The sequence below is a fragment of the Camarhynchus parvulus genome, chromosome 1 (genome assembly GCF_901933205.1).
Source record: "Camarhynchus parvulus chromosome 1, STF_HiC, whole genome shotgun sequence".
Taxonomy (NCBI): domain Eukaryota; kingdom Metazoa; phylum Chordata; class Aves; order Passeriformes; family Thraupidae; genus Camarhynchus; species Camarhynchus parvulus.
Window position 1 is genome coordinate 95,159,989 of NC_044571.1, and position 125,420 is coordinate 95,285,408.

General features: G+C 41.2%; 1 protein-coding gene across 4 annotated transcripts; it reads left to right on the top strand.

Moving 5' to 3' along the window:
* Positions 1-46,429: 46,429 nt before the first annotated feature.
* On the top strand, positions 46,430-105,934 carry DCBLD2 (discoidin, CUB and LCCL domain containing 2). 4 transcript variants are annotated; one of them, XM_030962229.1, is made up of 19 exons: positions 46,506-46,640; positions 58,869-58,948; positions 60,699-61,038; positions 62,282-62,481; positions 72,571-72,798; positions 76,546-76,683; positions 77,838-77,889; positions 79,238-79,310; positions 82,078-82,211; positions 82,862-82,902; positions 91,815-92,030; positions 93,652-93,776; positions 97,597-97,744; positions 98,153-98,320; positions 99,293-99,386; positions 99,762-99,811; positions 100,685-100,822; positions 101,885-102,303; positions 103,033-105,934. In XM_030962229.1, exons 4-19 carry the CDS (start codon positions 62,436-62,438, stop codon positions 103,102-103,104), a joined length of 2,142 nt encoding a protein of 713 aa, XP_030818089.1. In that variant the 5' UTR covers positions 46,506-46,640; positions 58,869-58,948; positions 60,699-61,038; positions 62,282-62,435; the 3' UTR covers positions 103,105-105,934. The 4 variants fall into 4 exon arrangements, with proteins under 4 accessions (XP_030818070.1, XP_030818089.1, XP_030818078.1 ...); XM_030962218.1 differs by lacking the exon at positions 60,699-61,038; XM_030962210.1 differs by lacking the exons at positions 58,869-58,948; positions 60,699-61,038; positions 62,282-62,481 and having other exon boundaries at positions 46,430-46,640.
* The last annotated feature ends 19,486 nt before the right edge of the window (positions 105,935-125,420 follow it).

Consider the following 125,420-nt stretch of genomic DNA (forward strand, 5'->3'; position numbering starts at 1 on the left):
GTAGCTGTCATAGTCACCACTGTATTGTCCCAGCACTGTGTGTCCTACACACTTCAGACTAACTGTTAAGTCTCATTCCAGAGTCACATTTCCTTCAATTAGGATGAATTAAAATAACACTTTTTGTAGTAATTATTTCTATAAATGAAAACTTATTATTATTGTTATTATTATTATTATTATTATTTTTAAGTCTAGGAGACAAAGGATATTATCCTTCCTCTGCAGTAGCTAGAGCATAAATATAGTAGCCCTTACTGTTTACTTACGAGACTTAGAAAGTCAGACAATTTTATTTGCCAGTGTTATTTCCTTTTGTTTCTTTTAAATATCAAAGTGCTTACTGAATCAGTGGGGCAGCTTGTGGTTATTACTTATAAAGAGCAAGGGGAACCCCAGAGAGTCATTGCTGTGCCACTGCAGCATTGCTGCTACATACTGCTTTGTGCTCCAGGCTTGGGACAAAAATCCAACCTCACCAAGGGGCATTAAAACTGAGCAATGAAATCCATTTTGCTAAAACTTTCCTGTGGAAGTGTATGTCAACAAGGTGCAATTCTGTTTATTGAGCAGTAGAAGTTTATGCAAGCCTTGAGAGGTTGAGCATTTCTGATTATTCCAATTGTACATGGAATGGAATCACGCAATTTAAGTTTCACCAAACCGGCACATATTCAGCTGTCGTGACTAATTCAGCTGAAATCTGTTTGTTCTCTCCTTTGCTTTTCTCTCTCCCCTTACCACAGAGAAGCTAATTAATGCAGAAGGCACTGCAGGGCTGAAGCCAGCTCGGCTAGAACTTTTGAAATGGTTCTTTCCCCCCATTCCAAGACAACTTTGTTTCCTCTACCTTGTTTTCAGCACTCATATAATTTATAAAGCATGGTCTAAAATTATGTAAGTGCTGAAAAAATAAGAATAAACAGGCAAACCAAAGAAAGATTTCCAATAGCTGAGTCCACACAGAAAAACAAATAAGGTGAGTGGCAACAATGTTTTTTGGACACGTTCCTCAAAAATCTTCTAGAATTCTTTATAAAAGATTTAATGTACTATCAATTCCATTTTTGTTTCTAAACATTCCCAGGAACATATATTTAGCATAGAACTTCCACTGATACTCATTTTGCTCCACTGCAAGACAGTCTAACTTTATCTTTCTTTATCTTTTTTTATTGTCTAGCTTCATCTTTCTCATCTTCTTCAGCAGTACCTCACTTTCGAGATGTTCCTTGCCAACTCCATAAACAATGAGTGACAGACTAAGTAGAGATAGATTAGTAGTCTCAGAAAAGAAACATCTGGATAAACTAAATTTAGCTCTGAGAATGAAGGAAGTAGGTAGATAAGAAAAGAACAGTTCCAAGTGAAGAGTGAAATGTACATGCCAGACTACAAAGGAAAAATGGGAATTTTTTCCTTCAGACACTCAGTAACACAAACTTCAATCAACACCAGTGGGAGATTCCCAGTTTGCTTAAATGGTAGTAGTCTCAGAGCCCAATGTCCTGGGAAGAATATCACAGCAGTGTAAAAAGATGCTTTTCACAAGCAGAGGAATTATCCCTCTCACATGGATCTTAATAGTCTGAAAAACAAAGGATGAGGCAGAGAAATCCATGATATCCAATAAAGAACTGGGGCACAGACAGGTACATGATTTTGGGCTGGCTGGCTAGCAATGACTTCTTGTTTCTAGCTGCATAAATGCCCTATCCTTTAACTTCCTAGCATGGTTCAGTTTTTTTTTTTTTTTTTTGCCTGCATTAGTTCACTCTCCATTCAGTGTCATCACTCTGCTACTTCTTTATAGCTGTCCTGTCTTTCCCACAAGAATGCTGAGATGGTAAGTATGCCATCTGCTTAGCTCCTTGCTTAGAAAGCATGAGATCTTCCAGAAATTAAGGTGGTCCTGTACAGGGAGCATATACCAGAGTGAAGAGGTGAAGGGGAAGAAAGGAACTTGACGGAGAGATGCTCAACACAGGAAACCACGGATGATAAATCAGAGAGAAGCATGGGAACTTGCAGAGTATGAAAGTCAAATTACTTTGATTTTTTTTTTCACTCATGTAAACAATTAGCCTATCAGTGGAAGGTTCCCTCTGGTACTTTCCATCACATAAACAGGCTGTCTCACAGTCTGGGAATGATGTGGGAATCATCTGAAGAGCAGATCATTTGAAATAATTGTGCCAATGCTGGACTGTGAAGCAGTAAGAAAATTTAGATTTTTGGGGAAGGGAAGGTCTTGAGCTAGTCACACTATAAAAAGATAATAAACAATGGCCCAAAAATGCCTAAGAATTGGAGAACTTGTTAGAAGATGAGATGTAAGACAGGCCATCTGAGGTGAGGAGCAAATCAACATGTTTCTAAGGTCTGTGAAGATACAATAAGTAAAGTATTTTGCTGTCTTAACCACAGCAGGATTTTCAGTTCCCAGCTACCTTCATCCATAAGGAGCCCACTAAAAACAAAAGAAAGTTACTCATCAGATATTTTTGGCAGCAGGACAGAGGTTATTCATTCAAAAGGTCAAGTGCTGTACAAAGCCATGTATGACATCTGCAGGACAAGGATTTTGTTGTGGTGGCTTTCTTATTGATTGCTCTAAAAAAATACAAATTTGAGTGTAACTTTTAGAGAGTGATAAATACATGCACACAGGCTGGTCTGTGGGAAGAGATCTTGGACTGAGGTCATGTAATTCAGGATTTGGGTTAAGACTGGTTACATGTTTCCATGTTCATTATTAGAAGGAAGTGCCACTTCTGGGCACACTAGGTTTTGTACAAACACAGAGAAGAAAAAGTTCCTTCACCAAAAAGCATTAGAGAAAAAAATGACAATGCAGAAGTGTGCCGCTGGGGATTCAAGGGAGATTAGATGGGGAGATTAGATGAGGAGAGAAATCAGTGTGTGCTGTTCTGTGTACATGGATAGGCAGATAGCTTATATGCCTGGCTTTTAATGATGGTGTGGAGCATCTTTCTGCCCCATCGCTGTGTAAGAAGGGAGGGAAGTAGAGGAAATTTACTTTATGCTCTGTCCAAGGCTCATTTAGAAAACTCAAGCTGCTAAAAGAAATAGGCTTCAGCTTGTCTAACTTCAAATATATTAAAACAAGTTCTGTATTATAACTGGACAACCCCTCAAGATTTCTTATTTTCTAACAAATATTTTAAAAATTCTGATCTTCAGCAATATAGTATTGATTTGAATCCCAAGTGCAAATATGGGTGATTCAAACTAATTTTTCTTACACATGAAGAAAATGAAGAACCTTTAAATTAAACTAGATATAACAATAGACCAAGTGAGCCCTGTATTGTTTTACTGAACCACCTCATCTAGATTATATTAAAACTTCTGGGTTTATTCTCATATGACTTTGGCTTTCCATAGGACATCTATTTACCTGGACTGCTCTTATCCAGAGGCTTTAACTCATGCAGTGCTTGGTCCTTTTCAGAACCAAAGAAACTGAAGTTTCTTTAGTTTCCATAATACTATCAACCAAAAATCTTAGAAATTGCTAAGGGCACCAGTTCCCATCTTTTTATCTCTGTTCTGATGTCATCATGTGAGATGGTAGAGAGGAAGGAATTTTTCTATCCCATAATGCAGCCCAGTGTGTTGGAGTTGATGTGAGATATGTTTAGGCCCCTTTTATTAATGGACCACCATCTACACTTGGGAATAATTTAGTAAAGGGATATGCTTGAATTGTTTCTATAAAATGGAGTGCTTCAAGAACCAAATTTTGAGGGATGAACAGTGATAACAATATTCAGCACAGACATTGCAGAAGATTGCATGCATAAGTCAGATATGTGGCAATTGGATGTTGAGCAAACCAGCCAAAATTACCTTTACTTGTCAGATGAAAAGAGGCCTCACTCCTTCTGTGTGTGCTTTTTCAGTAAAACAAGTTCGTATTGCTGATGCTATATGAAAATGTCAAGTTAGTGCCTGTATAATGTCAAACTTAGTGCCTGTTTGAGTGGACAGCGGAAAATCCAAATGTTTTAATCTCAGGCTTCACATGATTGTGTGGCCAAATTTTTAAAACACATTGCTGATGCTATTTTGTCAGCTGTGAATTCTGTAGGCACAGAATTACATCTTAGCACCACTGAAGTTGGAATTTGTGCTCATTTCCAGATGATCAGGCCTTGTAGGTAAACTACACTTGAGTAATACCACACTCCAGTAAAGCCAGAGAGGTTGCATCAGGGCAGCTGAGAAATGAATGTTCATTTATCATTCCGCATGGGCTGTCTCCAGTTATTGTTTTCATATGCTGCTGCCTCCTAGCCACCAGATTTTTCTGCCTGAGAATGTTTGAATCCTTTGTATTCCTCACCACCTAAACCATATCCAATGGGCAACATATATTCCCTCAGATCTTTAATATTGATTAAGTAACTGAATTTAAATTTTAGAACTATGAAAGTTTGGAAACATCTGCAGACATTGAATAAAGTCTGTTTTCCACAGTCTGCGAACAGCTGGAATCCTCAGCCTGAAAAGACTTCTTTGTTTCCGAGGTTTCCATTACACATTTTTGTAACACACACACAAGCTATCCAGGCCTATGAAGGAGGGGCAATTCTTATTTTTGTGAAAGATGTTTGCCATGTTCCATTCTGCACTCTTCAGACCTCTACTTGTCCAATAAATGCTAAGTTGTTATAAATGTCCTATTTTTCCCTCTACAGCTATATTTTTAGTGCAGATACAGAGCCAAAGTTTCATTTTGCACCAAATTTAATCCATCACACACAATTAACATCAGTAAGTTTTTTTCTGTATTTGTGTTGAGGCATGACACAAACTTGTTGCTAATCTCTTCCTCAGAAGCTGTAGAACAGTTAGGGCATGTATTAACCATGGTGCCCACTAAAAATACCAGCAACATTGGTAAAGAGCTGTATGTTCCTTTTTCCCCCTTCACATTTGCACACATAAAGTATATTAAGTGGAGATTTATAGATCTTACTCTGCATTCTTTTATTGAGCATAATTCTTGTCCTGATATATGACTTCACAGATGTTCTGCTAATTTCCCATGATTAGGCCTATCAAAAACTGGTTTTAATAGCATGCTGGGCCTGTTGTTTGTGTGTGAAATTATTCTGTAATTAAAAGTTACATAGATAACATTTGGTTTGAGTATTCACCAGGAGTCTAAGCCAAAGTCCTTGGAAAAATAACAATGGTTGATCAACGTCTATCTTATTTTGTCTGAGTTAACAGAATTCTTTCCAACACATAGTACTTGAGGAATCATTGAATACACATAGAAATGTCTATGAAACTGACTGATCCCCACTTCCTAGAGTTACATGCCAATATTTTCAAACCTGGTACTGAATCAAAAGATTTAGTTGCAATGTGTAGACATTTTTGGTCCTTGCAATTGCAAACTCACAGAAATAAAAATGGATTGTAGAAGGTTGCTTAGTCTATCCATTATCATGTGCAGGATGAACTACACTGTACTGTACTTCTTCTAGCTATGGCTGATGGAAAAACATCCAGCTTGATACTAAAATTGCGCCATAGGAAGTCTGCTGCTTTCCCTTGCCATGTATCCCAGGCTGAAATTATTTGATGCTTTGAAATGTTTTCTGGTGTTTTTTCTGAATCTCAATATTTTTTCCAGCTGCAGTGCACTGGAGAACATGTGGAGAAAAACATACACATTTTCATTTTCTCTTTGCAACAACTTCTTGCTTTTTGGAGACTGTGCCCTCAAAACATTTTTTGAGAGACTGACAAAGAGTTTGTAATAATCAAAGCATTTTGACTGAAATGCAGACAAACCTGGATTCGAAGAACTACCTTTTAGTGATTGTCTCTGATGATACTTGAAAAGACCTGGAACAAACATAAGCAAAGCATTTATCTGTGCCATGCTTTTGGTCAGTCCTCCGCACAATGTGGAAAAGTTAACAATTCCAGATTGACTACAAGGAGGTTTTCTTAAGGATAGATAGAATCATATGAACAGCAATGCGCAAAACATATACTGAAAACTGCTTTAGAATCATACCCCTGATTACCAGAGACTGAGCTCAGAAGCAGTCCTACAACTAGGAATATTGATTAAGATGGTATGTCAAATTTTTTTAATGATACCACCAAAAGAAAAATGAGAGTAGTACACAAATAGCAAACTAGATAAAAGACAAGTTTTTTAGATTTTAAATCCATTTTGACTGAGGAAGTAAAGGTAAAGGACAGGGTACATAGATAATTTTTTAAATCAGTGTTGAACTTATTTTTGTAGAAACACATGTTTCCAATAAACTCTAACCTTTCAATCTGTGGACACAATCCATCAATGGAATTAAACTGCTCACAGAATACATTAAAGCACCAATTCAAAAAGCAAATCTGCTTCATTATTATTAAGTGGATTTTTCATATTAACATCACTTTGTCCTGCCCTTTCAAGCATATGAGAACCCTCTTTTTAAAATGTCCTTGTGAAAAAGACTCCTGTGTAAGCTATTCACATAGATTTAATTTCCTAAAACTTCCTCCTGTTATTTCTAGGTATTTTGTCTTGTCTACCTCTCTACATTGACAATATTTTTATTGGTCATAAACAGAAATGGACATTTCTGGATTTTATTTTATTCCAGTCAAGACAAGAAGAGCACAGAAGCTCCAATAAATTATAACTCTGAATAATACTAGTTATAAAAGAATGGCAAAGCTTCTTGGCAACATATTTGCGAGCCAGAGCCAGAGAACCAGAGACTAATGTCTAGTAAAACATGTCAGATTCAATTCTTGTTGCCAATGTCTGGTGAAACAAACCCCTGCTCAATTCATGATTTACCTCATATGACCCAGTTGCCCTCAGGAAAATGTTACCTAATCATCATAGAGATAGTGCAGGTAAATTGTAAGGAAGGCATGTAGTACTTCCCATACATTCCACTTCTTGCAAACTGTTATTCTCTGGATTTTAAAACTGGGCATTCATCCATTACAGTATTGTCAGGGGATTATAGGAACCTCAGTCTGCTGAAAATAGTGAAATGTTTGGGATTTGAAGCATTGCTGCCAGTGGGTTCTTGCCCAATAGATTCAAGAGAGCTTCTGCATTTCTTCACTGACACTCTTTCTCTTTTACCTCATTTTCATAAGGGAGTGAAATCACCAAGTCTTTGTGTTTCTGTGAAAAGAGTAACTTCCTTTCCCTTTGGCTTCCCCCAATGGCATCAAAGCCATATATTGAATTGTACAATGGTATATTAAGGGACAGAACACATGATATCTGTCAAACACATGAAGCAGAGATAGACAGGTTTCAGCTCTTGTTCCATAAAGTTGGGATACTGTGTGCAGAATTTTGGTGGCCTATTGGAGCTGTTATTGCTCAGCCCAGGAGCATCCATGGATAGGCACTCATCAGTACTAACTGTGACGGAGTGGCATGAGAGCAAAAATAGCTACGGTGTTTATCCAGTTAGGGGCAAATTGGCAGTAAGAGGAGCTCATATCCCAGAACTGTGACATCAGCTCCAAAGTGGCATTTCTACATGTATACCTTAGATAGCCCAATAAATTAGAGATGTTATTTTAGAAATGTGATTTCTCTCAGGCTATATAGGAGTTATTCCCTCTACAGTAAGCTCAGCATGCACAAACTTTGACAGCCTAGCAAAGGCATGCTGCCCAAAAACGTCTGAAAACAGCAAGTCCCATCTTCACTACCTACTCCTGAATGGATGTCCATCAGGTAGTCCATTACTTTGACAGGTTGATCCTTGTGAGGTCAACCAAATGACTATTTCTTAAAATCAGGTATGAGCACATCTGCCTTGCCCTCCTTGACAAAAGAAGGAAGATAAAGTGCAAAGAAAAATTCCTGGTCAAGGACAAAACAAGCAGGTTGAAATTTATACCATTTACCATAGAAATCTCAAATAATGTGAATACCACCTGAATTCCCTGAATAGCTTTTTATTAGTGTGACAACACAGCTTTACAAAGCCAAAAGATATAATCAAAGCAAGGAAAGATTGTCCAAAATGAAGTAGTACTAAAGCTTGACCAATTAACACTGACTGGCAAAATGTTAATCAAGAACAAGTTGCTTAGTGATTACATCGGTCAGCAGTTTACCATTCAGCAGATTATTTCTCTGTGTGCTCTGTTTGAGCATCAGCAGTTTCTGTGGTCATCAGGGAGACCAGTCCCCATTAGGGCTGCCCAGGATGTTTAGTCCAGCTGGTTGGAGACATGCCATTAAAAAAAAACCAAACAAACAGAAAACCCCCACATTGTTGTTGGTGCTGCTTGCAGTGCTCATTCCTGACAAGATTTGCGACTGACTGTGCGACTCCCACATAGTAAAGACACAAAGTTTCAGTATATAAAATCTGATGAATAAGCTGTCCCCTGGGGTTTGGCAGGACTTAGTAACTGCCTGAGATCTGCTGTAACTTTCTCCACTTGGCCTAAACTCTGATATGGAATGCCTGGAAGTTACACAACTAAAAGCCATCTTTAACCACTCAAAAAAGCGGGCTTGTTTAGAGACTCTGAAAACTACAATTTCAGCAGAAGCATATGGGAACACTTGCTGTGAAAATCAGGCCATTGTCATAAATGACTGCTTTAGACACACAAGTCTGGAATAAAAAGGCCAATAAACTGAACAATATAATTGGTGAATGACCCACCACTGGCATTCACTCAAAAGCTTGGAGATAGCAAGTTTAGATTTCATTCATTAAGGTTATGTCATGGTTTGACGCTGGCACAATGCCAGTGCCCCCTTGAAAATATACTCTCCCTGGTGTCTACTGTGAGATGCAATCAGAAATAGAGCAAAGCAGGCTCCAACTTAGAAATAAAGAAAAAAAACTTTATTAACCTACAACTATATGTAAAAAGAAACACACACAGAACTCAGACTGAAAACCTTCCAAAAACATTCCTCCTCCCCCCACCAAATTTCCAATACATCACAGTAGGACAAAACCTTGGATTCTCAATTCAGTTACCACCCCTCAGATCACCAACTCTCAGTCCATCACCACCCTTCAGATAATCAATTCTCAGTTCATCAAGAAGAGAGGAGTCCCTCCTGTACCATAGGCTTCCCCTGGAAACACAGTTGAGACCTCTTGGGTTTCCATGTCAGATGTGGCACTGCCCAGAGATCATTTGCCATCGTGACACCTTCCTTCCATGTACAGTGCTCTCACTGTGCATGGACTAGAGCTGCTTCTAGGGTTCCTTTTTTAAGGATGCTATGCCCAGTTCCAAAAAAAGCACAGTCTCTCACTTTCGGGACACCTGCGCCCCCCAAATTCACCCCCTGGGGCCAAGGGGTCTCGAGAACAGAGATCTTCTTCTTCCCTGAAGACAGAGGGCACCAACCACCACCCTCCTCGCATGTCATCTCTGTTCACGCACTCCTTCACATAACATCACTGCACTCTCTTGGCTCCAAGCCATTGCCTCTCCCTAAATGCAGTCTCTGTGTAACAAGAAAAAGAAATAGTTCTGCCCATGGCTATACAAGTAAAGTCCAGCCAAAGGCCACTCCATCATCTCCTCCCACCTAAGATTCTTCTTAACTTCTCTCGGACGTCTTTCACTTGCACAAACTTGCATCACACTGGCCCACTTCCTTCCATTTCATCTTTATCTCTCTTGTCATTCAGCTCCAGGAGGATCAGCATTTGTAAGGTTTCCATCATCCAAGAAAAGGGTTAAAATCTCAGGCTCTGCCTGTCCAGAACTCCCACACTGCCCTGCTGGGCACCTTCTCACCGCACCCCCCCTTCTCCTTCTCAGCCGGCTGTGCTATCAAATTTCAAGGTGGCACAAGCACAGGCACCAGCTCTCTCTTTCTCTCCTGGTGGGGGGTGGCTGCCCAATGTCTCTCAGTGCTCCTCCATCCTTCCATCCTGTAGGGGCCTTCACCTGCCCTCTCTGTCCAAGGCCCCAGCCTACCTCACCCGGCCGCATGGCTTCCCCTCCCCCGCCCAGCTGTGGGCTGGGCAGGGGAGCTCTGACCTCTTTCATGGACCAGAACCCAAGAGAGAGTTTTCCTGGGAGTTCTCTGCTTTTAACCCCCCGTATTCTCAGAGGCGTATCCATGTCCTCAGTGGCCACACCAGGTGCCAATATTCAAATCTGAGCACCTTTTGGTTTGACCACAGCATCCCAAAAAGCTCACTTCCTTTTCAAACCAGGACAGATTAGCAGTCAACTGATTTTTCCAGTTGCTTGTTAAGGAACATTATAGAGCAACAGTGAGAACTTAGGGGTTTTTCTCAGTTTGAGTTCTGTGCTTTGAGTGCATATTTTATGAAGCATGCGTTTGGCCAATAGTTGAAATTTCATCTCAGTGGCCTCTTTGATGACATGCATTTTTGACACAGATGCTTGTACTGATGGAGTGACATGTTCCAGGGGTAAGCAGGTCCTCCAAGATATAGCTCTGACTGCATGCTGCTAGGGTCACCAAACTACTTCAGTGGGTTTTTAGCTCCCTGAAAGACACCCCTTTTGGTGGCTTTAATTCTTAGCAACATTCTTTTGCTTCCTAAAGATACTTTCTAACTTCACTATATTACAGATGACAGTGTTCTAGCAATTCAATCCTGACTAGTTTTCATTTCTTTCAGAGGTATTATAATTAACCATATCCATGGGTTACTTGTTGGTTCATCTTCCAAAACAAAATACACAGCAGCAAGTGAATATTGTTAATTAAATATCTACAAGACAGAGTGATCTCCTAGTTTGCAACCATCTCATGAAGAGATGCACACATCTCCATTCAGCACTGGAAAAAGTTTGCAAGAGAAGAGCAGTCCAGCTGCCTACTCTAAGTCTCTGGGGACTGGTGTTCAACTCACAGTTTATCCAGGCCATATTCTTATGTTTCTCTCTTTGTCATTTGATCTCACAGTGTTTCAGATCCCTCTGTGTCTTATGAAAATACTAGAGCCTCTCTTATCCTACAGTCAGTTGTTTTAAGGTATAACTTTTCAAGGACTTCTGTCTATAAAATAGTCTTTCTATGTTTGTGTATCTCCTACATTTAAGCAAATTTGTTCCTAAGCAGTCAAAATTCTTATTCAGAATCAGCACTTCTCTCTCTTTAAGGATACAAGGAAACCTTACTATTTGCCCTCTAGGTGTTTGTGTACTTCCCTTCAAGCTCAACTCCTCAAGATCAGATTGTGATGTGTGAGAAAGAGATAAGAGCACGTAGGGGGATACAGTATGAAGATGGCATAGAATGTAATCTTATCCCCCAAAGAGTTGCAGCTGAACCAATTACTAAAAATTAGCAGGAGGCCTAATGTTAACAGGCCACACCTGTAGCCAATAAGAACAGTAGTATAAAAGAGTGGATTGGCAGGATCAGGTGTCTGATGACTTCTGCAAGGACCAGGAACAGTTAGTGCTTAGAGGAGCTGCCTGTGAGAAACACCGAGGAGGTATGAAACTCTAGTGATATGGAATCCTTGCACTATAATGATAATAGAACTCTTAATATACAACACAACAAGAGCAGATCCATGTAAATCTGAGATCCTCATCATTGTCCCCTTTGTCACAGTGTACAAGTACTTCATAGTCCCTAGGACAGCTCCCCTTCCTTTGCTGATGTGTGAGCTCTCTGCTCACAGGTAACAATCCCTACCTTTCCTAAGGTGGGTTCTGGCAGCAGATCTAGAGGACCACTATGAAACAGTTTCCCTGTTTTCCAACGGAAACAAAGACAAGAGTGCAGACCAAGTGCATAATGTCCTTTCTTAGCTCTGAAGTGAGATTTAAATGGAGTTTAGATGCCAGGTCCAGGTGTGGAATCAGACTCTGTTAAGCACTCACATCCTCTAGCCTTCCCATGAAAGGATCTCCCAAGCACTAAACCCATGTTTCTGCATATGCTCAGAAGAGCTTCTGATTTGGCAAGACTCATCCACTCCTAAATCTGCTGTTCAAGAGTTTAATCTGATGTCTCTGGTAATTCCCATCCCAGCCTTCTACTACAGTTTGAGTAGAATTTGCAAACTGACATTGGTAGGATTTATGTATTGGAGATCAAATCAATTTTTAGTGTTAATAATGTTTCTGTAGGAACATTAGGAGATCTGTAGCATTTCCTCCTCAGTACTTAATCTAGTTAATGTGAAATTCCTGAAAAAAATCTTATTCCTTTTACTCACACTTGATGTTCAGATATAATTTTGACTAAAGCAAAGCATCTGGATATCCGGAGCGTGTTTCCATTATATTCTCACTAGACAGGCATTACTTCCTGTGGGGCAAAAATGGTCAAGAATAATTTGTCCTTATGCAAGTCAACAAGTATTTTCTAAACCAGAAACCATGCGTCTGCACAAGAGAAGATGTAGCTAGAACAGATTTGGAAGAGAAGGGACATGCAGCTGTAGAAATGGCAGGTTCTTCAATCTAGGATGCATGGAGCTGTTTCGGGACCTGAAAATGAGGGGTCAGAAAATAAATGGAAGCATTATATTCCCATTTCCTATCAGATGCAATAAATAAATAATATATGACATTCAGTTTGCCCTGTATTTGTTAAGAATGCTGATTAATAAACTAAATCTATAGATTAAAGACTCCGGCAGTTTGAAATACACTCCATTAATTTAGAGAATGCATGGAAAATATTCTTAGTTCTAACACCTGCTGTTGAATTTCCCTGCTTTTCTGTGGCTTTACTAAAACACTTTCCAATTTTAAAAAAGTGAAGCAGACTAGACAGAAGATACTGTCAAATGCCCAAGGCAAATAAACTGGAAAAATACTAAGAAAATTTTATATGAATTTCTGTAATAGCAAAGGGAATCTTAAGTGAATAATATTAAATTAAGAGACAATTCTGAAAAGTAAAAAGTGGAACAGCCTCCCTTTTAAACAAATAGCCAAAATGCCTACTGAATCCTAAGGGGTGAAGTCTTTCTGTGTTGCTTCAACACAAACTATGGAATAGGAATCAATTTTAATTTATGGAGTAGATCAATTACACATTTTTAATGTGAATCAGATCTCTCGGTTTCTGCACTTATAAAAGTCACCTTTACTGGCCCCATATGAGAGCTCAGTGCCAAGACCACCCAGTGACTACTTTGAAGGATGCAGGAAACTGTAGAGTCTTAAATTCTCATGCAAACGCTGATTCTCAAATTCCTAACTTAAAAAATAGGAAGATGGAAATTCATAGCATATTGCAATAAAAACACCCTTTGCACCTAGAAGAGAAAAAGGTCACTTGTGAGGTTCCCTTCTGTATTTCCCTGTGATTCTCTAGGATGTCCCAGAAAGTGAACAAAAGACCTTTTATCTTAAAGACAATTATGACAAACCCATCTAAGGGCATTAGGTAGGTGCCTGAGAAACTGTATCATTAAATCCCTTCTGCTCTCTAGGAAGGGAAAGACCTAAAATGGGAAAGAAGGCCAGTACCATGTTAAACTACTTAAGAGGTCAAATAAAATCTGACTGCAGCCAGCAATGTTTGGATTTTTCCTTTGGCTCAGAAACGAGCTGTACATCATCCAGTAAATGTGTACTTTACAAGGGGTCAGAGGAAAAAACATCTCCCCATACTGGGCTGCTGCTTCAGTCCCTTCTTGTTGCCAAATTCCTAAAAGTGCCCAGAAGCATCTAGGCTGATGCATCAGGTCTCCTACCTCTTCCTGGGCTGGTGGGTTCATGTCCACCCAGACCCTTGTGCATTAAATGTGATATGTAATACGGAGAGAGAAGGGGCAAAGCACTCATTAACCATTTGTTTGTCCTTCCCCTGACAAGGCCACAACTCTTAAGTTTTTTATCCCAATTGGAAGGGGATTGTGGAAACTGTGGAGAGGGAGACAGAGCTCCTCAGCCCTTTGCTTGTTGCCTCAAGTCCACACGCTTAAAAATCAAATATGTTCCAGCCTTACCCTGAAGAGAATTTGTCTTCTTGCAAGAAAGGAGATAAAATTCTTATCTCAATGGAGAAGATAAAGCCAGCTTCTTCAGTAGAAAAGCTGGCAGAGCAGGAGGTGGTGAAACCTCCCTGGAGAACATTGCAGCATAGGAAAATTACATGGCAATGGGAGGGGTAGTTGCATTAACTCTTCCCGCCCCATGTTTTTCCTGTAAATCTATATTAAAATATGTACATAGATTTGTTTCTGTGTATTTGTTGGTCAACAAAGCCTCAAAAAATTGCAACATTTGTCAGTAACAACAGGGATGGACTTTCAACAAAATCAGCTGTTCTGAGACAATCTGGAAAGAAGAATCATATTGTAAGTGTGGGGAAAACATTTTTCACTTTTATATACCTGTAGTTCTATTGCATCTGGGGCTCATTTCTGGCAGGGTAATACAAACAAATATAAAGAAGAATCCCGTGATGTATTAAGCATGCTGAATGTTACAACCACCTGCACTCATGACATTCTTAGTGTTTCACTATGGTGTGGGAAGAAGTAATCTGCAAAAGGGATGGAGATGATTTCTCAATTTTTATTTCTTTTGAATGTCCTATCTATCAACCTGACTTTATTAAAAAAAATTAGATTGGAGGTGGATAAGTATTTGACTAATACACTGGCTTCCTGCCTTCACCTTGAGCTTTTTTCTTCCCTGTAGACATAGAAAAACTCAGCAGTCTGCCTAAAAATGAAGGTGTCATGACACCTAGTGGTGAATTAAACACCAATCATTTCTATTTCCCTTAGGATTTGTGAGTGTTTTCCACAGGCACATTGTTCTTGGTCAGACTGCAATGTGAGAGAAGTAGATATTATCCTCACGGCTCTGGACATCCAAGCAGCTCCTCATTTCTGTTACAGTCCCTGGCAATATGTGTGTGTGTGTGTGTGTGTGTGCCTTGTTGCGTTAGACTTCCGTGTGTCTCCACAGAAGGTGGCATTGTCAAAGACCCTGTGCAGCCTCAGGTCATGCCCTTTATTGAACAGGATATTTTGAATAGTCATTTATACTGAGATCACTTCAAGTGCCTTGACTTTGGAGACAAAGGGAGCATGGCAGAATCCTAGCATAAGACCAGCTGGGAATTTCAGACTCACCTTCTTCTCAAGTACTTATTCATCAAGGCTGTTTTCAGATGGTGACTCAAAAATGTATTGTATGGCATGCTACAAATTCCTGGTAGGCTGCTAAAACTGACTCAGTTACTAGCAAATTCTTTTGCTTTTGAAGACTTCTCAGAGTCTGCCTTGGTCAGCAGCAGTCAAAGAGTACATACTGGCTATTACCAGCTGGCTGATATCACGACAAGAAGTCACACTGAAAAGCAGTAAACCAGTCTAGACATGTGCAAAAAAATTATAGGTTCTTTCCAAACAGTGGCAAGCCTTGGAGATTTTTTAATTTTTTTTTTTTTTTTTTAGGGAAGCAGAACAATGTACAGTTGTGCTCGTCGTAACTAGGCTGCAATCACCCAAGAGGCCAGATTTCTTGGTTTGTTTAGCCAACTGGCTGGGGAGTGCCTGTTTTGTATCACAAGAATGAGCTTCAATGCAAAAAATTTCAAAGGAAAACATTATTGTAGGTTGTTCGGGAGTCTGAATGCATGCTTCTTTGCATCTGTAAGGGCTGTTAGCAGTGCAGCCTCACAGCTTCATGTCCATATTTGTGCATGCTATATCAAGCATACTTTCCACTGCCTTCAATAAGACAAACTCCTTCCTCCTCCTCTGTCATGCAGAAGAGATGCACAACAAAATTGTGTAACTGAGAAATGGAAACTAAATTACTTGAATATACAAGGTTTGCTTCTTCTAAAGATTTATTTTACCACACATATTAGTACCTGTAACTTCCCCACTTTGCTGTCTTGGGTATAATTAACACTTATACCACCAGAGTGTCTGAATATAAGGCAAGTGAATATAAAAACATCAGTTCTGTCCAAAATGTTCCAGTTTCTATCCCTTGAATCATCAGCATGTGATCTATTCTGTGCCAGTATTAATAACCATTGGTCATGGCTTTCAAGCAACTTAAACTATTTAAAAATTAATTCTGTTTACAATACTATCTAGAGGGTGTATTTTGTAGAAGTGAATAACTTACACTGACTAGTGGCTACCCACAAAATATGACTATCCAGTAACAAAATGAATCATTTAGAACTTAGTTGGCAAGGGACGGACATATTGTTGGACAAAATATAAAGTGGAGATCAGCAACAGGGACCCCTAGGTTCTTTTTCCACTGTACCATACATTTCCTGTGCTGCTCTGACAAAAGCAGGCCTAGCCTTTGTCATCCTAAATCCTACTGTTGGGTTTTTTTTAGTACAGAGCTGTAACCTGTCACCTGTGGGGCTGACATTCAGCTGTCACTCCTAGAAACATTTGCAGCCATGAGTTGGAGGCCATAGATTATATTTTGACTTTGGTTTTCCCTCTATAAAATGGAGATGGCCACCAACTGGTGAATGACAAAGTTGTTTGAAGTCCCTGGTGTGGGCCAAGGGCTAGTATTTCTTCAGTCTTCACTGAAGAGAAACAACATACAATAATGCTGGCAGCTCTGTAACCTAAAATAGGTAATGCATTCATGGACAGAACCAGTGAAGGCAGATTTTTTGAAGTGCCAAACTGAAAACATGACTTTGGTCTGTAGATCCAGCAACAATGATGTGCTTGAACATTCTTATGCCAGGCAGGACAATCTGCTGCAGTCTGTGTTTTGTGGGTACATATCCTAGAACCTCTTCTATCTCTTGCTCTTGCATTTTCACTATTCTCCTGCTGACAGATAGGACACGACAACTGTAAGGTAGAAAGCAGCTGCCAGAGACACACTGAGGAGTAAATTTGTAGGTGATATTCACTCACACAGGAGTTTGAATGCTCAGCTAGGATGTGATTTTTCAGCTAGTATCTGTATTGAGTGCAGCTGAGATGTGACAATGAATCCCCAGTGTATCACACTCACTTGCATGGCTAAGCCTGCAATTGCAGAATCACACAATGGTTAGGGTGAAAAGGAATCTCTAGAGATTGTTTAGTCTAAACCCCTTGGTTAAAGCAGGCTGAACTATAGCAGGTTGCTCAGGACCATACTCAATTGGGTTTGAATATCTTCAAGGACAGAGACTCGCAACCTCACTGGGCAACCTGTGAAAATCCTGAATCATCCTTCAGTTAAAAAAAAAGGTTTCTGATGTTCAAATGAAATTTCTTGTATTTCAGTTTGTGCTCATTGCCTCTTGTCCTTCCACTAGGTACCACTGAGAAGAGTCTGGATCTATTTTCTTTACACCCACTATATCAGGTATCCATTAATGCTATTAAGAATTACTTCTAATCCTACTCTAACCAAAGTCAAACAATCCCAGCCCTCAGCCTTTCCTACTATGTCAGATGCTCCAATCCACTTGTGATTTCTGTGGAGCTTCCCTGGACTAGCTGAATTATGCCCACGTCCCTCTTGCAGTGAGGAGCCCAGCACTGGGCCCAGCTCTCCAGGTGTGGCCTCACCGGGCTGAGTGAGGAATCACCTTTTTTAAATTACTGGCCATGCTCTTCTCTTACGCACCAACAGCAGCTACCTTTGCTGCAAAAGCACATCTCTAGTTCAGTTTCAACTTGTTGTCTACTAGGACATCCATCTGATGTCCAGTTCCATATTAATGGCTAGTTCCAGCTGTAGCTTTCTTTATCTTCCTTGATTTAATGGCTTGAGTTGGTCTTTAATACGAAGGTAAACATGCCTGGTCTGTTATGCATCATGGACCGTTTCTGCATCAGTGCTTTTTAATTATTCAGTAGCACTGGGAGCTTTAATAAGGCTTCCAGGCTGTTGACCAATTCAGCAGAATGGAATCAACCACCTAGAGCTGACAGAACCAGCAACGCATTACTGTGATTTCTGGTCAGCCAGGGTAATACCAAATCTCTTGCTGTGCCATAAGCTTTATTGGCACCCTAACACCACAGAATCACGTGAATTGAGGGAGGAGCTGCTTTTGCTAGTAATCTCATTGTTGTCCTTGTGGATAAAACTATTCTGTGATCTCTACATACATCCTTGGAGCACCTCTCAGGCCTACATTTCTTTGCCCTACAGCAGGAAGGAAAATTCACCCTTTCCCTAGTAATTGAGTGAAATTCTTCTACAAAAACCCAGCTGCATTCTCCAAAACGCAACAAAAATGAACACTGTGTTAACACTTCAAAAACATGAAATACCCCTAACCAGCACTCTATGTCATCACATAACCGAGATTTCAGTTGAGAATTTGGGTGTTGTTTTAGATAACAAAATATGACATGTGTTCGCCGTTAATCTTCTTGAACATTTGTTTGGCCAAAAATTATCTCTGATCAACTCACTATTGTGAACAGGTCTGTGCTTCAGACTAAGTGGTAAAATGTTATTCCAAGGGCTTGCATTCCAGGGAATCTCGCCTTAACTCTAATGAGATTCACTTAATGACAGCCTCAGCATCGGTGTCTGTACTTCAAAGACTTTTATGCTCAGTTTAAATCTCAGAATTTAATAAAAAACCTTGCCTAAAAGGCAAAAAGCACAACCTATAAAAATCTACCTTTTGTCCCTACTCTATTTGCAGTTTCAATATCCAATGCTGTTGCATCTGGTTTGTGAAGAAAGAAAAAGCTCTTTCTTCTTTCATTACAAAATGGCAGATGCATTCTTTGCAGTGGAACACCCTGGAGAGGCTTCCATTCATCATGTAAGTTTTTTACAATATACAATATAGGACCATGTAAAAATTAAAGAAAAAATGAGGAAAATAAGCTTGGTTTATTTAAGGAAAATAAATGGTACATCTCAGTTGTGTCAGGTAGTTCTGGGCACAACTGAATGTATTTCATTTATGTTTGAAAATCTAGGCACATAAACTATCAACATTTTTAATTGCAGAATATTGGTGCAGTAAATGAAAACATGCAATTTCCTACAAGCTCTTGCTCTCCACAGTTGGTCTCTTCATGTCTTTTTGTTTCATACCAAAACAAGAGCATACAAACAGCTTTAGTCTGGCCTGTCCAAAGGCAGTGTGTGAATGGGGAGCAAGGCTCTCCTGGAGTTGTGATCACTGCAGCTTCTTACTGACTGTGAACCTTGCCCAAACTTTCCTGTCTTCCTGTCTGCATTTGTAAAATGTAAAATATATCTAAGAATCAGCCATATACTTAGTCATGTCTGGGGAAGTTAGCTCTTCACAATCAAAAAGTGTTAATGCTTTGATTGCTTGAAGGTTAATCCAAATCTGATAGGAATTCATGTCCAGATAGAAGGAGCCCCAGGTTTGCAATAAACATAGCCATTAGAAATATTTATTATTGAGTCAAAGCGTTGAAGGGGATCAGTATCTTAATTGCATTACATATTTTGGACGCTGTCCTGAAATGCTTCTGAAGATCGTAGAGATAAAGAACTTTTGAGATATGGGCTTGTTTTGCTCTTAAATCTGTAATTCAGTTTATCCAGGATGATAGTTTTAAGGATTTCTTACAAAGTTCTGCATTCAGTACCTGGGAAAATGGTACAGAAAAGAGTGTGTTCAGAGACATGCAGAGTAATAAGGAAAGTACAAAAGCCAGAAAGAACAGAGTAAGGGAAATAAAAGACAACTATGCTGGCTCTTAATATTTCAAATCCCTCTATTCAAAAAAATAGAGTTACTTTTGTAGCTGCAAAGAGAATTTGGTAGCTTTAGAAAGATGACATCTGGTATAAATGGCATGGCTTCTTCTCTCTGCTTTTGGCAGAAATTGTACCTCTCAGAAAAACATGCTCCATTCCACTGCATTTTAATGTTTTTGAATGCATTTAAAAGCTGTATCTGCCATTCTGCAGAGCTTGCCATTAAAGAATTAGAAATCCTGACAAATTAAATGAGCTGAAGTCAGACCTCCCCTTCCAATTCCAAAATTATTCATGCCACCCCTTTTTTATTTGGACTTCAGTCCTATTATACTGAACTGAACAGTTGTAAGTCTCCAATACACTGGTTTTTACTGCCAAGTATGCCTCCATCTATGCAATTTGCCCTGTCACAATGCTGTCATGACAAAGGTTCCTTCAGAGATATTATCCCATTATATCTTCAAGTGATTGAGATCCACAGAAGTCTAGATTGGTTGTCTGGAGTTGCTGGAAATTACAAAAATCCATCTTTGCCTGTTATATAATCTTGTTTTGAAAGCAAAATGAAATTAGAAGCAGATAGGTTGGCTCGTATAAAACAGATAGGTTAAATCAATTATGATACTGAATACTTAGAGCTATTTGGTCATGCAATGATTACAACAATGAGAAAAATAGGAGGAAATATTTGTAGCTGAAGTCACTAAAATGTACCATAAGTAATGTTCCTGGAATGTGTTTGTCAGCTTTCATGTTGTTTTTCTGAGGGTCACTGAACAGAGGCAGAGGAAAACTGACTGGGGAGAGCCCTTATCATCATGGATGTCATCCTAACGTGTCTCAGAGGGATCCCTCATTACACTAACACACTTCTAATAGAAGCCTGCTCTGGTGCTAAACCTAGATTTTGGCTGCATTTATTCAGTGATAAAAACTCCCTGGGAGCCATCATTTCCTGAGTCACAGCTATCTGAATAGCTCTGGGGACAGCAGTGTTAAAGGTGGAGTATGTAAGGTCTTGGGCAATTCTTTTTCAGAATCTGGACAGCTTCAAGGCTCCCTCTTACAATTTGAAAACTCAGTCTTCCAGGATTCATTCTTTCTAGACTTCAAATATATGTAGAAGTTTAAGAATGTAAACAGAGCCAAAGACCTCTGAGTCTACAGTAAAGATAATTTTCATTTGATACTACCAAAATGTAATGTTTAGATTCTGTGATTTTTTGTATTTTCTCTTCCAAAACCAACTTCAGATTTCCTGTCCTGCCTTCTGAGGTGGTATTGTTTCCTTTTTCCCGTCCACTCCATCACTCTTCAGTTTCCATCCTAAAGAAAACCATGACTGGCAAAAACTCCACAGTTCAGCAACATGGAATCACAGAATCATAGCATGTCAAGTGTTGGAAGGGACCTGAAAGATCATCCAGTCCCAGCTCTCAGCATGGGAAGAGTTGAATCATCACAAGAGGCCCAGTAAACTGACATTGGTAGAAATGCTCTGAAAGAATCTGGATTATTTGGAAATAGGATTTTAGCCATGAAATAACTTCTCTATAATTGGAGAAGTAAGCTGGGCAATGAACAGTTTAAATGTTTTGGAGTTTCTCTTACACATGACACATTTTCTTTGTGTTCTGCTCTGTCATGGATAAAAGTAAAACTACCACAATCTTCATAGCAAGCCTACACCTGGAGGATTCTGTAAGTCTTCTGGTTGCTCTGGATGTTAGTGTTTCAATAGGTGAAGACTTACAACAGATTTATTACATATCTGTTAGTTTCTGTGTAATTTATAAGGGAACCAAAAGAATAATATAATTTCAGGCAGGGATTGGATGGGGTATTTACCTAAAGCAGTATGGACTGTTACGCAAAAAAACTGAGGTGATGTGAAATACAGACTGAGCAAACTGGGCCTGAAACAGTTTACAAACAGCTGCATCTCAGGTTTGAAGTGATCAGTACTCAAAGTGGTCTTGATATGAGACAGTGCAGGAAACGAATTTATTTTCTCTTTTGTAATGGGGGTCATCTGTATTTATTTCACATTTATTCCATACCCAGTACTGGTAGTAAAAATATAAACCCACTTGATGCTGTATCTGAATCCACTACCCATTTCTGAGTATCTTTGGAGTGTTCAAAGCTGCAATCTGACTACTCATTCAGCTTTTGCAAATGGGCCTGTCTCTCCAATGGGCCTCTCAGTGATCAAACCCAAAATCCTGACTACAGTTTTCCCTGTTTTGAGGACATTTCCCTGTTAATATCTGAATTTTGCTGCATGAGCTTGCTATGTCTATCTACTGCTGATAGCAGGCACCTTTTCATTTTCCAGGAGCTGTGTCTTGCTCAGAGGGAGCAGCCAGACTGTTCTCAAACTGTGTTCAGGGTCACACTATGTAAACACCCTCCTGGAAACTGCCTGGCTCCTTGTTCCTTCCATCAATCTAAAAAAAAAGCCACTGAAAATATCTCATTCCTCTTTGTGTATGCAAAGACCATGGGAACACTTACAAGTCACTCTCTTTCAGATACTGCATACAAAATCAGAGAGGAAATAACAATGTTTGAATCTTGCCAGAAAATCCAAAGTGTCCAGATTTCTTTGGCAGACATTCCCACTTTGTTTTTCCAAGCTGAGAATCATGGAAGTGCCTTTTCCACCTCTTTCTGCCCCCCTGTCACTCATAAGTAAGGCTGATCAGACTTGGAATGAAAGACAAAACTTAAAAGTGATGGAAAAACACATCCAGCTGACCCAAAGGGGAACAGAGTCCTCTACCTGCTGCTGTCTTCTTCTATATGTTTTACCTTCTTTCTGCAGGTTGACTCACTATATTCTTCTGCCAATTACTTATCTTCTGTTTTCTCTGTGTGCACAGCAAATCTCTGATGCTCTTGGGACTGTTCCAAGTTCAATAAAATTTAATTTTCTGAAGATTATAAGATTCTTCAAACTCCAGTCAAGATCTGGAGACAGAAGGAGGTCCAGACTGCATAAATACAAAGTTCTGCCACAGGCAAGTGACACATATATCTCATTAATAAAGTTCTCAATCTGAAAGTGTTATTTTCTATGTGGAAAAATTCATCTTAACTGATTATAAACTACTGCTGAAATTTTAACTGGAATTATGCACACAGTCCTGGCTGGTGTAAGCAGAAAATATTTGCACAGATATTCACTGTCCTGACCCACAGATAGAGTTCAAACAAACACTGATGGGAAAATTAAATTAGAAGTACAGGATATTGTCCTTCATTCTCTGCATTCAGCCTACTCAGATGGCAGAATCTGAAATTTATATGGCATTTTAATTGGTCATAAACAAACTCAAAATTATTCCAAGGTTGGATCTGAACAGATTTCATACATGAATATTTAATATTCATAATGCTTGCCAGGAGGACTATTCTGAATGTTGAAACTTTGCATTCATCTGCTAAACAAGGAAAACAACAGAGGTGAACAGTGGAAGCTTAGGCAGAAAATCCCATTAACACACTTATTGTGCTCCCCTCTGCTCTGCCACAGTGATACATTAAACACCTGAAGTGTTTACTTTGGCACTAATACTATCAATATTTATATTTTTCTCTTTAATTTTTCTGTCTGTATCTGTCTCCATACATGAAGTTAAATCTGGTATGGCAAAGGAATTTAGCACTATGAAAGAAGATTTTAGGCTATTTAGCCAAATGCAAAAGCTGGGGAGAAATATCTATTTTGCAAAACCTGGCACAAAAATTTAAAAAATGACCAAAAATAAAAGCACATAATTTGTCCCAGTCATCAGTATTTAATATAGTGTTCAGTTTAAAAAACTTTTTTGACATTTTAACATGTATATGCCTTTCAAATAAAATAAAAAAGAAAGAATCTTTAAATTTTCAAATAAAACATGCATGAATGGGATGAAACAATTGCAATGCTATTTAGCAGCCTCACAAACAGCTCAAAACTGTAATTTCTTGCTTGCCTGCTTTTCTTTACAGTACATAATTCTACCCAGTCTCAAAATAATCTATAAAGGAATCATCTTAGCATTCATCAGACCCCGGTTAACACCTGCCCCTCTTCAAAAATAACCAGAAGGCATAAATCCAATGTCCATCCTGAAGTCCAATCCCTATCCTATCCCAACAGAACTGGCAACATTACATTTCTCCAGATCCTCCATTCCAGCCATACTGAAATGGATATTAATTAACCTTTCTTGATGTCAGACTTTACCTCAGCTTGATCAAAACTCACATTGAACATGGAGCAACTACTGAAGACCTAAAGCAAATCCCAACTTAAAGTCTTGTCCAGAGTTTTATCCATGCCCCAACTTCTTTCACAGATTACATTCCTGCTCTTCATGACTTAGATCAACAGTGAAATGGGAATTATTGGTCTCAGAGAACCCAGGGACAGTTAATGTTTCTCAGGTTTTGTTTATATAAAACACAGCACCAGCTGTTGCTCCCCTCTTAGCAGAAGCCTTACTCACCCATGCAGAGAGCACACACCCTTCCTAACCATGGCTTTTATTCTGCCTTGAGAGCTGAAGGACTCCAGTAATAAACTGACCTCTGCTGCCCCTGTTTTCCTGAACTGCAGTTTTAACATTGTCTAAATTTCAATCTCCTTGTTCTAGGTCTAAATGTCCTGCAAGAAACCACACTAATATTTGAAACCATACTAGTATTTAAATTTTACTTCACAGATCCCTAGTTTCAAATCCAGTCCTACTGGTTATCATATCCAAAACATTGTCAGTGTCTCCTACCATTCACTACTCACAGGAAGGATCAGCCACAACCTGTCAGGATCCTTTAAGAAAATTTTCTACATTCATCTTTCTTTACCTTGAACACAATGTTAGCCAATAAACAAAATAAAAGTCCACCAACCCAGACACCCTAAAAATTAAGTTTTGAAAGAACCACACAGCTCACTACAAATAGTAGCTCATACATGATTCCTGCAGAATTTTGTAGGTCCACCTATTAACTTGCTCTTGTAGCCTCCCCTTTCCTGGCCCATAACATTCAAGATAGGGACGGGTTTTTTTTAAATACAATACCAATAAGTTCTACTGAGTTCATACCACAATGAATGGCTTATCTCATATCAAAGTTTGCTGGTTTTCCTTAGCTTTTGAAGAAACTAACGTAGACCCAAGACCTTAGCCATCTTTTACTGGACCTGTGATCCTAAGCCACCTAAAAGCATTCCTGACAGTGAATGCTCTTGCATCCTTAGCCCAGTCACTATTTTCTGTCAGAGGATGAATTACACATTATTCATTGCTGAGAGAACTAGTCCTGAAACTGTTGGTCTAACATTCCTATTGCAACTAGCCAGAAGCTATAAATCCTTGACACCACCAGTCCTCATCCTAGACACACCACACTGACAAGGTCCTGCAGTAAATGTATTTTTTCAGCTCTTCCTCTCCTGAACCCTAACCCCCACTGTAGCCATACAGCTCAACCCAGTCACTCCAGAGCACTAGCCATAACTGTAACCTCAACAGTAGCCAGGCCTCTCCTCCACAAAATTAATCACCTCAGACTAATCATATCTCCACTGCTAGATGGAAAACCTGGGAAATTAGGCTTACAGGGCAGCAAAAACGCCAATACAGGAAAACTGTCTTCCAGTGATATGTTCCTTTTTCTCAATTGTTGCTTGAAAACAATTTTAAAGGTACTGATGTCAGTCTCTACTGGTTTTGTTTGAAGAAATGAGTTGTAGTTTTAGTGTAGTTTGTCAGTGCTTTTCCAAACTAGGGCTAATAGAAAATCTTCATTTGCAGCTTAATAGCAAAAGGAAAAATACATTAAGGCTTCTTCAATATCAGAAACACTGTGCAAGAACAAATACACAGTCTCCAGTAAATGTGCAAAGGCTTTACCAGATCTAAGCTGTATAGAGCTTTCTTGGATGGGATTTTTATCTTTGTCTTTAATTGCATTTGTATGTGTTGGAAGATATTTTCACTTATTGCAAAAAAAAATTTAAATAAATTTATGAAATAATATTCTCTCTTTTCCACTGTAAAATTCTCACACTTCTAATCCAGTGATAATTTTAAAAGCGTGATCCCCATTAATTTTAATAGGTTCTGGAAGATACTGTAAACCAGTCCCCTTTAAAACTAACAGCATGACAAAATAATATTCCAGAATTAACATGAACACTTCTCTCTATATATAAATTTCTTTGACAGTAATTTCCTGGAGTTTTCTACAGGTTTTCCTAATCATATTTCTTTTTTGATAATGGAAGAAGTCATTCCCCAAGGGCAGTATTTTGTTCTCCTTCAAATCAAAGATAAAAATTCTCCTGAGTTTCATGGGAACAAGAGCATTCTAAAAATAAAATTCCTTCCCTGATAACCTTTAATCGATGGGGTTTTTTCTCAGAAAGCAAATGCAACAAAGATGACCTTTGCATCAGTTCCATTTCTGTCCTTAGGCTGTAACTCTGTTTAGTGCAAAAACAGTTCAAGGATCTGTGAAGGAAGGTTATGTCATCTCCTGCTCCCTCTGGATTGCCCTGAGGCAAAACTGTCCCTTTCTAGTGGTGGTTTACAGCTGTTTCTGGGCTGTTTCTGAGTATTGGTATAGCACAGGAGCCTCCAGATAAGTAGGGGAAAAGGTTGATTAGTCTTAACTGCATCACAGCAGGGGCAACTCTTTTTTGAACTCAGAATTTCTCATCAGCCCTGGTATACTGCCATGATTACCATAGAAGAGGCTGTAAGTCTCTGTAAGAGGATGGAAAGAAATGGGGCTGCCATAGAGGAAGGTAGAACCGAGAGCTAAACTTGTATCCCAGCCATCAAGTGTGTAAGTGAAAAAAGAAGTAAAATCACTATATAGATTCAGAAATCAGACTGTGCTTGAGCCTCTCCAAATAATAAGAATTCATTTACTATGAATTCTTCAGGTCTGTGCAGAGACCCATAAGAGACTTTGCGACCCAAGCTTTCCAGGAGAGAGACGGATGTTTAAAATTTCTGGATCTCACTTTAGGTAAAACAATGAGCAATCTGTTGTGATGAACGCTGCCTGTGTGCCATGTCCCTCTCATCACCTGCTGTTTACTCTTGCAGTTAAACAAGGCTCTGCAGGACATTTCCTAATGTCTATCCTGCATACACAGTAATGGCAGAAAGTTTACATTAAACTGATGGATTTACTTGAAGGAACTGCAGTCAGCAGACTGTGCTTTTAGACACACATACACACAAGTTAAGTATTTAGTTTCTGTACTGCCAATATATTAGTTTGTACAGCTATTACACCTTTTGTTTCTTTAAAGGTCTATTAAAATATCTCATAGTATTTGAGCACTGCTTAAACAAGTACCATAACTTGTGTTCTTCACCAGTAGAGGACAGCACGAAGCTAGCTATAGTCCCAAAAGCTGCTCCACCTTTTTTCCTCATTTCTTCACCCAACAGCTAAAGTCAATGGAAGTTTTCTCGCTACCTTTTTCTCAAGAGGAATACCAGGTCTCCTTACTGAATGTTTTTCAGTGAAATAAAATTTAAGCATATGCTTTATCACTGGCAGAAATCTCTATAATTATCAACATACTCACAAAGATGCTGTTGTGCCTGTTTTCTTCCTTCCAAGATACCTTTGACCTGGGAGATCCTCTAACATTTCTCATGGACACAGAAAATACAGAAGTTAAATCATAGGTGAACCTGACAGGCTGACAGATAAACAAGCTGTGTTCTACTGCAGTTTGCAGATGTCACCAGCCTGCAGTTTGCTCTTTTCTTAAGTTTGTTTTTCAAGATGGGAAGCACAGAAACTGCATCAGTTTTGAAAAGCACAAAGGAAAACAGGGTCTTTATCCTAAAACATATTTTATCTTACCTTAGACATGTCTGACCCATTCAGGCAGGTAGAAAGGATGCTGGTAAGGGGATAAGCTGCAGATTCTGCGCTGCAGTTCACAGCAGATCATCATGGAAGGTGGTGGGTTCTTCCTTTCTACCTAGGGATTGACAAGGAGAGCTTACACTTACTGCCTAATTCATAAGATGCAATTAATTGCTCTAAATCACTCATTACTTCAGCTTTTGCCTTAGTTCTTGTTTGTGTTCCTTAGGCCTAGCTCACCCCTATGTATGATCTGAGCTCTGGGCTGTCTCTGGCTGCCACGCCTGGCTGGCCCTGTTGGGTTTACTCCAGTAGCATGGGGCTGACAGTTTCTGCCCTATTTTCCTTGTTATTGGAAACAAGGAAAGCTTGGCTTCCAGCTGCTCACCAGTGTTGGAGAACAGCTGGACTTTGCTGTTCCTCACACTCAGCCACCTCAAAGTAGCTCAAAAACTGCAGAAAAATTACACACAAAAAACATATAAGTTTTTCTTTGAATATTGTCTAGGTAGTACTTCTATATCCCTGCTTATGTGAGTCCTACTTGTCTAAGCTTGTAGTTTCTTTTTTAAAAGTGAGTGACAAGGATTTTTCCAAGTCAGGCTGCTTTAATGAAAATATTGTTTTTAAAATAATTCTTTCTTTCATATGGACTCTTTTGTGACTTGAAAAAAAGCCTACTCCCACTCTTTATACCGAAAAATTCAAAACTGAACTCAACATCTTCTATGAAATGCAGATTTGGAGCTGCACGTAAGCACTATGTCTAGGTATAGAAATTGGCATAGGTATTGTTAGGGAATTTTTGAGTTTACTAAAGCTGCTTAACTATGAATATTTAAGATGAAATTGCAGGATGATTTCTAACCACCCAAGCTTTAAGTCTGTCAAATGGTCTTCTGTGAGCTGTAGTGGGAAAGTTGTGGGCAATAAATTAGACTCTGGCAAAGCTTTGAAGTTTTGGTATGACTGAGGGCAGCTAAGTCTAAATGAGATGAGTGAAAACCAGGTTAGAATGCGACACAGAAAACTGCAAGTTTTATTGCACATTTACTTCAGCTTTACCTTCTGTAGTTTGGGTTTCTGTTGTGAGCTTCTACAAGGGTATGAAGCACAACATTACCAACTTGGCAAGAAATAACCAAACCCTAAATCTCTTTTGGTTCATAAGAGAATTTCTGTTGTTTTTTGAAAAAAATTGAGTTGGTAATAGGACATTTAGGGGAACCACTTCTGATGGTGCCTTGGATTGTCTTGTGTTCATTCAACAAGCAGAGCCAAGAGCCTGTAGCGCTGTATTTCTGTATTTGCCTGTACCTGTATTTTTGTCTTTCAGTTTTAGATCTACAGCATTTGCCACATGTGCTCCTGCTTTTCTGCTGGTACTCACTGTAATGCACTGCCTGGTCACCCTCAGCTCTCACAGAGAATTCAGGGTTTGTCTCTACTAGAATTTGAATTGTAATGTTTGTTTGTGCCATGTTGAGTACACATGTAACACTCACAGCCACTTTTCCTCAGAGCAGCAAAATTGGTATCTATTAAGCAGCTTTTCAAAAATGGTTTTGAAGTTGTTGGGAACAGCACATAATTAAGTATCTCTAATTCAGATCCCAAGTCTCTACTACAAAGTATCTCTTAGTTAACTTCAGAAAAGCCATGTCTATTTTCAAGCTCATCTGACTCTTCCTGCATCTTCTAAGCCCTACAGAAACACTTCTGTCACAGAAATGCTGTTTCAGCCTTGCCTTGTCTCTAGGCAAACGTTCATTTGCTTGGTGAACATTGATGAGCCCTGGACAGTGCAGTGACAGACTGTTTACACAGAACACGTCTCATTAGCTCTGGGGGAAAAAACCAAACAACTTGTGTCAGTTTTGAAGTGAAGCTGAATTATGGGTGGCCACTTCTTGCCATCCAAAGTTCAGAGAACTTGTGGTGTTACTTCTGTTGAGATGCAGCAATTTCTAAGAGCTAATTTGTATATGGATATTGCCTATAGAGGACTCTGGGTATTGATTCTGAATAAAAAGTTCTGCTTAAGCTGACTTACAAGTTCTCCTTGAGTTCCTACAGGGGAATCTCAATAGACCAAGACTTTGCCTTTTAATCCTCCTTTTTCATGATCTCTAAAGCATCCCAAGTGTTGCCTCAGCACTGATGATATGGGCAGCAGTAACCTTGAAGACTTCCTTTCAAATGCCCCATATCTTCTCACATTTTGAGCTGTGTCAGGTGTAGGCCTATATTACACTTTCTGTAGCCCTTACCTCCTAAAAATAATCCTAAGAAGTCATGATAGATAGTACACTGTAAGTTATTAATCATCTCAGGCCAACTTAGTTCTGTGACTATTTCTCTTCCTAAAGAAATAATAAAGAGCTGGGAAGAGCTATAGATGACTTTAAGGAAGTTAGTGAAACCATTAGCAGCTAATACACATTCTAAGGTCTGTTTGGGTTTTGTGAAGATAAAGCAGTACTGACTCAGTAATTTCCAGTGCACTGATAATTCTGCAGTGCTAACAATTCCTTATGCTCTGTTAAAATAACACAATATCCCTTATTTTGAAAATATGTTGTCTGTGTTCAAAAAGAGCCTGACAATATGAATATTTTTAGCAACCATGTTTCTTGCATTCAGACTCTCTAGTTTGGGTGGGATGTTTCTGAGAAGATTCCTTTCTTAGCTTTATGTTACTGCCTTCCCAAAAGATGGGAGATAGCTTCTTAAAACCATGAGGGATGATATTACAATTTTTATTACAATACATCCCTCTGCCTGGTGATGGAATCTAGCTGAGAGTAGTGTCTGGAAAGTATATAGCCTCTCCCAGCTTTGGTTGTCCCAGGCAAACTCTGGGGTATATTGTCATTCTTATCTGATGTTTCATAAGGTTTCTAAATTCGTTTGTCTACAAGTAATAGTATTTAATCTTCTCTTTCATGACAGATATGTATAATATAATGTTTGGTTGGTTTGTTTGGTTTTTTCCCTAGAAAGAAAAACTGCAAAAATTAAATGCTAGGCAAGTAATCATGCATCTATAATGAGAAAGGACACGTACTCAGCAAGTATTTTGGGTTTTATTCTTTTTGCAGGAATACCTCTGGTCTTGCTTGAGGCCACCAGATATAGTAGAATTTAGGAGAAGTCTGTGATATTTCTTGGAGATAGCATTCTTGCACAGAAAGGAAAATTTCTTATACAACAGATGCTAATCTAAATGTTCTGATCACTTGATCAAATGCCCCATAAAGTAAATATTTCCATGGGCTATTTGATCAGACTTGACAACAACATCTTCAGCTTGAAGGAATAATGCTAATAGTAACTTTTTAAATTCAAAGCCATATAACTTCCTAGTAACTTCCTATATAACAAATAAGAATAGATATTAACTGTTATTATCAGTGCTGCCTGCCATGCTTACCCCAGCTGCCAAGCTACAATCTTTTACTACAGTAGTCATCTTTTTTGTTTTCCTTTAATATTAACAGTGTTTATTCCTTTACCCTCTTTAAACTCTGCCCAATCACATAGCTGTTCCCCTAAAGGCTGCAGAGAAATCTGGAGAAATATGTGTGTTTTAATACTAGCTGTATGTCATCCAGGATCCCACTGGAGATGACATTATTACTTTTCAATGACAAGAGCTGGTCGCATGGGAGGTGATGTTTTTATTATAATCAGCTGCAGAGAACTGGTGAGGGTGAGCTCATTTGCAGCTGAGTATGTTTGAACTTTTGCACCTTTCAGTACCTTTTTGTGAGCAGCACTCTCTCCAAGTGGATATGTTAGGGAGTTAGGTTTCCTGTAAATGCTGAGATCTTAGGAAATGGCCACAGGAAATGAACATCACAAAATAAAATAGAACTGAAGAATTATGATGGTGATTATTGAAGCAAAGTAGTTTCATCTGGGTTCTGTAGGAAAGGATTATTATGGTTTAAATATCTGATTTGATTTGAGTCTTCCATTCACAGAATTACTCAAAAGACTTATTGAATCTAAGTCATATTACTCAAAGCAGATTCCACTTACACTGGCTGGCCATTATGCTGTGAGTCTCCTGGGAGATGCTGAGCACCCTAAACTCTTGTCTGAAGCTTCAAAAAATGGTCTTTTTTCAAAGCCTTGAGAAACATATCACATCTGCTTCCCTGGAACAATTTCCAGACAACATGAATTTAACTGACTTTTGGTGAGGAATAAATGGAAATCTCGTGGCACATCTGGTGCTGCCTTCAAATTAATTTACAGTGGTTAAATAGATTTGAACTGGCACTCACTCACATGAAGAACCTGTCATGCAGCTCTTTGTTCACCCTACTAATTAGGCTATTAACCAGTGTCTTTTGCCTTAATGCGGATTTTGCTGAAAAAAACATGACATTTTGCACATGGCTGGGCTTTAAGGCAGTTAATGCAATTAAAGCAAAGAGCTCCCAGCACAGCAGGAAACCCAGATAACAGGAACAATTGCTTAGTCAGCACATTTCTGCTCCCACAGGAGCTGAGGCTAATTATCAGGGCCAAGGCATCCAGCATCCAGAGGGGTGAGGAGATGACAGCACAACAGCATTTCTGTGCACAACTGCCCTAGTCAAATTTATTTACACATTCTGGAGAAACAATGCTTTTGAAACACATTTTCCCAGTGCAGATGGGGAAGTATAGATAATGGATCCATGTAGTTGTCCTACTAAGTTTTCACAACAATTTGCAGTTTGGAAAGCAGCTGAGGCAGTTTATACAGTGCCATCCATACAGGTTGACCCTGGGTAATTTTGGAAAAGATGTATCAAAGGGAAAAAGGGGTTTACAGAGGGAAAGGATTCAAGTCTGGAAATTGTCTCTATGCAAAACAGACACTTTCTTTCCCCCCCCCCACCCAAATTTAACAAAAAGTCAAATAACATTCCACAGTCATCAAAGCATGTTCTCTTATCAACAAGCTGGCTTTGAGTTAACAGCATACTTATTGATCTTTCTCTATTTTCTTTACTAAACCAGATCATAAAAGGTGAGAAAGAACAGTTTTGTCTGAGCACTTTTATGAGTTAAAAGCATTATTTTGTGCTTAAGGCACTAGGCCAGATCTTCAAACATGTGGTTCAGATCCTGCTTTTCCTGTGTGACAAAATATATTTGCATTTCAATTCCCCATCTGCAAGGTGGGGATCATGTTGTTTTCTTGTTTTACAGAGGTGGTCAGTTCATGGAGTTATGTGAGTGCCTGCATTGCCCAGTTCAATGAAAATGTGACTTTAAGCTGTGTAGAGTGGTTGATTACTTAATGTTTTGATTATCCAGTCCCAGCTCTATCACTGTTTTCTGTGCCTTCAAATTATTTTTTCCAGTATTGCCATTCATAATATGAGAAAAATGTTGCTTTCTTACTTCCAATGGTAGTTGTATGAATAAGTTGTTTACAGGGCTTCCAAAAGCATGCTGTAAAGATGGAAATTATTTCAGTCATATGAACTCCATCCACTAAGCTATCTTTTGCAAAGAGAGTCCTTCCACTGTTTTCTTCGCTCCTGCTCATAGAGCTTCTTCCCTGTTGTTTCCTATACATGAAAAAGTCCATTCAGGCTTCACGCATTACTTTCCCCCATTTTTCAGATGTACAAATCCAGCTGCAACATCGTGAGAGATGAGGAATGAGAAAATGATAGTTGCAGTCTGATGTTGGCCAGAACTCAGCTAAGATTTTATCTTACCACTGCCTTTGGTGTCCAGGGAAAGGCACTGATCTGTGGGCCCTCTTCCAGCTCATGCCTAATTGGAGTGCTGGCCCTTGGCCAACAGCCCAGCAGAAAAACAAGTCATGAAACAGGAGAAGTCTTTGAGTCAGCTCCTGAAATAGGTGGAGCAGTCATAGACAATGAAGTCTTTTTACCATCCACTCTGGGATACATCTTTCCTTCCAAAGATTCATTGTTTCCATAGCTTCCTGACAGTTTTCCAGCAAGATTGCAATCTCAGTCTACAAAGCACCAGGAGATTGATTCTAGCTGAAAATTATCTGTGGTAAACAGACAAGTTTCTGAGGACTCTACTTTTCTGTAAGGGAGCAGATTTTTTTGAACAAATTCTGCAGACATCACCTTTAGGCTGATCATTTCTGTTGAGAGTTAGTTGAGGGAAACCTACTAAATTGCTACACAGGACCACAACTTTCCCAAATGTAAATATGCCGATTATCTGGTCTGCTCTTATATCATAAGAATTTTTCCTTTCAATCTTTCACTGAAAATCACAGAATTATATTCTCAAAATTGCAGATTCAAATGTTTTACAATCTGTTTATAATGCAGTATTTCTGTAAACTGTGTGCTGGTTCTTTTACTGCCTCCTAACTGAAGGAGTGTGTATTACTGTGATGAGGGACTTATTTTCACAGTAATGCAAGAAGGCTCAGCAAATTGTATCAATATCCTTCTTGAGCCAAAAAAACAAAAGGAAAGAAAGCAAGCAGGTTTTGAGGAAGGATTCAGCTTTTCACTCCAGGATTCTTACTCAGAGCAATACATATTCTACAATTCCAGCTTGTTCCTGACAAATACAGAGCACACTGTTTTCTCATGAACAAACATTTTCTAGTCATTTATGCATGTCTATTTGCGTTGATTGAAATTATAAACTAGATGTTTTGAAAAATGCCTGGGATATCAAGAAATTGTACACAGATCTGGTCATATGTTCTCTAGAAGCACACCACAAGTTGTGGGGTTCCTCAAGATCCCACCCAAGGATAACCCAAAGTTTGTTTTGAAACAAGAAATGCTGAGGGATTTTTTCAGGTTTCCCCTTATCCCTGGGGGAATAGTTGCTAATAATTTTTTTGAGGTGAGTTTTGAAAGAGGATGATCAGATAATACAACACAACTGCTTATGTAAAACAAATTATAAATAGAAGATAACAGGGTGCAGCAGGGATTGGGAATGCGTGAATAAGTGCAGTGCATATTCAATGGGAGACAAAACTCTTTTCTCACCAGTCTAGAAATGTTTAGTAAACAATCAAATGAGCAGTGCGGGGTGGGTCGAGGAAAAACCATTGCTTAGGAGCTGCTCTTAAGTACGATGCACAGCTTTTAGAAAGTCAGGCCTTTCATCAAACTATCCAGAGGAAAACGTTTGTAATTGTGAGAGTCTGTCCGAAATCCTGCATTTTTCTGCCTCACGATTGCCAAAAAAGACCACCGAAAAAACTGCTGAGCCAGTGCAGGGTGGGGAAGTTATGTGCCTCTTAGCTACCTGCCTCCATAGGTAGTTATCTATCAACTTCATGGGACATTCTGCCCCTGATTCCGAACAATGGATCTGGACTCCCCGCCTCTCAGCCTGGCTGGCTTTGGACTGTGCAAATGGCCCCTTTCCAACAAGGAGACCCCCCCCCTGGCCTGCCTTCAACCATCGTGACAAATAAACAGAGATGCGGGCTTCTTCATCGAGGGATCAAGACAAGGAGACCCTGTACCACCAGACCCCCCTGTACCTTCTTGTAAAGACTGGGACTGAACTACCAAAACTTGCCCCCCCCTAGCTCGGTGGTGGGGAGGGAGAGCTGTGCTGTCGGGAGGGGGGAAAATTGCCCAGAACTGAAGCGCGAGCACTGAAGCACGAAAACAATGGTTCCTGCTAGTTATCTGGACTCCGAGTACCTGTACCCCGAGTTCTGTGTTCTTCCCCCCTTTTCGTGATTTCGGTTGTGAAATTGATTCCCTTCCCCCAACGAACAACGGTATAATTAGGGTCCCAGAACAGCCATCCCCTTGAGATCTCCCCAAGACCTGGTACCCTGCTGAACTTCTGATGGCTGGACCTCGAGAAGCAAGACCACGGTTTTGGTAGCTATAACCCATATCCTTTTCCTTCCTCCCTCTTTTTCCTTGTCTTTTCCTCTTCTCTCCGGTTCCCCCCTTTCACCAACGCCATTCTGCTGTGATTTTCAATAAAATTGTATCTGATTTGTTGCCGTAAATCCTCTGTGCCTTATTGGTTATTTTTGCACCTAAAAATCAACCCCGCCATCTGTACCCCCTCCTGGGTCGGATCGGGACAAACCAGTTTGGGTTTTACTAGTTCTACCAGCTGGTCTAGAAAAAGGTCACTTCCTTTGTAGCCTACTGTAGCTACAGCAACGCTGCTACATTTTAATGCTGTTAGGTACTCCTGAATCAAAAAGGGTATAAAGGACCGGCCTGTGAAATCTATGGATCTCCAGCAACTTCAGTGGAGTTTCTTTTTATTTACGTGAAGTAAATCAGGCCTGGGTCCTTCTTTGAGAGCACTGTTAAGGAGAGTTTCAGGAAGTTGTTTCAGAACATTGATCCAGATAGTTATATAGATTTGAATGCACAAGAGTGGTGTGAAAGTATAATTAAAAATTAAGACAGTATCTAGAAAGCTGATAAAAAGTAGATCAAGTAATAAAGTGTGGTGACAAATATTGTGAGCAGGCAGGACTTTTACATCAGAAATTCAGTGCAGAGAAGTTAATTCTCAAACATAGGTCAAATTTCAAGATGCTTCGTGATAACATGGGAGGCAATCTGTGCCTGCATGCAATTCCTCACTTAGATAATGCATAGGAAACACGATTTAAACTCCCAAGGCATCTAACCCTGTGTGCAGTTGTCTAGAAAAAAAGTATATACTATCAGAGCCTTGTGTGATTCCATATTGTGATTCCATAGCATTGGAATTTGCTGAAGATTTGTGGTCTTGACTCCTTCTTTTTATTAGTCATTATATAAAAGGGAATGGGAAGGAATTTGGAAGTTGTCAGGGAAGTCTCTGTAGTGGGCACTTTGCAGACATCTAGTAAATGAACACAGATTCTAGAACAGGAAACTGCACCAGAAGATGTAATTCACCACACTAGATGCAAGCTGTGATTAAAAGATAAAAAAACAAACCAACAAACAAACACACACACCCCTGAAAAGAAAAGAAAAAAAAAAAAAAAAGAAAATGGGAGGTAATAGCTTACAAAGTGAGTAACATTCAAGTATGTATGAGTATTAAAATACCTTTAACAGTGCCAGCCAAGCATCATCAGTGTACTGAACTATGCTTTAGTGTTAACTGTGAGAAGACTGAGCTCTGATCATCTGGAAGGGATGGAAGGCAAATTTGGAAAGGAAAAATTCTCTTTAGAAATGGAACAATTAACCATCTCACTGCAGAGTAATCCTCTAACTCTGATTTCTAGTCATACTCATCCTATAAGCCCAGGCTGCCCCTCCGACCATTTCAGAAGTTTGTCGTGCAAACGTAACTGCCAATAGCTGAATATGAAAAAAAAATATTATAATGAGTATGAAACTGAAGAGCTTCTTTGGACTGTTTGAGTCAATGCTCAAAATATGTTTTTAGAAACTCTTACTCATCAAAATATAAATGGAAGAGTTGTGATATTTCTAATATTCCAGAATGTCTCATACTGAGTTCTTAGGTACACATCTAACATGATGATTTTTAATCAATCAGATCTTACGTTCTATTTAAATCTGACTTCTTTTAAAATATTTATTTTAAATTTCAATTTGCAACTGTCATTTAGCAGGTCTGAGATACATTCACACTCCCTTCTGATAATATTTTGTGGTGATAACAGAAGCCCAGATTGTTCTTTTCTCATTTTATTTTCATTTTGACATCTGTTTGTTGGTTACCTTTACATTGTGCTTCCTCAGCTTGGGAACAGACTATAGAAACAGCAGCCACAGCATCACGCCAGGACACATATGCAGAGCCTGTGGGGCCCAAGGAGGAGAAGATGAAGCCAACAGAGTGGAAGTAATTACTGTTAATCAAGCAGAGTTAATTACCAGCAGTCCAGTTTGTGGGAATCCATAAAGTTAGAGGGTTTTATATTGGTGGGAAAGAAAGACAGGCCTCAGTGCAGCAGAGTTATGGATATTGCTGATGCATCTTGTTAGCTGTAGGAAGACGTGAGGAATGAACAATAGACTTATGTTTAGTGTTTAGTAATAGTTTTCTAAGTTGCAAAAAGTTTCTAGAAGCAAGGTTGAATTTCATGAATAGGGCTTTATGTATTGTATTGCTATAAATGAACAAGCAAGCATTGTTTTAACTCAAGCTACATATGTTTATGTTGATTGGTTAGAATCACTGTCAATATTCATTTGCTCTGTGTAATTGGCTAAGAAGAGTATTTGGCATTTTGTAACAATAATTTTCTTTGACTTGCTGTCTGGATTGCAAACTGTCAGGGTCTTTACATAGACAAAACTATGGATTAGAAAGATTCTGAAAAGTAAACTGTTCCCGACGCATTCCGAAGCAGTCCCATCCCATGGTGTCCGTATATAGCTAGCCAGCGCACAGTTCAGTGGGCTTGGCACTGCAGTTTACAAGGACACATCTTTGAATTACTTTCCCCATCTCTGCTGGAGCTTTTCTAAGAGTCAGTTTGTGATGTGTGGAAAGCAAATTTGTGGATATGTCTCTGCCTTATTCTTCTAACCATGATTTTAGGAATCCCAATTTTGACTGATGGCATTCCAGACTAGCACAGCTCCACTGGAGGAGCTGTCATTGTCTGGCCATGATTGGGTTAGTCTGTGTTTGGGGGACACTTGGCAGCTCTCAAAGTGAATACAGTTAGGTCAAGAAAGCTAAAACAGGGACCTGTTGCCTTGGGAAGGCAAAAGCCAAGGGATCATCTGATATCATCAGTAGACCATGTTCAGACATAGTCAGAGGATGTTGTAGAATTTCCAAACTCACTCAAAATTGTGCCTGAACACAGCCTAGACAAGAACTATCTGAGCCTCATCAGAAAAAGTTCAACTTAGATGAGCACTATAACAAGGAGTGGGAGTTCTACAGAACAATGCAAAGAGGTATTGAGGAGTCAAAGAACAAGTAGTGAATTCAGTAGAGCCCAAGGGGAAGCTAAACACTACTTGCAGCTTTTTGAGGCCATAGAGAGTGTTTCAAACTGTCTGTATTTAAGTAGGCTCCTCAGTTCTAAACAGCAGTGCCAACTTTAAAAGTCTTTCTTCCTCTTTGCTTTTTTCACTTTCCATTGGAAGAAAGTGAAGGGAAAAAATGTTGTGAGGTTCTGTATAAAAACCTTGAGGTCCACAAAGTGAAATCAGCTGCTATAGCAATAAGATTTATAAACAATATAAATATAAATCTTATTTTATAATAAGATTTTATAAAAATCTACTCACAAACTGTTGACAGTCCTTTAAAAACATAATTAATCTTCTTGCACCTCTAATATCAGAAATCCAGTTTGGTACATGCCTGCTCTGCTCTTTAGAAATCTTTAGAAATCTTACCTCTGCTTTAACCAGTACCATCTTGTGCAGTGAAGAACAAATTCCTCTTATCTATGACCTTACATATTTGCTCATTTGAACATCACTCATTTAGGTACCTTATCCAGATAGGTTCTTCATGAATGTAGAATCCAGTCTCCTGAGCAGCCTAGGACCCCATTTCTGAAGGTGTTCTCTGTATACCCAATTCAGATCAAGTTAATTCCTTTAATAATGGTGACCCATTCCAGGAGACATTTTATTATTTTAAATAAAATTAACTTAATATTTCTTCATCTCTTTTAAAATATCTAATCTCTTAGCTGAACAATACATTTGTCTTTTCATATCTTCCTGTCAGTCATATCTCATAGTTTGGCCATTAACTGAACAAGCAGGTCATTGTCCCTGCCTTCAAATGATAAATTGCCAACTTAAATGAGAAATTCTTATTAGTCTTTTTAATTGTAGTTCATCACATTTCTATTACTCCTGACTTATAAAGCAATCTTTCTTGTATGATAATCTTTTCCCGCTCCTTATACAATATTTTATCACTATACTGAAAATGCCTCCCTCTGTATCATCAGCAGATTTCATTAATTCCCTCCTATTCTTTGTGCCAAGGCCATCCATGAGAGTATTTTATAATACTGAGTTCCATAAGCAGTCCTGGAAGATGCATCTCTGCAATCTTCCTTGAACTCTCAGTGATAAATCCTCATTCTCTCTTTCCCCTACTCTCCTTGCCAAATCTATTACCATACTCATTTTTATTCACATAGTCAGGTGATTCCTATGCTATTTCATATCTTTTCCACTTTAATTTATGAACTGTATAAGAATACTTTACATAAGTCATGATAAATTCACTGTATTTTCTTTCCCTTAAAAAAAGCTGATTGCTGTCTAAAACAATGACAGCAGAATCCATTTCTTTAATAAATCCAAACTCTATTTTATCCTATGTTTTGCTACCTTTACGCCTTGTAGAATATTTTCCTTTACAACATGTTCTAAAGCCTTGTATACTATACTAAGTTTACAAGTGCATCAACATGTTCTTTCTGTATTTTTAAATTCAGAAGTTTGTTTCCTATACAAGACGGAAAAAATAGCCCCCATTTTCTTTTGGTGTCATTGGCAGACAATTATTAATTTCTGACCTACTAACATTGCACAGTGATCCATTTTTTAAACAAATGAAGTCTCCTTCCACCTCCCTTTTTTTTTTTTTTGTCTTTTGATAATTCATACTTTGTTGCTATTTTTTCTCATCTCCAAGGCAGATTTTTTCCTAAGTTTTTGTTAACTTCTAACATATTTTTTCAGGTAGTGTTTCACGGAGAAAGAGAAAAAACTCCACAACTTTTAGTTGTAAAGCCTGTGTGTTTTTATTACAGCACTGGACGCATGCAGAGATTGCTCTCTTTAAAAGGGCATGTGTACCTTTGTGAACTCCAGCCCTTCTTTTTATCCCCCTTTCAAATGCATATGCATACAATTTCACAATAGGCTCATACATACTCATTTTTAAGAATTTCACAGTGACATTTGCTGCTAGTTTTCTTTATCAGGGTGTCCCTGTCCTGTTCCACAGCGTCTCTGTTTTTCTTTTCGCTGTCTCGTCTTTTATCTTCTTGTCTTTTACTGAAGAAGCTTTTCCCTTTGGCCTTGGCATTACACAGAAAGGCACTTTTGACCTCTTTTACTGTGGGGGTTTTTTACTATGCCTCAGTAGCTGCTCATCCATTTACAGTAAGATCCCTTCTATAAGAGTTATGGAGGGTTTTTAAATCTCCTATTTACCAATCCTCCCAAACTTTCTCAACATTCAGGACTCCAAATTATTCTGTCCACTCTACTTCTCCAAATAGTTCTCTTTCTTTTATAAAATTTCTTCCTTTTTTTTTCTAACACTTCTTTTTGGTTATATACAATAATTTAATTTATATTGATCTGATGTAACTCATATTTCTCAGACCCAAAATTACTTTATGCTACTGTTGTAGTGAGTTGGAGCAAAGACACAGTCCTTACTCAGCAGCATTTTTTCAGTAAATTCTCAAACTTTTTCTTTCCTAAGCTAAATGAAAAAAATACAACAGAAAAGGAATGTATTTCTTCTATTAGAACAGCACATCTTTCAGTTCATGTGATGGGCACTCTTTTTATCCAGTCTCTGATTTATAGTGAATAAGAGACTGATGCATTCAATATGTAGTCTTTTCTCCATAATGAAATAACATTATCTCAGTTTTCTTAAAGACACATTTTACCAATTCCAGTAATGCTCACTTTATTCTTTGAGGCCAGAGCCCTGCCACTTGAATAATCCTGATAATTTTCAATGGACTAATTTTTGGGCATGATATTCTGAGAAGACATAAGAGAATCAGGTCCTAGAATCTCACCTTGAGCTGGGAATTTTGCACTGCTAAACTGATTTCCAATGTCACCATCAAATCCCACCCCAGCAAATTAAAGTATGCATCTTTTATTAATAACATATTTCCTATATACTTTTTAGTTTCTGTCTCTATTGCAACATTCTTTATGATCGGAACCTTAAAAGGTTCCCTTTTTGCTCCAATTACCATCATTGCATCATCGCTCAGAGAGCACCCTCATCGTAACTGTTGCACCGTGGTCCACTCGGGTCCGAAATCTACTAAAAACCAAATGTTCTGCCTGTGGGGTCCCACTCTCAATTTTATCAAGGGGTCCCTCGGTGTTCCAGACCCCAAACTGAAAAGTCCCTGACACCCCTAATCTTCCTGAAACATAGTTTGATCCTTGACCTTGTTGGGACAATTCCTCCAAATGTGCCACTTTTGCTTGCAGTAGTAGCACTCAAAGTCCTTCTTCTGGTAGTTTGAACCCTTTCCTTGGGAAGGATTTTGTTTCTTCACCGGCGCCGTTTTTGCCGAGTCTCTGACCTGTTCCTGTTTCTGTCCTTCCCTCACTGCAGCCACTAGCACTTTCGCCTGAATCTTTTGCTTTTCTTCGTCTCTTCTCATGTAGATCTTCTGGGCTTCTCAGAGCAGTTTGTGCAGTTCCCTGTCCTGCCATCCATCTATCTTTTCCAATTTGTTCCTTATGTCTTCCCATGATTTCATCACGAATTGGGTCTTCAGCAAGACCACACCAATCAGAGAATCGGGGTCCATCCGGGAATATATTCTCAGGCTCTTTTGGAGCCTTTCCAGCCATTCTGTGGGGGTTTCGTCCTTTCCCTGACATTCCCTGAATACTTTGCTCATCTTTTGTCCCTTTGGCACCACCTCCCTGACACCTTGTATTATCATATTTCTCAAATTTATCATTTTCTGCCTCCCTTCCTCCGTCTGGGTGTTCCAAGATGGCTTTTAGTCCAGCCACCTCTGATCTCCTCGCTCCCCCTGGGGATTCCTGTGCTCCCAATCCTTGATCGCAGCTTGTCTGATCATTTCCCTCTCCTCATTGTTGAACAAGGACCTCTTGAGATCCTCTTACATGTAGGTACTGGTTCCTAGAAATTCATCTAGCCTTTCTGCCACCCCCAAAGGATCGTCCATCAGCTTTCCCATCTCTTTCTTGAAAGCCCTCACGTCCCCGGTGTCGATCAGCACGTGTACAAAGCCGATAACTCCTGGAGCCGTCGGTATTTCCTGTAAATGGAAGAGACTGGGCTTTTCCGCCTCGTTATCACTATCTCCAATGGTCGCCCTCCTCGTCCTTCGCCTTGTTTGACGGGCCGGAGGAGAGTTTGCTTTCTTTCGGAGAAATACCTGTTTCTCCTCGGTCTTGGGAAGGGTCGGTGGCTGGGGCTGCTCACATGGGAGCGAAGGCGCCGTTGCCTGCCCACGTGGGAGAGAAGGCGCCACGGCCAGCTCCAATGGGAGCAGCACCGCCAAAGCCTGTCCCTGCAGGATCAATGCCTTGGGAGACAACGGGGGCACCTGAGGTACCTGTGCTGGCGTGGGCTGGGGCAGAGGGACAAGATAGGGAGGTGGAAGGTTTTCCAGAGGTTCCCACTCCTTGCCCTGGTTTGCCGAGCGTCTGAGAGCTCTGATCAGGTATAATCCTGAACAAGCGTATTTCCACATCTCAGCATACTCAGTTTCCTCAAAATCCTGCGGGTGGTGATCGACTACGTGGTTGTACAGGGATTCACACGTCCGTATCTTGAAAGTGCCGAACACCAGCCAAAGCACATATTTTGCAATCTCCTTTCCCCCCAACTTTTCCATACAAAACTGTATCATCTTTTCCTTGGACTTTCCCACCCTCCCGGGGCTGTCGTCCCAGTGTTCTAACATCCATCCCAACAGGCTTCCCCTCAGGATTTCAGGCAGAACCTTCTCAGGATCTTGGGGAGGTTTCTCCTGGGGCTTTTCTGGCACTTACTCTTTTTCAATCCCATTTTCCCCAAAAAACCCATTCACTAATTTTCTCACCTTGTGTCCTTCGGCTGGGATTCTCGACGAAGTCCCAAGTCTTTGTCTGATGTCAATTTCCTAAGTCTGTGAAACACTACCAGTCTACTCAGCCACACAGAGAACTGTTCCGCAGGTCTTTTGACTGGTATTGAGCTCTCTTACCTGATTCTCCGGATCAGAAAGTGGACCGACTCCCGAAATATTTTGGGAACATTCTTTCCCCTCCTGACCCAACCATGATCGATTCCCTGAACTCCCTATGAGTCCCAGGTCCCATGTGTGGCAAGAAAAAGTGCTTGCTTCCCCCTTGACTGACCACTTCCCTCACGGAAGAGTGGAACTGCAATCGTGGGGTCCACACCCACTTCGTGATAGAATCACGTCTCACACATGCTCGATCACACCCCACTCAACCACGCGGTACTCACGGTTCCTTTCCCACGTGGATTCTTTGTGCACATCGATTTTCCAAGTGAAAAAAAAAAGCACCGCGACCTTGGAGATCCCTCTTTGGATCGTTCCGAGTTCCCAAGATCTCTGGACCCATTTTATCCCTCTTTGGCTGTGGTTCTGGCTTCGGTTCAGTGTTTGGTTTTGTGAACTCCCAATCTCGTCAGGCCGCTGAAATCAGTGGGGAGCCTCCTGATTGGAGAGGGGTCCCCGAACCCTAAATTCAAATCACGTCTGGGGTCACCAGAGTTGTTATAAATGATCAATCGAAAGCCAAATTATCAAAAATGCGAAAAGATTTATTTATCTTTTTCCGTGACCGAAATACTGTCCTCAAAACCATCACAGCCAAAGAGACAGCGTCGAGCGCGGGATCGGCACTGGGTGAACCTGGATCTGACCTCTATCGCATCAAATCCCCCCTCGTTCACAAGAGCCACTTCTAGCGGGGATGTTTTATACAGTTTATTATGCCCAAGGCGAAGGAGTGCAAGTTTCTTTTGTAACTCTGCATATTCACAGTTGGTTCTTTCACTGTGCAGAGCTGGACAATTGCCTTTTCCTGGTTGATAGCCAGTGTTTATCGAATCCCAGGAAGTCACGCATTCACATGTATCTTTCTGGTGACTTCGGCTATCTTGATCAATGTTATCAACAGGGCGATGATGGCTCTCAGGCATCTTCCGATGACTCGGGATAACGGTGATCATCACGCTGGGTGTGTCTAATTATAAGCTAAATGCCAATCGTTATCTGGCCACCTTCAGGAATTTTGCAGTTTGAATAGACATCCGCCTCTCAGGCTGCTTGTGGTAAGAGACTCGTTTGGATTTCACAATCTTTATAAAATACATTCTTTTATAGCATGAATTATTTCTAACATATATTACACATGAAAACCATGTATTAAGACAAGTCTTTCAAACTGTTGCATTGGTAATCCTTGGGCTCTGTAGATTCTATAAATCTTTGAGTCTTTTGAGGTGTATAACCTTTAATAATTTATTGCTTCTGTCAGGATGATGGTGCTCCCTTTGCAAAATATGTAAGCTAGGGTCCACAAAAACCATTTGTAGTCAGGGAAAGTAGCTTTGGGATAAACTTCTAAGAATGATTAGGCAAATTTGGCCTAAATTTAGAATAGTTAAATCAAGTTCACAAAATACCTTGACAACAGAACATGACACAGGAGGAAACCTCTGTCAGGTCCACCAGAAACTGCTACTGAATTACACACAACATGTTCAGATGCTCCTCTTAATGCATGGCACCATCAAGCCATAAATCATTCAAGGAGTGATTTTTCCAGTACACAGTAAATACCACCAATGACTGGTGGTCTTAGGAATGTGGTCCCTGTAGTACAGAAAGGATGTTATTGTAGTGATATAACTGCTTCACGTGATGTAACTGCTTCACGTGATCTATGAAACATGAACTTCTGCATCTGGTGAATGGAAGACAAAGCGACATATATAAATTATTTTTGATTCACCTTCCATTACGTGTTGCAGGATGTCTTGGTGGCTATTACATCCTACAAGATGACTAAAAAGATTAATCTGTAATAAACTTCCTTAACTTTGCTTTCATTGGGGTCTCTTCCAATGTCATTAAAAGGTTTCAAAAGGGGAAAAATATGAAATGTTCTAAAATGCTCATGTTTATCATTCCCTAATTATATGAGAAGCCACCTTCTAGTAGCTGTGGCACAACTGTGGGCCAAACAAAAAACGTGTAACAAAATTCTGCTGTCTTTAGTCTGAGCATCCAAATCTGTTCTGGAATCTTCTAAGATTTGGCACAAGTGGTATGGATGATATGATCAAGGAAGGAAAGGTAATGCCCTCCATGTTTCTTTGTCAACAGGCTATAATAGCCCTTATACAAAGCGTTAAATAAGCTATAGGCATTGACTTGGACATAGTTAAGTTTTCAGCATCTTAATAAGGAATAGTAATGTTAAAACAATTACTAAACATAATCTAAATACTTCTTCAAGCAACACTGTGGATGGGGTAAAACAGGCTCTTGAGACGGTTTTCCTGCCATTTTGGTGTGGCCAGCACTGGACACTCCTGGCCAGGATCCAGTGAGAAGTGGAGAACAATTTTGTCCTAAAGTCCTACAGTGCAACAGCTGGAAAGCTCTCCAATCACACATGGTGCGTGCTGAAAAGCTGCGGGACAAGGTCTAAAGCTGCAATGGCTTGGGACCTCATAGCCAAGCCCTTCCACATCTAGAGCTGAATTCACGTTAGCGTGTGGAGAACTATGACAGCAGATTATCCTTTCTATTAGCAACAGCAATGCTTGTGTTTCCAAGGGCTTTTGTTTGAGTTTCCCCCAGAAATTTTGTCTTAATCTCTACTTTTAGAAGGGAAAAAAGCTTTGAAAAAGTGAAATATTCGTAGCCAGCTCGCAGAGGAGGTCGGATGTGGAATAGAGCGGGAATTCAGTTGCTGGGTCCCTGGGACTCGGTCTGGGGCCGTAAGCCCCGCGCAGGCGGCCCGGGAGGGCTCGGCTCAGGGCAGGAGCGAGGGGGCCCCACGCTCGGCGGGGCCACGCCGGAGCCGCCGCCGCCGCCTGGGGCTCCGCGGCGCCTGGGGCCGGCTGTGCGGGGCAGAGGTGGCGGCAGGAAGCGGGGCGGTCCCGCGCGCCCCCGGAAGCGGTTGGGCGGTCGCAGGGGACGGGCGGGCTGGCGGGAGCGCAGCGCTCAGACGCGGCCCAGCGCGGCCGCCCCGCAGCCCGCGATGCCCTGGGACCGCCGGGCGCGCCGACCACGCCGCGGGGCATGGTGAGCCCGGGGCGGCCGCTCCCCGCGGGGACCCGGCGGGCGGCCTCGCTGCTCCGCCCCAGCCTCCTTCTCCTGCTGCTGCTGCGAGGCACCGAGGCGCAGAAAGGTGGGTGCGAGAGCGGCGGCGGGCGAGCCCCTCAGCCCTGGCGGCCGGGGGAGGGAAAACCAATCTTCCGGGGCTCTGCTGCTGGGAGGGGGCGCCCCTCGGCATATGGCCCTTCATGCCGAACCTGTCCCCGGCCTGGCCCACAAAGGGTGAGAGAAGAGCCCTGTTTTGGAAAAAAAAACCCCAAAAACCAAACAAACAAAAAAACCCCCAAAAACTAAACAAGAAAGATTTTTTTTTTCCAGCCCGCTCCCGCACTCCCACGGGGAGCTGGCGGAAGGAGGGCTTCACCCGGGCGGGGCGCGACGGCGGCTCGGAGGAGAGCCGGAGCTGTGGAGGCCGCTCGGGGCACTGGGGCAGGGCAGGGGTTGTGTGGGGTTCGGCACGCCCGGCCCGCGGGTGACCCCCTCTGCAGGCTGTGGAGTGTTCGGTGTGAGCCAGGAGGCGGATAAAGGGGAGATTCTGCTTGCTGTGAAAAGAAATTTACGCTCGTCCGAGAGTATGCAAAGTGTGTATAGGAGAGAAACGTGTGACAGAGTAGTAGCCGTTGTCGTTGTTGGGTTTTCGTGTTTTGGAGGTTTTTTTGGTTGTTTCGGTTTTGTTCTTTTTTTTTTTTTTTTGGTTGGTTTTTTGTTGTTTTGGATTTTTTTGTTTTTGTGGCGATTTTGTGGGTTTTTTTTGGTTGGGGGGGTTGGTTTTTTGGTTTTGGGGTTTTTTTTTGTTTGTTTGTTTTGTTTTAGTTTGGGGGTTTTTGGTTTAGAGAAATCGACGAGATTTCTCCTCGGTTAGAATTAATGACCAGGCTTTAGCACTGTGAAAATTACAAGGCCCAATTTGGTCACTTCATGGCAGGTGATCAGAGGATGCCGCTGTGACTGTCACTTCGATCATGTGCTTGGGACAAAGTGGTGGGAATGAGTGTTTTAACAGCAACTTGGAACTCCCTTCTGGGTTTGGGAAGATCAGTTTTGTGGTTTTCAATTCCACTTGCTTCTTGCACTGGTCTTGCATGGTTTCAGAAACTGATCTCCTCAGAAACTGTTTTGTCACATAACTTTTTCTATCTCAGAGATGGAAATATGGTTGAATTTCAGAAATGCTGCATTTAAATGCACAAAGGAAATAGGAACTATATGCACTTTACTGTTTATGCATCTAAATTAAACATTTAGTTAATTAAAATTAATTAATTGAATGGAAGAAGCTCAGTGTTGCATCCATAGAGCAAGGTAGTTGTGTGGAACTTTTCCTCTTATTTCCAGCTAATTGCATTTATGTTCCTATACACCTACAAAACAAATGTTAATAAGCATTTCACACAGCTGGGTTTGTTTTCCTATAATTTATAATGGAGCTGGAGAAGACCCATTTGCTTTTGAGAGGAAATTGGACTGTTTTAATAGCCTGTCTTTTGAAGGTAGCTGCTGGATGAGACAGGCAGCAGCAAGGTGTTAGTTCATGCTGTAGGAGCATCATGCTTGTGCTGACCTGACACTTGTGTGACCTTTTGGTGAGCAGACTGAGTTTGTTATTCTAGGAGAAGACTAAAATAACTGTAGGGGTAGGGAAGAGTCATAACTTACGTGCAGATGATTGAATCAAACTGGCTCACTGATTAGTCAGGGGTGTGTTAGAGGGGGTGGGACCATGCAGCAAGAAAAGGAGCTTGCGAGGACAGCAGGCTTTTAGGTATGTGTCAAACTTCATCTTTCTGTACTTCAGGTAACTGCTGAAGGGCTTCTACCCAGAATTTCAAGTTGCAGTGTTAATGCTTAAAGTTAGCTCAGAAGTTTCACTTTTGAGTAGGAGGGGAACCTTTCTATTGACAAGCCTCATTTTATTTGCTAGCAAAAGCAGAGCTTGTTGTAAGGTGGCGGACTCTGGTATTGTTGAATTCAATGCTTCAATATGAGAAACTGCTAGAGCTTCTAAGAAGAGTTCTGCTAGTGAGGGACTGTTTCCTTGCCAAAATATTTTCATTTATCTTACTCTAGAGAAGGTTGGAGAGCCCGTGGCCTATATCTCTAAATGCTGGCATAACTCCAATTTGGCTATGGAATCCCATATAGAAATGAAGCTGCTGTCTAGCTCTTGAAGGTCTGCACAAAGTTACTACTCAATTAGGGCATTAAATATGTGATCAGGCTTCTTAGAGAATATCTTGATTGACAATGAAAGTAACCAAGTATTGGGGAAATCCACAATTAAAGTTGCTTTTAAGCTCTTTTATAAAAGTACAGTGAGTGATACTATGTAGGAACCTAGCCTCATTCATTACCTTAGCAAGGCTGATCCTCTGTTACCAAGTAATTGTTTATTTTCTTTTCTACTGTTCAGCTGCTCTAAGCTTCACATTAAACATGGTATTTAAATCTTTTTCTGAAGATAATGTTTTCATTTCTCACATGCTTTTCTATAGAGCACCTTTCTGGTATGAACTGATTTTAAAATAGCATTATTTTGGTCAATGTGAAGCTTATTTTTAGTATTGGGTCAAATGGTGCTCCTCTCCTTCCAGACAGCAGCAAACTGAGAAATGAAAAAGTGCAGATATTGCTGTGGTGAATATATTTTTCACACTAGCCCACTATATTATCTTGTAGGATTCAAGTGGAATTTTTTCAGTCTATCATATTTAAAATCATTCAGTGTATGTAATTCAGAATTCCTTGTTCAAGGACTTGAACTTGAGTGCGTTGCTGTCTTCGAAAATTGAGCATTTTGTATTAGCTGTAACACCTTCAGAAGTACCTTGTGCTGCATTTCATAATCTTGTGCCTTGGGAACTGTCTAGTTGATGGCTGTGCAAGTCAGCTCTTGTGATTTTTGAAACAGTTGTGTAGTGATTCTAGATTCTGGTTGCAAGGAAATTGATATTTGAAAAGTACTTAGAGCATTTTTTTTAATTTTTCTTGTAATTAAGCAGGTGTGAATGAAAGCAAGTCAGCAGCTATGCTTGCTGCTCTTTGTGGATTGAATTTTGAGAAACAGTGTTCTTAGCAGATGTTGAGGTCTTGACATTAATTTGGTATGGTCTGTTCATTAACCTTTTTTTTAATTTAGAAAAACACAGCTAGAGGAGGAATGGTTGCTTAGCTTTCATCAAAGTAGAAGTTGAATAACGTGTCAGTAATTCTGAAGATATGAAGCTTGTAGGGTCTGTAGAGTAAGAACTTGGTTACCACACAAATAAGTTTGGTAGCCATCTGTTGGGATTCCTAGTGGATACCAATGTACCTGTAAAAGGGGAAAAAATGCCTAAAGTTAGAAGGAGCCTTTTATTCTGAAGCTGATTCCCTAGTGACTTGAAGCAGATTTATTTACTGTTTTTTTTAATAGCATTGAATGCTTGTTTTTGAATGAGATTCCCATATTTTGTTCTAAACAAACAGCAGCCCATCAGGATGTTGTTATATTCTCAAGCCTTGTTGAAGAAAGTGCAAAGAACTGATTCACCACTGTAGCTTAAAAATGTTTGCTGCGGTGTAGCAGAGAAAAAGAATTTCTGAATGTCTGGTGCTGAGTTACCATCATCTGAAAAATGAAGTGGAAGAACTAATGTCCCTGTGCATGTTGAAATAGTTTTCCATGGCCTTGTGTTCAGGGACTCATCCACAGTATTTGTGGATCATTTGTGTTTTCCTTGTTTCTCATCAGTTCCTTGGTGTGCTCTCCTCTCCACAGCATTCCTGGTCTCACCTCTGCTTGTCCCTCCCACAGGGAGTAGGCAGTGGTGGCTTTGGCTGTGGCCAGTCCAGAACTGTGCAGGTGCTGATCCGTCAGCCATAGTTTGGGGAGAAGGAATCAGGCAGAGAAGATGGCTCTAGCTACATATCCAGTGGCTGAGCAAGATGGAGGGAGACTGCAGCTTCTCCCTCAGGGTCCTGGAAGAGATGATCTCCTGCTATGCCAGGTGCTGACAAGGGTTCCAGCTGCTGGGGTAGCCCATTGCAGGTGTGTCTTTTTCTGCTGCAGAGAGCTCTGGGCATGTGAATACCAAGCGCTGCCACAAAGCAGTCTGTCGCATGAGTGATTGCCATGTGCTGCCATGCACACAAGTGCCAGTTTCTATTCTTGCTAAATTAGATTGGGTGGTGTCTCACTACTCTTTGTATCTGTTGTCCTTGGCTGGGCTCATCTGGAAGAAGGGGAGTCACAGCCAAACCCAAAAGGAATTATTTTGATTAAAAAGACCCTCAGATCGTTGCATGACAGATCTATTGTCCCTCAAATTAACATCAGATTAACTGTTTTATGAGGAGGAGGGCAGTGCTCTAATGGACTGTTTAGCTTTTTTAATGGGACAGTTTTACTTAAGAGTGCAAAATGTTTTGAAGAAGCAGTTGTACAGCCTGAGGATTCAGGGATTGGTACCCTTTAGCCAGGACTGCTGAGCCAAATCCCTTTCATCCCTGTGTTGAGAAGTATGGAAGAATTTTTCAAGACCAGGGCTCAAAGTTACAGTAGGCTTTTTCAGGTTTTCTGATGCTCTTTTTAACTTCCCAGTGTTGCACCTTGAAGATGGATTTAGAGAGGAGGAGCAGTGCTGTAAAGAATTTTGTGGGGGAATGTACTTCCTGAAGGGAAGTGAGCTGGTACTGGAAGTATAGACCTAACAAGAGTGGATATTCTTTGCTCTTGAAAACAAGAATCTCAGCAACGTTATTTTTCCCCCTCCAGTTAACGAGCCTTATTTGAAGTGGGTGTGGGAATCTGGTGGGCAAAACGTGCATCCATGTGTTCTGCAGAGCATCCTTTCTGGGAGGATGCCTCCCAGTACTGGCTTGGTTCAGCCCAGCTCATCTGGGAGCCTGTTGAGATCGTGCTAGCCTCGTTCCTGTAAAGAATGCAGGAATCACCCTTTTGTGTAAGTACCCGTTGTAGCTCTCATGCTCATGAGAATGTTCTGCAGATTGGATATAAGCAGTACAATGCATGTTGGTTTTATATATATATATGTCTGTGGCTATAAAAATCAAGCATCTGAGCTGGTGTTAAAAAAACAGTGTAAGTGTTCTTTCGGAAGCTTGTATGCTGTTACTGTGTATATCTCAAGCCAGTGGCCTTCTAGCAAATTATTTTCCTGCTACTGTATGGAGATGTTCAGCTTTTAAGGTTTTCAGGAGTGTTTTCTTACATTATTAATATAAGAGAAAAATAAATATCTTGTTTCTCTGCAATTCTACCAGCCTGCTTTATGCTGTGGGAAATGATGCATTGGGTTTTTAATGTGATCACTGCTGCTCTGTGTAGTTTAAGTCATCAACTGGTTAAGGGCGCCTTGAATGCATCAGCTTTCATAGGTCAGATAGTCAGCAGTTGAAATGCAATCCTTGTTAGAATTGCTACTCTGCGTATTGTGAAATGTTTCTATATTGGTTATTTTATTCATATTTTGAAAGGCTTTAAAAAAAGCTGTTGTTTGCCATCTCCACTTTTATAACTCCACCCTGTGCTTTGGGAAAACCTGGAATTTGTTTTGTAGTCAAAGTATTTCCTTCCCTCCTGCATTTTCTGACTGAGTTGCTGTTAGATTAATTTCTCTAAATCAAATATTATGGAACATTCAGCATCCTTTTATTTAAAACAGTGTAGTTGAAACCATTGTCCAAGCATAGAGTGTGGATTTGTTACTAAACTGAAGTTTGGGGAGGTGCAGAGGGAGAGCAGAAGTAATACTGATGTAGAAGGCCATGTGGTAACTTGTATTAAGATAGAATTTTCAGTCCTGGCTTTTTTTATACAGAATGGTGGATTGTTATCTGTGAAGCTTGTTTATTAATGCAGTCATGAAATACCAAATTTTGCTAAACAGCGTCTTTTGCCATCCATTACCAGAGGCAAACAGCTTGAGTTTGCTATTTGTAGTCTATTTGAGCTTGTTGCTTTATAACTGAATGCTTTGTTATTTGAAACAAAAAAATATACCTGAAAATTTGATAGTGACTTGACCTTTGGACCACAGAATAAGACAGATTTTGAAAATGGCTTCTGGTTGATGCATTTTTTGTCTAGTGCATAAAAAAAATCAAAAACCTGAACACCAGCCCTTGAATGGGTAAAAAGCGTTTAACCTATGCTCTCTTTTCTAGCGTGTAACTTTTGGTGTTTCCCTGCATGACCTCTTAGTTTCATTTGGTGAAGACTTGAAGGAGGGTAACATTTCTCTATGGTTGCTAACTCTGCAAAAATTAAATTAAAGTAGATAGTTTCTACTTGTTTAGCTATCTCACTATTTCAATCAATTGGATCATGGAATTGTAACACAGTCATTTGGTACTGCTTATGGCATTTACATGCTTCCTGTTGGCATTTCTTCAAAATCTTTGTGTTTGGAGTTTTCACTTCTGTTTGGGTTATATGCTTTTCTTCTCTGCCAATATCAAAATAAAAATAATTTTCAGTGAGTTAGCAGTCTGTAAGGTTTGGACCAGCACAGCTGGTGGATATTGAAGCTCAGTGATTAGTTGTCTCTTTGATTCTGGTGAGTTTAGTTGCATCCTGAAAATCAAGCATATAAGTGTTCATCTTTGCAGTAAGTGACAACTCATATTTTGTTGCAAGTTTGCAGTGAGATTGTTTTGAGGTGACCTCTCTAGCTATAAAACAACTGGAATATATTTGCAGTAGCAATGTGAAATGCAAGTCCACGAACCATTAGAAGTGCAAGGATTCTTAGCAGCCTTTGGCAGCTGCTTCTAAAAAGTACATCTTTAGAAGAAAAAGAATTGCTGGAAGCAGAAAATGTGTAAATGAGGGCTGACTATGTACATGTCAGGCATGCTTGTTTTTGGTGTTTGCTGATGTGAGGAGGATGCGTTGGCCTGGTCACTGGTCTCTGTACAAGAGATGTTATTCATTGTGACTCAGATAATCATTATTTCCCTACAGTTAATTGACTGCTGATATTAATATATATATATATATATATATATATATATACTCTGTTATATTCTCCATCTTAAGATATATATAAATATATTCTCAGTACCTTACTGAAAATGCTAACTTCTGTCCTGTGAGTATCCCACACCTCTTGTTTTTGAGTGGTGTCACAGTTAGGAGGTCCCAGTTCTGCACCACGGCTGCAATGGGTGAGTACATTGCTATCACATTAGTCAATGTCGTGGAAGCCAAACCAAGTTGGTGAGCTCAGTTGTGTCATTCCTGGCAATACCAATAGGTGTGTTTTTAAGAATGTCTTAGAAACAGATGGGGTGGGGACGAGGGGTTGTTTTTGTATTTTATTTGTTTTCTTCTCCAGGTGTTTAAGCGTGGTAGCTTTAGAAATAGTTAAAAAGTCTCTTTTTCAGGATGCCTTTGCTCAAGTCTGAAAACTTTCTGGAAAGAAATTTAATGCAACTTCCTGAATTCCCCTTGGTTAGAATAGTGACTAGCCAACTTTAAGTAGTCAAGGTGTACAAGAAATCATACTTTGAAGGGCCTTTCTGCGCTTCAGTACACTATGAAACCATCATTGTGTAAAATGACTTATAAATTAGGATCACACAGGCTCAAACGTGACACTTTTTTTCTTTTTGAGAATGTCTAGAGGTTTTTTATTTGTGTAGTTTTTCAGTGCTTTTTTTTTTATATTTCTCTGGCATTTTCTTTATGGCAGTTTCTCTTTCATTGGCAAAACTGTATTACAGTGGTTTTGTTAAATATTGTATTAAAGAAAAAAAAAGGTTTTTTATTTTCTATGTGGGAATATTTGATTTTGTTGACATTTTTCATTGTTCAGTAAAAGTTTTAAATTAGTGTATAATGTTTTAACATTCTTCATTATGTGAAAACTCAATTCAACAAATCACAGGGGACTGCCTTAATAACACATTCCATAGATCATGCATCATTTATGAGCTGAAAAGTGGAAATAAAATCAATGGTCAGACCATCTATATGCTTTATTAAACACTCCCTTTTCCACTTCACTTCTTCACTAGTTAATCCGCCCTCTAAATCTCCCTCCCAGATGTTCAAGTTTTCTAAATATACTTTTAGCTCAAGGAAGAGGTTTTGTTTCTAGGATTGGAATATTATCCATCAGAATGACAATTCTTACCAGCTACTCATCTTTGGCTTGTCAGTCTTGCTGGAATTTGGTGGATTGTGCATGAGGTCACGTGGAGTCTCTTTTAAATTTTTTTTCCCCAAAATGGTTTTACTGATAGAACCACTTGTTTAAAGCAATCCCTCTCATTTTCTTGTTTCTTTACTTTTGCTGTCAGAGGTAATAATATGATGCATCCTTACGAATGCTGCTAATTGTCATAGACATCCTTTTCACTAAAATCCTTTCTTTAGGATTTTTTCCTTCTGGGAATCTGAGGCCCCAGAAACAAGATGTAAACAATAGATTGTCTGCTGCTGTGGAGTGCAACAGGCGGGTCTGTGATTGGTCTCCTGGGGAAGTTTTGGTTCAGTGACCAGTCACAGCAGAGCTGGCTTGCGGAGTCTGTCAAGGCCAGCTTGTGTGCTATAATTTTTTACTTTTCTTAGGTAGCTAGCAGCTTCTGGAAACTCTCCCTTTTTCTTTTAGTATAGTTTAAATAGATGTTTATATCATAACGTAATAACTCAAGCCTTCTGATCATGGAGCCCATCTCGTCTCTTCCTTCACCCCAAAAACCCTTGTGACAACTGTCAACAGCTAATGGTGGAAAAGGGAACTTGAAAAGCTTGACATGCTTCTGAGAATGGTTGTGAGCAGATAATTCTTCTGTCATGGTTTCTAAACAGGAGAATGGTGTAAACGCTTCCCAGAGTGATGCTGTCAGTTATCACACTAGTACTGTTTATTGTGACCTGGCATTTAATCAAGATTTGTGTATAAATGTTCTATAAAATTATTCCAGATGTGCAAAAGGATAATTAATTTTCATCCCTAAGTACCTTCTGTTGTATTGCATTTAGCTGGTGGTGGGAGAAATGTTACTGGGTCACGTGGATGGTGTATCCCCCCCTTCCTACCACATGGTCTCTTCCCCAGGTATCCCTTTCCATACCTTCCTGTGTCTGTGGTCTGTCCCATGGGTGGCCCCTCCCCATTGGCATCCCATTGGCCACGGTCCTCTTTCCCCGCCCCCTTTCCCCTGGGCACAAAACCCCACTGCAAGGGGGCTGCGCCCTCTTTCCTGCCTGGATGGTACCATCACAGGAGTATCCAGTCTCAAGCAAATAAACGGATCCTTGCATCCATGTGGGGAAGAGCGCTTCTCGTCTTTTATCCTTTGTTTATGCTAAGTCCGTGCTGGGCTTGAGTTCGGGCTGGCCGGGTTGGACTCATATAAAGCCCAGAGAACCACGGACTCCAGCAGGTGGCGCCCCACGTGTTTTTCTCCCACGACGGCCATGAAGGAGCTGGTAATTCCACAAGTATTTTACGTTAGCTTTTGGGACTTCCATCTTCCTCTGGCCTCTTTGTCGCATTTTTGCTGGCGAGTAGTCTAGAGGTGGATCAGCATCCCGCCGTGCGCCCAAGGCGGACCGATCCAGACGAGGAACTTATTTACAGCTATTCCAGCCAGCCACGGTCCCCGAAGCGGGGTGAGTATTCTCCGCAACTGTTAGGGGACACCGGGGGGACCCTCAGAGGGTAGGGATTCGCTCCCAGTGCAGGAAAAATCTGGTCCTGAAGAGGATTTGCGGTTTCCGTGCAGCTGTGCGGGCGGAGCAGCTCCGGCAGTGGCTGCGCACGGTTTCGGGGGTTGCAGCAGCGTTTCACCCGTGGCACGCGGCTCCTGGGACCGGCGGCGCCGCGGTGGGGGGGCGCGGGTTCGCAGCGCAGGTGCGATTCGCACGTTCCACCGCTGCGGCAGTGCGGGCGGGGGCAGGCTGTCTGCCGCTTGTGTTTTTTGCTGAGAGCGGAGGTCCCGGAGCAGAGCAGCGGTGGCACCCGGCAAGCAGCGCAGACTGGCTCCAGCCAGCCATGTGGCAACCACGTGGTGGGGGGGTGCCCAGCAGCTGCAGCTCGCTGTTTTAAAAAGCCGTGCAGGCTGACGCAAGCAGCTTCATCTCCCTCGCAGAGGAGGCGGGGGGGGGAGCTGCCCGGATTCTTTCCCGGATTGGCTGTGGACTCAGTGCTTTCAGTTTTGTTTGTACTGGCTGTAAAAAAGGTAGATTTACGTGCTGCAGAAAGCAAAATGGGTGCGAGGTTTTCTGTGGCACAGAGAAGCATTTATAGCCTAATTTTAGAACTCCTAAGTAGTGAAAACATTACAGTTTCCAAAGCAGTTCTCAAACAGTTTGCACGCTGGTTGTCTCTTCATTTCCTTCAGTTTACCCAGCAGAATGTTAATTCTGTTTCTACCTGGGACAAAATTGGAGCCTTGTTAACAGTGAAAGCGGAACAGGGAGATGGGACAGTGTCTCAATTTTTCCCTGTGTTCCTGGTGATTCAGAAAGAGGTTTTAAAAAGAGATTTAAAAGGACAGCCAGGGAAAATCTCACCTGCGGCTTCCCCTATCCCCAACCCCAAACCCTCCGCCCCTGAACTGAGACAGGGTACCTGGTGCTGCCAATGCTGCTGCCCCCCATTCCCAAAATGGCTGTGACCACATGGTGGGCATTCACAATGCTGCTGGCCGCATGGCCGGAGCCCAAAATGGAGGCAGCCACATGTTTCAGCCCCCCACTCACCCTTCTTCTTCCCACAATCCCTTTCACCCACTTGTCCCCTCCCCCAACCCCTTCTGGTCAAACAACCCCTTCCTTCCCTTAGACACTCCTCCCCTCCCTTTGTGTCCCCGCCCCCCACTGCATCATCTGGTAATCCCGCCCCCGGTTCCCACGGTTGCCCCACCCCCCTGCCTGCAGCCCACGCCCCCTTACCTGGGTCCCAAGAGGGTGGGGCCGAGGTCTGGGGGGATGCGGCCAAGGGCTGGGGGGGGTGGGGCCCTGCCCGATTCCCACGCGGGTGGGGCAGGGAGAGGGTGTGGGGTCCCTCCTCCCAGTTACCAAGGTGCCGGGGTGGAGGGGGCAGAGGCAGGGGGTGTGCCCCCTCCCAGTCTCCGGGGGGGTGGGGTGAAGGGTGTCTCCCTGCCTACTTCCCAAAGCAGTGGGGCTGGGGGAGTGGGTGGTCCCCCTGCCGGGTCCCATGGGGGTGGGGCTGAAGGGACAAATCCTGAAGTCCTAAACCGGGAGGAAGGAATCATCCCCTTGGTAGCCCCTGTTCAATACACGGGTGATAGGACTGGTCCTAGAACCTATCAGCCCTATTCATATCACTCTAAGCGTGAGTTACGTAAAAGTCAATTAGAATTTGGGAGAAATAGTGAAATTTTTAGAAGCACGATGAAAGCCACATTAACATCCCTTGAATTTGTTCCTGCTGACATTGTAGATCTTTTCCAGTGCTTGCTTACCCAGTCAGAGTTCGACCTATGGGAAAGCTCCTGGAAGAGATCTCTCAGGGATCTCGTAGAAGAACTTAAACAAACCCCTCAAGGTGCCAAAGATCAATAATAACATTACTTATGAACATCTATGTGGTGAGGGGGAGTGGTCTAAGCCTGAGGGATCAAGCTCGGGTGTTGTCAAAATTCATTCTAGATAAGGTTTCAAATATTGCACATAAAGCTTTTAACCAGCTACCAACTGCTGAAGCTAGTGGTAGCTTCCTTGACATTAAACAGTCTCCTTCAGAAAGTTTCTTGCAGTTTGTCGACCGGCTCCGTGCACAGGTTGAGAGACAAGTTCGGGACCCCAACACACAGATGGAGATAGTGAAAGAGATGGCATAGAGGAATGCCAATGAAGTCTGCAGCAGGGTGCTCCTGGGACTGCCCCTCAACCCCCCACCTACACTGGCAGAGATGATGGAAGCCTGTGCTAGGGAGGCGGAACTGTTTGCTGCACGGGAGGCGTGGTCAAAGACGACAAACCCACAGACAGTGGCAGCTGCAGTCAGGAGGCAACAGATGTCACCAGAGCAACTTCAACATGTCATCTGCTTCATATGCAAAAAACAGGACACTTTGCCCAGGACTGCCCCCAAAGCCAGCAACTAAAGACACCCTTCACACCAAAATCCCCGATGCCAGCGCCCACCGCCCGGCACCTGGACATAAATGCAGTTGGTTTCCCTGAGAGGGAGACCTCCCCCAAAACAGGACAGGGGGAGGAAGGGAAGCGGGATGCGGGAACACAGAATAACCATTTACAGGATAAAATCTGGCGGTCTCACAAGCGTTTCAGGCTTGTGACCACCAAAGCTTTTGCTTTCAGGTCTACCCAGTAGACGGTCATTGGAGTGGACCTGCCAGAAGACTTCCAGAACTTGACTAAAGATCACACAAGATTGGACAGTGAGTACTTTGTTACTGGGGACGCTGCACACACACCCATGGAGATTGAGGTGGCTCCCATGACTATCAAAGGGGACATACCTAACCTCATTCTCCTGGCGCGCTGTCCACAGCCACCCTTCTATTTGGCCAAGGGGCAAATCATCGCCCAGGCCATTCGTGTTCCAGCAGAAATTTCAATAGATGACAAGGCACCAGGTGTGTACTGGGCAGAAGTGGTTGGTGAGGACAAACCCATTATGGGATGCAACCTAAGACATGGAACAGAACACTTCCACATGGAAGGGTTGCTTGACACTGGGGCAGATGTGACAATCATACCTGAAAGGTTGTGGCCGTCACATTGGGACTTGCAGCCCATGGCTGGTCAAATCCAAGGTGTAGGAGGATTCACATTGGCAAAGATATCAAAGAGCATCGTGCAAATTGAGGGATCAGACGGAAAATTGGCCAACGTCCGTCCATTTGTTACTAATTACAAAGCTCCCCTGTGGGGTAGAGACACCATGTCCCAGTGGGGGGTCAAATTGGTCATCCCTAAAACACCCCGGGATTTTTAAAAGCAGCCACTGTCGAGCGCCCCGCCCACAAGTTAACATGGCTGAGAAATAATCCAGGCTGGGTAAAACAGTGGCCACTCAGTAATGAAAAGACAGAGGTGCTCGAGGAGCTTGTAGAAGAAAAATTGGCTAAAGGCCATATTGAAGAGACAACTAGCTGCTGGAATTCCCTGGACTTTGTAATAAAAAAGCCAGGGAAGAATAAGTGGTGGCTCCTCCATGATTTAAGAGAAATAAACAAGATAATTGTGGACATGGGGTCTCTCCAACCAGGGATGCCCTCCCCAACGATGCTCCCCCAAAATTGGCAATTGGCTGTCCTGGACATCAAGGCCAGTTTCTTCCATATCCCCTTACACCCAGAGGATGCACCACGGTTTGCTTTCTCGGTTCCCACCACCAATCAAAAAGCCCCAATGAAGCGATACCACTGCAAAGTATTGCCCCAGGGCATGAAATGCAGTCCATCCATCTGCCAGGGGTACGTGGCTTTGTTGCTGTCCCCAGTGCGCGCCCAGAATAAAGAGGCAATCCTCCTACATTACATGGATGACGTGCTTGTGTGTGCCCCCGATGACATAATACTCCAAGACACACTTGACCTAGTGGTTAAAGTTTTAACCGCTGCTGGATTCCAACTGCAGGAAAACAAGGTTCAGAGGATGCCACCTTGGAATTACCTGGGTTTGCAAATCACTGTGCAGACCATTGTTCCGCAGAAATTGGAAATTAAGAGTGATCCCAAAACCCTAGCAGATCTCCATTCCTTGTGTGGGGCTTTGAACTGGGTCAGGCCTTGGCTTGGTCTCACTAACAGAGACCTAGCTCCCCTTCTTAATTTACCGAAGGCAGAGAGAGAGCTAGCCTCTCCCAGGGAACTGACCCCAGAGGCAAAAACCGCCCTCCAAAAAGTGCAAAAGGCTTTGGCCGAGAGGCAGGCTCACCGTTACAACCCGAGCTGCCTTTTGAATTCATTGTTTTGGGGAAGTTACCACACATACATGGGTTGATATTCCAATGGTTTGAAGTACAAAAGGATCCACTTCTAATCATAGAGTGGGTTTTTCTCTCTCATCAGCAATCCAAAACCATCGCACAGCCACAGGAGCTAATAGCTCAGCTGATCTGGAAGGCCAGGGTAAGATTGCGTGAGCTGGCCGGTTGTGACTTTGAGTGTATTCACTTTCCAGTCCACCTTGCTAAGGAGGGAAAGAGCTCTCCTGAGAAGCTGACCAAAAAGTGGTTCAACAACCTGCTCCAGAGCAATGCCAGTCTCCAGCTATCCCTGGACAGCTACAGTGGACAGGTATCGGTCCAGGCCCCATCACACAAGCTGTTCCACGAGGAATTCCACCTCATTGCTCCTGAGAAAAGGAGTCTTAGGCCACTCAAGGCGCTTACAGTGTTCACTGGTGCATCTGGAGCATCCCACAAGTCGGTGATGACTTGGAGAAATCCCCAGACCCGCACTGGGAAGCTGATGTTGAGTTTGTGGAACGATCGCCCCAGATTTCTGAGCTAGCTGCAGTGGTAAGAGCCTTTGAGAAGTTCTTGGAGCCTATTAATTTGGTTACCGATTCAGCCTATGTGGCGGGAGTAGTGTCCAGGGCGGAGCAGGCAGTTCTCAAAGAAATCAAGGTTGAGCATCTCCACAGGTTGCTCTCAAAACTAATTTATTTGGTTTGGCAGCGGGAGCACCCCTTCTATGTGATGCACATGAGGTCACACACCGATTTGCCAGGCGAGATCGCAGAAGGTAATCGCAAGGCAGATTCCCTTGCCGCTCCAGCAGAAATGGACATCCAGACATCTTTCAGCAGGCAAAGCTAAGTCACCAACAATACCACCAAAATGTTCCAGGTCTAATCCATCAGTTCCAATTAACACGCAGTCAGGCTCGAGCCATTGTGGCCACCTGTCCCAGCTTCAGGCAGTGCCATCCCTGGGTATTGGGGTTAACCCCTGAGGCCTTGGGAGCTGTGAAGTGTGGCAGACAGACATCACACGCATTCCCAGTTTTGGTCACATGAAATACGTACATGTCAGCATAGACACATACTCAGGTGCGGTTTATGCCTCTGCCCACATAGGAGAGAGGGCTGTGCATGCCAAACAGCACTTGCTGCAAGCCTTTTCAGTATTGGGGGTCCCTAGGGAAATTAAAACTGACAATGGCCCAGCGTATGCCTCCAAGGAGTTCCTAGAGTTTGTCCAGCAGTGGGGAGTGGAGCATAAGACAGGCATTCCCCACTCCCCCACAGGTCAAGCTGTGATTGAGCGTGCCCACCACACGCTCGAAGAGGTCCTGGCTAGGCAGGGTAATTCTGCAGCGTGGATGACTCCACAACAAAAGCTCTGCAAAGCCTTGTTTACTATCAATTTTCTCAATTGTTCATTTGAAAACATGAATCCTCCTGTAATACGTCATTTCAATAATAGCAACCGGTTTAAGTTGTCACAGCGTCCACCAGTTCTCATTGAGGACCCAGAAACTTGGGAAACCAAGGGTCCTTATGAGTTCGCCACCTGGGGGCATGGTTATGCGTGTGTATCACCCCCTTCAGGCCTTCGATGGATACTCCAAAAGTGGGTAAAACCATTTGTCCCCAAAAATCCAGCTCCAGCAGATGGGGATAAGAAGCAAGCAGCTGTCGCTTCCAAGAGAAGACGCCGCTGGAAAAGAAAGGAGAAGCTTGCTAAATGAATTAGCTGCATTCCAGCAGACCCATGAACTTGTATGTGTTTTTTGAAAAATGTTTGTTTTCCTTTGTAGAACAGAAAATCTACCTCCTACCTCACCTCACGATGAGCCCTGTCCGAGTTGTCATCCTGTTCACGCTGAGCAGTCTCACAGCTGCGTGGATCGTTCCTCAGCCACGCCAAAACATCTGGGTGACCCTGGCACAGACGCTCCAACAGGAAAATATATGCCTGTCCACAGCAGCAGCAAAAGACCCAATGTCTACCTGCCTGGTAGGAATTCCATTGCAAGCTGAAGAGTTCACAGACAAGTTAGATATACCTCACCCAAGTCCCAAACCAAATCACACACAACCACATATTAAAAACCCCATAGAAGAGTGGCTTCCAAAGTTAACCAGAGCTGCTCAGGAGCATCAAGAGTTAGAGCTGTTGGGCTTCTCCCCTGCACCATACTGCATACACTTCTTCTTTATCCCACGCTCCAGCACCAAACCTTTTAACAACATTAAACAGTACCGAGAGGAATTCACTGCCAAAAGGTGGTGTAAGGTTTTAAGCCGTGTTGCAGCAGACAGTCCAGACCATTCACATCCCAAGAGCCTTCCCAAAGGTTTGTTTTTGATTTGTGGGGATGGGCATGGGCAGGAATCCCTTCTTGGCCCTTAAGAGGGCCATGTACCTTCGGGCGGTTGTCCCTGTTGGCACCCAGCCAAACCATGATTGACGAGTGGACTCAAAAGAACAATTCAATCAGCAAAATTCTTAAGAGAAGCTTAGACAATTTGGACCCAGATTGTGATGCAGACGTCTTTCATTGGGCCAAGTCAAAGCAAATAGCTGTATCCCTGTTCTATCCATGGGTTGCAGCAGCTAAGGCTCTAGGCGAATTGGGCCACCTAGAGTGCTGGGTAGTCAAACAGGCAAACTTGACATCCACGGCCATCAGCTCCCTCCTAGAAGATGAGGAGATTACCAGGCAGGCCACACTACAAAATCGTGCAGCCATAGATTTCCTCCTGCTGCTGCATGGACATGAGTGCCAGGAATTTGAAGGACTGTGCTGCATGAACCTAACATCAAAAGCACCCAACGTCCACACAGCTCTCCAAGAAATGAAAGGCCTGATCGGACGAGTCAAGCAGGAATCTGAAGACTGGTTCAGCGGATTGTTCAAGGACTGGGGACTCTGAGGGTGGTGGGCCTCTATAATTAGGACAATTTTTTTGTTTCTTCTTGTTCTTTTCCTAGTCATGTTAGCATTTGGTATTCTACGTCGCATACTTTTAAAGGCTATCCACGGCTTGGTCTCCCGTACCGCAGTAGTCAACCGCTCAGAGTTTGTGGGACTGAAGCAAATTGACAGGCCTGCAAACCACGAGTGGTGGCCAAATTCATAATCAGCAGCAGAAATAGTCTGACACACTTCCTTTTGGTTTTAGTTAACAGAAAAGGTGGAGGTGTTGTATTGCATTTAGCTGGTGGTAGGAGAAATGTTACTGGGTCACGTGGATGGTGTATCCCCCACTTCCTACCACATGGTAGGTATCCCTTTCCATACCTTCCTGTGTCTGTGGTTTGTCCCACGGGTAGCCCCTCCGCATTGGCATCCCATTGGCCACGGTCCTCTTTCCCCGCCCCCTTTCCCCTGGGCACAAAACCCCACTGCAAGGGGGCCGTGCCCTCTTTCCTGCCTGGATGGTACCATCACAGGAGTATCCGGTCTCAAGCAAATAAACGGATCCTTGCATCCATGTGGGGAAGAGCGCTTCTCGTCTTTTATCCTTTGTCTATGCTAAGTCCGTGCTGGGCTTGAGTTCGGGCTGGCCGGGTTGGACTCATATAAAGCCCAGAGAACCACGGACTCCAGCACCCTTCTCTCCTTCTCTTCAGTGATCCATTTGTGATTTTCCTAAACTTTTATCAGGCCATCATAAGACCTCAAATGTTGCTTAACTGTGAAGAGGAAATCTTTTCAGGTCTCTTAATTGCAAATTCTTGCAATTTGGAGTAGAAGGAGTACCTGTTTCAGTGCCCAGTTGCTGCTTTCGATGTTGAAGGATAACAATGAACTGTTTTGCAGTTGTGCCACAGGTCTCTTTAGTTTTACCGCAATATAAAATTAAAAATGCAAAAATAGGATTTGTAAAGTGTTTTAATTAGACTTAGCAAGACAAGCCACTTGTATAGCTACTTGCTTGTAAACATGGAGGTTTTTCTGGAGAGAAACCTCACAGGAATGAGGCAGGTCTCAAGATCCTCAGGATCTTGAGTGGAAGGAAGAATTAGTGGTGCAGTTTTGCATGGTTACTCCTCAGAGTTCAGAGCTTTAGCCTCTGAAACGATAGTGCACTACAGAGCTATAGCATGTATGCTGAGTATGTAGTGTATGTATGGTTGCCTTCAGGACCACACAGGGTTTCACAGCTGGCAGCTGCTGCATCTTCAGCAGGACTGTAGCCAGTTAAAGCCCATATCTGGTTATTTTAACTTGGCTCCAGAATGGGTAAGATAGGAAGAAAAACATCTTGCCTTGTTCAGTGTGGTGCAAAGAAGCCACTGGTGCTCAATTTTTATTTTGCAAATCTGTGAGTTTTGTGATAAACCAAGAAGCCTTAAACCACACTAGCTGTTAAATTCTATTTTTATGCAATTGTGTGCAGGGGTCAAAGTACATCTCATTATCACAAGGGTAGAAAGAGGAATGCATTAAATTGAATGCTTTTGAACACTCGTGTACTAAGTCCAGTGATTTTTTTTTCCTAAGTATATTTGAAAATTTCAAATAAAGCATTTCCATTACTTTATATCTTCATTTTTAAAGAGATTTTTTTAAGGAGAAGTTCTCCAGTCCTCCTACACAAAGCATCATTTCCTTCTTGCTAGGAAGAAGGTACAGCAAAGCTGATGGACAAGCTTAAAGTTCACAGATAGTTTTTACTGACTGAGTTTTCACACACTGACCTCCTACATGCTCTCACTATACTTCTTATGATAAATTTGGCACTTAAAAATGGTGACTTAAACATTTAAATTTACTGTCATCTTCCTAGTTCATTGTCTTGTTAATCAGTAATACATAATGCTTATTTTATTGGTTGTATTCATAGAGGGTCAAAAGTGTGGCAAACATCTTTGTTTTAATGGAATATCTACAAGGCAAAATTAGGAATGAAGTGCCTTTTAGAACAGATTATGTATTAAATTTTATGATGCTAGAATGAAGCCAAGTCATTCAAAATGGGGAAACTCCAAATAGTCCCCATTGTAATTTTGAAATTAGATTAGAAAATGAATGTTAGAAATCAAGATGATACTGTATGCCACCTACACCAGGAGAAGGAGCTGCTGGTGCATAGATGTGGATTGGGACTGTTTCATCAGTTGGATGACAGCCTTTAAAGAGGGTTAGAAATATATGTAAAGTCTCTCTTCTTGGTGCAGCTGTGGGGTGCAAATAATAACTGTGTTCTGAGGTTTTCAGTGACAACTGTGTTTTCAGATTTCTTTTTCTTTTTCTTTTTTTCTTTTTCTTTTTTTGTTCAGGTACCCAAACCACGAGCTTCCTCCCTGACAGCTTCTGTTGATTCCATGGTACCAAAAAGTATTCTTACCTGTGACTGCTGCTGTCTCTTCCCTGTCCCTACCTTGCATCCTCTGCATTGCTCAGGCTCCACTGGCTGGTAGGCGATGCCCATCCTTCACCCAGCAGAGGGCAGCTGGGATGGGAACCTGGGCTGAGAACTGGGCTGCAACCCAACAGGGGTACAGTGAGCACTGGCAGAGGGTGGGGCAGGGAAGGGGCAGCTGCTCCTGAGAGGCAAGATGGTGCTGCCACCCTAGATCTGCAGGTTAGGCTATGCGGTCTCATTTATGAACTGGAAAAGGAAGGGGGAAGTGTTGAGTGTAGTGTTAATTTAGCATGTGAATTATTAGTATGTTTGGACAACGTTTTTGCCTCTTAGTTGACATATGTGAGGCTTGTGAAATTTCATGTGGTCCTAGTGTGGGGAGGAGTTTGAAGAACTTTCAGGAGGTTTGAAGCCCATTTTGACCATGACTATTGCTTATTGTCATAGTGTTTTTTGCATGACCGTCTGTGTGTTATTTTTCATTTATTCATCATCTGTTTCTGTTGCGTAGCCCTTAAAGCACTGAAGCACAACAGTGTTTATTTTTAAGAACGTGTTGGTGCAGATTGTAAAGTAAATGCTGTGTTTTGGGAAGTGGGCAAGCTGCATGTGCCAGCCAAAGACACAGAGCATGAGTTGTCACTGTCAATCAGCCTAGCCAGCAGATCAGAGGGGCTTCTGCATCATGTACCACTGAGCACACGGTTCTCTCGCAGACTTCTCATGTAAATCACTTTTCGCCATGCCTAGGCTGTCCTTGTAGGCTCCTTTTGCCAGCATACTATTTAAGCAAGTCATACCTGTCCCTGGGATATTACTGACATTGTTTCCATGGTATCAGTAAGTGAAAGCCTTGCAGCACAGTCTTACACAGCTGATGTCTCTTGTGTTCTTTTAGTAGTTGTCAGTTTAGTTTGTACAACACAGCACAGGAAACACATATCTTACCTGCTCTGACAACTTAATAATTTTAGATCATTATTTTAAAATATCATATTTTGGATGCTAAATTTAGGATTCCTAAGTGTTACTCTTTTGTGTAAGATTTGGTGGCTGAAAGCTAAGACTGGAGTTCCAGAGAGGATGATTGTAAAGCTAGTTGTACAGATTAAAATAATAAAGTGCTAATTATTACTAGCCCAGCACGTGGCCCGTATTGTAAATGAAAAGAGTAAAATTTTGTTGTAATGGCATATTAAATTTTGTACTTTTGCTGTAAAAACAAGAATCAGCCTCTGTCTCCTCTTACCCTCTCCTGTCACTCCATTGAGCTGCCAACATTTTAAAAAGTAAAATGCTTACTGTGCTTTTGTCCTGTTCCTGACTTTTCCCATAATTTCATTAACTGTCTAAGGGTGCCCCACAGCAGGTAAATCAATCCAAGATGGGGGAGTCATAATCCCACCTGCCCTCCACTTCTTGCCCTGCCATTGGCAGTGGCACCAAGAGCTGCCTTAGAGAGCTGGGTTGATGCAACCCAGCACTATGTGGTGGCAGTGGGCTGGGGGACACTCTGCATCCAGCTTGTTCCTCGAGCCAGTGCACCACTCTTGTGTGACTGCTCTTCTCAGGGTTGGGATGGTTTCTACCTCTCTGGTTGGCGTTCAAGATTGTTTAAAATGCAAACATGGGTTGGCAAAGCTGATGAAAGAGGAAGTTGCTGGTGTTCCCCTACTGTCTTATCCCTCTGTCAAGGATGGCGCTGCTGCATATGCATACTCAAATAAATTTGGAGATTGCTCTAGGTTAAAACCAGCAGCTATTCTTTATGCCAAGTCCCTGCTCTGGTTGGTCATGTGGTTTCATAAATGTTTGCCTCCAGTACCAGGAAAGGTGTGAGAACGTGTGACCAAAAGTGAGAGGCAGACAAGGGTTGCTTTTGTCTGTGACTGTGCTAATTTAAAGTGCCTTGAAGTGTTTATTGAGCTGTGGCCTTGCTTGTGACAGTGTGGGGTATTTTATGTTGTGAAAGGTCTGTAATGGAATGAAATGCCCAAACCAGTGTGTTACTGAGGCAAGTAAATGGCATTAAGATCAAAGTGGACTGTGTGCTTGCTGGCTTGTTAAGAAAATTAATTCTGACAGTGGAACAGATTCCTTCCTGAAAAACATCACTCTATGGAATTTGGTGGAAACAGCAGTGAGTTTGGAGGACACAAATAAGGGCATTTGAAAATAATTGAAAAAGCTATTTAGACTTTGATGTCTCTGTGATTTAATTCCTCAGTGTTTCTTATTCATGGAACTCTTTTGTCTTTGTGTAAACTTTTTGCCCACACTGAGAAAAGCAAAAAGCAGGTACAGTGCCTTTTAGTATGCTTAGAAAAAGTAAGTAAATGCAGAGCACAGGAGCTGAACAGAAGAGGGGAAATTATAGTAATGCATTGAATCAGAAAGAGTTGTGTATTTGAAGTTTAAATGAATGTTTTAAAATAGCCTTTTTTGCTTACATGACTCTTACAGATTTGGTTCTACCTTTGTTTAGTTAAAAAAGTTTCAATTACATCCAATATTTAGTCACAAACATACAGAAAATAATAGCTTATATATGTAAAATCTTCTCAGGAAACCCACTGGTTAAATTGAGTCTGTTCAAAAGACAGTGCCATGTGTTAAAATTGAGATTGGTGTTTTGATATGCATCAGCTATTCTTCATAGGTTATAATATTGAACTGTCTAGTGTCTTTATCATTCATTCTTCTCCAAGTAAGGTAAGGAAAAGTATTCACTGGTCTAAAAAATTATTTTAAACATGTTTTGATAGTGAGAACAAGTTTAGTGGTCACTAATAGCAACTGTTCTCCAGGGGGAAAAGCTCTGATGACTTCCACAACGAAAAAGTATAGTTAATTTTTTTTGGTGGGTATTAATAACTTAGCACCCACTCCTGCATCTTCAGTATTCTTTCATTTTATTAAATTCCACATTTTCTTCAAGTATCAAAATTCTTAGGATTTGGTATGTTTGTGTTGGTCTGAGTCCTGTATTTTGTTGATATAAAGAACTTGGCTCTAAGAAATTGTTTTCAACCATTGGCATGTTGCATCAGACATCATTGTGCCATGGCCCAGGGCTCATATGAGCTCTCTCAGGAGGGTTCATCCAGGCTGCATTCAGAGGTGCCTGCAGAGCAGATGGATCCTTCTCCTGATGGCAGCAGTCTGCCTTCCTCTGCCAGCTGCTTAAGAGATATCCATGTTTCTAACACAAGTTTTGGTGATGAGCTGAATTTTTCCGCTTTGCTATGAACTTGGTCCCCGGGACATGTGAGATTGGATGCACATCTACAGCCCCTCCACGTCAGGTGTGATGTGTGCACGCTGTGCACACAGTGACTTGGTGCTTCTACAAAGGACTTAATCTATCCTGCAATTGTGGGAGGCCTGTGGTGTGACAGAGAACTCTGAAAAAAAGCAGGAGGCTTGTTCCGGTGTGTACTGACAACAGAGGTTGTGAGCCCATCCAGGAATAATTGACTAGGGGATTGATGTCTGTCTTCTGTGTGTTCTTAGATATTTTACTCTCACAGGTTAACAGAAGCAAAAGATTCAGTGGCACTTCATGACTTGCAAATGAATGAAGTAACTACTGTCCTGTATATGCTGCCGTAGTGAAAAGAATTGCACTTTTTCTTGGAGAAATTGCTGAGTATTGCAGATTGCTCCCTTGAAGCTGGATGTGTGTTTGTGTCTCTGGAATTCATCAGCGATGTTTAAAGAAGCGTGGTAGAAATGATGAAGCACCACGTTACATAGAGAGGCTCAAGAACTGCCCTGTTATAGTACCAGTACAGCTGGATGTGGGTTCATGGATCTGCAAGTTTCACTGGAATTGTGATTTTTAAAATTTTCCAAATAGCTCATGTGTGATGCTGCTGCTCTTGGCGGACTGTATATGCCGTGGTAATCTTCAGATTCTTCAGGCATGAAGTGTCTGGCATTTCTGTTATCACTGACCTAAGTGAAATACAATAAAAAGATCTAAAGTGTCCATTCAGAATAAGCTACTTTTAAAAATCGACTTCATAGCAAGATGCTGCAGTTCAGCACAACTGTTTTTCATTTCCCTGACTTTCTAGTATGATTGGACAGCAGGTTCTTTATTATGCATAGAGGAGTATTTTTCCTTTCATGTTTTTAAGAAAGCCTGCAACAAAAGGGAGGTTTGAGATTGATGTTTCCATTAAATTGTTTGAAGGAAATTAGAAAGTTTTTCTCTTGGCCATGGGAAACAAGACATTGTTCCAAACTACAAGAGGTAATGTCATTTTTTAGTAATGTGCCTTTAAAAGAAAAGTCCCAATTTTTAAAACTTAAAATATTTTATTTGCATTTTCTCACCTAAATGTGTTCGGTTGTTTTGGAGTTCTTTTGCTTTTCTCATCAGAAAGCTGTGTGCTGTTCATCATGCACAGTGCAGCTATTGTTCCATACTTGAGACAAATTTACAGCTTAAATACATTTTGGGTCAAAGAGGAGACACAGGCTTTCATTTGTCTTTGATTTCCAGCAGCATAGGCTTAAGATGCAAGAAGGTGGGGAAGAATCAAAGATACAGAATCATGTGCATTATTGGTATTCCTAGTTTTAAGAAATACTATTTGTGTGGTGGCTGCATTGCAATAACAGGCCTATTGAAATGAGAAATAATTAACTTCTGTGCATTATAGTTCATGCAAGGATTTTTATTTCCCTTAAAATGCATTCAGAACAGTGTATCTGCCCATACAGGTGAATGCTAGTATGATTTCATATTCAAAAGGCCACTGTGTCAGTGTATTTGCACAGTATTTTCAATCTGTGAATGAATAAGCAATTGCTTACCCCATCACAGGAAAGAAAAAGGACAGAACTGGTTAATGGTTCGTTGCTTTTGTTTAGGACATAGCCTAAAACTGACTGCTGCTTGTGTTGATAATTATTTTTATATCTGCAATATAAAGAGTTTTGAAATGCTAACTCCATGTATCAGCATGAATATATTTGTTGTTTTTTGTTGTTAATGTAATAAATTCCATGCATTTTGTAGTGTGTGTTTTTGCTTGTGAAAAGCCATTTTACTAGAAAAGGAGTCTTTTATTGTTAAGTGTTAGCGTATTAAGACTAATCAGAAATCTGACATTTGAATGTATGGTAGCTAATAAAACAAGGCCATACAGACTCTGCATGATAAAGCTTTCACTTTTATTTGGTTTATAACATGCCTTTTGAAAGAAACTAGCATTATAGTGATATATAAAACATGCAGTTTAGGTTATCTCTTTGTAATGTTGAACAATGGTGTCTTGTGTTAGAAAAACTCTAACTTAGAAGAGTAATTGATCAGCTGTCATCCAAATAGAAATTTTATTTGCCATGGGATAGAACAAAGTGTTTTAAAACAAATTGCATTAATGAAAATATGGCCGAAGAACAGCTTCACAAATACAAGTTTTGATTTTTTACTAAGCAGATGTTCCAGTTAACTTTCCCAAGGATGTATCATTTTCATTCCAGACTGCTAGCAAGATAAACAGCTGCAGTTTGCATCTGCATCCATTTATGTTTCTGTGTATACTAGCAGTACTTTAGCTTTTGTAACTTGCAGCTATCTTTCAATGTGTTCAGATTATAAGGAGAGTAGTTTTTATTAGCAAAAATTAGTTGTGTTTACAAATAGATTAATCAGACCTAGTTAACTTAATCCCAGGGGTTTGTTTTTTCCACATTGCTTCAGTGCATTGGACTTACTTTTCCACTCAGTCTTACATGTAATACATTTAAGAATTTTGAAATTTAGTTAAATTTCTTAAGTGTGTGTACAGTTTTTGTACCTAAAGTTCAGCTTACCTTTTCGTATTCAGTATAGGAACTACATGTATTATTGTGTAATATGAAACACTTAACTGTCACAACAAATTTCTGTCAATAGGAATCATGGTGATCATTGTGAACATTACTCTAAGAACATTCACATTTCTAAACCAGCACAGAAATTCTTGCTCTTTTTGTGCTACATACCGGGTGAAATGCATGTCTAGCTGTTGAACAATCGAATTTTTCTGTTTGCTCTTTATAATTTAGTGTTGACAATACACAATTTGTGAGACTGTTTTCCATTTGTTAAATTAGTTTTAGTACCGTTACTGCTGTTTAAAATTAATGCTCAAATATTAGGTAGGAGGCTTCAGGTTGGAGTCACAGGAAAATTCCAAAAATTTGAGTATGTTCTCCAAATAGGAGTGAATTGCAGGATTAAAATAGTGGTACAGTAGAAAACAACATATTTGCAGTTTGGTAGTGGTCGGAGCTTTATTTAATATGCTGTATTTTGTTTGCTGCCCAATGGCTTTTTACTTCTTTTTCATTGTGTTGTGAGTACAGTAACTCAGAAAAACCAATGTGCTCTTGTTTTATTGTCAGGTTTCTCTGTCCTTTTCAGCACCTGTTTCCTTCTGTACTGAGGTGTTGAGGAAATAAAAAATAGCAGGGACACTTCCTTTACTGTCCATGCTCTTTTGTAAGTCATTATGGATCACTTTCCATCTCATTGAGGAAGTTGTAGCAGCTCTCTGGTTTCCTGTGATAATAAGCTAAGCAAAAGGCAATGGTAGTTGAGTGGTATTTGTCACTATTGCTGTGTCATTTGCATTTGAGTTACCTTGGAGTTTTCTCACAATGTGGTTTGTATGATGTGATATGAGGCTTTGAAGATGAATGTGGGAGCTGATTTCTGTCTGTTCTTTCCTAGGTGATGGGTGTGGACATACTGTGCTGGGCCCTGAGAGTGGGACCCTGGCCTCCATAAACTACCCCCAGACGTCTCCCAATAGCACTGTATGTGAGTGGGAAATCCGTGTGAAGCCTGGGCAGCGAGTTCAGCTCAAGTTTGGTGATTTTGATATTGATGACTCCGATTCCTGTCATTCCAGTTACCTGAGAGTTCATAATGGCATTGGCCCCAACAGGACAGAAATAGGTAGAAGCTTTAATTGTCAGTATTTGAGAACTGTTATCTTGTATAGAACTCAGGTGTATTTTGTTACTTTTGTTACTTTTTAACAGCAGCTGCATCATAAATGCAACACAGATCCTGTAATTATCCTAGATTCTTGAGATTCTCAAAGGAAGCTCCACTGCAATGTGGTTTTTTTTTTCTCTGACATTTCCTAGTAGCTTGCAAAGTTCTTGTAAACAGTGAAGAGGGAACTGTAAAACTAGAAGCATCTTCATTAAAAAAAAAAGGTGTAAATATCTATCTATCTATCTATCTATCTATCTATCTATCTATCTATCTATCTATCTATCTATCTATCTATCATCTATCTATCTATATCTTACCTGAAATGCCTTTCTTTTTATATGGATTTACTCAGATTTGAGCTGTTCATCTTGGTGGTGTTAAAGGATGACAGGCTTCAAAAGGCATATAGTCCAAATATCCTCCATCCGCTGATAATGTTTTTTGTTTTCATTTTCTTCAGGATAATTTCACCACTAGAAGTCAGTGGGTTTTTTTCAAATAGCAGTGTGATGTTCTCATCTACATCAAGGTGTATGTAGGGTGTTTAGACTCTAACAGTTACTTTGCATAAAACTCAGAATGAATTGTCATTCTTCTTTTTCTAAAATTAGCTATTATGCAGATGAACTTTATTTTCTTTCCTAAAGCTTTAATTTGGAGAGGGAGAAAAAGATTTACTTCACTGAGACTGTTTTTGTGCAATTCATATGCTGATCCCACTAAATTGAGTCTTTTTCTAAAGAGGCTAGGGGAGTGTTAGGTTTATTAACCCTCTTTTCCAACTGTTAACTAGATAAGTGTGTGTGAAAATAAGTATTTGCTTGGAGCTGTTGGGCCAGACTTGGTCTAAAATAGGAAACACTGAACACCTTAAATGGCAAGGAATACCAAGTTCTGATAAGTCTATTACGCACTTTTACAAGGGACTTAATGGATTCAAGTAAATTCCTGCTTCATTTGTTTCCCTTGCTTTTCAGCTGTGGCCTGCTCGTGGAGCAGCACAGCATGTGCTGGAAATGTGTGTGTTGTTCTGCTCTTAATAAATTAAATCAAAGGACAAACAGTGATGTTAACAGTGGCAAATGCAGATGAGGCAAGGTTTTGGGGTTTTTTTAATGTTTGAAGCCACATACACTGGAGAGATTAAACGGTGACTTGAATTTTCTTGGGAGAATTCTGGACTTATCCCAAGTTTTTCTATTCAAGACTGCTGACATGGTCTACCATTAAAATACTTGTTTTACATAAAATCTGAAATTCAGTCATACCTTTTTTAACCCAAAATGACTTAAAAGTTGGCTGGTTAGATTAAAAAATAAATGGTTAGTGAATTCATTGATAAACAGAGAGGGTTTCTAATGAAGCATTTAAGGACTAGTGCTTATTCCAATCCTGTTGAGTATTTATAAAGAAATCAAAAGAAGATTCAAATGCTCAGTATTAGGTTTGTCTCTAGTGTAAGTGAGATCTAGAGGAGCTTGTAAGATTTCAGTACAGTCAAATCACTGCATCTGCAGTCAGATGTACTTATTTAAGACATGAGAGTTTCCTCTCCTGCTGTATTGTAGCTGTACAAAAGCACTCGGAATCCTTCAAAGCATAAGTACAGAGAAAATAGCAATATTACGTCTTCTGCACACACCTTCTGACAAAGGTGTGCTGCCATCATGCTTTGTCCATTCCTAGTGCTTGCTTTTTAAAAGATTGTCAAAAATCAGGCAAGAGGCCAGGGAAGAGTTAGAAAAATTATTTATAGTCTCAAAAGTATGCCGTGCTATAAATCATGAAGCGCATCACTCTACAGTTTGTCAAAGGCTGTATATCCATGGGGCAAGCAGCACTGGAGAGTTTATCCAAGCTGGATTTAAATGGCTTGCATTGTGTATTTGCCTGAAGAAGGGGTTTTAAGAGGAGTCTCATGATGGTCACTCACGTAACAAGATCCAGTGGGTGAAAACAAAACTTTAAAAAAAAAATTTCTGTTTTTTTATTAGAAGATACCCTTGCTTTGTTAAAAAAATCTGAATAAGCAATATCTAGAAAGCTCTGAATAATGACAGGAATTTGTATTTTAACTTTTAAATTTTTTAAAATTATTTTGATAGTGTTTGGGAGTGCAGTTCACTTTTTAAAGGAAATTGACATGCATCTTATATTTATTTTGTATTATATTTGTTAAGAACTATTCTGGCAGGACTGCATTACTCCACTTCCTCTACATTAGTATGATAATTTGCCTTTATTGGAGGAAGGGCTCTTGCCTCTTTTTCTGCTATTTCTGCTATATGATAACATACTTATTATGAGGAAAGCAAGTGGAATGATGAGCTGAAACAGAGGCAGTGTCATTAACTGCTGCTGATTATCCACTTTGCTTATCCACTGCAGAATCTTAAATAGGGTTATAGATGGTTTCTACAATATCAAATGAGCATGTTAGCCTGTAGAACAGAAGATTTTTTTTCTAAACAAGTTAATTAACTGGTCAGTGTCTTTACTAAAGCTTCTAGTTAGTAGGACTGGAGAAGTCCATATTGACTGGGGTCTGTTTAACAGCCATTCATCCATTAATGTGGTATCAATTCTAGAACTTCATAGGGCAAATACTGTCAATATCTGTGGACTCCAGCAGTTGAAATTGTGTTATTTTTGTTCATTTTCTATGGCAAGAGAAGCACCCAGGTACAGAACCTTTGTTATGTATTGTCTCAGGCAAATCCCTGACCAAGGAGTAACGTGCATTGACTCCACGATTGCAGAAGGCTGAACAAATGCTTTATTAAGCTATACTATATTATACTACATACTACACTAATACTATACTATACTAAAGAAAAACCTGTGACCCTTACAGATGGTCATGACACAGCTTTGATCTAACTGGTCAATCAATCCAAAACACCACCACCAGTGTCCAATTAACAAATCCCTTTTGGTAAACAATCTCCATAACACATTCCCCGTGTGCCATACAACAGATGCAGCAAGTGAAGATAAGAATTGTTTTTCTTCTTTGTCTGAGCTTTCTCACAGACTTTCAGCTTCCCAGGAAAATCCTGGGAGAGAGAATTATGTCTCTCTCTGTTCAAAGAATATGCGAATACCACAGTTAAGTTTTTTAGGTGTGACAAAACAAAAAGTGAGCTAACTGGTAATTTATCTTAATGGTGCTTACCTGTGATATGATATATGTATGATACTGCTGAAATGCAGTGAGCTGTGCCTGCTGCTGTCCGGAATTAGGGAAAGTATATGACAGAAGCTGTGGAAGAGTCTATGAGGAGGAAGTGCTTAAGCAGCTTTGGGAAAAGGAGGGCTTTTTTCTCATTTGCTTCGGTAGATGCTTCTCATTGTCCTAACTAGATCCTTTTCCTTGTGAGATTCCTCATGTTCTTTGAAGCTCTGAGTGTGGAGGTTATGCATGGCTAGAGATGAATGGGATAAGGTCACATTTATCTGCAGGTGTTGGGGTATGCAAGACCTTTGACAGTGACAAAACAAATGTGGAACGCACAGTCTGCCATTTCCTTTAAATGACCACTAAGCATTATTTAGTGTCATTCTCGTGTATTTGCTTTTGAGTATACACCACAACTAATGTGAGCCTACACTACAGATGAAATAAGAGGCTGGAAATTGAATAAGGTGCTTATTACATGTGTTGTTTTGGGTCAATATTTGTTCTCCTCCTTCTCTCTACAGGAAAATACTGTGGGTTTGGCTTTCAAATGGATGGTTTAATTATTTCAAAAAGTAATGAAGTCACAGTACAGTTCATGAGTGGAATTCACACTTCTGGACGTGGATTTCTTGCAGCTTATTCAACCACTGGCAAATCAGGTATTTATAATTATTTGGTGATTTTTCTCTGCTGGCAGAATTAGAGATGTCTAGTAAAAACAGAACCAGTTCATTTACTCCCACATTCTTACAAATTAACTTCTAAAAATTTAGTACACTCTTCATGATACTTCTTTGTAGGAAATTTGACTGCCTACCTAAAAGTTGCTGTAGTTCTAAAGAAATCGTATCAAAGCTTACCTTGAATAGCAGAGGAAAAATGTCAGCTGTCTGTTATAAATGAAAGGACTGCTTCAGACTCAGGACAAAATGCATTTTTTCAGGTAGTAGTCAAGGTGGCAGATAGCTAACAAGTTTTCTTATCAAACTGTATATATTTTACACTAACCTCGTGGAAATTTTTATTTCAGTAGCAGCATCCTGTACTCCTTTAACTTTAGTGTCATAATCTGTGGACTAGTTTTTTGTCTTTTCCTTGTTTTTTTTCCCCCTGGTTTTTGTTCTTCTAAGCCTCTGAAAGTGGTTGCTGTATTTGTTTTGCATCTCCTCCCACTCATTGTAAAAGTGAGTGATAACACGTGGTCTGCAAGGAAATGAAGGAGCAGCAGTAAAAACCCTATCTGGAAGTTATTTTAAAAGGAGAAGATAAAGAGTCTCAGTTTTTAATTTTGTTGAGTATTTGATGCTTTCCTGTCTGTATTTTGGACTTGTATGTGTTGATACACAGCAGACACAAACAAGAAATTATTGGTATCAGTCATGGATGCCAGTAACACAGCATTCTAACATTTGTTCTCTGTGGTGCTTGTGTTCAGCACTGCAGAACCATTAAGTGGTGAAAACACGGGCGTCTTTATCTTATTAATTAAATTTTGTGAAAAGAGCATATGTTTCTGTTTCTGATTTATCTCTGAAATATAGCTATAAATTAAAATTAAGCTGCACAGAAAATGAATTTTTGTAGTGTTATCTAGTGTCTTATTCTCAGTAGATTTCCCAGTTACTCAGACAATTAGCAAGGTTCTACTGTGATACAAAATCTGTTGCAAGAAAATTTAGTAGGAATGTGTTTTTTTCATTCTGAGACTTTTTGTTAAGCCTCAGAGGCTCAAATATATGTATTTGGGCAGTTTAAAAAGCATATTCAACCTTTTGTCTTTTTCATCCTTTTGACTTACATTTTTTCTTTCCAGACTTAATTACCTGTTTAGACATTGCAAGTCACTTTTCCGAACCAGAATTCAAGTAAGACTGATTTTTACCTGTTTTCCTCCCAGTCTCCTTAGTGAAGTAATTTAAGAGTTTCTACTTTGCTTTGTTACATATTCTGATGCAGCTTGAAAATTGGCCATCCAGAGAACTTGAGACACAAACTAATTAGGGTTAGAGCTGAAGAATTTTGACATTTGCACTCCTCCTTCCTCCTCCTGTCTCTCCCATTTGTGTTATTTACATGCAGTATACAGTACAACCTTGTTAATTTGCACTAACACATAGGAGCTAATATCTCATTTTCATAGAGAGAATATTGCTTTTATAAATACATTTTAGCAGGTACACAACTTAATTACTGAAATTTGTATTACAGTTACCTAATGTCACCATTAAATGACGACACGTGTTAGAAATTGCAGACCCATTTCAGAGTTTGGTGCTCATTAATGAGGTTCCGTGGAGACACAGAATGCTCTACACTCTGAAGGGGAACATTTTCCTGTTGTCTCCTTCCCCGTTTCCGTCTAAAGCAAGGCCAATGTTTAAAGCTGCAGACTACTGTGAAGTGTCAAAGCTTAATTTTTGGAGAACTTAAGCTGTGGCAACCTGGAACGTTTCAAAGTACAACCTTTGCATTTCTCCTTCATTTTCCCAGGTTCCAGAGTAGGGCTCTAGTTGTAGGTTCTGGCCTTAGTCAATGTGTGACAAAGTCTCTGAATACCCCTGTTTTCATGGAACCTACAGCATTGCTTCAGTTGCTGCTGAGTTGTGGTGAAAGTGTTGATGCGTTTGCTCCACTTTACTTTTAGCTCTTGAAGATGTAATAATTTTCATGTGTGCAGTATGAAATTGTCCTAGAACATGAACACAGGCCTGCTCCAGAGGTGCTGCTGTCTTGCCTCGTGCTTTTTATGTGCTAGTGGTAATTTGGCCGGTTTTTATGATCTAAGCATTGCCAAAAGCTGTTACAAAATAGCATTACTTTTCAGATGCTTTATTTAAGGGTGCAAAACAAATAGATATGAAGGTCTCTAGTTCATAAAATAAAATTCATTAATATTTTTAGTTATATGACTTTGAATTTACAGGAGCCACATAGTATTCATAATATAAAATGCTGGCCTTATTAGTTCATCATATTGAGACTGGAACTGTACTTTCAGCTGGGACTTATTTTAAAACATTTTCAAATGTCTGCCCTCCTGTTGTGTACTTGTGAGTATTTTTGGTCTGATTTGATAGATCTTCAATTAGAAGATATCATTACATAGTGATACATGAATAGCAGAGTCTTGTAAATCAAAACTATAACTTTTTATAGCAGTAAGAGAGTTGTAAGTGCATGCCTATCCTGACTTGATAGTTTGTTCTCTTTCAGTAAGTATTGCCCAGCTGGATGTGTGATTCCTTTTGCTGATATTTCAGGCACTATTCCTCATGGATACAGAGATGTAAGTGAAAATACCATGGGCTCAAGTGAATTTTCATAAAACACATGGTGGATAATGCAAGTCAGTTGTAGTTGTTTGCATTAGTTGTGCTTCCTGTATGCTGGGATTTGTACCTCCTAAAAGTGAGTAACATGGTACTCATTTTTTAGCACTGGTGCTAAATGACAGGTGCTTCAGATGTTGCCATCTCCAAGAAGTGGAGTAGTGTAGTGGAGTCTCAAATACTTTCATATGTCCTGCAGAGAAGGGAACTCAATCAAAATATTGGGTTTTTTCTACTTCCTGTTTTTTTCAGTTGGTTTTCTTAGGCTGGGAAATTGAGATTTATACAGAAAGAACCGGTTATTTTAATGATGTCATCTTATTTTTGACACTGTAATGCCTCTTTCAGCAGTGTCTTAGTGGTGATCTTAATTTTTGTTACACTTTAGACATGAAATACTGTTTATGCTCAGCAGCTATAAAATAATTTGCAAAACAAATTAAATACTGTAAGAGTAGTTCTATAAATTGGTAATGAACATCTTTAACAATGTATTGTTTACTTAAAACACTACAAAACCCTATACAGTATTTTTCTAATGTAAGCCTTTGCTGGTCAATTAGTGAACTTGCCATAGGATGGGAGGATGTTTGCTTTTGTTTATTATAAGTGATTATAATTTTACTAGCAGCCTACTAAAAATTACATGAAATCCTTGGTTTTTATTTTAAATTACTCTTTTAATAAGCCCTTAGATATAGCACAGAGGTAGGACAATGTAAAAATGTTAATACCAAAGAGTTTAGTATTAAATACAAACTTAAAATGTGCCTGTTTCTTTTGTTCCCCAAATAGTTGTAAATCCCAGGTTACTTGCTTAAACAATCACCCCCATGTAAAAATGTCACCACAGTGTAACTGTGTTACATGTTCTGGTCCCCAGTGAGTCCTTGCTAAGTGACTGCAATGTAATTTTTGTAGCTAATAACAATATTAAAATAATTCTCTGCCTCACAAATTTGCAGCATCTGCAGGAGTTCTGCTTGTTGGGAGTTTTTTTACAAAATCTGGAATACTTGTTTTCTATGGAGGAAAACAAAACCTTTTCCTAAGGAAACTTAAGGAAATAAATGCCCTGTGACTTTATTTTTGTATACTTTATCAATGAAAAAAGGCTGTGAATTTCCCAGAAGTCAGGCTGTGTGGAAAAAAATTAAATTGTCCAGCATATTAGACCCAGGTTTCAGGTTGAGGTTTCTTACGCATCTCTTTCAAATGTATGGGAACTGTTTGCTTTAAAAAATACCCAAAATCTTGATTCTTTTCTCTGTGACCCTAATGTTCAGAGTCCTTGAGGGCTTGGAGCTCTCACTGCTGACATCTGGTGAGCAGGGAGGAGAGAGCTGCATCTCCTACTAAATCACCATGCTCTTACTTTAATGGAGAGGGGAGCTGTGTTGATCCCAGACCTGTTGGATGTGAGCTTACTCTGGGCAAGCCTGATGGACTTGGTGTGATGAGTGCTGCTCACTGTGGCACCTGTAGCCTGCAAGCCAGGGAAATGTCACTGTGATATTTGTTAGTAGATTCTGTCATCTAAGGAGAAAAGGCAAGAACATGATACCCTGTGTCATGGTTTGACGCTGGTGCAATGCCAGCACCCCCATGAAAATATATTCTCCCCAGTGGCTGCTGTGAGATGTGACCAGAAATAGAGCAAAGCAGGCTCCAGCTTAGGAATAAAGGAAAAAACTTTATTAACTTACTATATGTAAAAAGGAACACACAGAACTCAGAATAAAAACCTTCCCAAATCATTGTTCCTCCTTCCCACAGTTTCCACCACAGCAATGAGATAAAACCTTATATTCTCAATCCAGTTACCACCCCTCAGATAATCAACTCTCAGTTCATCACCCCCCCTCAGCCAGGGTGCACATGGCTTCCCCCTCTCCCATCCAGCTACTGGGGAGGGGAGGTGAAACTTCTTCACCACTGGAACCAAGAAGGGAAAGTTCCCCTGGGAGTGCTCTGCTTTAACCCGTGTCTTCTCAGAGGCAGTCCATGTCTTCAATGGCCACACCAGGTGCCAATATTCAAATCTGACCACTGATTGGTTTAGCCACAACCTCCCTGTCAAAAACTCACTTCCCTTCAAAACACGACACCCTGCAAAAACATTTTTTTATTACTTTTCTCCACTCACTTGTACAACATAGGTAATTTACTTGTTTAGAATGAGTTGTATGCATGTATTACTGTGGCTTTACGTGGATCAGTGCTGGATGGTTAAACCATGTTTAACCACAAGATATAATAAAAAACCCCTTGGCTAAAAGCTACGAAGTCTGCAGTGCCTCACCCCTTAATTGTGAGAAAATAAACAAACATACTTTCAATGTGCTTTCTATTAAAATATTTTCTATGTGTTTACATGTTTTGTTGTCTAATATAATTTATTATAGGCTGAGCCTGACTATCTGGCTTTTTCAGACTGATTCACCTTGATATTGGTTTAAGGTTGTTTAATTACAATAGTTACGTTCTAAATGCAGCTGGATGAGGACACAGTGAAATGTAGGGCCTTCTTCTTGTGTTTTTATAAATTCAGTAATAAAGATTAGTGGTTTCTAAATAACCAAGATAACAGTTAACTAAGAATAGTATTTTAATGTAATAATAACAAAGACTGTAGCTGGACAGTGTAGCATTTACAATATATGGTGTGGTGTTTAATTTGTTCACTTAGTAGTATGAAATTTTTCTTTCTCTTCCTTCTTCAAGTCATCATCACTTTGCATGGCTGGTGTTCACGCAGGTGTCGTGTCAAATACTCTGGGTGGTCAAATTAATGTTGTAATCAGCAAGGGTATTCCATACTATGAAGGCTCCCTGGCTAACAATGTCACCTCAAAATTGTAAGTGTATTTCCTTATCTTTAGCACCTTAGGTCTTGGTAGTGTCTCATTGTGGGATTAATTTCAGCTCATGGAGCTATATGTTCCCTGGACAGGTTCTCTTCTCTTAAGTTGCTCAGACTTCTGCTGTAGTGTAATTGTTTTACCAAATTGTTTTACCAATTGTTTAATCTCTAGACCAGGAATTTTAATTTTCCAAATTCTGCAAGAAGTTTTTACCTTCTTGGCTATAAATTCCTACTGGTCTGTGGGAAAACAGTAATTTAATTGCAGCTTTTCAGTTTCAGGAAAAGACTGTAACTTGTCATTGTATCTCAAGACCCACAAATGAAAGCAATCACAGGAGATTGATTTGTGTTACTATGATTAGCTCAATTTGAAAAGAAAGCATTTTAATGAAGTCTTGCATTTTGCTGGGTAGATGTTTGTTTGAAAGTATTTAACCCAGTATCTCTGGACTTGATTTCATTTGAGAAGGTGTTTGTACTGAAAGTGTTGCAATTCGCTGGCAGGATGTGTTAATCATTAAGGGCTTGTTCAGGCACATGTGCATACGTTTCAGTGGCAAGCAGTCAGACAAGAAAAATAAATTGAAGACAGTTTGTTTCAATTTTTCTCACTGGGTACTGCAAAACTTTTGTTCTCTGCAGGGGACCCTTGTCTACAAGTCTCTTCACCTTTAAGACAAGTGGTAAGTGTTATCACATGTGTTACATGTTACTACTTTCATTCAAAGTTTGTGGATAGAAGTGGGTGTGCAGATATTTGATTTCTTAATTTTTGTTCTCATTTGTGAGACCTTTTTTTACTGCATTCTTCAATAATTATATTTTTTAATTGTTTTACTATCTCAACTTGATGATTAATCATCACTAATTTATAGGTACAGCAATGTTTGAAGTAAGCCTTGCTTATGTGCAGAAAGAGATTCTTTCAGTCTAATTAAATAAATTAGCTGTAGTTTTCTAAGTGGAAGTTAGTTTTTCTGTAAGTCACTTTAAGTGCCATCTTTGAGTGGATGTTGGAAATACTGTGAAGACAGTGGCCTTTCTTTAGTCTCTTTAACTGTTTTAATAACAATTTAAAAACCATAAAACCATCACATCTGTTTTTCATAAAGTGAAAAAAGAAAGGGAGGGGGAATCATGCACATACTTCTCAAAATAAATAAATGCTTTTCCTAATACATAAATCAAAGGCACAGTGAAGAAGGATATAAAGACAGGAATCTGTTTGGTGATGGAAATGTATAAATAAACAAAAATTAGAAAATATAGTGCACATATTAATAATTAATAAAAATATTAAAATTATTTTTCTCTCAGGTATCTGCAAGAGCTGAGAGAAAGAATTACAGGTCTAGTGTCCTTATGCATAAAGAATATTAAACACAGTGATCCAGGCAGGGTTTGCTGGGTTTTTTTGTCTTTCACAATGTGATCTGATAGTGTGTATGAAAGTAAGTAAATGGCCTGGAAATTGGAAGAGATAGGAAAAAATGCTGATCTAGACTTTGTGCACTTCAGTGACACATGAGAAATTATTGAATAAGCTAGAGACAAGATGCAGCTCTAGATTAAAATGTCTGTAGTTGGGTTGCCTAGGAGTTAGGTGAGGGGAAATAAAACCCTGTAGTATGCTCAAATGAGGTTTATCAGACTGTGGTTAAGGTCCTAGTATGTTCCTGCTGTTGCAGTTGGTTTTATGACTTGGTATGAAGCAGAGGAGTTTGTTATTAATGCTAGAGGCATGGTCAGTGCAGAGGAAGATGAGACTGCTTATACACGAAAAACTGCCTGACTTTGAGACTCGATAGAAATTAACTGAAGCATCACAGAGCAAAGAGTGGAATGTAGCAGGTATTTAGAGACTGAGGCATTTTTGCTGCCAAGTGGCAGCGTGTTAGATGGAAAATGACAGATGAGGGAAAGAATTTCCTTAATGAAGTGATCCTGTGCTGTGGCAGGTGACGTTCAGCAGTGTCCTGAGTTGACTATATGATGCTTTTATCCCCAAATCGTCTCATTTGTTTATGCTGAATACTAATAAATTTTGCACCTTTAAGACTTGTTGCAGAGAGTGAAAGGGGGGAGAGAAGAATCGCACAGGTTTTTTTCCCTCAGACATTGCACTTACTCCCCCACATTCCTGCTCCAGGACTGTGTTGTCTGCGGACGGACAGACGGCAGGACAGAGAGCTCTCCTTTGGCTTTTAGTTAGTTTTAGCTGGCTGAGGCAAAGAAGAGTCCCTGGACTGTGGTTTTTCTTTTCCTTTTCTTTGGACCTCTTGGAACCTGCTCTGGACTGAACACCCAGGGGAGCACCGGCAGCTCGCACCTGTGGCCACCGGGCCGGGCCGGGCCTGGCCTGCGACAATTCCAGCACCAGAAGGACTGATAAGAGACTGAGTGAGCTGGGCTGCAACCCAGGGAGTTTTCTCAGTTAGTCATCTCTTTTAGAGCGGCAAGAGGTTTTATTGTTTAATATTGTTAGGTTCTATTGTTTAATAAACAGCTTTTTCCCACTTTTCTCCAAAGAAGTATTTTCTCCTGGACTAGTTGGGGGGGGAGGGGCCGATTGAATTTATCTTCCTACTAGAGCCCCTCTAGAGACTCTCTCTCCCAAAATTTTGCTCTAAACCAAGACAGATACATCTCTTGGTGCCCAACTCGGGGCCAGAGAAAGTGGAAAAAAGCTTATTGTGTGTGTTGGTTGTGCTCACTAGCTAGTGAGTTAAAGCAGTCAATAGCCATGCTGCTGGAATTCGTAACATCTCTTGCGGTGGAGACCTTCATGTGGTTCTGGTCTCTGGACCTTTTTGAGGTTTCGATACCATTCTGGTCACTCGGATTATTGTCCATAATATGTAATTTTTACGGTAGACGGGCACGGATTGGAGTAGCTCTTGTGCTGGCCTTGGTGATAATGATTTATAGGGCGTTTATAAAGATGCTGGCATCTGTTTACGATATGTTTCGTCCTACCCTGCATCCCAGTTCCAGTAGTATGTTTTGGGAATTTATTAGTAATTGCACCGAGTTTGTTAGAGGAGGAGCCGAGAATAAGGCTTTCCAGCCTTTCTTTTCCTTCTTCTCCTTTGAAGCTGTTATGTCACTGTTTGAGAATGTTCAGTTTCCCCTGAATGTTAAAGAGACCATCTTTCTGGTATTTAATCTGGTAGGCTTCCTCTATATAGTCTGCAGCTTCTCTAAAATGAAAGCTGAGATATCCAGAAGAGTTGGTGAGACCCCTGACCCAGAAGCAGATGCAGGCGTGGATGCAGGCGTGAAAAATCCTGAGTGGTGTGGAGAATGGGAAAATATAGGCCAAACCCTGAAGGAATTTTCTGATCCTCTAGGCTGGGATTTTCCACGGGAACAAATTCAGAACCCAGCTGAGGTGGGGAAATACCTAAAGGAGAAGTGCCATGACGATTCGAACGAGAAAAGGCTAATTGCAATAAGCTGGGCCCTGGCCTATGCTTATCGCACTCTGTTAGATACTGTAGGGCAGCAGACAGAAGCAGGGGGGCAGGGAGATAAATCAACTATCCCAGTCACTCAGGCTGCAGCCTGCACGCCGGGCTCGAAGCCAGCTGCCAAACCAGATAGGGAGCCTAAGCCAGCAGCCAAACCAATGGCTGTTGCAACCAGTACTAGAAGTGGGAAATGCACGGACAAAACCAACCGACCAGCAGATGATGAGGATGATGATACAGGAGAAGGAACCTCAACACCTCCCGACATAAAATCAGGAGTCAAAGCAGCAGGTGCAAGATCCGATGCAAATATTAAGTCCTTTTCCCTGAAGGACCTTTGTGGACTACGGAAGGATTACACCCGACGACCTGATGAATCCATAATTAGTTGGTTAGTCCGTCTCTGGGATGCTGCAGGTGAGGCCACAATTCTAGACGGCACTGAAGCGAGGCATTTGGGATCCCTGTCACAGGACCCTGTCATCAATCAAGGAATGATGAGGGGGGCTAATCCACACGGTCTCTGGGCACGGGTCTTGGACAGTGTTGCACAAAGATACCTGTGTGCAGATGATCTTTATATGCAACAAACACAGTGGAAGACCATAGAACAAGGGATCCAACGCCTAAGAGAAGTGGCAGTGTCAGAGATTATCTTCTCAGATGATGTAACAACTAGGAACCCAGACTTGGTACCATGCACGTCTGTGATGTGGCGAAAACTTGTGCGACTTGGGCCACATGAATACGCTTCTGCCTTAGCCATAATGAAGAGGGATGAGAGGGATGAGACTGTGCTGGATATGGCAAGGAAGCTCCGAGCATATGCAGACGCTGTGCATGGCCCAACACATGCCAGAATCTCAGCAGTAGAATCACGTCTGCAGAAATTAGAGGACAAGATAGAGGAGAACCACAAGAAGCTCAGAGAGGAGATTAAAGAAGACCTTCTCCAAATCTCGGTGGTACAGATCAGAGGTTCTGGTGTGCAAGGCAGACGTTTCCCAGATGGCGAGAGAAGGTACACCCCACGAGCTGAGTTGTGGTTCTACCTGCGTGATTGTGGAGAAAACATGAGGAAGTGGGATGGACAACCTACTGCTGTTCTGGCACGACGGGTGCGTGAATTGAAGGAATACAGGGCTGAGAGAGGGAATTCCTCCAAAAGAAAAGCAGCTCCAGTTGCCCATAGCCGAACTGCCAGGTAAGATGATGATGACATGTCCGATCCCCTTGAAGGAACATCCAAGTCATATGCCCAGGGAAAGAAGGATAACCAGGCTTAGAGGGGCCCTGCCTCTAGCCAGGTAGAGGCTAGGGAAAATCGTGTTTTCTGGTCTGTGTGGATTCGTTGGCCTGGCACATCGGAACCACAAGAGTATAAAGCTTTGGTTGATACTGGTGCACAATGTACATTAATTCCATCAAGACATGTGGGGACAGAGTCTGTTTCTATTGTTGGTGTGACAGGGGGATCCCAGGATTTCACTTTGGTGGAAGCTGAGGTGAACCTGACTGGAAATGAGTGGAAGAAACACCCTATTGTGACTGGCCCAGAGGCCCCATGCATTTTAGGCATAGACTTCCTCAGAAGTGGGTATTTCAAAGACCCAAAGGGACTCAGGTGGGCATTTGGAATAGCTGCTGTAGAGAGAGAGGGTGTCAAGCAGTTGAACATCTTGCCTGGACTGTCAGAAAACCCATCTGCAGTAGGACTCCTGAAGGTGGAAGAGCAACGAGTGCCGATTGCCACCTCAACAGTGCACCGCCGACAGTACCGAACGAATCGAGATGCTGTGATCCCCATCCACAAAATGATCCGTGAGCTGGAGAGCCAAGGGGTGGTTAGCAAGACCCACTCACCCTTCAACAGCCCCATTTGGCCTGTGCGTAAATCTGAAGGAGAATGGAGATTGACTGTGGACTACCGTGCATTGAATGAAGTGACTCCACCGCTGAGCGCTGCTGTGCCGGACATGCTGGAACTCCAGTACAAGCTGGAGTCCAAGGCAGCAAGGTGGTATGCCACTATTGACACTGCTAACGCATTTTTCTCCATTCCTCTGGCAGCAGAATGCAGGCCCCAGTTTGCTTTCACCTGGAGGGGCGTGCAGTACACCTGGAACCGACTGCCCCAGGGGTGGAAGCACAGTCCCACCATCTGCCATGGACTGATCCAGACTGCACTGGAAAAGGGTGAGGCTCCAGAACATCTGCAATATATTGATGACATCATTGTGTGGGGGAAGACAGCAGCAGAAGTGTTTGAGAAAGGGGAGAAAATCATCCAGATTCTCCTAAAAGCTGGCTTCGCCATCAAGAAGAGCAAAGTCAAGGGACCTGCTCAAGAGATCCAGTTTCTGGGAGTGAAGTGGCAAGACGGACGGCGTCAGATTCCCACTGATGTCATCAACAAGATCACAGCAATGTCTCCACCATCCAGCAAGAAAGAAACGCAAGCTTTCCTAGGTGCCATAGGTTTTTGGAGGATGCATATTCCCGAGTACAGTCAGATCGTGAGCCCTCTCTACCTGGTCACCCGCAAGAAGAACCCTTTCCACTGGGGCCCTGAGCAGCAACAAGCCTTTGCACAAATCAAGCAGGAGATTGCCCATGCAGTAGCCCTTGGCCCAGTCAGGACGGGACCAGAGGTGAAGAACATGCTCTACTCTGCAGCCGGGAACCATGGCTTGTCCTGGAGCCTTTGGCAGAAGGTGCCTGGTGAGACTCGAGGCCGACCGCTAGGATTCTGGAGTCGAAGCTACAGAGGGTCTGAAGCCAACTATACTCCAACAGAGAAAGAAATCTTGGCTGCCTATGAAGGAGTCCAGGCTGCCTCAGAGGTAACAGGCACAGAAGCACAACTCCTCCTGGCACCCCGACTACCAGTGCTGGGGTGGATGTTCAAAGCAAAGGTTCCCTCTACGCACCATGCCACCAGTGCTACATGGAGCAAATGGATTGCTGTTATCACACAGCGTGCCCGTATCGGAAAGCTGAATCGCCCTGGGATTCTGGAAATAATTACAAACTGTCCAGAAGGTGAAAATTTTGGTCTCGCTGATGAAGAGGAACAAGAAGGACACGGGCTGAAGAAGCTCCACCATACAACCAGCTGCCAGCAGAAGATACACGATATGCTCTTTTTACTGATGGTTCTTGCCGCATTGTGGGAATGAACCAGAAGTGGAAAGCAGCCGTATGGAGCCCCACACGACAAGTTGCACAAGCTACCGAAGGAGAAGATGGATCAAGCCAGCTTGCTGAACTCAAAGCTGTTCAGCTGGCCCTGGACATTGCTGAGAGAGAGAAGTGGCCAAAGCTCTACCTTTATACTGATTCTTGGATGGTAGCCAATGCTCTGTGGGGATGGCTAGAGAGGTGGAAAAAGGCCATCTGGCAGCGTAGGGGAAAACCAATTTGGGCTGCTGATGAATGGAAAGACATTGCCGCTTGGTTAGAGAAGCTACCTGTGAAAGTCCGTCGCGTTGATGCCCATGTCCCCAAGAGTCGGGCTAATGAGGAACCCAAAATAATGAGCAGGTAGACCAGGCTGCAAAGATAGAGGTGTCAAAGATAGACTTAGATTGGCAACATAAGGGGGAGTTATTCCTAGCTCGATGGGCCCATGATGCCTCAGGCCACCAGGGTAGGGATGCCACCTATAAGTCGGCACGAGACTGAGGGGTGGATCTAACCATGGACAGTATTTCTCAGGTTATCCATGACTGTGAGACATGTGCTGCCATCAAACAGGTCAAGCGATTGAAGCCCCTGTGGTACGGTGGGCGGTGGTATAAGTACAAGTATGGGGAGGCCTGGCAGATTGACTACATCACACTGCCCCAGACACGCCAGGGCAAGCGCTACGTGCTGACCATGGTGGAAGCTACCACTGGATGGCTGGAAACCTACCCTGTGCCTCATGCCACTGCCAGTAACACCATCCTGGGCCTGGAAAAGCAAATTCTGTGGAGACATGGTACCCCTGAGAGGATTGAGTCAGACAACAGGACTCATTTCAAGAATGGCCTTATCAACACCTGGGCTAGGGGAACATGGCATTTAGTGGGTGTACCATATCCCCTACCATGCACCAGCTGCAGGCAAAGTGGAGCGGTACAATGGACTGTTAAAAACCACATTGAAAGCATTAGGTGGGGGATCTTTCAAAAACTGGGAGCAGCATCTGGCAAAGGCCACCTGGTTAGTTAATACCCGAGGCTCTACTAACCAAGTGGGCCCTGCCCAATCTGAGCCTTTGCATAGAGTAGATGGAGACAAAGTCCCAGTGGTACATGTCAGAAGTTTGTTAGGGAAGACAGTTTGGATTAATTCTGCCTCGAATACAGACAAACCCATTCGTGGGGTTGTTTTTGCTCAGGGACCAGGTTACACATGGTAGATAATGCAAAAAGATGGGAGAACACGATGTGTACCTCAGGGAGATCTGATTGTTGGGTGAGACCTATGTGTAAATATCACTGTTTGCTGAATGCTGTTACCATTGTCTGTGTATAGCTGTATAATGGATGTATAATGTATGTGTTTGTAGAGTTAGAACTTATATTAGTTTTAGTAGTAAGCAGACGATATGGGGATAAGGGGTGGAATGTCCTGAGTTGACTATATGATGCTTTTATCCCCAAATCATCTCATTTGTTTATGCTGAATAATAATAAATTTTGCACCTTTAAGACTTGTTGCAGAGAGTGAAAGGGGGAAGAGAAGAATCGCACAGTTTTTTTTCCCTCAGACATTGCACTTACTCCCCCACATTCCTGCTCCAGGACTGTGTTGTCTGCGGACGGACAGACGGCAGGACAGAGAGCTCTCCTTTGGCTTTTAGTTAGTTTTAGCTGGCTGAGGCAAAGAAGAGTCCCTGGACTGTGGTTTTTCTTTTCCTTTTCTTTGGACCTCTTGGAACCTGCTCTGGACTGAACACCCAGGGGAGCACCGGCAGCTCGCACCTGTGGCCACCGGGCCGGGCCGGGCCTGGCCTGCGACAATTCCAGCACCAGAAGGACTGATAAGAGACTGAGTGAGCTGGGCTGCAACCCGGGGAGTTTTCTCAGTTAGTCATCTCTTTTAGAGCGGCAAAGAGTTTTATTGTTTTAATATTGTTAGGTTCTATTGTTTAATAAACAGCTTTTTCCCACTTTTCTCCAAAGAAGTATTTTCTCCCAGACTAGTTGGGGGGGGAGGGGCCAATTGAATTTATCTTCCTACTAGAGCCCTCTAGAGACTCTCTCTCTCAAAATTTTGCTCTAAACCAAGACAAGCAGAGACAGTAAAGTACTAATGCCATCTCTCAGGACATGGGCAAGACTTTCTCTGGCGTCCAGTCACATGTGGGCTCTGCCACCTGTGCCTTCCTTGAGGGATGAGTGCCCCCCGGTGGTGGAGAGGGGGATTTCTCAGGAGAAGGGAAACTACGCTGCGTTGTTCAGCCTGCCTGCCTGAAGGCATAGATTGCTCTCTGCTGATACTTCCGGGGACTGTGCATGGGAGAGAAAAACCATTGGTATTACAAGAACAAGAAACTTAGCCCTGAATTTAGGAAATGTTTTTCAGCTACCCACAGAAGGCAACATGGGAAGAAACATTTAATAAGAATGGTAACCAGAAAAATGTAACTGATTTCAAGGATGTGTTTGAGCTCAAGGCCAGGATGACTTCCTTCCTACATGCTTTGGTTTTGTTCAAATTAACACTGTGATGCTGGGATTGATTTGAAAACTCAAGAAGTTATACAGACACAAGAAAGGAACTAATGAACCAGTAGCCTGTTTCCCATTCCTGCAGCAACCAGAGATACTCTTAAACCATGAAGGTTCCCCAGTGCTTCTCGTTGAGTGCTCTGTGTGAGTGAGAGAATGATTCTCTCTGTGTGAGGTGGCTGAGAGAATATCCATATTACCCTTGGAACAAGCACAAATCATGGCATTCTCGTGACTAGTTTAGTTCTAGTATCCTTGTTAGAAAGCAAAAGACGGTGTGTTTTGTTGGTATTGTTGTTATGGAATAAATTTAGGTGGCAATTTAATATTTGCATGTAAAGTCTTGAAATCCAAGCAGGATAACTTCAGTTCTCGTTTGCAATCCTCTCCTTTTCTGTTGTTCAGGTTGCTATGGGACACTGGGGATGGAGTCTGGGGTGATTCCTGATTCCCACATCACATCATCATCGATTCTCGAGTGGCCTAACCAAACAGGACAAGTAAACATTTGGAAACCTGAAAATGCCAGACTAAAAAGGATTGGACCTCCTTGGGCTGCTTTTATCAGTGATGAACATCAGTGGTTGCAGATTGACTTGAATAAAGAAAAGAAAATAACAGGTAAGTGAATCTGATGTGACTTCTCAGCAGCATTTAAAATTTTTGGTTACTGATATCCTGTTTTCCAGTGCTGGGCTGTCGTAGACATCCTTTTCACTAAAATCCTTTCTTTAGGATTTTTTCCTTCTGGGAAGCTGAGGCCCCAGAAACAAGATGTAAACAAGAGATTGTCTGCTTCTGTGGAATGCAACAGGTCAGTTCTGGATTGGCCCAGACTGAGTGTTTGGAAATAATAGCCAATCCACAACTGAGCTCTCTCGGACACAGTCCGAGAGAGCAAGGTTTGTTGATCATTCTTTACTTTCTATTCTTAGGTAGCTAGCAGCTTCTGGAAACTCTCCTTTTCTTTTTCTTTTTAGTATAGTTATAATAGATGTTTATATCATAACTTAATAAATCAAGCCTTCTGATCATGGAGCCCATCTCGTCTCTTCCTTCACCCCGAAAACCTTGTGGCCAACCGGCGACACTGGGCCTTCAGTAAAGCTCAGGTGGCACTTAATTACCATTACACTTAATTTGCTTCCGTGTCCTTGCTAATACACTGAGGAGCCTGGAGCTGAAGAGGTGTAGTTTCATAGTAGAAGACATCTCTTTCATCAGAATTTGTTGAAGTGTTTCCTGTGATTTTATTCGATTCTTGATTCTTCCCTTTTCCTGCTCATTGTCTCCTTGGAGATGCAGATCAAAATCCAGTCAGCTCAGCCCACTGGTACCTCTGGTGCAGGTGTAGTGACTTGTTTCCTAGATTTTCCCTACTGCCTGTCATGGCCACAGTGAATCCAATATCAGCACTGAGGTGTTGGCATTTTGGGTTTAATCTCCAGGGTAGCTGTGCAGCAGTTGTACCTTCAGTGCCAGTATTAGTGTTTTCTGGTTTAATCCTTCAGTGATTTGCTGTTGTTAATGGGCATGTTTGTCATCTGATGTAAATCAAAATTAAATTAGATTTAGGTTGAGTGCTCCATAGAGTCCAGGGCTTTAAGGCTATTGTGAAACATGTTCCACTGAGCAGTTTGCATTTGTCTCTTTCTAAAATGCCTGAGATGGTCTCTGTAACTTCAGCTGCACACTTTGCTATCAGCAGCGTGGCTTGCTATCATTAAGCAACTTGGATTTACCAGTGGCCTTTGTTATTTCCTCCCTGGAGACTTTGGATTTCGCATTACTCCTCTAATTCTTGTGCTAACAAGCCTTTCCAAAAAAGCTTTGCTGTGTGAGTTGTTCTGAAGAGCTGCAGTGTCAGTTGTAGCAAGCTGCAGTTCTTGCAATGGTGCCTTTAGGTTGGCAGTACAAGAGCAGGGAAAAGCTGTGTCAGCAGCTGGAGACAGGAGTGAGCTGTGGTCAAATGAAGGGGCTGTTTCCATCAAGAAGTGGGGTGTGGGGGGAAGGGCTTAGCAAGGTTATACCATGAAAATTAAAATACAAAATAAGTAAAATGAGTTGACTAAGTTTCAGCCACTGTGGAAGCTTCACACCCTGGCCCTTTGGATAAAGTTCTTGAAGTTAACTGGACCGGTTAAGACTCTCCATTAAACAGCTCTGGATTCAAAAACTGATCTGGTAATTTTTACAAAGTGGTACCTGTTTTTGTCCTAACTGGGTGCCTCAATTTTCACAGGTATTATAACTACTGGATCAACTTTAGCAGAGCACTACTATTATGTCTCAGCCTACAGAATTTTGTACAGTGATGATGCACAGAAATGGACAGTGTACAGAGAACCTGGCATGGGTAAAGATAAGGTAAAAATACCATATACTTTCTAGGTATGTTCTAAGGAGATTTCACAATTCAAAATATAAGTCATTTTGGTATGGTGAGGAATCATTAAATAACTTTCACTTTCAGTGTTATTTTGAATCATAAAGAGCAGATAAGCAGAGGAAAATATGACAATATGCAAATATGTAAGAATTTGAACAGTTCTAAAATTCAGATGTTATTTTTATTACTATTTGGGGTGGGAATATTCTATACAAAAAACTTCTGTTGCCACTGGTAGGTTTTCTGGTACTGCATCTCTTCAAGAATAATTCTGTTTCTTTTAAAATAGGTTACATGTTTTAAAATTAAGCTTTACTTTCTTATCCTCTTATGGTTAGAATAAATGTAATGAGTTGTATATTTTTTCATGTTTTCTAATGTTTCTGTCAATTTTAATTTTTAAGCAAAAACTGTTAAGTTTCTTATATATGAGAACAGCCTTTGCAGATGGAGGGGTATGTTCAGATTGCAAATGTTTTCCCTAATGTTAGCAGCAAGATAATCTTGCTTTCCCCATGTTTACAGCTCTGTAGTATTTAATAGACAGCAAAAATTAGAAAATTCATGTCTTCCCAGTGGTTCAGATCAGATTTTCTTAATGAAATTACAAGATTCTTAGTAATGTGACTGGAACTAGATTTTCCTTCTTTATCTTAAAATCCTTGGATGTTATTTATCTTAGTTCTATAGGCCGGTGGTATTAAGTACATGTAACTGTAACTACTAGTCCGGTAGTTTTTTTAGAAACAGGTTTTAAGGATGGTCACTTTGGCTGTCCTTGGTCTTCTCTTTACTCTGTGTTAAGAATGTTTCAAGGTCGGATGTATCATCCTGTTGAAGTAATAGGCTGTAGTTTGTTAAATTGAGAGATTTTTGAGCACTGAAGATAACTGCAGTAGGAAACTCTTGGAAGAGACGAGGAGAATTTACTGTCTGGTCTGAGCCTACATGTGAACTAAAGTCACTGTTGGTGTGAAGTATTCAAGAAAAAAAGGAAAAAAATCAGCATATTTTGCTAGTTTTGAGTGCCCTCTTCTGGCCATAAAATAAGATCTCAGTTAGGAAGCTGCCTAGATTTAGGCTTCAGTGTTAGTTTGACAATTTCCTTTAAAAAACTTTGCAGTTATTGTCTTGAATTTGAGTGCTTTGTCCCTCTTGCATGCTCATGAAATGAAACAAATTGTGGAGCCTGAAATTACAGGCAGCAGACCTTTTTTTATGCTCTGTGTGTCATTAAGGGACAGGGCATGAAGAATCATACGTGTACCCAGGAGCTGGCAGCTGTAGTTAAATGACAGAAAAAAATGGTTCCGTTTTTTCTATTTCAAAATAGCAGATTTTCTCTCTGTCTGCCGTCACCTCACTTGATACAGATTTACTTTTGGATGCATCTGCTTGCAGGGTTCTCCCTTTTAACATGCCAGACCAACTGGGAGGTGCTAGTCCCTGTTTTTTTGAAACATGTTTGGAATTCCTAACATTTTTCAGGAGACTAGAAGCTTTTCCAAGCCTTTCCTGTAGTCTTTTTTGCAAATACCTTTTGGAGATTTGGCAGTACTCAAGAAAAATTTTTCTTAATTTTTCGTGGATTAAAAAATGAGTAAATGCTTGAATTGGGGAAAAAGGACAAATGAGAGTTGCAGTGTTGGAAAAGCTTTGTTTAACAGCACAGAGAGAAATGAAAAGAGTTTGATAATAAAAAGACTATGAAAGTGATTTCTCATTAAAAAGTTAGTGCTATATTAAGCTCAGAAGCAAATTATTTTTTAATGCAAAATTTAGGGTAACAAAAAATACAGAGCTGCAGGTAAGGTTAAGTTACTTCTGTAACACTGGATGTCAAAAGCTTGGCTGACAAAAGCCTGGAGTAAAGATCTTTACTGTTAATCTTTTTTGAAGGTAAGAATTGGTGTTGATTCTTTTTGCCCTTGCTGTTACATGCTCAGACTCAGAAACCTGACATGAGATTCAGCTTTCAGAGTTGTGTCCCCACTCTGTAACATCTGCATATGTTGCTTGGACAGCCAGATGTGCCTTCTTTTGGTGCTGGCAGGCATAGCACGAGCAAGGATACAGTACAGCAATTCAGTCTGGGTGCATCCTCTCAGGAAGTCACCTCTCTTATTTTGCTTCTCACTTGCATCCTTACCAAAACAAAAAATTTGTTAGTGAGATCTGTAGCTACAAGCCTGTCATTAAAAAAAAACCATCAAAAAACCAAAACAAAACAAACTAGTAAGGGAAAAGTGGCTGTAAATAGGAATCCAGTCTGCTGTGGGCACATGAACTTCAACTACTTGGTGTTATTAATTTATTTCCAAAATAGCATCATAGGCTTGCCCCTGCATTTACTGTGTCTTCATTTGTTGCTGCTGAATATATTTAAGAACAAGAAGCTTAAATTCAGAGCAGGCACTTGTTCTGAATGGATAGTTTCCTGGAATAATTATTTCAGGCCTCTTGGGATATTCTAGTAATTTTTTTCAAAAACTGAGCAGGGCAATACAAAAGTCTCTTCTCTTGTGTATCAAGATTGAAACAGCAGTGATTTGTATTGATCAGAGATGTGCTAAAAGCTCTTGACTGCTCCATGTTATGCAGACACATCATCTGTTGCACAATGCAGTGCTTGTCTTTAGGAATGGCAGGGTGCTTTATTCCTTACCAAGTGGTGTGAGTGAGAAGAAAACTTCTTGTAGTACTGACTTTTTTCAGCCAAGTGCCATAATTGTGTTTTGCATTGTGTCCACCATGATGTGCAGTGTCTATATCAGTGCTTCAAAAGAAAGAGCTTGTTCACTGTCATCCCAGTGGTGACCTGTGTTGCAACAGCACCACAGAGTTGCATGTGCAGGACCAAAGCCCACTGCTGTGCACAAACATGGAGAGGCAGCTCACTTCCTACCAAAAGACATGGTACCAAACCAGTCTTCCTGAAGGAGGGGGAGGGTTGGAGTACTGGGCCAAGCTGCTGTATTGTTTTAAGCAGCTCAGGAGTGGCAAACCCACGGTTGGCTGTAAATCTGTCAGTGTGCTTACACTGCATCTCACAGGGACTCCGCTCTCTGCTTTTAAACTTCAGCCAGACTAATTGTGTATTGCCACATTTTGATGAGCTCTTTGTGTGCAAGGATGGCAGTGAAGGACCAACTTGAGCTCATCCTTCACGCAAAGTCTGCGCCTTTCTCTTGCAGAACCTCATGGCTTGGTGTGAGACTGAGGAGAGCTTTCACATTCTGAACCCCAATTCTTCTATTTTGTTGTGGCTCAGCACTTGCAGGCAACAGCTACGAGAGGACAGTGTGGTTCCACACTTGAGGGTGCCCCCCAGTGCTTTCTAAGGAGTACCATCCTCGGACAGGCTGTGCTGAACTGCTGGGCTGTGTGAAGGCACCATTTAATTCCAGCTTGCACGGTGTCACAAATCCTTGCTATCCATGTATATTTGAAGACTAAGTGTAAAATACCAAGAAGGACTTAGAATGATTCAGTGCCATAAACATGTGTAACAGCAGGCTGTGCCTGGGGAGCATCAGTAGGATATTCCATGGTACCTTTACTCTGAACTGTGTAGCTGTGTGCATACATGTGCACACACCTTTCTTTGTTTGATTTAGTTGTAAATGTAATGGGGCCAAGGGAATGGACAAGTGCAGGCAGCAGCGCTGTTCTGGGGTGAATTGAATCCTTCACTGTTTATTCTTCCTCAATAAAACATCAAAATTGGTAGTACTTAATCAATTACTATTGTATTTGTAGAACGTAATGTTTCTCTCTTTTTTTCCCCTTCTTTTCTAGATATTTCAAGGGAATACTGAATTGTACCAGGAAGTTCGCAATAATTTCATTCCACCTATACTTGCACGTTTTTTTAGGATTAACCCCTTAAAATGGCACCAGAAAATTGCAATGAAAGTAGAATTGCTAGGATGTCAGTTTAGTATAGGTAAGACAACTGAAAACTTTCAACTGTGCAAGACAAGAAGTGAAACTATTAAGGTTGTACATGAAATGACTAAGATTAAAAGTTATATCATGGGTATATTTTTGGTAAGTCTGAGGTACTTCTTGGCTGTGTAATCCTTCTTTAATTGGTATTTCTGAGGTTATCCAAAAGTTAACTTAACCAGGAAAATACTGAATTTAGGTGTACATAAGGTAATTTACAAAATAAGTGTGTCATAAGATGCCAATCACTTGCTTTTCATGTCATTGATTCCTGGTGGTGGGTTTCCTTGTTATATAACATGAACAAAAGCTTTATAGCAAACTGTTCCAGCTGTCTTCTCCTGAAAATGAGATATGGAAAACTAGCACTCAAAGAACTTACCTTATAAATCCTTTTCTTCTGAAGGTCGTGCTCCTAAAATCACTTTGCCAGTACCACCTCAGAACAAGAATGATAAGAATGCTGACTTCATGGATGACTTCATTCATTCAGTGAAGACTCCGCTGCAGACAGATAAAACAACTTTCACACCTGAAATAAAAAACACTACAGTGACTCCAAGTGTAACCAAAGGTATCCATCATAAACAGTAAAAATGTTTGGAACTCCTTATACTGCTTTGACATATACTAAATGTGCTTTCTGCATTGAAATTTTCTCAAAACAGCAAATTACAGCAGATTATCAATATTTTATTTCTAGTATTTACCAGTTATTAAATACACAAATGATAAAAGGTGTGCAGTTGCATGCTGCATGAAGAAACAAAACCAATCTGCCAAGTAATACATATAATCTAAATGTATACACAATATATATTTTATAGATATATATATAATAGTTCCATCTTCCAGAGCTTGTTCAAGCAGTGTTCAGCTTTTAATCACTGAATAAACTTTGTCAGAAGGAAAAGTTGTAACTTGGACTTCCCTTCTGGATCAATCAGGTGTAACTGCTTTATTTAATAATTTCTTAGAACAAAACACCTTTGATATAGCAAATCTTCTCTGGAGCAGTTTTTTTGACATGAAATTTGAAAAGTGTCACCTGGCATAATCATTTTGTTTATCAAAGAAAATGGTCAGAAAAGTGAGCAAAGTCACTGCAGATGTGGGCACTGCTGAAGTGTCCTTTGGATGGCAGGGGACAGGATCACACACAGACCCAGCACTGACTGATTGGGATTAACTGTTAAGGTACTGTAGAATTTACTTCTTAAAAGAAGTTTGAACTTATATGGTGACATTAAGGGATTTTCTGCATAAATAATAGAATACATTATTGTAGCAGAAAAAACATATATTAAAAGAGATTGATTTTGATGAAAAACCCTGCAAAACCACCAGCTGTGCATGCATGTAGAAGAGCCAGATGTTAATTGAATTTGCACTGTGGGAGCATCCAGCAGAGTAGCTTAGCTGGGGGATCTGGTGTGATGGACACTAAATGTGAAAACTGTGTTCTCTACTCAAGTAATTTTCAAATCAAAAACTGATTTATGAGAAGCTCTTTCTGTCTGACACCACTTAATTTAATGGCTTTCAGATGTGGCATTGGCAGCAGTTCTGGTTCCAGTGCTGGTGATGGTCTTCACTACCCTGATTCTTATCTTAGTTTGTGCGTGGCATTGGAGAAACCGGTAAATGAATAGATGGATGAAAGTGCTTTAAATGTCTGTTAGCCTGGTGTGTGGGAATGAAATGCTGCATATATTGCTGTGGGAGCTCTGTGGTTTGCACTTGTGGAAAGAATTGCCTTCTTTCTGAGAAAAAAATCACTTGACTAGCGAGGACAAAACAGCTTTTGGTAACTGCTTTCATTGGAAGTGCTTTGACTGAAAACTGGTTTCTCTGGTAGCAGCAGACTGGTGATGGGAAGCCAGGTTACTGCTGCTAATACATTAAATTTGAGGACCAGTTACAGCCAAGGTGATAGTTGCTGAGCATTGCTTAATGCATCTTTTGATAAGCAGACTAGTTAAAATAACACTTTTTTCCTTTTTTTTTTCTCACAGCAAGAAAAAAACTGAGGACACGAATGATCTACCTTACTGGGATCGTGCAGGTAACAAAATGGTTTTATGGAGCCATTTGCTCAGTGATTTTTTGTTTGATTTTTATTTCAGATTGCAGTTACAGTTTCCACTAGCAGAAGCTTCTCTAATGCTAACTGAGGCAGGCATAGCAAACTGAATTTCTTTTGTGGACCAACTTAATTTTATTGCTTCTTTCTCTGATTTCTTTTTTTTTAGAAATAGTAAATGTCATGTCTGCTGTTAGATCTGACCACTTCAGGGTTTTTTGTGGATGAAGTAGAAAACCTTTTAATTATACAACACAAGGAGAAAAATTAATTTATAAGGAATGTCTCTATACATTTGATAACCATTTATTTGGTACTTTTTTGTCCTGGAAAAAATTCTTTCATCTTAGCGCATAAATTGGGTCAAAAATTTTGGTTTCATTGCCCTAGTAAGCATTTGGGATTTAGGTATATCTTCTATCCAACTGTCTTGTGCCTCATAAACTTAAGATCAGACAATTGCACCAGGCAGCTCTTTGCAATAGTCCTGAAACCACCTGTGCCCCAGGTGCAAAGGGCAGCTGCAGCAGTTGGGTTGGTACTGCTGTGTGACTGTGCTTCACTTCTCCGGCCTCTGTTAAAAACTTGCATACCTGTGTGTCTCCTCGCTGGCAGTCTTAGGTATGTCTTATGCTTTAGACAAGGAACCTTTTAATCACTTTCATTTGCTACGTATCTATTTCTGATAGCTCACAGCTCTGATGTCTTAGGGTATTACTCAAAATAGTGATAATTGAGTTATTTACCTATGTCAACAAAATACAAGCTGTGCTGAAAAGTATTTTAGTAGCTTAAAATACAGTATATATGCAATCTTGTGCGGGTTTTTTTTGCTTTTTTTTAATTCATGTGAAGGATGGTGGAAAGGGATGAAGCAGTTTTTCCCCATCAAATCAGCAGAACATGAAGAAACTCCTGTATGCTACAGCAGCAGTGAAATCAGTCACCTAAGACCAAGAGAAGTCCCAACAATGTTGCAAACAGAGTCTACAGGTACTTTGTGGGCTGTGCTTTTTATATATATATTTATGTATGTATGTATATGAATGACATGCCAAAAATGTCAGGAATCTGGCTACAATTAGTTATTTCCTGGTTTTGGAGGGGAACAGAGGAGAAATGAGTCATTCTGTGGGTAAGCATATCTCTTAAAATGCAGGCTTTTTTGTGTCTGCTTTCTCATTTCATGTGCTATAGATAGACGCTTGCCCAAGTTAATGCAGTAGCTGAAAGGTTCCTTACTTGTTTTTAAACCTCATAAAGGGTGAAAAAAATTCTTTAGGTTTTATTTTCATGCACTGGAAATAATTTCATCACAATATTTTTATGCACAAATTTGAAATATGGCACTTGATTCTCTACCTTTACTGTATGGGTTAAATCAAACTTGGGATCTGGAAAAGGAGAGTTTATGGATAGCCCCACATGCCCTTTTCCTGGTGAGCTAGGCATGGGAGGAGCATGTGCCTTTGGTTCTGCGCTTACCTGCTGATGGCAGAATTGGGCAGATGTGCAGGAATTAGAGCTTCACTGCAGGCAGAATTAGCTTTCTTGTTTTGCTGCTTGTCTGTTTTACCCAGCTACTCAGGCTTTTCACCTCCAGCTTTTGTAGCTCATATTATCTGTTGAGCTAAAATATCTCAGACTACATGCAGGCTTCCCCTCAAAGGATAAACACTCCATCCCAAGGACCACTTTTTATCGAGATCCAGGCAGAACAATTTTATTTAAACCTAATGTAAATAGAAGAACATTTCAGTCCGCTTCGTTTTCAGGCAGATTTGCAGCATGGGAAGTTGCAGCTCACTTGGGAAGAAGTATAAACCTGAGAAGTGGGGATGTTTTGGTTTTGGCTATCTCAATGGCTTTACCTCTTGGGTGGAAAGGAATCCTTTTCCAAAGCGATTGGCACTGGTGGTCAGAGATGAACCTCTGGTTTGATGTAGGATAGTGATCTCTGGCAGACTATTGACAGGCTGTATTTAATGTGATGCCACTGTAAAACAACCCCAGTAAGTGTATTTATGTTTTGTTTTCTTGGGGCTTGCAACACAGAATATGCTCAGCCTCTGGTAGGGGGAATTGTGGCCACACTTCACCAGAGATCAACCTTCAAACCAGAGGAAGGAAAAGAAGCCAATTATGCTGACTTGGACCCTTACAATTCCCCCATCCAAGAAGTTTACCATGCCTATGCCAAGCCACTGCCCGTAACCGGACCTGAGTATGCGACTCCAATAATCATGGACGTGTCCAGCCATCCCAGCACCCCTCTTGGCACTCCTTCCATTTCCACCTTCAAAGCTGCAGGGAATCAAGCTCCTCCACTGGTTGGAATGTGCAATAAACTGTTATTCAGGACAGACAGTGCATCCTCAGCACAGGCACTGTACGATATACCAAAGGGGCAGCCAGGGCCCTGCAGTGCTGACCGACTTGTGTACCAGGTGCCACAGAGCATGGCCCATCCCACTGTGAGTAAGGATGAACAAAGTTAGTAAGGTAGAATGATGGCTTGTTTCTAAAAGCCAGTTCTATAAAGCTCACAGTTTCCCTTTTTAATTCCGTTGTTTCGGTATTGTTAGTCTTAAATAATACAACATTGAACCAAAAGACGTGGTATGTGAGGTCTGGGAAAACTCTAATTCTGCTTTTCCTTAAGCTGTATGGACAATTAACAGCTTGTCTCCTGCAAAACCGTGGACTTTTTTATTACTACTGTAGAATTGTCTGTCAGACATGAGAGAACTCTTCATGATTAGCTCCAGTAATTCATAGATGTGAGTGATAAATTAGGAGAAACAGTTTAAGTACAAAAGCCAGTTATTTCTTCCTAATGGTACTATTTTTGGGGGGGAAAAAACGCACCTCAATACCCAAAGCTCTTAATTTCTGTGCAAGCACTACAGCTTCTAAAATTCCTATTTTCATTGTAAAATGTCTGCACAACTTTGGACTTAACAAGCTGCTATCAGGACTGATGGCAAAAATCCCTTTAGCTTCATGGCATAAGATAGTTTTGATTCTGAATTACATTATTTCAGCTTTTGTTAACAGAATTGGCAATTTTCAGCTAGCTTGTGTGTTCCTCAGAAGGTTCCTGCCTTTTTGGTAGGTTAGCCTTCCAAAACTAGAAGCTGCTGTCTTGTATAACCTCTTTTCTGCCTCTTCACCTTAAGCCACTCAGTCGTATTTCTTCCTAGGGATCCAGGAGGCACGGACTGACAAAGCAAACTACCTGGGAACTGCTTTTACATTATTCCCTACGCTTGTGAGGGCCACTTGAATATCATCTGCCTCCAAGTCAGACTTCCCTGATGCTCAGTGCAAGAAGCATTCAGGTCTTGGAGGTGACTTGAATTGAGAAAGGCCCTGCCCTGCCCTCCCCCAGTGTCCATTATTCTGTGTTCAGGTGTGAGCTTATACAAAAAAGATCTGTACATACTTTTGTGAGTGCTTAAGGAAGCACACAAATATTCTAATGGTGCACAGTTTCTGTTAGACATGCATTTAGCACATATGGTATGTTTTAGCACAACTGCCAAATTTAGCCTTAGGGCTTTTTTTATGATTGTTCTTATTAGAAGCATGAAAGATTCCAAAACCTTTGCAAATGAATGAGTACTATTCCAAAGAGTGTCCATTTCCAACTTATTTATTGGAATTTGTATCCTTTGAATGTTCCAGTGTTCTGTACTATGAAAATATCGCAATCAGTCATTTACTGGGGTAATGTAGACTCATTTTGGCTAGGTTATCACAAAATGAAAACAGTCTGAATGACATATTTGCCATTTTTTATCTTGTTAGGAAAAACACCCACAGCTTTCTCACCTAAGTAGGAGAAAATTCTACTATAAAAATGCTGTATTTTTATTCTAACAGCACTGTTGGAAGGATGCTGAATCAACTCATATATGTGGACCCCCTCCCTACACAGTAGCCCAGTTTTATGGACTTCAGGTGTTACTGTTTGTTTGTGATGAAATTCAAAGCCTTCTTTACTGCCCAGGTCCTTAAATGCTGTGGAAAATGTCTGAATGGAAGCTGCAGTGCTGTTCAAGGGGCTGACACCATGCCTTATCACCAGTAAAGTATCCTCACTTACCCCTGAAAATCTGTTTGTAGAGGGGCTGTATATAAACTCTGGAGTCAAAAATCACTTGTGGCCTGTTCAGCATCTAAAATATGATATTATGTAGAATCATAGAATGGCTGGGGTTGGAGACCTTAAAGATCATCTACTTCCAATCCCCTGCCATGGGCAAGGACACCTTCCACTAGATCAGAGCTCCATTGAACCTGGCCTTGAACACTTCCAGGGATGCGGGTATGCATAATTTCTCTGAGCAACCTGTTCCAGTGTCTCACCATCCTCACAGTAAAGAATTTCTTCCTTTTATCTAACCTAAACTTCCCCTCTTTCAAGTCTCCACTCATTTCCCCCGTCCTGCCACTGCAGTTCGTGACAAGGACTCCCTCTCCGGCTTCCCTATGGGTCCCTTCAGGTACTGGAAGGTTGTAATGAGGTTCCCACACAATCTTCTCTTCTCCAGTCTGAGCAGCTCCAACCTTCCCAGCCTGTCTCCACAGGGGAGGTGCTCCCATCCTCTTACCAACCTCGTGGCCTCCTCTGGACTTGCTGTAGCAGTTCCATGTCCTTCTTATATTGGGGGCACCAGAGCTGGATGCAGCACTCCAGGTAGGGTCTCACCTGAGCAGACGAGAATCCCTCACCCTTCTGGCCATGCTCCTCTTGATGCAGCCCAAGATCCCATTGGCTTTCTGGGCTGTCAGAGCACATTGCTGGCTCATGTTGAGTTTTTCATCAACCATCACCCCCCGTCCTTCTCTGCAGGGCTCCTCTCAGTCACTTCTCTGCCCAAGCTGTCTGTGAGCCTGGGGTTGCCCTGACCCAGGTGTAGGACAATACCTTTTTCAACTCCAGGAGGTGCCACCTCTCAGGGCTGTCCGGTCCCTCTGGATGGCATACCTTCCCTCCAGCATGTTGATGGCACATCACAGTTTGGTGCCGTGGGCAAACTCGCTGAAGGTGTGCTCAGTCCCACTGTCATCAGCAAAGATGCTGAACGTTCTCTGTGATACCTTAAAGCCCAGTTGTAGAATTTCTGATCATTCATTCTCATTAATTGAGAATGACATTTTTTAGTTATTTGTTTTAGAGCTCGGTGCCTTAAGCCTAAATGTGAATGTAAGGATGGTAAATAAGACCCATTTGTGAACAGCAAATTCCTGCCTATGATTGTTCTTTTTTGTTACTGCAACTTTTTCTGACTGACAAAACTAGTCTGCAATCTTTGTTGTTTTGCTTAAACAGGTAACTGTTCCTAGCTATCAGCAGCAACTATGACTGAAATTATCTGAGCTGATTTTATTTCAAGGGGTGGGAAGTTCTTAGTTTCCATTAAGATGTGACAATACGGTTACAGCGAAGTTAAGAATCCTTTCCATTCTCAACCTGTACCAGTTTAGGCTTAGAAAAATTAATCTATCATAAAAATAAATGGATGTGTCCAAGTCAGTATAAATAACACACCTGGATTTGATTTTTACTGCAGACCAGGAATGGTAGAACTGTGGATAGCTGAAGGCTAAGGTGGTTTAAGAATTATGCAGTTTCTCTGCAGTGGGTTATATTTTAAGCAAAGATAATGCAATTTCATTCTCTGAGGAGCATAAGCTGTTAAAGGAATGGATGTTTTTAAAATGTGAGCCCCTTTTTGGAAGGAATTTGGTCCCAGTCTGTGCTCCTACTTCAGACTTTGGACATGTTGTCTGCTAGGGCTAAGATATATTTGAACATGTAACAGTTGGGTTTAAATTGCATGGCACACTAAGACTGGAATTTCCCTGTGTACAATAAAGGGAAGGTACATTTCATGGGTCTCTCTTACATGTGTATATAAAATGTATTTCAATCTTGTTTGGCTTGAGTATTCTCCCAGAATGTATGTTCTTACCTCAGCATGTATTGTAGTTGCTCAGTATTTGTATATGTTGCTAGGACTTAGACTGTATAAATAGTGAGGGGGTTTTATATGTTAAAAAGTATTTTAAATAAATTGTACATACGTATTGCTCAGTCTGTTTGCTGTTAACACCTACCTTGTATCTAATTCATCTGCACTGTGGAAATGCCAGGGTTATTTGTGAGTTACATGGGATCATGCCCAGTCTCCGACAGTTTCCTGGCAGCAGGTGGGCTGGTCCCTGTCCCCAGTCAGCTCAACCCCTCTGCACTGCTGGAGAGGCTGCTGGTTGAGTCTTCAACCAGACCATGGCTATTGCCAGTTACTGAGTAAAGCTGATGCTGCTTGTGCTTTTTCCTCTTCTTCATATGAATTCCAGCACCGCAGTGCCTCATACAAAGAACTCAGTCATAATTACTCTTTGATGAGTAAATGTAGTTTGAGTTCATAATGTCTCATCTTGTCTTCTGTACCACCTGTGGCTAGTGAATGCACAGAAACCACCTAAGATAAAGAAAACAATGACAGCAAGTAGTAGCCCCCCAGTGAGTGGAGATTCTAAAAGAGGGATGCCCATCCAGACTATTTCAGCAGACAGTCTGTGGGTAGGTACACGTGGCTTGCCCTGATGTCAATGCACTGGCTGGTGCTCCGGACTACTCCCGTGGAGTGGTCTGTCAGTTAGAGCCTGCTGTCCTTCTTCTCTAGTTGAGATGTCCAAATCTCTGGGGCCTTAGAGACCTTGACCTTAGAGTGTGATGGATTCAGCTGTCTTGATGGCTGTTTCTGTGGGCAGTAACACTTGGAAAGTTCCACGCCACTTTGCCACCAGTGGTGCATCTTTCCACTCCTTAAGCAGGACTAAATTCCCTGGTTGGATGTTATGAACAGCCAAAGTCCAAAGGCAGGGGCTATGCCAGCTGAGCTTCTGGTTGAAGGGATTTCACAAGAGACAGTATCCTGGCCACATATTCTTTTAAATATACATCACTTACCTCTACATCCCGATAGGTTGAGAATTACCTGGGTGAAGAATTCCAAACAGTAATTCAAAGGAAGAGAACTGATTCTCTCTTCTGGGTCTGGCCTTCATTCTTGCCAAAGCCAATGGAAAAAGCCCTACCCATGGCATCTTGGTGCCTATTACCAGCTTCAAAAGGTGTTTCTTTATTTCGCTCTTCATTTTTTTTTTCTACCTGACACAGGCTCTGTGGCAGAGGGTATGGAGGTTCCATTGTTTTCCTAAAGTAGCCGTAACCCCTTGAAGAACCTTTCCTGTAAAATTAGCTCCCCTGAGTCTGTTCCTTTACAATCCTGTATCTTGGAATAATTTGTTTCAAAAATACCTTCATAGATGATGCTGTAGCTGCTGAAGCAGTTGGGAATGCTTCTGGCCACCTTGTTAGCTGATATACTATTATCAGAAGATATTTAAGCCTTCCCACTTGGGATATCTCAGTAAAATCCACTTGGCATCTTTAGAAGGGACATACAGCCCAAGGCCTCTCTCCCCTGGCAGCTTTCTTTGTAACCCTGTAATTGGCTTCTGCACAAATCAAGCAAACTTCAACAGCTGCTTTTGCCAGACTAAAAAGACCCACAGCAAAATACATCTTGAGGAAGGCTTCTGCCAATCCTCAAGAACTCCCATGATTCCCTTCATGGAGTTGTTATAATATTTGTATGGCCAGAGCTTCTGGTCTCCATTGTTTGCCATCCCTTGAAAACCAATTATTCCCTTTTTCTCTCTGCCCCACTCTTTTTAAATATCTCCAGCTCCTCTGGTGGAAAAGATAGATTCTCTGGCAGTGATTGAGTCACTGGGAGCAAAGGGAGGGTCTTTGAGAGCCCTGGCAAAAGTATTCCTTTCTGAGTTTCTTCATCTGCCAGTCAATTGCCTATTGCCTCCTCCAAGTACCTTGCCTGATGTCCCCTAATGTACATCATTGCCCCTCTTTTTGGTAAATTCACCACCTCCAAGAGAGGAGTAATTAAGCTGTCATGCGCTAATGTTTTTTCCCCTGCAAGTTAAACCTCTTTCCTCCCACAGATTTCTAAACGTGTATACCACTCCACATGCATGCTTAGAATCAGTACGAATGTTAATTCACAGCAACATCCTCCCTTCTTCTAATTCCCTTCCGTTGATAATAGCGTCTCCTGTGACTTGCTTCCCTTCTACTACCCGTGGAGGCTCATTAATAAACACATTTCCTCCCTTAAGCCTAGAGGGTGTCTCCTAAGTTTCCCCTAACCCAGGTCTGGAGATCTGTCACTTGAATGCAGTCATGGGTTTTTTCCTGGACCCCCTCTCCAGGACTGTTCCAAGTCCTTGTTTAACAGGAGACTGGGTTAAACCCTTCCCCATTTCTAAATCCTAAATCTTTTTGTTCCATTCAGTAAGTTTTAGACTGTATTAACCAAGCCCTGGACATCCACTTAGAGGCTTTTTTGCTTCACAAAACTTTAATTTGATGTGAGACTTTCATAAGTCTCATAAAACATTCTCCTGTCATCAGTTTTCGGGCTTTGGTTACTGCTAAAGCCATAGCTGCACAATTCTGCAGACAATGAGGCCAGCCTCTTGGCCTCTGGGTTTAACATCTTAGAAAAATAGGCAACAGGCTGCCATGTAATCCAATGTTCCCACAGAAAAATTATTTTAGTATGGTCCTGTTTAACATCCACATAGAATTCAAATTCTTTTTCCCTGTCCAGAAGGGCTAGGGCATGAGCTTCAGTTAATCTGCTTTTTTTTCCCCCTAACACTTTAAAATTCTGCATTCCTTCTGGTGTCCGTGCAGTTTCTTAACGGGCAGGACAGAAGTGTTCTAGGGAGACATACACAACTCCAAAAGACCTGCCTTTAACAAGGATTCAGTAATAGGCTGCAACCCCTTCTTTCCCTGCCTTGGAAAGAGGGTATTGCTTTTTAGTCACCACTTATCCTGGTTGCTTCAAAGTAGTTTGGAGAGGTCCCATAGCTAATTTTCCAGATTTCTTTGGGACTGCCCACACTTCGGGGTTTACTGCAGCATAGGCTCTCTCAGAGATTTGACACAAACTTACAATACGGTTAGTTTCTGTATCACTTTTTACAATGTTATTTTGCATTCCCAATGTAGCCAGCAAATCCCTTCCCAGTAACTTATAATTACAAGCAGGAACAAACAGAAATTCATGCATTTCAAACTCAACTTCCACATGTACTAATCATGGTTGAAAGAAACACATCCCCACTTCTTTTCCGCTTACCCCTAAAGAATTAAAGAACTTCTTGACAGTTTTTCCCTTTAAGGGATAAAATTCAGAGTGGATTGAGAGGCCCCTGTATCTATCATGGAAACACCTCCTCCCATTCCAGACCCACCCTAAATGTTATCAAGGGCTCCAGTGTGGTGGATCCCTGGTATAATGGGAACACCTGACACCCCTAACAATCCATCTCCATTCATCACTGGACTTGATCCTCCTAAGGATCCAGTTGTTTCTATGGGCAATCTTGCTTTCAGTGTCCTTGCAGACAGTACACTGATTCCTTCCAAGACGCTCTTTGGGTGGGCTCTCCCCTGCTGAGGGGGGAATGCCTCTGCCCTGTCCTTGTGGCCAAACTCACCCCTTCTGTCCCAAGGGCCCCCTTAGGCCCTGCAGTTTATCCCTCTGCAGCAGTAAGAACACTGCCATCGCCTTTACCTTCACCTTTTCCTCATCCCTTCTTAAATACAATTACTGTATCTTTCTAACGAGTTCATCCAGGAGCTTTATTCTGCCCTTTCTTTAGCCCCCAACCCCGCTACTGCCTGTGGGTGCTCATTCTCACACAGCTCAAAATAATTTGTTTCTCCAATGACCCAAATAAAATCCTTAAAAGAAGATCCTAATCCTACCATGTATAATTTGCATTTCCCAGGTATTCTTTGCTTCTCCTCTTTGTGCTCACTCTCTTTGCCATCCACCATATATTAGAGCCAGTCCCTGTCCTGCAGTAGTGTCCAAACGCAGCCTCTGCTGGCACACCCAGTGGGCACAGCCAGCAGCACCACAGGCAGCTGGGGTGTCTGGCAGCCTCCTGGGGGCCAGGACGTCTAGCAGCCTCATGGGGCTCGGGGACCACTGCCATCCCTGCCTGAGGGGGGGTGGTGGAGGGGTCAAGTACTGCCTGAAGCTGAACCCTGGCTGCCCTACAGCCCCAGCCCAGGCCCGCACCTCCCCACAAGCTCCAAGCCCGTGCTCGCAGTCCCACACTTCCATGCCTGGTCCTGCCACTTCCCACCATAAAGAAACACCTCTTCATCCTGATTTCCTTGTTTTCCCTGTCCTGGAAGCTGGTGATAAAAAGAATCTGCAGCTGAATCAGCTGGCAAATTTTGATATAAATGCCTTCTGCCACTACTTGCCTTAACCATATTCCTCCACATTCCACTTCAACCAATCCTTTCCCAACATACTAACACCATCTGTCCGCTGTTGCCAAGACCCCTTCTCAACTCCCCCAATTTCTCCTCGGGCATGGATTGTCCTTAATTACATCTGGGAGAAGGTGCAAACTACCTCAACATTCTCCTAAGGGATTATTTGGAGATCTTTCTGGATCGTCATCCCTTTTGCCAGGACCCATTGCTGGCTTTACCTATGCTACCCTTTATGGGTACCTTCTCAGGTTTACTCCCCCAAAAATCCCATTGATTTGTGACATTTTCAGTGGTCCTTCCCTGTGGACTCTTCGTGGACCCTCTAGTCCACTACTGGTCTGTCTTGAGTGGACACTATTCGGTACTCTACCAATTGCCCGGTGCCAGCTGCCCTCAAAGGGAACTGATCACCAAAAGCTGGCTGAGGGGCACCTTGAGCTCCCACTCACTGTCATGGGTTGGCAGAAGGACCCCAGATGAGTGCTCATTTTCTTAAGAGAATTAATCCTTGATGGCAGAGGTTTTTGTCCCAAAAAGAGACAAAGGAGTCCCGTAACTTTATTGGAATGAAGGGAAAGGCCATGGGCCATTTCCCATGGGGTCTTTCAAGTGGCTGGGGGATGCAGCTCCCTTTTTATCCTAAAGTTTCCCACTGCATTACCCTCTTCTTTGCCCCATTGGCTAAGGTAATCAGACAGTAGAGACTGCCTGAATCGCCTACTCTATGCCCTGCTCTAATATACTCTTTTTGCCCCTCATAAGCCTTTTTCTTTGCATCAACAGGTGGAAGAACTTCCTTGGCTATCAAAACAACCTGTAGAAGGCCTCACAGTTTTTACTGATGCCAGCTGAAAAACTTTTAAAGCAGGTCTTACTTGGCAGGACAGAGGCAAATGGCTCTCCCTTTTGCTATATAAAAGAAAGAAAAATAAACTCTTCCTAATTCTATGAAGTCTCTGTTCTCTTGCTCTGGCTTCAGGAATTTAACACAGTTTTGGCTGAGCAACAGTCTGTGTTGATTACTACCAGTTTCTAGTGTGGGAATTCAGCACATCACTTCGGATGTGCGGAGCCTCCTGAGACCACGTCGAGAGCTGAGACCCCATTGGGGGGCTCGGAGATCTTGGCATGATACCCGTACATTTGGTGGCTGGACTTTGATCCTGCAAATGAATTGCCAGTTTGGTATGAGGGCTGGAAGGTCATACGGGTTTAATGGGTGTATTTACAAGGTGCACACAGGGTGAAAATATAAGTTTTAAGATTTTTGGTATAAGGGTAATGGGGACAAGATGGAGGGAACAGGGCATGTCTCGTCCTTCTTCTTTCTTCTTCTTGTTCTCCTTCTTCTGCTGTGATGTTGGCACTTGGGGATTGGTTTAGAGTAGAAATGCACTGTCTAACATAGGTGATAGGTATTGGAAAATAAAAGTAAATATGATATACATAATTTGTAGTATAAAAAACGATGCAGCCTCGGGAGCGGTCGGAGAGCGTCATGGCTGCATTGCTGGTCAGACCTCTGTCCGGCAGGGAGAAAATTTTATAGATAAGATACAATAAACAATCCGAAGATTGAACTCCAGAGAGTCCAGTCTCATTCTTCAGAGCCTGGGGCCGTTCCCTGGACCACCCAACTCACCTCGGGGCAGAGAACAAACAGCCGACCCCGAGATTTAGAACCAAGAATTTCTTCTATTACTTCACTAGCCATAAGTGGAAAAAAAAATGCCACAGATGTGACAAGTTTGGGCATCGGACCAGCAAATTTAAATCAAGATTTATGGAGAGATGGACCCCCCACTTGGGAAGTGCAAAACCGAGCATGAAGGGAGCTGATTGATGCAGATTATTTAGGCAATTTTGAGATAATGGTGCAGACTTGGAGTCCACCTGTCCATATTCCAAAAGGCACTAGTTAGTTCCATTTGAGGCCAAGGTTCTGAAATGGGGTCATGCATAGAGGGGAAGGAGGTTTTGGGTCAACAGAAACCCCTCAGGTAATGTTTACATTAGCATTATCAGGAGCAAAACCAACTAAACCCATTACCTTTCAGAACCCTGATGGAGAAGCTCACACAACAAAAGCTGCATTACTGGACACAAGTTCAGATGTCACCATTGTTCCCTCGTTTGTATAGCCTGCAAAATGACCTCTGAACACCTTGGGAACACCTGTTATGGGGGTGGGAGTTGTGCAAATCACTCAAATCAGTAAAACACTCTTAACAGTATGGGTTGATGAGGATGCATATGTTTGGGCTCAGATGAGATCTTATGTGATGACTACAACAATCTGGCTGCTGGGACAAGACGCATTGAGCCAGATGGGTTTCTGTCTCACCAATGAGGGTTTTTAGCAGTGGTCATTGAGGGGCTGCCAACCCTAAAATGAAAATGGTTAACAGAAACACCAATCTAGGTTGATCAATGGCTGCTGTCTAAAGAAAAGCTTGCCCATGTTAATGAACTGGTTGATGAGCAGTTGGAAAGGGAGCATATTGTACCTTCTCTGAGCCCCTGGAACACATCCATTTTTACAATTCCTTAAAAATCAGGGAAATTACCTTTGAGCGATTAATGCTGTAATGCAGGATATGGGACCCTTGCAGCCTGGCCTTCCCTCACCATCAAAGTTACCTGTCAATTGTCAACTGTTGATTATTGATTTAAAAGATTGCTTTTTCACAATGGTCCTGCACGAGGATGACGGTGAGAAGTTTGCCTTGTCAGTGTCATCCATTAACAAAGCAAAGGCAGCAAAAAGGTATCAGTGGGTTGTATTGCCATAAGGGATGCAAAATTCTCCGATGATGTGCCAACTATATGTTTGTTGCCTGGGCACTAGCCCTGCTGAGAAACCAGTACGCACAGTGTCTTACCTATCATGACATGGATAATATTATTATAGCAAGAGAACACCTGGATACAGCAACCCTGCTACCTGTCTTACAACAATTGCAGAAGGCAGGCCTTCAGATTGTCCTGGAAAAAGTCCAACAACAAGCCTTATGGAAATATTTGGGTACGCTTATCACTGAAGCCCAAATTCGGCCTCAATAATTAACTATTTGTACAGAAATTCTGACCTTGATGGATGACCCCCAAAAAGTTAATTGGGGACATACAGTGGGTTTATAGCACCTGTGGCATTACTAATTAAGACCGTGAGCCCCTAATGCCATTATTGAAAGGGGGAAATCAGACCAATTTTCTGCATGAACTGAAAAACAACAGAAGACTGACTCAAATTGCCACTAAATTGGGTAATTCCTTTGCAGATTGTTGGTCCCCTAATTTACCATTGTCCGTGGCTGTGCTAAATAGAGAAAAGCACATGATGGCTATCCTAATGCAGGGGGATAGCTAGGCTAATCAGCCGCTAAAAGTCCTAGAATGGCTCTTTTTACCATGTAATTTGAATGAATCCTTGACCACACGAATGGAAGCTATAGCCAAAATCCAGATCAAGGAATAAAAGCAGACACTGGAAATTGCAGGAATGGAACCCCAAAATATTCTTTCACTAACAAAAGACTTTTTACAATGGTCATTGCAGAATTCAGACACCTTACAACAGGCATTGTTAAACTTTCCAGGTATTATTAGCACTCTTTTTGCCCCTCATAAGCTTTTTTCTTTGTATCAACAGGTGGAAGAACTTCCTTGGCTATCAAAACAACCTGTAGAAGGCCTCACAGTTTTTACTGATGCCAGCTGAAAAACTTTTAAAGCAGGTCTTACTTGGCAGGACAGAGGCAAATGGCTCAGTGAAATCCTTGAGGGACCAGGAGGTTCTTTCCAGCATCTTGAGTCATGTGCTGTTATTAGTGTTTGAAAAATGGCCCAATGATCCCGTTAACATTGTTTCTGATTCTCTCCACGTAGTTGGTATTGTTGAATGCATGGAGCAAGCATTGCTCAAGGAAATTCAAAACCGGTGGTAGTGGCAAATCTTTTTGCAACTATGGCAGTTACTTAATTCTTGCAAACAGGATTATTTTATTACCCACATACAGAGTCACTCTGCACTGACAGAAGGCCTAGCCTTAGGAAATGAGAAGGCTGATCAAGTCGTGGCACCACTTTGGGCCTCTGCTTCTCCTAATATCGATACGTTTGGCCAAGCCAGAAGGGCTCATGAGTTTTTTGCACCAAAGTGCAAAAGTTTTACCCAAACAATTGAGAATATCACTGCAGGATGCCTGTCCACAGTGCCAGGGTATGATTGGCAAATTGGGTTCTGGAGTCAACCCTCATGGCCTAGGGCCCTTGCAAATGGGTGTAACTATCTGTGCCTCTTTTGGTTGGTTTAAATGCATTAGTGTAACCATAGACACCTTTTCTGCCATGGTCTGGACCACTCCTCTGACAAGCGAAGGGTCTCATTTTGTCATTTGACGCTTGCGAGGCTGCTTGCCGTCATGAGTTTGCCTCAGAAAATTAAAACAGATAATGGGTCAGGAAATATAGCCCAACAGACCCAGGATTTCTTAGCTGCTTGTGGGGTAGAGCATAGCACAGGTATTCCAGGGAACTCCACAGGACAAGCTATCATTGAAAGGACACATCAGGTACTGAAAGGACTGGTGGATAAACAAAAAACGGGGAGAATGGGCTGAACCCACAAGATAGAGTGCTGAAAGCAGTCTATGTTATGAATCATCTGTGGTTAGTAGGTAATTGTAGTGAACCACCAGTAATAACACATTATTCAGGTTTGCAGCAAGATTCTGAATTGGTACAGCACCAACCAAAAGTTTGTTCTAAAAATCCTATGAACACAGTTATCAGAAGGACCTGCAGATTTACTGATGTGGGGAAGGGGTTGTGTTCGTATCATTACAGACAAAAAACCCTAATGGATACCAGCGAAATGGGTTCATCCCTGGCTTGAAAAGGACATTCTGGTCCCTAATATCAACAATAAACCAACAACCAGTGCTACCTGAGAACATCAATTGCCCTCAGAATTGTGAATGCTTTTGTTATCCTTGGGTGAGATTAGAATATGTGGGGTGTAGATCAGATGGGTGGTGTGAGTTTAAAGGAAGGACCTTCCCCGGGTATATAGAGTGCAGACATCGGCACTCCCAAAAATTTATTACCTGGGTGGTGTTAACCCAAATTACAGGAATAACAGTTAATACCCCTGAAACCTGTCAAGAAGCGCTGAATTTGTTTGAGTCTTGGGAGCAATTGGGACAGGCTATTCAGTGGTATCATAGCAAACTTCGGAAGCTCAACAAAAAGGACAGAGAGAATAAGATCAATGCCATTGAATGCAGAAAAGGAATATTTATTCCTGGGACGTGGGGAGTTAGACCTGAGCAGTGAGGACAAATAAACCAAAGGTAGGAGGAGAGGAATCAAAGGAGACAGAATAGGAAAAGAGCACAAAGAGCAAGAGGCACAGTCAGTTTGGACTTTATCCCTAATCTCATAGGGGAAGGGTTCTTTGCCAGTGTTAAGGATGAAGAATAGTCTTATAGTAGATGTGCAGGTTTTTGGATGTTTCTCTGTGTTACTTGTGATATGTGGCAACATCTGTAGTGCAGAAGACATTAACTTGCCAGGATGGCATTGACAGAATATGTGGCTTACTTGTGCCAATGCTACTGGTTGGGTTTCTTTTTTTTATCCTTAGCCATGCCAGGAGATCCTTTCTGCATATGTTGAGTTGGTATGCCAATAAGTAACTTTACTGGTTTTGCAAAATGGGTAGGAGTTGGAGGAAAACCATATGTGGAAGCAAATAAACCAAGCACAAAGGATCAGTGGTGTAACATAGCCAGTGGTGGTACAAAACTGGACATATGCTAAAGGCTATGGATTAAGGCAAACGGTGAGGGCTTCCAAGCAGGTATAATAACACAGTCACAGAATGAAAGCAGACTAGAGTCCAAGAACTAGATTTGTTAGGATCAGTACCTGGAAATTATTGCTGGTTTTTAAACTACTTTTTAAAGTCAAAATCAACTTATATGAGCAATGTCCTAGTCCCATGACCCAAAGATAATAGAGTCATCTTTAATCCCAGTTCTCCATGACATCGGAACATGACCAAATATTGCCACAATTGGACTTACCCTGGAAGTGCTGGTGCAAATGCGACTGTAGGAAAGCTTCCACCAGGTGTCTTTTTAATCTGTAAGCATAGGGCATGGCCTGCAATTCCAATTAATTTGGTGGTCCTTGTTACTTAGGAAAACTAACCATGTTTGCTGCTAGCATGTGCATAATGCTGAATCAGACTATTTGGAGAGTGGGACATAGCAAGAGAACTGAAAGCAATCACAAGTTTAAGACCTGATTGTGACAATCATGTAGCATTTTGGGGCACTCCAGCACGAATAATAGCATCATTCCTTACTCCAGGTATTGATCCTGCTCAAGCTTTGGCTATGTTTAATAAGTTGGGATGCTGGACAGTCAAACAACTAAATGTGACTTCAGCTATTTTAAATCAGATGCTCACTGACGTAGATAGTATTAGACATGGCACACTGCAAAATAGAGCTGGTATGGATTTGTTGTTGTTAGCACATAAGCATGCATGTGAGGAGTTTGAAGGAATGGGTTGTATGAACCTCTCTGACCATTCTGCATCCATTCACAGGAAACTCAAACAACTACAAGATAACATGAAGAAATTGACTGTGAATGACTGGGGTTTGGATGAATGGTTTGAGGGATGGGGAATAACTAGATGGTTCAAAGATATCATAAAGGGAGCTTTGTTATGACTAGTAGTCATTATTGTATTGCTTTGTGTTATTCCATGCATCATGAAATTGATGAGCCGCTTGGTAGAAAATACAGTGGAAAGGGACTGGCTGGTGCAAGAAGAAGAAGGGAGACTTGTAGCAATGTATCTGAACCACTTAGACTACAGTGTGCACCAGCCATCCAGCTTGGAACTGTTCTTATCAGAATTTTCTCAGGGCCCTCTGGAATTCATCAGGGTTGCTAAGACATAAGCTGTGCTAAAATAAGAAAGAAGAAACTGAGAAACCAAATTTCAAGACCACAAGAACTTGGTAATGGGGGGCAGCAAAGCACCTGGACTGTAACCAAACGCATCTTCCCAGAGGTGCGCGCAGAATGCGTGGACAAGACAAAGGCACCAATAACAAATGCATGACTAGCATGTGCAGAGAGTTAGAGTGTATAAGTGCATCGTGTAAACAATAAACGGCTTCTGCTTAATCCTCTTGGTCTGTTGTCCAGGAGTTCTGAATTTCCCACAAATGATACTTACTAAAAGGGCTTCCATTTTAAGGATAAAGTTACTGTCTATATGATAATTAATGGGGATAGTTCTTTAAAATCCTTCCCTTGCTGACATCAGTAAGTTTCATCTTTTCCTAATTGTACTAGCGGCTATACATTAGGTATGAATATAAAGGAATAAGTTTTAGGGATATGTTTCAAGTAAGCAGATTGGTAACTCTGGCTCCATTTCCATTGTCTAAGAACTCGGATTATTTTTGGACTTTTCATAGACCTCTGACTAGATTAGCATCTGTCTTTGATTGACCCCGTAAATTTTAGGCTACTAGGCTTGACCAGTGAATGGAAAGGGGAAAGTCACAGAGCTTAGGTAGCTCGCTTGTCAGCAACTTCTCAGTAGTAGGGAGATTTCTGTCCTCAAGTTTGTTACTTCGGCTACCAGATTATGCTCACTCCAAAAGAAGGTGAGAAGGTTGCTTCCCTAAATGGTCAAATAATTCTTCCTGCTATTTGTGACTCTTTTGTATTACTGGACTTTGTATTACTGGTGTTTGTTACAGAAAGTTGGATTAAATTGCATGCATCCAGTCTTGGGGAAGCAGAGTATTCTTTAGCCAATTGCATGTAGGCTTTCATCAAATGGAGATTGTCTTAACGGATTGGATGCTTAAAACACAGTAATTCCTGCTAGTTCCAATTCCATTTTTAGGCTCAACAAACTGAATGGTAAACCTGCACCAGTAGGGAAGGAAATTTAATTTGACTTCCTCCTTTTTAGAGAGAAGCTAATGAAAAAGTTTTGCTAGAATCAGAGCAGGCTGTAAAACAAGTGCATCATGAAAAGAGGCCAATCCTGTCCTCTTAGTATTACTGTTTGTGATTGGACTTGAATGACATGTGTCAAATCTGTGTTCCTGGGTATCACATCAGTAATAGGTACTCACTTGCTGTACTTCTCTCCTAAAGCTAAGAACAGAATCCAAATAATCATGACTCCATGGTCACAAATCACCCTGTGATACTGACAGGTGAAAAAGCAGTGGAAGGTGCACCTGTAAATTAATTTGAATGGCCTATCTAAATCAGCAGTCACTGATTTCTTGAAGGCTTAAACAGGTCAGTTGCTCATACCTTTCAGAATTTTTTGTCATGTTTTTCTTGGGATTCTTTTAATCTTTCCCCATCAGTTCAGCCTCTGCTCTCAATACTTTGCTGACATTTAAAGTATCTCAATAGCCTGGAAATGCATTGTTTTTATTTATCACATCATTATTTCTTTCAAAGGGTTGTTTGCCTCAAGTCTCATTTTTGCCGATTTTCTGCTAGTTCATTGTCAGATGGCCGCAGGCATTTTGTAAGAGCAAGGACACCATCCTATAGCTTGCTTTTCTTTTTATTTGGTCTGTCTAGAAAATGGAATGACTGAACATCACTGACAGGATTTTCTCTCCACAGTATGTTTCACTTGAAGAGCAGATGCAAATCATCTACCTAAACTCTTGGCACTGAAGAAACTAGTGGTTTGCTGTTGCATATAGAACATTATAAAAGGAAGGCCTTGTAAAACTGCGGCTGAGGCCCATTACTTTGGCTAAGTAGAAAAGCACTATGGGAAAGTGAGGCAGCTGAATTAGAGGTAGATCAACAAGTTCTATAACCATCGCATGTTCACATTGTGGTGTGTGGTGGTTGGTTAAATTATGTTTGTTATGGTTTAAAGCTATGTAACTGATAAAGGCCTGACTGCTTCAAAAGCCTGGTTTTTGCAATAAAGCAGCTCTCCTTTGCACCTGCCTGGGGACCCTGCATCATTATGGGCCCTCACTCCCAGTTTGCCGAGGAGATGATCAGTAGGAATGTTGCAGAGCTGCTGTGTGCATACTAATGGAATGGCAGACAGTGAAGCAGTGGATATTTCTGGGGTTTAGTACAATGCTGTTGCATTGGTGCCAGTTTAGTTGGTTTTCCATCAGTGGCATTTCTATCTATAAGTACACTGCTCAGAGTCTTTCTGACATTTGATGCCATTTCCTTATGTGTCGTTTTAATACCTCCTTCAGTTGAAAGGATGATACAATCTTTGCATTTTGAAGATCCCTGTTAGGAAACACTATGCCAGAGTAGTCATCGCTCCCTTTTCTTTTGCCTCGTTTGTAATTTTCATAGACTCATTTCTAATTTCTGCTAATGTCAATAAGAATACTGAGACTACTTAGCAGGGTTGGTGCTCTCAACTGCTTTCCTCTTTCATACTGCTTCATTCTGTACGTGACCTAATGGCGTCATTTTGTCATCTGCATTTTGTTGTGGTTTGCTAAAAACTGGCATACACTGCCAGCTCACAACTTGTGTGTTGGGATTTCAAGGAATTTGATGGGTTCCTTTCTGAGATCGCCATGCACTGGACTTTCCCATTCACAAAGACTTCATCTTCCGTCAGTCGTATTTCAGTATTTAATGCTCTTTTCTGGAATGTAGGCAATATACCAGCAAGTACTAAATTCCCTGCAAGCCCTGTCTTCCCAAAGGACCATTTAAAAAGAATGCTTTTCTCTTCTGACTAATCTGCCAGTATTTGGATGGAGAGTTTGGTATGTTATGTGAGCCTCTTAGAAGGGATCTCATCACAGGCAATATCTCAGACTTCTTTCCAAATACTTACTCCTTTGGATCCTAATTCCAATTGGAGCACATTTAGGATTTTTTTTCACTGAAGCCATTTAACAATGCCTCTTCTCTTATAAAATGTGATGTGCATGACAAAGATGGATCCCCATGAAAGGTTATACACATATAAAGTTTAATTGTAAGAACGGTGGCTCCCTCCTGCAGTTCCGTTTGTAACTGAGTTGATATTCCAAAGCTAAATATTCCAGGCCTGTGAACACAAAAGGAAGTCTTTGTCTTTTGCAAGAATTACCCCTAGGAGGATTTGTGTTAATTTTGATTTCTACGATGTTAGCCCTGTGGCAGGAAAAAAGTAGACTGTACTCTCTTCTTGTGTACTCTCTTCTTGTGGTCTCATTCCCCCCTCTCTGCCTTGCATGCCCTGGTTAATCTACCGGTGTGACTCATTTGGACTCATCTCATAGGGCAAATTCTGCAGAGTTTCATGTACTTACAAATGCCAGTTGCCAAGGAGCATAACCATCCAAGGGGCAAAGAATTGTAGGGCTGGGCAAGTTCAGGTGCTGAAACTGTAAGTGGTTAAGTCATACCATATTAAAGTGACAGAGCAAATCAGTTGATCTAGGACTTTCAGCTGGGCATCTCTGAGAATAGCAGCTTGTCAGCAATGACACAGCCATCTTTCTAGCTGTATTCCAGAAAGAGAAAAGGGACACCTTCAATGGTTAAGATGTTTGGCATGAGAAAACAGCAAGAAATGTACCACAAAATACATGAGCTGGATAAACTGCATTTTTCTAGTGAGAATTTTGAAGTTGTTCTTTCTTGTCTGTTCCTTTATTTTTCACAGAAAACAGTGAGGGTTTTAATTATTGTTTTTCTTTTTTTGTTTTGTTTTGTTTTTTGTTGGCCTCCCTCTTTCCACCTGCAATTAACAATTTTGCCTACCTCTCCTGGCTTCTCTTTCTTTACTTATAGAAGGTTGCATGATGTTATCCAATCTTGTCACAAACATTCTCATACTGTGGAAAGAAGTAGAAGGTACATCTAAAGGGAGGAAACAAACCCACAAAAATAGAGGTTTTTTACAGTCTTCTGTGAGAACATTAGGACGCAAGATATATTTGAACTGTGTTCTGCTGTATTGATATAACTTTCAGTCCACTCATTACTATTATTACAAGCGTTTGGCCTTTAGTACATAGCCTTTGAAATCATTCAGCCCAATAATTTCGGCTATTTTTTTTTATTATTTCTAGCGAGGATTTTGTTTTTTAAGGAATATTCCAGAGCAAGAGTGTCCACGGTAGCGTTATGGTGTCATAATCAAAAGGGTCATAAATTCTGCTAGAGTTTGTGCTGGTAATACGTCTAGAAATGAAAGCTTTTAGGTCTTTTTTTACTTTCAAATGTAACCATTATTTGAAATAGTTAAGAGTTGCGGGTTCCCCCCCCACAAAATACTTCTCTCTGAAATGTTATTCAGGGTTTTCACACAAAAGCCCACTCTGTAAAACATGTGGCAGATACTCTGCAGTAAGTGCGGCTTAGCAACTCATTATGATAATGTGGGTTAAATGACATTCCTTCTGCAGTGATGGAAACTCTGTCTACACAGACATACTCAACAAAGGTTACCATGGCTTAGCTCCCAACCTAAAGTTAATGTGCATTTTAAAACTTCCCCAGAAGGTGAATTCAAGCTCCTTCATTGCTCTGCGCTAGAGTTTAAGGAGAATTTCAGTGTGCTTTTTGTCATTTCCAGCTGTCATTGCTTAGCTCTTGAACATGAGACTCCCTCATGACTGATGAAAGTTGTCTAGTTAAGAGTGGGTCAAAGACATGGTCCTGCTCTAGAAGGAGATGAGGAGGTTTCTGCAGTCTTTGTCATCTCTGCTGCTTGTGATTTCTATACGAAACCAGTGGGAAGTTTTCTGAAGGCAGTCCAGAATCTGAAGGCAGTCCAGAAGCTGGCAATATGGACAGCTTAGAACTGAATATTTGCTGCAGTGCTACCATGGTGATACCAGAAAGATCTTAAAAATTTTAAAAGGGCAAACAAAGCAGCTGGAAGGTAAAGAACATTAACCATTATTCCATTCTAATAATATATCTTTCTTTAAATTATCATTTTCATGCAGTTTCATGACTTGAGTTGGAATCTGTGAAAAGGAATCTGAGACAGAGAAAGCTTTTTAAAGGAGTACATATGAACAAACGCAGGCCAAGTTGCCTTTTTTTGCATCAAATACAAGTCATGCTTGAGATATCCTAAGCTTACTATTCGTAGCTCACACTAAGAATTTTACTCATGATTGAGCAAATTTTACTGTCATTTAGAATTTTACTGTCATGATTGTCATTGAAACTTTTCAAGGAAAGCTCTGAATAGCAATGTTTTCGTAAAAATAGTATTTTATCTCCTGTATTTGTGTGAAGCAGGTAAGCCTTTTGCTGTCACCAGTGTTGCTTGACCTTTTATGTCATATCCCTCTTCATACCCATATTCTGCTTAAGGGTTATTAATCTACTTTAGAATTGGCACGTGGAATAAGACTACTTTTTCTTTTTGAATGCTAATGTAATTTGACCTACTTACAGCAAATAATTCATTAATTGTAAGTCCCCAGCTAGCATCTTTTATGCATATTCTAACCTTCTAAAAAAAATAACAAAAGCACTCTCCAATACTTTCCTTTTTAAGCACACAAAATGCTTCTCTCCTTTGCAGTTGGCAACTCTAAAATGAACCACATGTCTGCAATATTTTAATGTGTGTCATATTTAGCCAAGTAATTCAAAACAAATAAAAAATAGTCCCTTCAATTTGGAAATATTTTTAAATTGTTTTTGAATATACAAAACATACCCTTACCTTACGGACTGCATGCAGATTTAATCGTGAAAGCAAACCATATGTTTCTATTTGGACAGCATGGTTTTCCACAGTTTTCCACAATTGTTCTTGGCACAGTTTTCTACTTACATGACTGTTAGGACAATTGAAGGTACTTCTAAGGTACTGTAGTAAGCAGAAAAGAAGGAGAGGTTGTGCCTTATTTCTGACTTCCTTTGGTTTTCTTTTTGGTTTTCTTCCTTTTGCTCTTTTTCATGTTGCCTTTCTAGATAGATAGTGATTTAGATTTGCAGTTTACTAAGCTATGTTTTTTGTCTCGAAATCTTGTAAATTCTGGAAGGACCCCAACCTGTAAATATGCATCTTTTTATGATTTGCTAGCAACATATAAAATCTTCCTGCTGCTCTAAAATGCTTCAGTTTGATATGCATTTTTATCACCATTCAAACGAAAAGAGAACAATTCCTATATTCAGTGCTTTTGTGCTGGATTCAGTTCAATATGTGCTAACAGTGCAAAAAAGTCCTGCTGGAAGAAAGGATCTGCATACAAATTGACCAAGACACATGGTACAAGGGTCTTGTAAAGCTTCGAAATTTCTCTACCTTTCTGGCAGTCTGTCTTTAAAGCAAGACTTGATGAGGTATTTTTGCTAGTATTTGTTTGACAGAAAGCGATAGCAAAGCAAGCAAAATGGAGCAGCAAAAGAAGATAGCAGCAAAACGTATATTATGCCCTCTGTTATTTATTTTCAAAACAAATTTTTTGTCACCACGTTACTTAAAATACCATAGTAGAGCTAAAGACTAGGAAAATGCAGACTTTGTTCTGGATTCATTAAAACCAAAGCTATCTGTAGACAGAAGTGCCCAGCGTGATGCTGGGAACTCCTAGCTGGTTTCAGTGAGCTGTCTGGAGAACTGCATTTTTGGTGGGCTTTACTTGCGTGTCTGTAAGGTGGGGAGTTTATGTGCGGCCTTGAGCCCTGAGAGTGCCATGGGCACAGAGACCCATTGTGTAGCTCTCTGACCAGCCGCAGCACGCTGAGGCATGATGGATTACTCCCAGAGTTCACGTGATCGAAAGGTTTTCTGCCCCCGTGAGGAAGGACACTTCCATTTTCCTGCACAGAGCCATTCTGTATGTTACAATGTTACCTTTAATTCATCAAGTGCTATTTGCACAAAGGCCAGTGAGCTTGGATTCTTAAGCTTCTTGTGTTTGATCTGTTTCCTGTTTCAGTAAATAGCAAAACTTCCAAGGACTGCAACGACAAGAAGATGAAGCTGCTACCGTATTTCAAATGTTTGCGTAATAAAATGGTAATTCTTGCAAGTATTCGCAATGGTAATTTCAGGTACTGAAACACCAGCTCTGCTCAGGGCAGTTCTGAAATTAACTTTACCTGTTTTCCATGTTTCTTAGCAGGTGAACAGAGACACTTCTAGCTTTCAAGGCAAGGCGTTCGACAGCAGCCTCAAAAAGGCTTAGGCTGTTGGATGAAAAGGTGAAAAAACTGGGGTGAATGGGGGAAAATCTCACTTCTGGTTTATGTCATAGATTCAGCCAGATGATAACAATCATTAGTTTAATGAGGTACCAGCGTAGTCTTTCACTGTTGCAGATCCCAAAAAGCTGCAGCTTCTTCCTTGCAACAAGTGCCACAGCCAAAAGCCAGGCCTGGCCTTCACCTTCTCCTCGCAGGCTACAAACTCTGCCAAACGTACCGGTGATTCTCACTTTCCTTCTCAACTACATGGAAAAGCACATCCTTTCAGTGTCACAGAGTCCTTAGTGAAACTGAACAGCGGTTCACCTTCAAACAGCTCAATGTGCCAGGACAGAAAGCTTTCACTGACCTGCCCCCTTGCCTTTTCCTTGCAGTCTTTTATTTTCAGAGCACGCACTGAGGCACTGCACTTCGCTTCTCAGCTGAGTGTATTGTCATATTGCTGGAGTCCCATGCGTCCATCTCCTTCTCGCACTAACTGCTTCTGTTGAAACATGCTGATGTGATGTGCTTTCCTGCTTAGCTATTCGCACCATCTGAATCTAAACAGAGAAGTTTCCGGCTATGTCTCACACACACAGATGTGCCAGAATGAAAAGGTTGCTTGGACCTTGCCGCTTAGGTTCGAAAACATCCATTCACTCCACAATCAAGAGAGCTTTTTTTGCTTTACATCCTGCAAACTTCACAAACACACACACACACACACACACACACACACACACAGAGAGCTATGCACTTTCTCAGCTGCACTCACCTATCCCCTACCTTGAACTCTCTACCACTTTTCTCTTGGCTTTGCCATGCATGGACATTTCTTCTTAAGACACCCATTGTGTTGCCAACCTCTTCCCTATATTGCCTTGCCTTTCCTACCCAATCTTGCATTTCCTTGTCATTCCTGACCACTCCTTTGCCTTCTTGACCCATGCATGTCCTTCCCTTGCCCTTCGTACCAAC

Coding starts and splice junctions, on each gene's coding strand:
- DCBLD2 (XM_030962202.1), top strand. CDS start 62,262: ATGTTTGTTTTCCTTTGTAGAACAGAAAATCTACCTCCTACCTCACCT. Junction 79,311..82,077: donor TTCCTCATGGATACAGAGAT/GTAAGTGAAAAT, acceptor TCCTTCTTCAAG/TCATCATCACTTTGCATGGC. Junction 99,387..99,761: donor GCGTGGCATTGGAGAAACCG/GTAAATGAATAG, acceptor TTTTTCTCACAG/CAAGAAAAAAACTGAGGACA.